Source organism: Heptranchias perlo, chromosome 27, assembly GCF_035084215.1.
Source record: "Heptranchias perlo isolate sHepPer1 chromosome 27, sHepPer1.hap1, whole genome shotgun sequence".
NCBI lineage: Eukaryota > Metazoa > Chordata > Chondrichthyes > Hexanchiformes > Hexanchidae > Heptranchias > Heptranchias perlo.
The window spans coordinates 8,643,903-8,760,623 of record NC_090351.1 but is presented as its reverse complement, the minus strand read 5'-3'; the positions used below and the strand labels follow the sequence as shown (position 1 = coordinate 8,760,623).

The 116,721-nt window shown below is 44.7% G+C and overlaps 1 protein-coding gene across 4 annotated transcripts; it reads right to left on the bottom strand.

Annotated features, from left to right (window-relative positions):
- Window positions 1–21,192: 21,192 nt before the first annotated feature.
- Window positions 21,193–115,101, bottom strand: LOC137344386 (ras association domain-containing protein 8-like). 4 transcript variants are annotated; one of them, XM_068007287.1, is made up of 5 exons: window positions 114,803–115,101; window positions 62,355–62,577; window positions 53,329–54,233; window positions 41,227–41,353; window positions 21,193–22,643 (listed from the first exon to the last, which is right to left on the bottom strand). In XM_068007287.1, exons 2-5 carry the CDS (start codon window positions 62,455–62,457, stop codon window positions 22,537–22,539), a joined length of 1,242 nt encoding a protein of 413 aa, XP_067863388.1. In that variant the 5' UTR covers window positions 62,458–62,577; window positions 114,803–115,101; the 3' UTR covers window positions 21,193–22,536. The 4 variants fall into 4 exon arrangements, with proteins under 4 accessions (XP_067863388.1, XP_067863390.1, XP_067863389.1 ...); XM_068007289.1 differs by having other exon boundaries at window positions 53,440–54,233; XM_068007288.1 differs by lacking the exon at window positions 41,227–41,353.
- Between the last annotated feature and the right edge of the window lie 1,620 nt (window positions 115,102–116,721).

The following is a 116,721-nucleotide window of genomic DNA, read 5'->3' as shown; positions in this document are numbered from 1 at the left end:
TGCAGCAGGTGATCAAGAAGGCCAACGGAATGTTGGCGTTTATTGCTAGGGGGATAGAATATAAAAACAGGGAGGTATTGCTGCAGTTATATAAGGTATTGGTGAGACCGCACCTGGAATACTGCATACAGTTTTGGTGTCCATACTTAAGAAAAGACATACTTGCTCTCGAGGCAGTACAAAGAAGGTTCACTCGGTTAATCCCGGGGATGAGGGGGCGGACATATGAGGAGAGGTTGAGTAGATTGGGACTCTACTCATTGAAGTTCAGAAGAATGAGAGGCGATCTTATTGAAACATATAAGATTGTGAAGGGGCTTGATCGGGTGGATGCTGTGAGGATGTTCCCAAGGATGGGTGAAACTCAAACCAGGGGGCATAATCTTAGAATAAGGGGCTGCTCCTTCAAAACTGAGATGAGGGGAAACTTTTTCACTCAGAGGGTGGTAGGTCTATGGAATTTGCTGCCCCAGGAAGCTGTGGAAGCTATATCATTGAATAAATTTAAAACAGAAATAGACAGTTTCCTAGAAGTAAAGGGAATTAGGGGTTACGGGGAGCGGGCAGGAAATTGGACATGAATTTAGATTTGAGGTTAGGATCAGATCAGCCATGATCTTATTAAATGGCGGAGCAGGCTCGAGGGGCCGATTGGCCTACTGCTGCTCCTATTTCTTATGTTCTTATGTTCTTATATAAATGCTTTATATAAATGCTCTCTCTATATGTATATTAATGCTCTCTATATATATTAATGCTCTATATGTATATCAATGCTCTCTATATAGAGCGAGAGAGAGAGAGCATTGATATACATATATATTAATGCCCTCTCTCTAATAAGCTGCTAATTCTAAATATAGATCTGTCACATGAAGACAAGTGGGGTAATTTTAATCTAACCTGCCCAGCACAAACTGATGGGATCAGATTGGCCACCCATTTTACACCCTGCATGAAAAATGGATGGTCGATCCGATCCTGTCGGCTGCCTGTCAGGCAGGTTGGGTTAAAAAGACCCCCTAGCAGTTAGAGTGAGAGTGCAATGGACATGGGCTTGGCAAAACCTGCAGGTATATCCAGCATTCCATCGCTTTCCTTTTTTAAAATTGGTTCTTGGGATGTGGGCAATGTTGGCAAAGCTGTATTTAGTGCCCATCCTTACTTGCCCTGCAAAGGTGGTGGTGGTGGGCACTCGATCCGCTGCATTTCTTGTGATGATGCTTCTACAATGCGGTTAGGTAGGTAATTCCAGGATATTGACACAGTAATGATGAAGGAACAGCAATATATGTCCCAAGTCAGGACAGTGTGTAACTTGGAGGGGAATTTGCAGGTGATGGTGCTGCCACGACATTGCTCATCTTGTCCTTCTTGGCGGTCGAGATTACAGGGGAGAGACTGCTGCCGAAGTAATCTTGGTGAGTTGCTGCAGTGCATCCTTTAGTTTGTAGATACTGCAGCCACAGTTCACTGGCGATGGAGTAGTATATATTGCGTCCAATAGCATAGGCACCGATCAAGCAAACTGCTCTGTTTTGGATGGTGTTGAGCTTCTTGAGTGTTGTTAAGGTGGCAACCATTCAGTAGTGGGTATACCATCACACTCCTGACTTGACCCTGTGGATGGTGGAGAGGTTTAGAGGAATCAGGAGGTGAGCCACCCATTGCAGAGTACCCAGCCTCTACCCTGCTTTTGTAGTCACAGTGCTGATATGGATGATCCAGTTAAGCTTCTGGTCAATGGTGACTCCCAAGATGTTGTTGGTGGAAGAACCAAGTCCAAAACTCCTTTTAAAGAGAATTAAATAGTTGTTTGAAAAAGAAGAATATTAAAGGGGCTGGAGAGTGAGCAGGAGAGTGGGATTAGACTAGATATCTCATGTAATGAAAAGTACCAATGCAGAGATGATGGACAGTTTCTATGCTCTAATATTTTACAACTCTACAATTTAAAGTTAACGGGTTAACAATTGTGTTGAGATTGCACACAGATGAATTTTGTGTGAATTTGCTATTGCTTTCTCTACAAGTACCAATGACAATGATTTCACCCTTTCATCTCCCAAGGGACAGTTCATCAATGTTTCGGCTTCCTTCCCTCCAAAATTAGACAAAATTCTCGAATATTGAGCCTTATATTTTATGAGCCTGAAAATGACTGATGGCAATGCCTAACATGCACATTTCAAATTCTTCTCTCCACTGTTTTAATGGAGGCATTAACCTGTTTGGGGTTAACCCCTTTCTTAAAATAGTGGAGAGAGGAATTTGATAAAAGAAACTATCAGCAAAAAGCCAATTGTGTCCTGGTTGGCTGCTCCTGGACTCGCCTGTGGCTTTGAGAAGGGTTGCTGCTATTGATGGATTTAGGATTTATCCAGCTATAGCAGTGCTGAGAATACCTCTCCAGACCAGTGATACCAGTAACAAAATCAGTGGCACACATTTGGTAACCATCCTGACCATGCTGAGATGCTATCTGCCGATGTGACCCTGAAAACCAGGTGAAAATCAGGCCACACATTAAAAAATCAGACTTTTGTTGCCCGGTTTAACCTTTTAGAAAAAAAATAGGCCCAGACTGCAGGGCCAAAAACTGGACAGTTGGCAACCATAGTTTGTAATCTGGGAGGCTCTCAATCACCAATCCCACATGTAATATTTCTCCCATCTTAACACTTCTCTTTGGCAAAGGCCCCCACATGAGACTTGGGTTAAGCAGTTGGTGATGAATAAGCCTAGTGTAGAGCACTCGATTTGGATATCTAGACTATCATAGTAGCTGGCACATTACAAATTGTTCTGCATGGGACCTTCCACTATGCTAAAGGCAGATGTCTGTCATTTAGCTGACGAGAAACTCTGAGGCTTGGGCCAACAGATACTGGAAAGTATTAGCTGCAGAACTTGTCCTCACATATCCATGGCTCAGTGCTATCATGATTGGGTTGCAGAGAGGCCAGCAGATGTTACTGAAGCTCCACACCTCCAATTGGTGGAACCGTTGTTCAATTGGGAATGGTGTGTGTCCATGTTGTGGCCTGGAGGATGGTGGCAATTCATCACATATTTCATAGTGAGCTATGCCGCTTATCATGCCTTTCACAAGAGTTCCTGGTATCTGCTGTTCATCTAGTGACTGCTCCAATCCATGCTTATGAGTTGTCTAATGACCAACTAGTGACCTCCTTGCATAGGGGTAAATGGGGTCCTTTTGGGCTTGAATCAGCTGCATTGTTCTACGCTTAGTGATGGAAGATTGGGTCTAAATCAACCCTCCATGACATCCAAGATTCTGGTGCTTGACTCAGACAGGTCTGCAGTACTTTAGGACACTGTTGACAATCAACCAACCAGTCCAGGTCAATAATGGGATCTGGAGAAGGTAGACATGTCACTAGGGGCTGAGATTCTTCTCACTTGTCTCCAGATAACCCTGCATACCAAGATCATAACAGGTATGGTGGTGTTAAGTTGTGCATTTTAGCTGGTTGGGCTCTTGTAGTGCCCCTACATATACTTGGGAGACCCTAAGCCTTGATACTACCAACTTGTGCCTAAGTGCTTTTGACTTAGAGCAGTGGGTGGGGCTTATGTCTATGGGAAGGGAGTTTGCATTCCTTATTGCATATCTCAGTAGTTTGGATTGGAGATTCACAAGCATGCAGATGGGTTTCCATGAACGTCAAATGCCCAGCTGACCAAAAAAAGGACACAAACACCGGGAATTGATACCTGGTCCAAGTCGCTATGGTGTTTACTTCATAATCTAAAACCAAACTGATTTGTGAATGTGTGTTTGAAAAAATAAGCAGCCCTTAGACACCGACAATCCATTTGGGGCAAGGAATAAATTAAGTGTATTTGATCATTTTCAACTTTTTATCTGTTTCTTTTTCTGTGTTTTATTTTATCTCTTATTATTTCCCTCCCCAAAAACCTGGGACCTTTCTGCTCTGTATGGTTCAGTTCACCACTGACGGATTTGCTAACAGACCCATCAGGAGAACAGAAGAAGAACAGCGTGTTATTTCTAATGCTTGCAATCACATCTGCTGCTGAGTTCAGTCATATATTACTGTTCGAAACTGAATGTGTGTCTAAAAAAAAACCTGTGTGATGCACCATTTGGTGTTGTTTAGGAGACTTGGAATGTTGCAGCCAATGCATAAAAATCACTCCTTTATCCAAGATTGGAATTTGGTTCAAGCCAAGTCAATTCTTCAAAGACTCATGTACTATCAGAACTTTCTTGCTTGCAAACAAGAAAATTCCTGTTCATAAACAAACTGTTGAGCTTAACCCTTTCCCGTGTGGTTCTGGCTCCCGAATGGCTGTTAATGATGTGGGCTTGTTGTTCTTGCTGTAAGCTGCTGGGAAGACTGTGAGGTCTTCTTCTGTGTGGCTAGTTAGGGACAGCAGAGGACCTGGAAGTTGCCAAAAGCTGACATCCAAGTGGACAGTGCAGGTGGTGCAAATCCTGCCGATCCAGCTGATTAACCTCATATGTGAAGAATCATCACTTGATCGATCACAAAAAAGAAAAATCACTTGATCCAGGCACTGCCGGGACCAATTTCGAGAGACCGCAATGTAAACGGACGATCAAATTCTCACTGCATTAACCACCCTGAATGGCTGACATCCTGATCTCAGCAGGCACACAGTGCAAAATATATATTTTTAAAAATCTGGGCTCTGCAGATGCTTCTCCCCAGAGTTAGCCGAGTAAATAGAACGTTCCACTATATCCAACATGGTAAATTTGAATCGAGGTAAAGGTGAGGGACTCGATATACATGCTGAGTACTGAGGTGCTTTTTGTTTGCCAGCAATCCCACACACCCATATATCCGTTCCAGTACTTCATTTGTGCCCCTTATTTTTGTAATGTATAATTAACTACAGGAGACCTCCCCCGTTTTCTCTGCTCCCACCCACTCTCGCTGGGATACTGTTCCACAGCTGTCCAATGCCTCGATCAAGTGACGATTCTGGTCACTGGATAATGAAGAAGGGCAGGAATCCTGGCTGTTTTATCTCCTCCCTCGCCCAGCTGTGCCGAGGCCGGTTGGAGCACCCTTGCTGCTGCCTCATTGAGATCAGCCAGCGTGAGTTGTTTTAAAGGACATCTGTTTGCAATGATTAAAAGAAACGGGAGAGAGTTGTGTTTAAAACAGCTGAAATACATATTTAATACTGTTCTGTACATAGGAACATAGGAACAGGAGTAGGCCATTCAGCCCTTCGTGCCTGCTCCGCCATTTGATAAGATCATGGCTGATCTGTGATCTAACTCCATATACCTGCCTTTGGTCCATATCCCTTAATACCTTTGGTTGCCAAAAAGCTATCTATCTCACATTTAAATTTAGCAATTGAGCTAGTATCAATTGCCGTTTGCGGAAGAGAGTTCCAAACTTCTACAACACTTTGTGTGTAGAAGTGTTTTCTAATCTCGCTCCTGAAAGGTCTGGCTCTAATTTTTAGACTGTGCCCCCTACCCTTAAAATCCCCAACCAGCGGAAATAGTTTCTCTCTTTCCACCCTATCTGTTCCCCTTAATATCTTATAAACTACGATCAGATCACCCCTTAACCTTCGAAACTCTAGAGAATACAACCCCAATTTGTGTAATCTCTCCTCGTAACTTAACCCTTGAAGTCCGGGTATCATTCTAGTAAACCTACGCTGCACTCCCTCCAAGGCCAATATGTCCTTCCGAAGGTGCGGTGCCCAGAACTGCTCACAGTACTCCAGGTGCGGTCTAACCAGGGTTATCTTTGAGTTGTGTTGTTTTCCTTTAGCAGCTGATAGGCGGTAGACCTTTAGATCTGGTCTCAGCTCCTTAGAGCAGAGCTGCAGCTATAGTTCAGTCTATCACCAGCAATCACACAACCTGCACGTTTGTAAATCAGATCTGGATTTTTAAATTTTACAGCAGCCAGATAAAGCAACAGGCCTGCAAATATTTTGTTGCTTGTCCATCACAAAATGACAGTGCCTCATGGTATCGCAGGCCTATGGTGGATAAAGCTGATGTTTGCATGTTGTCCAGTGGTGCATTGTAGCAGCTGATGGCACATGTACATGGTTAAGTAGGTAAGGCTCATCGATACTCGTGTACACTCCCATGTGATGATGGTATATGTACATGGTATGTGGTTAAGGCTCACTGATACTCGTGTACACTCTCATCTGATGCATTCTAACAGGGTGCTGTGTTCACACCGCCATGTTTCGCTTTGCCTACAGGGACTAAGTAAGTAGGCAGAACCTGTTGTAATGTGTTGCCATGAAAATATCTGAGACATTGCACAGAAGGTGGGGGTGGTAGGTGGGCAGTCTTTGCTTACATCAAAGATTAAAGCACATGGAACTCAATTCTTGTGAAGTTGAATCTGCTTTGTAAAAAATGAATTTGTTTGTGTAATAAATTGCCTTCAGCCTCCTAGGCCCCATATTCTGGAATATCCTCTCAAAACGTATCTACCTTACCTCCTCTTTCTCCTTTAAGACCCTCCATAAAACCCACCTCCTTGATCAAGCATTTGGTCTTGCCTCTCAATATCTCCATCTTTGGCTCTGTGTCTAATTTTTGTCTGAATATGCCTCTGTGAAACATCTTGGGACATTTTTCGATGTTAAAGACGCTATATAAATACAAGTGGTAAATTCAATTCCAGTTATTTGATGATATGTAAATATCACACAGCTTTGAAATTTTTTAAATTCATTCATGGGGACGTGGGCATCACTGGCAAGGCCAGCATTTATTGCCCATCCCTAATTGCCCTTGAGAAGGTGTTGGTGAACCTCCTTCTTCAAACGCTGCAGTCCGTGTGGTGAAGGTTCTCCCGCAGTGCTGTTAGGTAGGGAGTTCCAAGATTTTGACCCAGCGACAATGAAGGAATGGCGATATATTTCCAAGTCAGGATGGTGTGTGACTTGGAGGGGAATGTGCAGGTGGTGTTGTTCCTATGTGCCTGTTGCCCTTGTCCTTCTAGGTGGTAGAGGTTGCGGGTTTGGGAGGTGCTGTCGAAGAAGCCTTGCGAGTTGCTGCAGTGCATCTTGTAGATGGTACACACTGCAGCCACTGCGCCGTTGGTGGAGGGAGTGAATATTTAAGGTGGTGGATGGGGTGCCAATCAAGTGGGCTGCTTTATCCTGTAAGGTGTTGAGTTTCTTGAGTGTTGTTGGAGCGGTACTCATCCAGGCAAGTGGAGAGTATTCCATCACACTCCTGACTTGTGCCTTGTAGATGGTGGAAAGGCTTTGGGGAATCAGGAAGTGAGTAACTTACTGCAGAATACCCAGCCTCTGACCTGCTCTTGGAGCCACATTATTTATATGGCTGGTCCAGTTAAGTTTCTGGTCAATGGTGACCCCCAGGATGTTGGTGGTAGGGGATTCAGCAATGGCAATGCTGTTGAATGTCAAGGGGAGATGATCAGACTCTCCCTTGTTGGAGATGGTCATTGCCTGGCACTTGTGTGGTGCGAATGTTACTTGCCACTTATGAGCCCAAGCCTGGATGTTTTCCAGGTCTTGCTGCATGTGGGCATGGACTGAAGGGTTGCGAATGGAACTGAATACTGTCAGTGAACATCCCCACTTCTGACCTTATGATGGAGGGAAGGTCATTGATGATGCAGCTGAAGATGATTGGACCTAGGAACCCCTGCAGCAATGTCCTGGGGCTGAGATGATTGGCCTCCAATAACCTCGACCATCTTCCTTTGTGCTAGGTATGACTCCAGCCAGAGAGTTTTCCCTCTGATTCCCATTGACTTCAATTTTACTAGGGCTTCTTGATGCCACACTTGGTCAAATGCTGCCTTGATGTCAAGGGCAATCACTCTCACCTCACCTCTGGAATTCAGCTCTTTTGTCCATGTTTGGACCAAGGCTGTAATGAGGTCTGGAGCCGAGTGGTCCTGGCGGAACCCAAACTGAGCATCGGTGAGCAGGTTATTGGTGAGTAAGTGCCGCTTGATAGCACTGTCGACGACACCTTCCATCACTTTGCTGATGATTGAGAGTAGACTGATGGGGCGGTAATTGACTGGATTGGATTTGTCCTGCTTTTTGTGGACAGGACGTACCTGGGCAATTTTCCACATTGTCGGGTAGATGCCAGTGTTGTAGCTGTACTGGAACAGCTTGGATAAAGGCGTGGCTAGTTCTGGAAATAGGACACGCTGAGTAGATGCTGGAGTTTGGAAACTACATCACGTGACTGCAGAACCCATGACATCATTTGACAACACAAGTTTCATATTCCATAACTAGTCAGAGTATATCATCTACCCCACAGGTAATCTCAGAATCCAGACATTCAATTAGCTGATAGTAAGCAGTAACAGCAACTGCATACTCCAAGCTCCTGATACAAAGTCAGAGTGGAGCGTACACACTCTGACACAACTACTTACTGCAATGTCTGAATGTGTGAGTTCTGTTCTGGGCCCTGCTGTTGAATAAAAGCTTGTTTTCAGTACTCTAGAGTTGTTTGCATTTATTGTGAAATTGTTACTGTCACATTAAAACCTGTTTTATTAGCGTGTTATATTTCGTTCTCTTCAATAATCAAAGGTGCAATGCATTAGTGCACAAGTAGAAAATCACCAATTAAACCAATTACTATCCCTCAGAATATGGATCTAAAGAATTCCAGGCACCCCGGTCAGTTCAATTCCCTGCAACAAATCCTAATGTTATTAATAATGTAAGGGTCACATTATGATTGGCAAATTCTCGTATGAATGTTTAATGCACGCATTAAAATACAGGACAGCGGAGTTTGGTATGAACAAGTTAAATGTTCAGTTGAGGTAAGCCGATTGTAATTTCTACCCATAATAAAAACAGAAAATGCTGGAAATGCTCAGCAATGATGAGGTGCTGTACCTCAAGCTTACATTGAGCTTCATTAGAACATTGTAAGAGGCCGAGGCTCAGATAGGTCAGTGTGGGAGTGGGACGGGGAATTCAAATGGCAAGGGACCGGCAGGTCAGGGTTACACTTGCGGACAGAGAGGAGGCGTTCAACAAAGCGATCACCCAATCTGCATCTCATCTTTTGTTTAGGCACTTTACAACCTTCTGGACTCAACACTGAGTTCAGTAATTTCAGATCATAATCACTGCTCCCATTTTTTCAAACAGTAAGTGCTGGTAATGGTTCTGCTGTTGCCATTCACAGCTACTCTAGACCGATCTTTTGTTTCATAACCTGTCCCATTACCACCCTCCTTGACTTGCATCATCATCCCTTTTGTCATTTAATCACTCGTGCCCTCCCTATCGCAGACCTTCCCTTTTGTTCTTTCCTCCCCTCCCCTCCCTCCCCCCTTTCCCTGGCTCAAAAACTTTAACTCTTTAACATCTTCCAGTTCTGACAGAAGGTCTTCGACCAGAAACGTTAACCCTGTTTCTTTCTCCGCAGATACTGCCTCACTTGCTGAGCTTTTCCAGCATTTTCTGTTTTTATTTCTGATTTCCGGCATATGCAGTATTTTGCTTTTGATTTTGTAATTTCTACCTGATAGCTGCTCAAATGTCAGCTAAAATAAATGTTTTAAATAGAATACTAAAATATCCTTAAAGACTAATTTTGTTCACTTATTATTTCAACTTTGTTTTTATTTTATTTCAAACCAATAAATTCTGTGCTTTTTCTTTCAAAAATAAGTTTAAAGAGGCTGTGCTAACCTGCTCTGGTCTGCCTGCTGTCACTCACTGTCCATTCTAGTAGTGGGGCCAGTTGACATCTGATTAGTTGAAAATTGATTCCAATTACAGTCAGTGGAAGCCCAAAAGCCTAAAGATTGACATGGTTGCATCATAGATGCGATTGCCACTGACTTTTAGAGTATCAACATGGCAAGCTCAATAGTTATCTTCTCCATGGCTCCAGCAGTTGGATCGCACCCGGATAAGATAGTTTTTCCATGGTACTCTGGGAGTTGGTAGGTTGACCTGACTAAAATAAGCCAAGGTCAAATTTTGCCAATGAACAGACGTACAACGAGGCACAATCCCAAACCCGCGACAAGGGCAGCAGGTGCATAGGAACACCATCACCTCCAAGTTCCCCTCCAAGTCACACACACCATCCTGATTTGGACATATATTTCCCTTCCTTCATCGTCGCTGTAACTTCTTACTTAACAGCACTGTGGGAGCAATGTCACCACATGGACTGTAGCAGTTCAAGAAGAAGGCTCACCACCATCTTCTCAAGGGCAACTAGGGATGGGCAATAAATGCTGGTCTTTTAGCAACGCCCATATCCCGAGAATTAATTTTTTAAAAAGAAGTGACGTTAAACAGCAATTATGCAGACAGATGTCATTTAATTGTTTCATGAAAGCAGCATTAATGTCCACACATGCCAACCAGAAAATAAACCAAAGCTGACTAGCAGCTTCATAAAAGCTGACACAGCCCCTCCCAAAAAAGTGGACAGCTGTAGGCCTAAGGCCCTATGATGGGGGATTTTTCTACCCCAATGGGTGCCGGACAAGCGCAGCATCCCTGAGCTGAACTGCGCCTGTGAGGAAAGAGGTCCCCTTACAACAGCAGGAGAAGCAGACTAAAAGATGTGGCATTATCCATTCAAAGAAATATATCGGCAAAGAACCAGTTTCTTGATTTAAGTGCAACAGTAACACTTGTGTCAATTTAGGGCTTGGTGGAGAAGTTCTCAATGATATACCATCACTTTCACACGGTCTTATTCCCCCTCTACATTTTAGTGCTGCTTCAACTGCAACCAGTTCTGCAGTGTGCTGTGGGATTAGCTCGATTTACGTCACAGGGTGGGTTCCATAGCACCAGCTGTGGCGGATGTGCAGTTGCTTGAAAACTGCAAACTGCAACTTTCATCTCTGGCTGGTATGGGCAGGAGGAGTGCTTAACCGACCTATGGCCAGAAAGTGGGGAAGCTGGTGCCTCCAGGGGCAGCATTTATATTTGCAACTGGCATGCTGCCTGCAACAGTGCTTGGCAAAAACACCTCTGGAGGTGGTTATCAGCTTTAGGAACATAGGAACAGGAGTAGACCATTCAACCCCTCGAGCATGTTTCACCATTCAATTAGATGACGGCTGATCTGTATCTTAACTCCATTTATGCGTGTTGGTTCCATATCTCTTAATACCCTTACCCATCAAAAATCTATCAATCTCAGTTTGGAAATTTTCAACAGTTTTTTGGGGGAGAGAGTTCCAGATTTCCACTCCCCTTTGTGTGAAGAAGTGCTTCCTGACATCACCCCTGAACGGCCTAGCTCTAATTTTAAGGTTATGCCCCTTGTTCAGGACTCTCCCACTAGAGGAAATAGTTCCTCTCTATTTACCCTATCAAAGCCTTTAATCATCTTAAACACCATAATTCGATCATCCATTAATCTTCTATATTCAAGGGAATACAAGCTTAGCCTGTACAACCTGTCCTCATTGTTTAGCCCTTTTAACCCTGGTATCATTCTGGTGAATCTGCACTGCACCCTTTCGAAGGCCAATATATCCTTCCTGAGGTGACCAGAACTGAACATAGTACTCCAGATAAATGAGGGGCAGCTGTGTCGCTTGTTTACATTACAACATTGCTGCAAAAGTTTAAGCTGGATCAGCAGCAACATTGAATCGTCCTCTGTAATTGCTCCTGCTTTTCTGCTAACTGATTGAACGTCACCGCTGTGACAAACATCTATTCTACTGGCTCTTACCATGCTCTGATGATTATGCAGCAATCTGTCAGTTAACCATGTACCAGCTGAATGCAGGTCATTGATGCACTGCTAATGAGGGGTGCTCGATGCATTTCCCTGAAGCAGAACGGCAGCAGGTAGCCGTCTAACAAAGATCCCATTTCATAGCTGATTTTCGTATGGTACTTAGCATTGTCAACAGCACACGTGTTGAGACCTCTGCACCTACACGTTCTTTGCATACGTGAATGGGAAAGGATTCTCCTTATAACCCCTATGCAGGTGTTTTATAATGTTGTGAGTGTCATTACCTAAGTGCACCATAACCCAGGCTCTACACACGATTCATTCTTTCACTCTCAGTCTCCTGTGCCCAGGATGCTTGAGGGACATACTGGATGGTCATGGGGAGATCATAAATGTGGAACAAAGTCATGGCCAATGACTCCACTTCATAATCCAGAGATTGCAGCAGAGCAGAGATAAAAGAAGGTACGTACATTTACACAGTTAAAGAAATATGGGATGTTGAATGTACACTCCATGGTCTTGGCAGATCAGGTCATGAATTATTTGTTGAATGTTGTTTACTGCACAATTTGGCTATACAACGTGGTATCAGTATACCTAATATTCCACACGGACTGCCCATCAGGACTAATCCTTAATATTCAGCATAGGCTACAACCAAGGACACACCACTAATATTCAACATGGATTACACCCAAGGGCACTGGAGCAAAGAACACACTTGGGATCAGTAGCCATGGAACAGAGGCCAGAAAGAAAATCCTTCAATGTCAGGATAGTCTGACATCAATATTCTGCTGGCGGAGATACAAAAGAGGAGGGACCAGCTGTTAGGGGTTTGGAGATCGCTGAAGCAGGAAGTGAAAGCAATACGGAGGGAGGTAGCAGTGCCAGTCAGTTCCCTGCTTTTCAATTTTATCCCTCTAGAAATGAACACCAAGGCTTGGTTTGCTTTTTTAATATCCTTATTAACTTGTGACTCTACTGTTAATGATTTGTGTATTTGTACCCCTAGATTCCTTTGCCCCTCTACCCCATTTAGACTCTTCTTTTCCAAGGAGTATACGGCCTCCTTATTCTTCCTACCAAAATGCACCAACTCACACTTGTCTATATTGAAATTCATTTGCTAATTACGTGACCATTCAGCAAATTTATTAACGCCTTTATCAAACCCGGCAGAAATTGTAACTTTCAGATTAACCCTCTCGCGGACCGATGCACATTATCATACCTCCTCAGGTGCTGCCACCTGAACTGTGCAGATGTCAGCCTCTATCATAGGCTGGCATTTGAAACTTCCAGAAGAAGTCACACCACCCTCCTGTCCGTTAATTGTATCCCTATGGTTTATATCAATTAGTGTTAATTGTATTCAGATGGTGCGTATCAATTGGGGACTTTCTTGTATCCATTTATATGAGAACTTATCTAGGGGGTGCTCAGTGGGTAATGTAGATCTCTTGGAAACAACTGAAGACCAGGCTCTCGTTCACCACCTGGCTATCCAATTTATTATACTGTCAACAAGCAACTAATATCCTGTTCTCTTTTACCTTCCATCACAGGACAAAGTCACCCACAACCACACAGTGTCACAGGCTACAGGTGGAGAACCCACAGATATTAGACCATTAATGCCACAGGAAGGTGAAGCCTTGCAGATTCCAGAGTGGCAGACAGCAGACTCTGTTGGGGATGGAAGAGTTAGAGGGCCAGAGGCAACTGCAGATTTCTCAGGACTTTTAGAAGGTTGCCATGATCAAGGCTTGTAGACACGAGCGCTCGTGCAAGGAACCTGGTCGGCCTCCTTCAAATACAGCTGATGAGGCATCGAAGTAATCAGCCCACAGTACTGAAATCTTGTCCTTTTCTCTCCCTCTAGATGAGTCACAGCAGGATGCTGCTGCCCAATCAACCACCATCTTCAATCACCTCGTCAGTCACCCTTCCTCTCTCAATCAGCAGCTCAGAGAAATCTACAGGGGGGTGAAGGGAGGGGGGGGATATCTGGATAGTTCAAATGAAGTTGCGTCACTGGGTGAGACACAAAACGTAAGGGTGCTGGAGGAGTCAGAGGTGAAAGTGGAGTCTGAATGTGGGGAATTGAATGGCCACAGAATATAGCCCCTGACTCAGGCCTCAACGGTCATGGTTTAAAAAGGGTGCTGGAGGAGCAATGCACTTCTGGCAGAATTCCAATGCCATCCTTTGTGCCAATATCTGGAATTCAAAACACTGTAGCACCACCTAGAGCAAGTGGCAGTTCCCTAACAGAGAGTCCTCCAGACTAATTAGTGTCTCCAGGATAGGTTTAAGAACATCACAGGGAGGCACTGGCGGAGGGTTGGTTGGGGTGGGGTGGGGTGGGGGGGAGCACAGTGAGAAAAGGAAGCATTTGTTGTGAATATAAATGTGCATAGCAGTGTGATATCCAGTCCGGTGTTCAGAAGTATGTTTGTTCTTTGGCTGGGTTGTGTGCTTCTGTGTACTTGGAGAGTTTCTTATAGAGAGGACCGACAAGGAGAATTGAGCTTCTTTGCTTGGCAAATAGTTGAAGGGAAAAGGGCAAGATCTTGGGTTGACATTAAGGACAAGGGTGCTCAGGTCCATGTAAGGGCTGCAAGAGAGGGCCATCTCTTTACTTTTTGGTTGCAGAAGGCAGCGTTTATCATGTGTTGGCTAGTCTATCTCAAGGCATCAAGGGGTATGGGGAGAGAGTGGGAATATAGTATTGAGATAGAGGATCATCCATGATCATATTGAATGGCGGAGCAGGCTTGAAGGGCCGAATGGCCTACTCCTGCTCCTAGTTTCTATGTTTCCCTCCAGATCCCGCGACCACCTCTGCTTCTCCCTCCTGTCGCTGCTACTGGTCGAGTGGCTGCTGACCTCTCGCTGCCGGCTCCCCTTTCTCTTCTGGGCTCCCCATGGGAAGGTCCATCATCAGGGGGAAGTTATGTTGGACACAGCATGCTGCAACTATTCTGAAGACAAGTTCTACAAGTAACTCCATTAGCCAGTGGTGCTTGGCTGTAAACAGCCATTTATTCTGTTGCCCTGAAGGTTCTGCTGGTCTCCCTCCAGTTATAGCATGAGCCCAGTATAACCCTCATGGAATTTGAGGTCCTTCCCAACAATATGAGAGCAGGCACGAATCTCATTATACCATTCCTTCTCACCAATGGAAGGGATATGGACAGGTTTCATTAGCCAGGGCAGCAAGGGATATCCTCTGTCATCAAAGAGCCAGCCTTTACTGTAAGTAGCATTCTTTATACCAATAAACGTCAATACGAACCAATGTGACACCATTTGCATTTGATTGCATTGATCATTGATACCTTACCACCTCCAGACTTATGTCAAAGGTACTTATAAATCTCTTCAAATATTTGTAAACAATTTTACAACACCAAGTTATAGTCCAGCAATTTTATTTTAAATTCACAAGCTTTCGGAGGCTTTCTCTTTCCTCAGGTGAACGTTGTTGGAAATGAAATCCTCGAAATGAAATCGCATTTATAAATCACAGAACAATGCTTGGTGATTCCAGACAGTTTTTTCAACTGCCCGTTGCCAAGGCAATCAGTGTGCAGACAGACAGGTGTTACCTGCAAGGTCTCCGAATATACAAATCACCAAAAAAAAACAAAAAAAACAAACAGAGATAGAGAGGTAGAAACATAGAAAAGACAGCAACTGACCCGTTATATTAAAAACAGATAACATTTGTTCGCTGGTGGGGTTACGTGTAGCGTGACATGAACCCAAGATCCCGGTTGAGGCCGTCCTCATGGGTGCGGAACTTGGCTATCAATTTCTGCTCGACGATTTTGCGTTGTCGTGAGTCTCGAAGGCCGCCTTGGAGTACGCTTACCCAAAGGTCGGTGGCTGAATGTCCTTGACTGCTGAAGTGTTCCCCGACTGGGAGGGAACCCTCCTGTTTGGTGATTGTTGCGCGGTGTCCGTTCATCCGTTGTCGCAGTGTCTGCATGGTCTCGCCAATGTACCATGCTCTGGGGCATCCTTTCCTGCAACGTATGAGGTAGACAACGTTGGCCGAGTCACAGGAGTATGAACCATGCACCTGGTGGGTGGTGTCCTCTCGTGTGATGGTGGTATCTGTGTCGATGATCTGGCATGTCTTGCAGAGGTTACCGTGGCAGGGTTGTGTGGTGTCGTGGACGCTGTTCTCTTGAAAGCTAGGTAATTTGCTGCGAACGATGGTCTGTTTGAGGTTGGGTGGCTATTTAAAGGCGAGTAGTGGAGGTGTGGGGATGGCCATAGCGAGGTGTTCGTTGTCATTGATGACATGTTGAAGGCTGCGGAGAACATGGCGTAGTTTCTCCGCTCCGGGGAAGTACTGGACGACAAAGGGTACTCTGTTGGTTGCGTCCCGTGTTAGTCTCCTGAGGAGGTCTATGCGATTTTTCGCTGTGGCCCGTCGGAACTGTCGATCGATGAGTCGAGCGTCATATCCCGTTCTTACTAGGGCGTCTTCAAGCATTCAAATATTTGGTTATTAAGTGCAGCATTTATAGCCATAATTCTCCTAACTGAGCCAGAGGATTGTGGGTTCAAGACCTTACACAGGACTTGAATGCACAGCCTAGGCTGACACCACAGTGCAGTACTGAGGGAGTACAGCATTGTCAAAGTTGTCGTCCTTTTGCCTCTTGAGGTGGGACCATTAAAGGACCATGGCGCTATGTGAAGAACAGCAGGACGCTGTCCCGGAGTCCTGGGCAACATTCTTTCCTCAACCAACACTATCAAAAACAGATTGACTGGTCATTTATCTCATTTGCTGTTTGTGGGACCTTGGTGTGAACAAATTGGCTGCTGCATTTCCCTACAAAGCAACAGTGATTGCTCGTCCAACAATTAATTTATTGTTTCCGAAAGACTTTGGGACACCCTAAGGATGTAAAAGGTGCAATGTAAACGAAAGTGTGTTCTTAGTGGTCATTCGTCTCGATGCTGTTTGTGGAATCTTTTTTTATATTCATTCTCAGGATGTGGGCATCGCTGGCGAGGCTGGTATTTATTGCCCATCCCTAATTGCCCTTGAGAAGGTGGTGGTGAGCCATCTTCTTGAACCACTGCAGTCCGTGTGGTGAAGGTTCTCCCAGAGTGCTGTTAGATAGGGTGTTCCAGGATTTTGATCCAGCGACGCAATGCTGTGCTGTGCACAAAATGGCTGCCTTGTTTGGCTATCTAAGAACACTGATGGCACTTCAAAGTAATTCATTGTATTTGAAGTGATTTGTAATGCTTCTGAGCACGGTGATAAAGTGCTCTATAAATGCAAACTAATGCACTGCAAATGTAATGGATAGTTTCTTTTTTTAATAATTTGACTGATTTTTAGTTGATAAAGTGAAAGATAAGCTCCCTCCCATGATTCAGTTGGTAAGTGCATTGTCCAGTGTAGAACAGTGCCAAACAGACTAAGGTAGCCCTACGATCTGTGTATCTTTTGAGCTAGTTAATCTCTTCGACTGGAAACATTAACTCTGTTTCTTTCTCCACAGATGCTGCCTCACTTGCTGAGTTTCTCCAGCATTTTCTGTTTTTATTTCAGATTTCCAGCATCTGCAGTATTTTGCTTATAATCTCAGTTGAGATGACAGTAGGAAAATAAGCAGTCTAGGATGCTGCCCCTGATTGCTGCCCAGTGAGTGATCATATGTAGATGTTGGATGAGTACAGGATGTGCTTGGCTTGTGATGCTTCCACAGTTGAATAGCCTGTTGACATTCACTGCCTAGGGCATTTAGGGACATAGCAGGGTGTGCCTGGTGTCCCAGCATGAGTCAGGACCTTCACGAGACAAGCAAGAAGTGTAAGAAAGAGAATGAGTTTGTAACACACAACAGCAAAGAAATTCACGGTGAGGCCTATTGGGGGGCAGATCTTGGGTGGAGCTGAATTTCTGCCTTGCTCCATGGTGCACCTCGGTCAGGAATATTAAATGCTTCAGATGGGCACAGGCACCATTTGTCGTACCTGCCTCAGATTGGAGGAGGGGGTTCAGTGCCGTACCTGCCTCAGGTTGGGGGAGGGGTTTCACTACAGTCCCTGCCTCAGGTTGGGGGAGGGGTTCCACTGCGGTCCCTGCCTCAGGTTGGGGGAGGGGTTTCACTACAGTCCCTGCCTCAGGTTGGGGGAGGGGTTCCACTGCAGTCCCTGCCTCAGGTTGGGGGAGGGGTTTCACTACAGTCCCTGCCTCAGGTTGGGGGAGGGGTTCCACTGCGGTCCCTGCCTCAGGTTGGGGGGGAGGGGTTTCACTGCGGTCCCTGCCTCAGGTTGGGGGAGGGGTTCCACTGCAGTCCCTGCCTCAGGTTGGGGGAGGGGTTTCACTACAGTCCCTGCCTCAGGTTGGGGGAGGGGTTCCACTGCGGTCCCTGCCTCAGGTTGGGGGGGGGGGTTCCACTGCGGTCCCTGCCTCAGGTTGGGGGAGGGGTTCCACTGCAGTCCCTGCCTCAGGTTGGGGGAGGGGTTTCACTACAGTCCCTGCCTCAGGTTGGGGGAGGGGTTCCACTGCGGTCCCTGCCTCAGGTTGGGGGGGAGGGGTTTCACTGCGGTCCCTGCCTCAGGTTGGGGGAGGGGTTCCACTGCGGTACCTGCCTCAGGTTGGGGGGGGGGTTCCACTGCGGTCCCTGCCTCAGGTTGGGGGAGGGGTTTCACTGCGGTCCCTGCCTCAGGTTGGGGGAGGGGTTCCACTGCGGTCCCTGCCTCAGGTTGGGGGAGGGGTTTCACTGCGGTCCCTGCCTCAGGTTGGGGGAGGGGTTCCACTGCGGTCCCTGCCTCAGGTTGGGGGAGGGGTTCCACTGCGGTCCCTGCCTCAGGTTGGGGGAGGGGTTCCACTGCAGTCCCTGCCTCAGGTTGGGGGAGGGGTTCCACTGCAATGCCTTGTTGCAGGGTAACTGGGCTAAGTTGTGCTGTCGAATGTTTTAAACACTGCCAGCTTCTGAAATGGCAGCTTGCCTACATGAATAAAAAGAAAGAAAGAAAGACTTGCCTTTATATAGTGTCGCTCGTGACCTCAGGACGTCCCAAAGGGCTTTACAGCCAATGAAGCACTTTTTGAAGTGTAATCACTGTTGTAATGTAGGGAAACGTGACAGCCAATTTGCGCACAGAAAGCTCCCACAAACAGCAATGGGATAATGATCAGATAATCTGTTCTAGTGATGTTGGTTGAGGGATAAATATTGGCATGGACACCGGGGAGAACGCCCCTGCTTTTCCTCAAAAGTGCCATGGGATCTTTTACATCCACCTGAGCGGATAGATAGGGCCTCGGATTAACATCACATCTGAAAGACGGCACTTTCAACAGTGCAGCACTACACTGGAGTGTCAGTGAATAGATTGCAGTAGGGAATCTGGCCACTTACAATTTATCACCTCGTCCACCTGAGATCCTTAGCAATGCTGGATTCCAAAGGCAGGCGGGTGTCCCTTGTCCCCAGCACTGTTAGAGTGTATAATATTTTTCTCATTCTCAAGATGCGGGCATCGCTGGCAAAGCCGTCATTTATTCCCCTCCCCAGTTGCCCTGAAAAGGTGGCGGTGGTTTGATACAACTGAGTGGCTTGCCAGGCCACTTCAGAGGGAGGTCAACCATGTTGGTGTGCAACTGGAGCTATGTAGAGGCCAGACCGGGTAAGGGCTGGCAGGTTTCCTTCCCTAAAGAAAATGAGTGAATCAGTTGGGTTTTTACGACAATCTGTCACTTTTACTGATACCAGCTTTTTATTTCCAGCATTTTTTAAAACTGAATTTAAATTCTCAAACTGCCATGATGGGATTTAAACTCATGGCAGGTAATCTTGACTTTGTGCGATGGTGTAAAACGGGTGATAATGATTTGGCAGCCCGTTTGACATCTCTCCTGATTTTTATTTCCATTGACTTCAATGGGGTGGGATGTAAAACGGGCTGCTGATTCGCTAACACCCGGTTTACGCTATCGCACAAAATCAAAATGACCCCCATGTTCTCTGGATTATTAATCTAGGTCTCTGGATTACTAGTGCAGTGACATAACCTGATGGGATATACATCGACTGACATATACCTCTTTCATGTGCGTGTATGATGCGTCCATCCTCACTTCCAGCAGAAATGTTGTTGGGCAGAGAAAGGGCAGGGTCCTGGCATAACCGGGTCACATCCAAATTCCACCCCACATCCACTCAGGTTACGGCAATTTTTGTGCCAAGCCAGGCCCGAGGAATTTCAGGGTTAAACTATCCTGGTAATATTCTTCCATTCCCAGCGTGCGATGCCATTGCTGCTGCGGGTATTTGTTTCCTTCACCCTTCGTCCTGTTGTGTGATGTACAGAGGATGCTGCACAGCACAGAGAGCGGTGTGAGTCTGCTACACTTTTCAATTACTGTGAAAAACAAAAGAAGACAACTCTCACACCGACAGCGAGGTCCCACGATCTTGCTTTAGAGACTTAGTAGCAGATAAAAGTCGCATCAAAATACACCCTACTATGTGACTTCTTTAAAGGGGCATTGCCTGCGTGAAAAAATATTTGGCAAACTTTTTTTTGGAGGGAGACGAGCCCTGTATCGATTTTGATGACATCATCAGCATCTCGGTGTCATGCATTGTCAAATGACTCCTGCATGGAGGTAGTGCATAGAGATATTGCAGACTTTATTTGAAATAAACGTTTAACATTTATCAATAGTTGGAGACATTTGTTTACAAGTTGGAGAAATGAGTGATAAATTCTAAAAATGCAGCAATTTGTTCTGCGAAAGTAGTTACAATGGACCAATTGTCAATTGATACATGTTGACCTTGAACGGGTGGCCGCGGTTGGCTTGGAGTGTGTTATAAGGCTCTAACATACACTGAAGGATTGGGCTGCATCTGCAAAATGCTTGAGCTTTTGATCTCGGGGTTGATTTTTAAATTTATTACAATGAATCTAGGTGAAGGACCAAGGCCCACACTGCAAGACACCACTGAAGCTATGAAACAGTAGGAGGGAAGACCAGGGTTATTCAAGAAGTAATGGTTAGATGGCACCAAGCTTGCATTTTAAAAGCCTGTAGATTGTAAGAGGAATGATGGCATCGTGTGGACTCACTCAACTTCCCTTCTCCCCAAATCCACACAGAGCACAACTGAGAACCTTCGTCCCAGCAACAACAGTGAAGCTCAGCAGAGGGCAGCTGGATGGACAGATTGGATATAACCATTTCACATGGTGAATGTTTGGAGCGGACTGCTCAGGGTGGCTGTTACCACAGTGGACACTGAACCAGGCTGGCGGGGTCCTCTTTAAATATGCAGATCGGGTCCCGACGACGTCATCGAGAAAATTTATGGAAATGAGGCCCGGCCGTTAAGATCGGTCGGGCCTCCCTGTCCCCGGGCTCCTCAGGTTTGCCGCCCACTTCAGGGCTTGTGCACACTGTACCATTAAAATCAGGGTCAGTCATTTTAAGAGGGAGTTAGACTGGTATTTGACTAGAAAATCAGTTGTGGGATGTAGGTACTGAAGCGTTTATTCTGATTTTGAACAGTGAGGCCATCAAGATGGCCTGAAATGTCCTTCACTGGTCCTGTACATTCTTATAGAAATACTTTTATTACAAAAAGCTGTAAATAAAGAGGAATGACTGAGTTTCTTTCTTTCCTTCAGGCGCTCATTCATGTACTTTTGGAGTCAATAACACAGTGCTTTCATCTGCTGTTGGAATATAATGGAAAACTTTGGAGTTTATTTGTGAAAAAATAAATGTGTTAACTCTCTAATTATTCAACCTTCTCTGCGTTTACAATGTTTTCTAAAGTGACTGTACTTCTGCACCAGTTTTACATCTTTCATGCATTGACAAGATTTGAGCTTAATACAAGGTTGTGCAGATAATAAGAAAACTATACTAGTGCACCACACATCCCATGAGTCTGAAAACAGGGCTCTCAGCCTCAGTACGTGATCCATGTACACGCATAGGAACTCAACACACTGCAGTGGAACAGTGAACTTTCTGTTACTGACAGTGTCACATCCATGGGCACTCAATGGATGTACAAGTACAGTCTGCATGCTATTAGTCTCAGCCTCGGTGTCAGATCTTTATATATAAACAGGTTCCGGATAGACTGTGTTAACACAGCAACATACGGCTGACCTTGGTTCCAAATACATATTAAAGTACCCAATGGACTAGCAAAGTAGACATAGTTCCAGACCTACATACACTGTACAAGTACTTAATAGACTACTAGTACAATGTACACCTTGTTCCTTGCAGTCCCAGATCTATTTACATACACAGATACTCAACAGACTGTCCCAGCACATGTACATACTGTTAGACTCAGTGTACGGTCCACAACCTCTCACTGGTGCTATGTGCATTGTACCAGTGTCAACACCATACATGCTATGTTCAGTTTCATTCTCTATCAGATCCATATACTTATATGGGTGTGGCTAAACTCTACTAAGACCGTGTACATGCTGTTAATGTGGGAATTAGAATTCCCAGTCCATGCGCTAGATCCAAATCCAAATCCAAGATACAACTGGATGCCAGTTGCCTTCTCGTGGCAGAAACCTTAAAGCAAGCATCACATTCAGACAAAAACAAATCTCTTTCTAAAACTTCCAATGCTTCAGTGTTGTATTTTCCTCGCCTAATACCCATTAACACCATCAGAAGCAAACCCGCTAGCACAGGCCATGCATGAATTGGAGTTATCTGTTGTACTTAAATGGGTCATGATCAGTGTAGGATGAAGGAGTTATACATAGATCCCTTCTCGGTTAAAACTGGAGACCATTGCGTTCTGGAGATCCTCGCTTTCAGGATGCATTTTACACTTGAGGGAGTCTGGATTGAGCAGGCACTCTGTGAAAGGAGAGAACAAATGTGGATGAATATATAAATTACATTAGTGCAAGAGTCTCGCCATCAAAAGACCACAGGAGGGAAATGTCAGCATATTTCTTGATGAGTAACGAGAATTTGGATGGAAATGGGCACAAAATGGCCAGTCAGTCCATCCATCACACTGCTCCAGAATTGACTGGATCATTGTGTCCCACTCTTGCCTCAGCCCAAATCCTAAATACCCCTCTCATCTCCAATAAATTGGAAATCTGTCCATTTCTTTTTTGAATGCTCACTGCACTCTGTTACACTTTGTTCAACAGCTTTGTGACTCTGGCAAGTGTAAATCTGGCACTAAAGCTAAGGGAGCGGAACTCCAGGAATTCTGGTGCCTCAGTGTCTGGACTCAAACATGAAGAATGACCATTTGGGTGAGATACCAGAAGTCTGTTGATGTCCACGGAAGTGTACCCCAGAATAATTCACTGCCATCAGGCCAGAAAGGGAGAGAAGAGGCAGACAGATGCTGCTTTACTTAGGATACCTCTCTCTATCAGTTTCGATGCACTGTAACATAATACCAAAGCCATTCAGAACAATTGCTCTCTTTGCCAATGTGTTGGGTTCCAATAAACTGTTCCCATTCATGCAATCACTGCAACACATACAACTATGTTAGCAGGAATAGCTTCCATTTTATGAATGGAATACCATCATGGATGTACATATGAATTACCTTACCAATTAAAAATCCTTGCCATATCTGGAGTTGGCAAGTCCTTTTGCATTGACTATGCATGGGAGCTCAGAATCACATTAACCTAAGGTAAGATTTTTGAGAGGGGAAGCTGATTGTGGCCATCAAGATAAGGGATATCAGTATCAATCGATGGAACGCTGTTTGGCTTTTACCACCCAATGTCAGCATCAGGCAGTCCCAGGTCAGACACTGCTCGTTCCATACCAAACAATGTGCCTTAACTACAACGGTAAAGAATTTTCCCAGGTGTGATATTTCCAGCTCCCATACTGGCCATCCTTGTGATTTCCTTTATGGGTGTTGGCTTGGCTCAGCTGGAAGTGCTCTCACCTCTGAGTCAGACTGTGGTTTCAAGCCCAACTCCAGGGCAGACACTTCCGTGCGCTATAGAGGAAGCACTGCATTATTGGAGAGACGTTAAACTGAGGCCCACTCTGCCCGTTCAGGTAGATATGAGAGATCCAATGGCACTATATGAAGAGTGGGGAATTCTCTCAGTGTCCTGATGAATATTCCTCCCTCAACCAATGCTATCAAAACAAATTAACAGGTCATTTATCTCATGTACTGTTTGTGGGATCTTGTTCTGTGCAAATTGGACACCGTATTTGCGTATTCAACAACAGTGACCATACTTCAAAAGTAATTTGTCGGATGTGAAGCACTTTGGGATGTCCTGAGGGCACGATAAGGTGCTATATAAATGCAAGTGTTTTCTCTGAAAGAGCACAATGTACACATTCCAATGAAGACAAGTGTCCATTGTTATTCACAACATATACAAAGACAACAGATTATACAGTTTGAGTAAAAAAAATGTCTTTGTGCATAATAAATAAATGACTATTATAGTTATTTCTGTGCAAAAAATAATTATATTACGCATGAAAATGAAACATAATAAGAAAGAACTTACATTTATATAGTGCCTTTCACAACCTCAGGTTGTCCCAATGTGCTTAACAACCAATGAATATTTTTGCAGTGTAGTCACTGTTGCAATGTAGGAAAAGCAGCAGCCAATTTGCACACAGCAAGATCCCACAAACAGCAATGAGATAATGATCAGATAATCTGTTTTAGTGATGTTGGTTGAGGAATAAATATTGGCCAGGATCGGGAGAGAACTTTTCTGCTCTACTTCAAAACACTGCCATAGGATCTTTTATGTCCATCTGTAACGTCTGTTTAATATCTCATCCAAAAGACAGCACTTCTGACTGCAGCACTCCCTCAGTACTGCATTGGAATGTCAGCCTGGATTATATGATCAAGACTCTGGAGTGGGGCTTGAACCCACAACCTTCTTAACTGAGTGGTGAGAGTGCTACTACTGAGCCATGGAGTTTTAGTTACAGGTGCTATGCAATATAGAAAATGCTTATACGTATCAGGAAGCATTTGCTTCACAGCTAACTCCTGATGCTGAAAGTGACAGATCAGAAAGGGAAATCATGTTTGACAAATTTATTAGAGTTTTTTGAGGATGCAACAAGCAGGGTAGATAAAGGGGAACCAGTGGATGTAGTATGTTTGGATTTTCAAAAAGCATTCGATAAGGTGCCACATAAAAGATTGTTATACAAGGTAAGGGCTCATGGGGTTGGGAGTAAAATATTAGCATGGATAGAGGATTGGTTAAAGGACAGAGAATTGAGAGTAGGGATAAACCGGTCATTTTCAGGTTGACAGGCTGTAACTAGTGGGGTGCCGCAAGGATCGGTGCTTGGGCCTCAGTTATTTACAATCTATATTAATGACTAAGATGAAGGGACCGAGTGCAATGTATCCAGTTTTGCTGATGATACAAAGCTAGGTGGGAAAGTAAGCTGTGAGGCGGACAGAAAGGGCTCAATTTTAAAACGGAGCCGTGAAGAGGGCAGGGGGTTTATTTGAGGTTGGGAAACCCATTAGTACGGGTTTCCAATTACAATTTTGATGTAAGGACATCTTTTTTTTTTGTCGATTTCCCATCCGACTGACCAGCTGGTCTCAGTCGGACAGGAGACCAGCCAGAGAGAGGATGTCTTCAGGTAAGTCTGCAGGTAAGTCTTAGTTTGCATGGGTTGGGGGGGGGGGGGGGGGGCGGCACGGGGGGGAGGGGCATGGGGGGGCACGGGGGCACGGGTGGGCAAGGGGGCATGGGTGGGCAAGGGGGCATGGGTGGGCATAGGGGATGGGATTGGGGGTCAGTCACGGGGGGGCGGGATCGGGGGTCATCGAAAATAGAATAGAAAAACAGAATATTTTTTAAATGGTGAGAAACTATCAAATGTGGTGTTCAGAGGGATTTGGGTGTCCTCGAACAAGAAACACAAAAAGTTAGTATGCACATGCAGCAGGCAATTAGGAAAGCAAATGGCATGTTGGCCTTTATTGCAAGGGGGATGGAGCATAAGAGTAAGGAAATCTTACTACAGTTGTACAGGGCTTTAGTGAGATCTCACCTGGAGAACTGTGTACAGTTTTGGTCTCTTTATCCAAGGAAGGATACACTCGCCTTGGAGGTGGTGCAACGAAGGTTCACTAAATTAATTCCTGGAATGAGGGGGTTGTCCTATGAAGAGAGGTTGAGTACAATGGGCCTATACTGTCTGGAGTTCAGAAGAATGCGAGGTGATCTTATTGAAACATGATCTCATTGAAACAGGGTAGATGCTGAGAGATTGGGCCCGATTTTAGCACCCGCTCTCGGGTGCGTTCTCGGCGGGGGGGGGCCTCGAAAATTGCGAAATCCAGGAGCCGGACCGGATCGCGCCTCGATCCCGCCCACTTCTGGGTTCCCCGCTGGCGTGCGCGCGCAGCCCCCGCTGGTGGGAATCCCGCAGGCAATTAAAGACAGCGGGATGCCACTTGACGCTATTTACTTTGCTATTTCAGGTCATTAACTGACCTGATTAAGGGACTGTGTGTGATTTTTGAGCAACATGGGACTGTTTCCCGTACTGGGGGAAACACTCCCAGCTGGAATGGACGTGTTGCAGCTGTCAGCCTGTGGCAGCTGCAAAGGTCCATTTGACAGGTTGGGGGGGGGGAGAGACCCTCACTCATTGCAGGAGGCCACTCTGTCACTTTGGACAAAGTTTGGCCTCCACCACCCTCCTCCTGACGGTCAAAGTCACCAACCTGCACACTTACCCAGGGGTCCGGAGACATGTACCTACCTTGCGGACCCCTTCAGATGTATATCTTGCGGATGGGGGCCGCCGTAGCTGCAGTCATGACCTCCTCAGAGGGCGAACAGCATCACCAGCCTCGCCAGCCTCGCCATCCATGCCGTCCACCTCTGACACGTGGAGCTCCACAACAGAGTGCTGTGACACATCCACCTGTACAGCAGGAGGGAGGGCATGACCCTCGCCACAGGGTCCACAGACCGAGGCGCAGCCTCCTGGACCTCTCTGAGCAGCAGTGCACACGGAGGCTCAGAGTCACTCGACATGTAGCCGTGGACATCTGCAGCCTCTTTCATGCCGAGCTGCTCCTGGCTGGCCCGTGCACCATCTTCCTACCTGTCGCTGTCAAAGTCACCACTGCCCTCCCGAACTTCTCCTCCGCATCCTTCCAGGGTGCAACCGGGGACATCGCCGATGTCTCTCAGTCGTCTGCGCAGACGAGCCCTGCAAATACACCTACACCCACTCTGTAGTGACACAATGGGTGGCATCAGTGGTGGGTCCTCATAGTGATACCCAGGAGTGGGCTTTATTGCACAAACTGGACAGGATTCACGAAGACATGGCAGTAGTGGTGCCAATATAATGTGTGATGTGAGTTGTTCTGAAATTCAATAGAAGTAACAACCATGACAAACCCTCAAACACCCTTGTGCATCCCCTTCATGCTCACAACACGTTTGCCTTACGCTGCCTACTGCACATATGTGATGCATGCCCTGTGGCTGCAGCACAGGTGGTGGCAGGTTGAGTGAGGCTGGCCGTGAGAGAGATGCACGAGAGGGTGAGTATGGGATAGAGCCATGAGATTGTATGAGGATTTGGTTGAGTGGTAGTGGCGGGATGAGTACTGGCGAGGTGAGTAGGTGCAGGTAAGATGAGGATGGGGTTTGAGTGGGTATGAGGGGTGATGTGACAGAGTAGTGTTGGCAGTGCCGAAGGAGATGTGGGGTGGGGGCAGTGATGTAGCAGACGGAGTGTTGGGGGAAGACTACGTGTACTCACTGTGGCTGACCTACTGAGGTCATTGGACCGCCTCCTGCACTGTGTGCAGATGGGCGATATGTTGGTGGTGCGGGTGACCCCCTCTGCCACCTCGAGCCAGGCCTTCCTGGTGGCAGAGGCGGGCCGCTTCCTCCCGCCCGCCGGGTGGAAGATCTCTGTCCTCCCCCTCCTCCTCGCCCCATGTATTGATACCTGGAGTGAGGCATCATTAAACTGGGAGCAGCCTTCCCCCTGGGCTGCTCCATGCAGTCATCTTTGCTATTGGTTGCAGCATCTGTCAGTGGAGGACTGCCCCTTTAAATAGAGCGCCTCCAGCTGACAGATCTTACTGCGCATGCGCAGCCCGCCCGACGCGCAGATCAGCAGCGGGGAACCCGGGGGAGCAGGTAAGTGGATCCAATTAGTGCGTTGCCTGCTGCGATCGCGCGGGAAACCCACTAATTTCACCGGGCGCGTTACCAACGCGCCCGCTGGCCCACCCGCCGGGAACCCGCACCCCTGGTAAAATTGGGCCCATTGTTTCCCCTGGCTAGAGTCTAGAACTAGGGGGTATAGTTGCAGGATAAAGGGGTCAGCCATTCAAGGCTGAGATGAGGAGGAATTTCTTCACGCAGAAGGTTGTGAATCTTTGGAATTCTCTACCCCAGAGGGCTGTGGATGCTGAGTCATTGAATATATTCAAGGTTGAGATGGATAGATTTCTGGACTCTAGGGGAATCAAGGGATATGGGAATCAGGTGGGAACGGGGAGTTGAGGTTAAAGATCAGCCATGATCTGATTGAATGGCGGAGCAGGCTCGAGGGGCCGTATGGCCTACTCCTGTTCCTATTTCTTATATTCTTATCATCTGAGGTAGCAGATAATAATCACAAGCTGTAAGGATTGATAGCTAAAGCTCTCGATGAGCTCCTGCCTGCAGATTGGTGTGCGGAACTTCGCAATGCCATTGATTTCGAAGCATGATGCCAATACATCAAAGGAAGAGTGTGAAAATACCATTGGTGACCACAGGTCTGACCCCTTTGCAGATGGTGTGCATGTCAATCAACACCTGAATGAATCCCAGAAGTGTTGATAACTGTTTTGAAACTTTCAACTCAGTTCAGTAGCAGCCAAATGTCTTGAGGCCAGCTCACAGCCACAGTTCTGGAGCATCTTTTGTTTGGTAACACTCAAATTGGTTACAGTGCAGTACAGATACAAGTACAGTAAAAACTAGGGGTAAAGTTACAATACTTTCCAAGTACTCTCTGGCCTCTTGTGTATTCCCCACTTCCTTCGCTCCTCCATTGGTGGCCGTACCTTCAGCCATCCAGGTCCTAAGCTCTGGAATTCCCTCCCCAAACGTCTTTGCTTCTCCCTTTCTCACCTCCTTTAAGATGCTCCTTAAAACTACCTCTTTGACCAGGCACTGGGTGACCTGTCCTTTGGTTCAATGTCAATTTTTGTCTGATAATGCTCCTGTGATGCTCCTTGGGATGTATTACTACATTAAAGGCACTATATAAATGCAAATCGTTCTTGTTGTACGCACCAGGGCTGGGGAAACTCGCCCACCATTAGAGCATATCGGAAAATCGTGAGCATGCTGCTTGCAGGCAACAGGCAAGCTTTTTCAGCACAGCACATACATGGAAAATTATCCCCCTCAAATTCCTTTTAAATTAAGAACCATAGGTGTTTACAGCACAGGAGGCCATGCAGCCCATTGTCCCTGTGCTAGCTCGTCACTTGATTTTACATACTTTTTCATTTTAAAAAATTAATCAGGATTGCATATTATAGAGCAGCTAACTTTGTATTGTAACCAGTTGGGTGGGTCCCAAGTGTTGTGCTTTTATAATTATTTCAGTGAGGAGACATCCAACATGGCGGTCCCAAAAATCCACATCCATTTTGGTGTAATGGCTCTGCATTTGGGGCGGAGGGGAATGGGGTTGGAATTTGGGGGAGGAGTCTGGTGTCGGTTAGCTTTTCCGCTGGAGTTGGGAGGCAGGCAGTTCTCGGGCTCCCGGCCTTCAGTGTGGACATCACTGAAAGATGCGGGACTGGCGAGATGACCTCGTCCGGAGGAACTCTGGCCGGTTTTGCCTCTATTGTCCCCAGTGCTACATTCCTCTGCACGAGGCTGTACTAATGACCTGTCAGAAGTGAGGCCAACAAGACTTTGAATGGCCAATCCCAAAGCCACTTTTCCAGGCACTGGGGACACCTTTGTCCAGCATGGCCGGGATTCCGACGTTGTGGCAAGGCCTCATTTGGTGGGTGCCCCAGTTGCATTGCAAATGGCGCAGGCTGCCCAGCTGATTCATACCTGGAATAACGGTTGGGGTCAAAGGTGCAACTCGCCAATGGATGGCAGCCCCGCTCCGCCATCGTTGTGGTGGCAGAGCGAGTCCAGCAGATTCTCAGGGCCAATCCAAACAGTATTTTGTTTCCCAGACTTCAAAAGGCTGACTCACATTAACAGCCCCAAAGATGTAAAACCTGTCGCAAAGCAAGGCCATATATCATAGTATCATAGTATCATAGTAGGTACAGCATAGGGGGGAGGTCATTCAGCCCATCATGCCTGCGCCAGCTCTTTGAAAGAGCTATCCCTTTCCCTTGCTCTTTCCCCATTGCCCTGTAATATTTTTCCCTTCAAGTATTTATCTAATTCCCTTTTGAAAGTTACTGTTGAATCAGCTTCCACCACCCTATCAGGCAGTGCAATTCCCTGCATAAAAAAATGCTTCCTCATCTCACCTCTGGCTCTTTTGCCGATCACCTTAGACCTGTGTCTTTTGGTTGCTGACCCTTCTGCCACTGGAAACAGTTTCTCCTTATTTACTCTATCAAAGCCATTTATGATTTTGAATATCTCTATCAAATCTTCCCTTCACCTTCTCTGTCCCAAGGAGAACAACCCCAGCTTCTCCAGTCTCTCCACACAACTGAAGTCCCTCATCCCTGGTACCATTCTAGTAAATCTCTTCTGCACCCTCTCATTTTTTTTTTTATTCGTTCATGGGATGTGGGCGTCGCTGGCTTTGGGGAGTCAGGAGGTGAGTCACTCGCCGCAGAATACCCAGCCTCTGACCTGCTCTCGTAGCCACAGTATTTATATGGCTGGTCCAGTTAAGTTTCTGGTCAATGGTGACCCCCAGGATGTTGATGGTGGGGGATTCGGCGATGGTAATGCCGTCGAATGTCAAGGGGAGGTGGTTAGACTCTCTCTTGTTGGAGATGGTCATTGCCTGGCACTTAACTGGCGCGAATGTTACTTGCCACTTATAAGCCCAAGCCTGGATGTTGTCCAGGTCTTGCTGCATGCGGGCTCGGACTGCTTCATTATTTGAGGGGTTGCGAATGGAACTGAACACTGTGCAATCATCAGCGAACATCCCCATTTCTGACCTTATGATGGAGGGAAGGTCATTGATTAAGCAGCTGAAGATGGTTGGGCCTAGGACACTGCCCTGAGGAACTCCTGCAGCAATGCCCAGGGGCTGAGATGATTGGCCTCCAACAACCACTACCATCTTCCTTTGTGCTAGGTATGACTCCAGCCACTGGACAGTTTTCCCCCTGATTCCCATTGACTTCAATTTTACTAGGGCTCCTTTGTGCCACACTCAGTCAAATGCTGCCTTGATGTCAAGGGCAGTCACTCTCACCTCATCTCTGGAATTCAGCTCTTTTGTCCATGTTTGGACCAAGGCTGTAATGAGGTCTGGAGCCGAGTGGTCCTGGTGGAACCCAAACTGAGCATCGGTGAGCAGGTTATTGTCGACGACACCTTCCAACACTTTGCTGATGATTGAGAGTAGACTGATAGGGCGGTAATTGGCTGGATTGGATTTGTCCTGCTTTTTGTGGACAGAACATACCTGGGCAATTTTCCACATTGTTGGGTAGATGCCAGTGTTGTAGCTGTACTGGAACAGCTTGGCTAGAGGGGCAGCTAGTTCTGGAGCACAAGTCTTCAGCACTACAGCTGGGATGTTGTCGGGGCCCATAGCGTTTGCTGTATCCAGTGCACTCAGCTGTTTCTTGATATCACTAAAGTGCAGTGCCCAGAATTGAACACAATACTCCAGCTGAGGCCCAACCAGTGTTTAATAAACATTTAGCATAGCTACCTTACTTTTGTACTGTATGCCTCTATTAATAAAGCCCAGGGTCCAATATGCTTTTTTAACAGCCTTCTCAACTTGTCCTGCCACCTTCAACGATTTGTGTACATACACCCCCAGGTCTCTGTTCCTGAACCCCCTTTAAAATTGTACCATTTAGTTTATATTGCCTCTCCTCATTCTTCCTACCAAAATGTATCACTTCACAATTCTCTGCGTTAAATTTCGTCTACCATGTGTCTGCCCATTTCACCAGTCTGTCTATGTCCTCCTGAAGTCTGTTACTATCCTCCACATTGTGTTCTACATTTCCGGGTTTCATGTCATCTGCAAACTTTGAAATTATACCCTCTATACCCAAGTCCAGATGTATATCAAAAAGAGCAGTGGTCCTAATACTGACCCCTGGGGAACATCACTGTATACTTCCCTCCAGTCTGAGAAACAACCATTCAACACTACTCTCTGCCCCTTAGCCAATTTTGTATCCACGCTCCATTGTCCCTTTAATCCCATGGGCTTTAATTTTGCTAACAAGTCTATTATGTGGTGTCTTTTGAAACTCGATATGCACATCAGAGTTTGAGTAGAGCTCAAAGACTAATTCAAGCAAATGCGCTTTTATCCATATAAAGCCACGGGCGACTGTTGGACAGATTGTTCTGCATTAACATGTATATTTTCTTTTGTAGGCTCAAGAGACCCATCATCCCTCTCTCGCTTTCTGCAGAGTTCTAGGACAACCTTAACCTCACCCCTTTTCATCAGTGTATGGAAGTTCTGACCAGGTCCTGCTGGATGACTTGCTCCAGCTGGTATAACAGTGGGGTTGGAGGATGTTGCTGATTTAGGAAGTTGATTCATCTGCTTCATGAGCGTCCCTTCCCTCATGACCTCCCGTTTCTCTTTATTTACTTCCCTGGTCTCCTCCGGCATTCCTTCTTCATCTCTCTTCAAACTGTTTTCAAATGTTTTTTTTGTGTGGCGGGACACCCTGCAAATATTGGCCCCTTCCTAACTGCAAAAAGATAGTGTCTGCTGTTGAAAGGAAACCAGAGATAGGGAAGGGCGAGGCCATGGAGCAGCATTGGTAGGCAGTTTTACCAAGGAGTGCATCATAACCAAGGCCAGTCCTATCCTCACCTATATAGATCTACTAGACAAAGTGCAGATGTGGAAACCTTCGCTGATATTTTAGTCCCCTCTTCTTTGTCCATGGGATACTGAGGCTAGTTGAAGAGGCTGTTATCATCTAATTCAGCACAGATTGAATTTGAGATCTTCCTAGCCTGTATGGTTCAGTGCCAAACTGGGCAGTGCATTTACACACTGAGTCCCTGGCTCCTGCTCCCTGCTTTCACTGGGTAATGGCCTCTCGTAGATCCGGCAGGTGCACAGTTACCTGACCAGCGTTATTTTTTTCCAAGTCCAGACACTTTCTCTTAAGTTCATGCCTGGGATGGTTGTGGTGTTTGCTCCAGGCTGGCTGGGACAGTGAAGATGAACATTCTTTGGCCAAAAAGAGGAACACCAACAAATGGCATCATTGCACTCCAGCATGTCAACTGTTGATGAATGGTCAATGGCAAGGGCATTTATCAATGTAAAACTATAGAAACTATAACAATTGGAACAACTGTTCATAGAATCATAGAAAGTTATGGCACAGATGGAGACCATTCGGCCCGTCGTGTCCGAGCTGGCCGAAAAAGAGCTATCTAGCTTAATTCCACTTACCAGCACTTGGTTCGTAGCCTTGTAGGTTACGGCACTTCAAGTGCATATCCAAGTAGTTTATAAATGAGTTGAGGGTTCCTGCCTCTACCACCCTTTCAGGCAGTGAGTTCCAAACCTCCACCACCCACTGGGTGAAAAAAATTCTCCTCAGCTCCCCTCTAATCCTTCTGCCAATTATTTTAAATCTATGCCCCCTGGTCACTGACCCCTCTGCTAAAGGAAATAGGTCCTCCCTATTCACTCTATCTAGGCCCCTCATAATTTTATACACCTCAATTAAATCTCCTCTCAGCCTCCTTTGTTCCAAAGAAAACAACCCCAGCCTATCCAATCTTTTCTCATAGCTAAAATTCTCCAGCCCTGGCAACATCCTCGTAAATCTCCTCTGTACCTTCTCAAGTGTCATCATATCTTTCCTGTAATGTGGTGACCAGAACTGTACGCAGTACTCAAGCTGTGGCCTAACTAGTGTTTTATACAGTTCTAGCATAACCTCCCTGCTCTTATATTCTATGCCGCAACTAATAAAGGAAAGTATCCCGTATGCCTTCTTAAGCACCTTATTTACCTGTTCTGCTAGCTTCAGGGACCCTCCCATTTATTGTGTATTCCCTTGCCTTGTTTGCCTCCGCAAATGCATTACCTCACACTTCTCCAGATTGAATTCCATTTGCCACTTTTCTGCCCACCTGACCAGTCCATTGATATCTTCCTGCAGTCTATAGCTTTCCTCCTCACTATCAACCACACAGCCAATTTTTGTATCATCTGCAAATTTCTTAATCATGCCCCCTACATTCAAGTCCAAATCATTAATTATATACCACAAAAAGCAAGGGACCTAGTACTGAGCCTTGCGGAACCCCACTTCCAGTCACAAAACCCCCCGTCAATCATTACCCTTTGCTTCCTGCCACTGAGCCAATTTTGGATCCAACTTGCCACTTTCCCTTGGATCCCATGGGCTTTTACTTTTTTGACCAGTCTGCCATGTGGGACCTTGTCAAAAGCCTTGCTAAAATCCATGTAGACTACATCAAACGCATTACCCTCATCAACCCTCCTTGTTACCTCCTTAAAAAATTCAATCAAGTTAGTCAGACACGACCTTCCCTTAACAAATCCATGCTGGCTGATCTTGATTAACCTGTGCCTTTCTAAATGACGATTTATGCTGTCCCTCAGAATTGATTCCAATAATTTGTTGAGTTTGTTGTAGCCGAAGTGGGTGACCACATGAATTACTTGCCCTTAGCTGTGGCGCTGACATTAGCCCAGCTGCTGGTGGTACTACTCTGGCTGGCAAAGGTATTTGTCCAGTGCTGAATGAAGGGGTGAGGAGAGAAGCTTTGACTGGACTCTGAATGCACCAGAAGCTTTGTGTGAGGTAGAGCAATTCATTACAGTGTGACTGAACTGACAGTTGCCATATGATTAAAATGCTAATTGTAATGAATGAAAATTATCATTGTAGTGTTAAAAATATTAATTAAATCAATAATTAGCTGTGGTGTGATTCACGGAACCAAGAAAGTTATTCAGATGAACATTTACCTCACAAAAGTACAGTCAGAATCCAGTTGAAGTTTCCCAACCAGTTCTCTCCCTCACCACCTACCCAGCAATCTGTCCCACCAAGACGGGAGGGTGGGGGTGATATATAATGAGGCAGAACGCACGCAGACAAACTGAGCTGCAGTGACTCGTGAAATTACCTTGGAGGAAGATATAGGGGTAGATTAAACTTACTGACCAGCGTCAAACTGGTGGTGTGGATAGGCTGCCCGTTATGGAGAGCATCCTTCTTTTATTTTCATTGACTTTAATGGGAATGAGAATCAGGTGGTCTCTTATAACGGGAGGCTGATCCACAATACTAGTTGTAAGCCTAGGCGGCAAGTTGAAAATCGAGCCGAGGAAGTTTAAACCTGATTTTTACTGGCAAATAGGGAGAATTGGAAACTGGGTGCAAAACATTCACTTTGGTCGTAAAATGCAAGAGTTAAATTTCTGGATCTGAACTCTGTAAAGTTGTATTGAAGTCTATACAGTTTCATATTTATAATATTTGTGGGATAATTCTCTTTTGGCTTGTAGGGCAAAATTAGAATAGATTCCAAAATGATGGAAAAGACCAAATGAAGTGTTAAGGACACCTATGGTATGCTCAATGTCGTTGCATATGGCAACATGGCTCACGTTGTAGGCCCGCTCTGCACTTGTGCGTGGGTTCCTGACTGGGGTCATGAGCCACCTCATGAGGGGATAGCCCTTGTCACCTAGTAGCCAGCCTTTCACTTGCTGAGCCGGTTCAAACAACGTTAGACTGCCGCATAGTGAAGGCGTCATGACTGGTCCCAGGGTAGCAGGCATTGACCTCCATGATATGATGCGTGTGGTTGCACACCAGCTGCCTATTCAGGGAGTGGAACCTCTTTCTGTTCATGAAGATGGCTGAGTTGAGATGTGCAGTCAATGGCGTCTTGCACCATGGGGAAGCCTGCAATGCGAGCAAACCCTCGTGCTCACTCGTTCTGCTTCTCTCTATCAAGAGGGAACGTGATGAACCTGTTCCTCATTTCGTACAGTGCCTCCGTGACCTCCCTTATGCAGCAGTGCACTGCACACTGTGATATGTTGCACAGTTCACCAGCAGAGGCCTGGAAGGATCCAGGGCCATAGAAGTTCAGCGCCACAGTCACCTTGACAGCCACAGGCAATGCTGTCCTTGCCCTGCTCTGAGGCTGTAGTTGTGGCTGTAGCAGGTGACAGATCTCTGTCACAACCTCTTTGGTGAACCTCAGCCGTTGAATTCACTGATCCTCGCTCATCTGGAGGTAAGAGTGGTGTTCCCTAAGACTCTCATAGTTCCCTGAGCCTCCTCCTCCTTCTCCTCCTCCTCCATCTCCCCACAGCTTGACCTGCTCTACGTGGCCTCTCTGCATGCTCCCAGTCGTGTTCTATGCCCAGAAGGAGCCCTAGCAGACCACCCACGATTGCCAGGAATCTTGTTCAACACTGTTGTAAATTCCACCAACCGTAAGGCAGTACCTGCCAAACCACTCTCTATATACTATGGCAACTCTCTGTAAGTATAGGGAGCTTCAACAAACACGTCCTATTCTACCAGCAGCCAGAAGCAATAATTCAGGAACTAACCTGCAAAACCTGCATGATCCCTTTAAATAGCGCTGGTGGGGGGGTCCTTCATGCACTCTAAGACATGTTCAGGTGTTCGTGATTAAGACAATGCGTTGAGTGGAGCGTTAACTGCCAAAATGGTGTCTATCACTTTAAATCTGCGTTGCCCGCTGATCTAACGCACATTCTCCCTACTTTACATGCTGCCGATGTTCCTTATCTGTGCGTGCGCGAACCCCTTTATCAAGATGGCGTCCAGCGCACGTCACGCTAGAGGCGTGCATGCGCATTCCGGATGCCATTTTGGAACTTCGGGAGGCCGCGTAGCGCTGAAACAATGGGCGCTACATAGCCCAATTTCTATCCCGTAAAGTTTTGAGCACTCAACATTATCTACAGCAAAAATCTTTACCACACATGCTGTGACACAATTGCTGCTTCCCGGGGGAATGCTAAGTGAGTGCTGGGAGTATGCGTGCTTTCACACACTTCACCATGCATGGCTAAATGCATGGCCGGAGAGATGGTGCAGGAGGGAGGGCTTTAGATTCCTGGGGCATTGGGACCAGTTCTGGGGAAGGTGGGACCTGTACAGGCCAGATGGGTTGCACCTCAACGGAGCTGGGACCAATGCCCTCGCGAGGATGTTCACTAGTGCTGTGGGGGAAGGTTTAAACTAATTTAGCAGGGGGATGGGCACCAGGATGTAGCAATGGAAAGGAGAAACAAGGGACACAAAGGCTCAGGGGAGAAAAATAGAACTAAAGCAAGTAATAGTACAGTGTTAGGTGGGATCAGACTAAGAGAGAGTACAAGAAAGTCTAAGACTGGTTTGTAGTGCATGTGTGTAAACGCACAAAGTGTGGTAAACAAGGTTGGTGAGCTGCAGGCGCAAATAGCCACATGAGAATATGATGTTGTGGCGATAATGGAGACCTGACTCAAAAAAGGGCAGGATTGGTTACTAAATATTCCCGGATACAAAGTGTTCAGGAAAGATAGGGATGGAAAGAAGGGAGGGGGGGGGGTTGGCAGTATTGATTAAGGAGAATAGTGCAGTACCGGAGAGAGAGGATGTCCTGGAGGGATCAAGGACAGAATCTATTTGGTTAGAGTTAAGAAACAATAGAGGTGCCGTTACACTACTGGGTGTATTCTATAGGCCATCAGCTAGTGGGAAGGATATAGAGGAGCAAATTTGCAGGGAAATTACAGAGAGGTGCAAAAGCGATAGATAACAGGGAACTTCAACTATCCTAATATAGACTGGGATAGTAATGATAATATAAGGGGCACAGAGGGGGAGGAATTTTTGAAATGTGTTCAGGAGAACTTTCTTAACCAGTACGTTTCCGGCCCAACGAGGAAGGAGGCATTGCTGGACTTGATTCTAGGGAATGAGGTGGGCCAAATGGAGCAAATGTCAGTGGAGGAACATTTAGGGAACAGCGATCATAGTATCATAATGCAGGGAGAAGGGATTCACTCAGTTGAATAAAGAGACGGGCAGAAATACATTAAATGGTCAGAGAAAGATCTAAAATAAAGAGCTTAGGAGAAGACGTAAAACATGACGATATGAAATTCTTTCAGCACTTCACCAATAAAAGGGCAGTCAGAGAAAAGGTGAAAGTCATAAAAGATGCAAATGGATTTGAAAGAGGATGAGCAGGAGATAGTTAATATTCTGAATGATTAGTTCCTCCGAGTATTCACAAAGGAAGGTGTGAGCAATATTCCCTCTCCAAACAGAGGGCACGTAAGCAGAATTAATGACTTCAGTATAAATGAGATGAAAGTCCTAGACAGGCTGAAAGATTTCAAAACAAAACTTGGGACTGATATCAGGAAATTCATCTTCACGCAAAGAGTGATCAACGTGTGGAACTGACTCACATGAACATATGAAACTGGAGGACAGGTAAAGACCGCTGGTCCATCAAGCCTGCCCTATGCTCATAATGGCCATAGCTTCATGACTAAACACATCCTCTGCACCTCCCCCTCGCCCACCCCCCCCCACCTCGCTCCAGCTACGTCATCTTCTGGGAGAGGCAAAATATCAGAGAAAAACCCAGGGCCAATAAAGGAAAAAATACTCTGGAAAATTCCTCTCCAACCCCCTAAGGTAACTGAATCCAGTCCAGGAGATCACATGGTCCATGTGTTACCTGTAAAGCCACTTTTATTCTATAAGATATGACCTCTGCCCCAATCAAGAACCAGTCCAGATTAGATGCTGCAATGGGGGTGGAGACTTTAGGATCTTTCTGAATGGATGAACTAAGATGGGATGAATTGCCTTCCTCATCTGTGACTGTGTGAAGAGCTGTTTCCTTCATTTGACCTTTCCTCTCTTGAAAGCACTGAGTCATGATGGGATACCATTCCGAAGATGGCAGGCGCCCTCCAATACCTAACCCCGCTAACTATTCTTTACCCCGTGTGAGCCTGGACACTGAACGTTGGCAGGTTATTCAACTGTGGTGGCATCCTCCCATCAGTGAAGTCCACACATGCACACTGCCAGCAGGGGTCACTGGACAGCAATCAGGAGCGGGAACTGGTCTGATTATTCCCCCCTCCCCCCTGATCCAGAGATACTAGGACCAATTGTAGTGACCCAACTGCTGCCCTGATTGAGATCAGCTAACACAGCACAGGTCAAACCTGGGCCTTTCCTGGTCTGTGTCACTCAATGTAGTGTTGTTCTAACTAAATTAATCCTCACATCCAATGCTGTTTAATAAAACAAACACAGAATTGTTCTCAGAAAATGCTTCGATGTAATTCACTGTCGTTATACTGTAAATGTGCAGATACACTTCCAGCTCATTTACACACACACAGAGACACTAATATATTACACTGATGTTCTCACACACTGTGGGGTCATTTACATTGACAGAAATACTAGTGATCACACTCACTCTCACACACATGCACAGACTTAAAGGTGTAGTTACATTGATAGGAATGCAAGTAACCACACTCTCCATCTCACAAGATATAACTGCAGTGAGGTGTCAAAGCAGGTTTAAAAGTGCTCAGGGGTCCATTGGACATTTGAAGCTAAAGCAGAGGTTTATTTATAATGTCTTGAGAAAGTGGCTACTACTGGCCATGGTCTCAAAACATTCAAAACAGTCCGGCTCCCAATGTAAGCAGGCAATGCAGAGCTTAGTCCCCCACTGCAAGAGTCCGATTCCAGCTGCTCAGTATAACTCAGATCTCGGGTTGGGTAACAAACTATAACTGCAGTCTAACTCTCAGGCCCCTGTTTGTACGTTCATTTCTTTCAGAAGACTTTTGTCAAAGGTAGAAAAAAAATGGATAGGGAGAAACTATTTCCACTGGCAGAAGGGTTCGGTAACACAGATTTAAGATAATTATCAAAAGAACCGGGGTGGGGAGATGAGGAGAATTTTTTTTACGCAGCGAGCAGTTATGATCTGGAATGCGCTGCCTGAAAGGGGAATTAGATAAATACTTGGAAAGGAAAAATTTACAGGTCTATGGGGAAAGAGCAGGTGAGTGGGACTAATTGGATAGCTCTTTCAAAGAGTCGGCACAGGCACGATGGGCCAAATGGCCTCCTCTGTGCTGTAAGATTCTATGATGTATAAGTGTCACCTTTTGCCGGGTCTAGAGGGGGTATGGATTGGGGCAAAAAAAGTTTTAAAAATTGCGACAAGCCAAACTGTTCCGTGGCCCCAACATTGCACTAGTATAAGGGGGTACCTTTATTTGAATTCCATCTCTTTCTCTCTGGTATCGCAGAGTTTGCTGGCTTCTGCCCGTTTGCCAGCTCTTTGTTTAGATGCTGCAGAGATGGACGCAGTGCCCCTGACTCCCAGGACCAGCTGCTCTCCTCTGTGCTCAACCTCCATTTTGAGATCATGGTTGGTTTTCTGCAGCCACTGCAAGCAGTCGGAGTCAGCCTGGCTTTGATATCCTAATATAAAGCCTGTGCAACTGGATGAGACAAAAACCCCACCAAAAACAAAAGGGACAGTAAATGAGGGGAAAGCTATTCCCCCCCCCCCCCCCCCCGCAAACCCCCACCCCAGGAAACCAGACATTTGCTGCATAGTTTACATCAAAAATAGAAAGTAGAATGCCTGCTCAGAAAGCAGACAGCCTACAACAAAATAGACGGGTTGCAACTCTACATGCATCTAAGTCACTCGCTAATCACGACACTCCTCACACTTAGAATGCCGGCTTTATTAAGATACGACAAATGCCCTGCTCACTCCTTCATGACAAGATGGTGCAATAATCTCTGAGGGTCAAAGGTTAAGGGTTTGTGAACAGAAGTGGAAATTCTGCCTCTCTCTATTCAAGGCACTGTTATGGCTTCTTCACCTTTGACCCTCAGTTGAAGCTTCCACTTAAGACACTGTGAAAAAGAGAGTTATGCACCCAAAAACGTACAAAGGGGCTGCCATTCCCCTTTAATTAGGGTCACTGGTTTCTAGGGACTGAGTAAATCACATTTTATGTTCATTACCTGGAATTGCTGGGATTTTAACCAGTGTTTTCGGGGATCACACCCTTCGGTTCAGCCCATTTCTCTGTGGGAATCAGTGACCTCACCGATGGATTGCGGTGAAAGAGCAGAGCGCCCAGTGGACAGGAAGAGTCTGCAGTATTTACTCACCCGTGGCCTCAGCAGGTCCCTCCTGTGCAGGGAGAATGCTGACCTTGGTCCCCGTCCGTTGAATGAACTGAAGGAGGTTTGCCTGGCGCAGTTCTCTGGTCAGATCTTCCAGCTCACAGCGTTTCCTCTGCGTGAGGAAAAGAGAAGTTGCTTGTTTCTGAGTTCTGGAATGGATTAGGAGGGACATGGTCCCTCATCATCAGAATGATACCGGGATTCGGAGGGTTAAACGATGAGGGCAGGGCGCAAAAACTTGGCTTGTATTCCCTTCACTATAGAAAATTGAGGGGTGATCTGATAGAGGTGTTTTAAATGTTAAAAGGATTCAATAGGGTGGATGTGGAGACATTATTTCCTCTGGTGGGAGAATCAAGAATGAAGGGGCATAATCTTAAAATTAGAGCTAGGCCATTTAGGAGGTAAATCAGGAAGCACTTTTTCACACAAAGGGTAGTGGAAATCTGGAACTCTCTCCCCAAAAAGGCTGTGGATGCTGGGGGATAATTGGAGCTTTCAAGACTGATAGATTTTTGCTAGGTAAGGGTATTAAGGGATACAGAACCAAGGCAGGTTAAATGGAGTTGAGGTACAGATCAGCCATGATCTAATTGAATGGCGGAGCAGGCCCGAGGAGGTGAATGGTCTACTCCTGTTTTTATGTTCCTTCACTGGATTTGACCCTACATCCCAGAGGTGAAAGGACAGTATTCTATTTCTCCTAACCTGCTTTAACGTTGGCCTTAGAGGCTTTCTTACGGTGATGGCTCCCAATGCTTAGATCTGTGTTCCCGGCAGCTACCGCAATTTAAACTTGCCGGATTTGTTAAGACTGACCGTCCAAAGAAAATGGGGGTGAGATTGGTCTTTGCTAGTGGCACGAAACAAGCTCATAGCGAATTGGCAGCCCGTTTTACTCTGCGTCCGATTTTCTTTTCCATGGAAGTCATAATTTATCTATCGGGTCTTCCCAACTGGTCGGTCTTAGTGAGTGCGATGAGTTTACAGTGGGGGTTGCTGGCAGGTGTGGGAGACTGACGCGTTGGCAACTGGTGATGCAAGCATCCGCTAAGGCCAGCGTAAAACCAGCTTAGCGCCCAGCCCTCCCATTCTCTGTGTACGAACCCACCACAGCGTTTCCAACCCAGGGTGACAACTGGGTGAAATTGCACTGTGTAATGAACATGATGGCAGGAAATGGCACTGTTCGAGATTCAAGCAAAAGCGCTGGTCCGAGGCATTACACAGGGATGTGTTAATACATTTTTACTAAGATTGCACACCATGATTCAAGCCACAAGGCAGAGCTCCCCATAGGGTTGCCAACTCTGCTTGGACGTATTCCTGGAGGTTTCATCACATGACCTCCTGCCTCCAATCGCCCCGCCTGGTCAAGCAGCCTTTATTCCCCATCTCCAATATTTTTATAACTAATAAAAAAAGTGTTCAAAGAAAATGAATAAAAATTACAATTTTTTTAAATGGTCCTATGATTTCTCTCCTGTGTTGCTCGCAGCAGCGTCCAGGATATTAACCTTTAACTCCTGGAGACTCCAGGACAATCCTGGAGGGTTGGCAACCGTAGCTCCCCATTAACAAGGCAACAATCCAGTCCTGAGGCATCAAATAAAAAGAAATGAAATACTGTAGTGCAGAGAAGCAAGGCCATGTAGAATGGTGTATTCGGAACTTAGGAAGAGCAAGATAAGAGAGTTTAGAGAAGCACCAACTATAGCAGTATCGATAGAATAAAGAGAGACAAGAAAGTGTACTTCAGTTTATCTGAATTCAGAATGAGGCCTCATCAGCATTTACACAGTGAGCCTTCACAACGTACACAATAACGGTCTGATTACATTATCATTTAACCGACTGTTAAAACAGCCCTAAATTACAGCGCACGCATCCATGAATAGGGACCATTAGAGTAATGAGCACCTGAGAATACAACATTTCTGACCTAATCAGCTGAGTCCTTTAATCTCCTTTGTAAACCATGCACCTCATCTGAAGTATCTTAGAGGTAAGTTTCACCTGTTAGGATATCAAAAAAAAAAATGATATTTAAAGCATCTAATTTCTTGTGGTAATTACAGGTCTGTGGCTGGGCTCCTTGTATCATGGCAGGAACCTTTAATGTGACTCTTTGTTCTGAAAGGCTGTCTATAATGAGAGGTCAGCGCCAATCCATTACTCCTGACATCAGATGGTGCTTATAGGAAGTAGTGGGTGGCTGATTATTACCGTATTTTCAGGCGAGGAGGATGCGCCTAGATCTACAAGAGAATGCATAAGAATATAAGAACATAAGAAATAGGAGCAGGAGTAGGCCATATGGCTCCTCGAGCCTGCTCCGCCATTCAATCAGATCATGGCTGATCTTCGACCTCAACTCCACTTGCCTGCCCGATCCCCATATCCTTTGATTCCCCGAGAGTCCAAAAATTTATCTATCTCAGCCTTGAAAATACTCAACAACTCAGCATCCACAGCCCTCTGGGGTAGAGAATTCCAAAGATTCACAACCCTCTGAGTGAAGAAATTCCTCCTCATTTCAGTCTTAAATGTCCAACCCCTTACCCTGTGACTATGCCCTCTAGTTCTAGACTCTCCGGCCAGGGGAAACAACCTCTCAGCATCTACCCTGTCAAGCCCCCTCAGAATATTATCTGGTTCAATGAGATATTTATCATCTGCTAAAACTCCTTGATGGGGAAAGATGGCCAAGTTTTGGAACTGCTCGATAAAAGAGGAACTGAAGACTATCAACTTGAAACATTGCGATTTATCTTCCCCTGTTGTGAAAGTCACATGAGATCGGGGATTTTTCTAAGTTTTACTCAGCATAAGAAAGAAACTGCATTTATATAGTGTCTTATCACAGCCTCAGTTCATCCCAAAGCACTTCATAGCCAATGAATTATGTTTGAAGTGCAGAGACTGTTACTATGAAGGCAAACACAGCAGCGAACACAGCAAGAGCCCAACAAACAGCAAATGAATTGAATGACCAGATCATCTGGTTTTGGTTGCAGGAGAAATATTTGCCAGAACGCCAGGAATACTCTCCCTGTTCTTCCTCAAATAGTGCAATGGGATCTTTTACATCCACCTGAACACCTGGGCTGCTGTTCAATATTTCATTTGAAACATGGCTCCCTGACAGTACAGCACTCCCTCAGTATTGCAATGAAGAGTCAGCCTAGGCTATGTGCTCAACTCTATAATGGAAATTAACCCACAGCCTTCTGACTCAGAGGCAAGAGTGCTACCATCTGAGCCAAGCTGACACCTAGAGGATATTTATTCTAACAAAGCAACAGATGAAAAGCAGAAACATGAGAGCCCCGATTTTAACCTAACTCGCTGGCTGGAATGAGATGGGTTTGCGTTGGATGGTCGTTCTACACCCTGCCGTAAAAGACCCCATGGCACTATTTCGAAGGAGGGTAGGGGAGTTCTCCCCGGTGCCCCGGCCAATATTTACTCCTCAACCAACATCACTAAATCAATTTATCTGGTCATTATCACATTGCTGTTTGTGGGACCTTGCTGTGCGCATATTGGCTGCTGCATTTCCTACATTACAACAGTGACTACACGTCAAAAAGTGCTTCATTGGTTGTAAAGCGCTTTGGGATGTCCTGAGGGTGTGAAAACTGTATAAATGCAAGTCTTTCTTTCTTATTATTTAGTTATAATATCAAGCAGGCAATAATTGTAGGATACAAGGCTTCACATTGAAACATAGAATGAATGTGTAGGAATGGGGATCTTTAAACGTCATCACATGAACACTGAATGTACTCATGCGAAAGTCCTTTGTCTGCTTTTTTAATGGATGCACCAGTCCTTTTAAAATAAAGTTCTTAACACCTCTATTAAAATAGAGGACACAGGAACTTCATATCAACACAGCAAGCATTAGAACATTAATATTCAAAACCCTTTTTTCAAAGCAGAATGATCATTTAGATTTTAAAAATTTATGACATTTTCGATGAATTTAAGGGGAGCCCAAAATCCGCAAGCATCACAAAACCACGAAAAATAGTCTGTGCTGAACATCAGGGCTGATTTTCTCAAGAACTTGCTTAAGTGCCATCTTGGCTCAGTTATTATACTCTCAACTCTGAGGCAAATGTTTGTGGGTTCAAGCCTTGCTCCAAGACTTGGGCACATAAAGTAGGCTGACTCTCCAGTGCAGAACTGAGGGAGTGCTGCACTGTCGAAGGTATGGGTCTAGAAATTCGGTTGCCAAGCTCCTGTTCTGGGCGCTACGTGGCTTCCTAAGCCTGCAATATGGCGGGCAGGAGGCACACTCTCATTATGAGTCGGCGTGCGCTGCCCGCCATATTGGTAAATGCCAAAAAATCGGCGTGCATATGCAAATAAGGGGCCCTAGCACCGGTTTGAGGCCCCCACTGCAAGACTGCCCAGGGCAGACTCAGGAAAACCAACCCTACTTTTAAGGACCGCCTATTAGGCCGCAACCAACAAGTTAAGTTTTTAAAATATACTTCACTGAATTTGGAGCCGGTAGGAGCAGGAGAGCTCACCCCGACCCCACATTAAAAGAATGTGGGCAGCCACTGCTCACCCCCCACAACCCACACACCTGGCAACTTATCACCACCCTGGCTACCGGTCCCCCGCCGGATACCATCCTCCCCCCAACCCCGGTCACCGACTCCCCGCCCACCAATCGCCCCCCTGTGGCTATTAATCTTACCCTGCCCCCCCACGGCCACCACTAACTCCTGTCCCAATCATTCACCTTCTTCTCTTACCTGAGGGTGGCTGCCAGCGTCGCAGTGGCCCGATCTTTAAACGCTCTTCACCTGGCGAGCTGCCTCTCACTCTCCGCAGCTCGCCGCCTTCATGGAAATGAGGCCCGAGGCCTAACGTCGGGGGTATCTCGGACCTCACCGGGATTGTACCCCCGCATACTCTGCGACCAAATATGGGCGCTCGATTTTCCAGGCCGCGATCTTTTGGATGAGACGTTAAACCGAGGCCCCGTCTACCCGCTCAGGTGGACATAAAAATTCCCAAGGCACTTCTTTTTTAAAAGTAGGGAGTTCTCCCGGTTTCCTGGTCACCATTCATCCCTCAACCAATACCACCAAAAACAGATTAACTGATCATTCTTCTCACTGCGGGGCCTTGCTGCAAAACACGAGTGACCGCACTTCAAAAGTAATTTGTTGGATGTTAAGTATTTTGGGACACCCTGAGGGGCTGTGAAAGCCAGTATAGAAATTTCAAACCATTCTTTCTGTTGTGCTCCAAGTGTTTGTGGTAGGAGGGTCTCTAGTTACACATTTTGAATTGTTATTTCCAGCTTTGCACAGTTATAGTGAAAATGTCTCCTAGCAGAACAATGTAGGGTAGAGGCAGCTACACTGACACCTCAATGAGTTCACATTTAATAAAATGGGATTACCACGTTTGATAACCGTTACTTTCTGAATATATGGAAGGCAATTCTAAAATCCTGCTCATGGCTTCTTCACAATAGGTACACCAGCGTAAACAAAGTCTTTTCTCAAATTCAAAGCAATCTTTAACAGAAATAGGATGGGCCTCAGTCTGGCACCGGTAAAATGCTCACATTGTGCTCAGGTACAGTAACTGTACAAACAGAAAGAATGTGTCTTTGATTATTCTTCCTCGACCTCTCCGCTGGGTTGAATACCATTGACCAACTATTCCTTGTTCAAGGTCTGTCCTTCACAATTCACTTTCACTCCTCTCCCATGAATCATTTCATAAACTCTTCTCCCATGAATCATTTCTATCCACCATCCTTCCACCCCTAAGATTTACACGCTCCCTCTTGATCACATTACCTAGGAAGGGAACCGTGAGAACGCCCTGCTTTTTAAAAAAAAAGTGCCTTGGGAATTTTTACGTCCACCTGAGCAGGCAGACGGGGCCTCGGTTTAACATCTCACCCAAAAGACCACGGCCTAGAAAATCAAGCCCGCTCATATTTGAGCATCGGGATTGCAGGGTACAATACCTGCACCTAAATGGTGAGGCTTTCCAAGAACGCTGCGAGCTGTGGAGAGTGAGAGTTTTCACAACGGTGTGCAACCTTGGCATTCTGCTCAAGAATAAGCTCTCCTGCCTCCCCCAGATCTGATCCATTACTAAAATACGTCACCTCCAAAATGTCACCTACCTCCGCCTCTCCCTCTCTGCTGACTAAATATGTCACCTCCAAAATGTCACCTCCAAAATGCCTCTTCCTCTCCCTCTCTGCTGACTAAATCCTTTCCAGTGCCTTTATTACCTTGAGACTCATTTTCTTCAATATTGTTCGTCCCAGCTTGTCTACCGATGCCCTTCATGAACTCCATATTATTCAAAGTGCCATGGCCCACATCCTCACTTGCAGTAAGCCCTGCACTCCTATCATCCCTGTTCTCACCAAGCTCCACTAACTCCCCCTGCCCCAGGAGATTAACCTAGTCCTCACTGTCAAATCCCTCCATGGCCTCCTCATCCCATCATCCCTCCATAACCTCCTCTAGCCAAACATTCCTATGCACAGCCTTCACTCCTCATTTGTTTCCCCCACCCCACCATTCCTGGTTGCTTCTTCAGCCAATGCGTTCCCACCCTCTGGGATGTCCTCTCCCAGCAGCTCCTCGTCATCCCTTGTCAGCTTTTAAAAGCATCCTAAAGATCTTTCTCTTTGACAGTGTGTTTGCTCACTATATCCCCTCTTCCCTAAGCCCTCTTGCTGAGTCTCTACTTTTTGTCCACCACCCAGTGAAGTGCTCCGTGTTGCCCCTTGGTATTTGAGCACTGCTGTACAAATGTTATTGTTGCCCTCTTGTGTAGCTGTGTCCATTTGATTTCATCAACCTTGTTATTGCTTCCTGCCACTGGGAGTCCAGGATTCTTCCCACTCGGCTCCAGATAACCCTGCAGGCCAATAAATTAGGGGGTAAATTGATCTTAGCTGGACAAACGGTGGGAAGCTCATTAGTGGTCTGTGCTAGTAAGCTGCATGTTCATGGCTGGTTAAAAAACAGAAGTACCTCTATATGTGCTTGGTGGTGGTTAAGCCTTGGCTCTTACCAACACGCACTGAAGACCATTTGACTTAGGAAGGTGGGGTGCTCCAAGTGTCCAAGGGCTTCCATTCACAACCCGCCTGCAAAATGGCCAAGGACGGGGGACAGACAAAGACCAATATGGCAGCCCTCAATAACAATTGAGTAACCCTGTCCTGATATTTTGTTAGTCAGCCAGGTGTCACACTTATGGAAACCCACCACCATGTTTAAGAGTTTCTAGCGAAGCTACTAGGAAATCCAATCAAGTAGAGTTTTGTTTGCCTGACATGGAGAGTGTATCCTCTCCCCATAGAGATACAACTCCACTTACCTAAGTCCAGGGAGCTGGACCTCTGAGAAGGGTTATGTTGAAGTTTAACCGGTTAAACCTGCACTAATACTGGGTATGCTGTTTCCCCCAGTGAAATGCTCATATAGTCTGTGTCCCATGTGTTGCATTTAAATTGCACAATATGCGCAAATGCCAACAAATGCACTTGGAACAAAGTAAAATACATAATCTCAGCTTGGTTCCGTTGGTAGCTTTGGGTCAGAAGATTGGAGGTTCAAGTCCCACTACAGACTTGACTGCATATCCTAAGCTGCCACTTCAGTGCAGTCCTGAGGGAGTGCTGCATTGTTGGAGATGCCATCTTTCATATAAGACATTCTGAGATCTTGCCTGCTCAAGGGGGACATTAAGATGCCATCGAAGCTAAGCAGGGAACTTCTTATGATGTCCTGACCACTGTTCCTTCCTCAACCAACACCACTACAAACAGATTATCTGCTCGTTCATTCATTTGCCATTTATATTAAGTTTTCCTACATAACAATAGTGACTGCATTTCAAAAGTATTCTTTTGGCTCCGAAAAGCTTTGTGCTACCCTAAGGATGTGATAAGCTGCTATACAAATGCAAGTTCTCTCTTTGTATGTGACTATGAGATGGCCATCATGTTCAGTCCAAAACAAACTGTTTTTCTGCTAATTATTCTTGCCTACTGAAGGTGCTGACTCATTGCTGGGACACAGTTTCATGGCACTGGACAACCTCCAAGTATCATTCTTTATGTGTAGGTCGAGAAACCAAGAGTCAGCATGTCATTCAACCATGGGGGCATCACAACAAAGCTCCATCCTGTCCTCACCCAACACCCACACAGACACGTCCCAGCAGGGCTCACTGGATACTGATTCTGCCTGAGCGGCAATACCAGCCAATATTCCCAAGGCCAGTTGTAATACCTCAACTTAGATTAGCTTACTCAGCACAGACTGGAGATCATTGCTGGGACCTATTCCTGGTGTCTGTAGCCCATATATTCACTAAGCAGCTTCAATGAACGTTATAATTATGAGGTGACGATTGTCCCAATAAACCAATTCCAATAAGTTTTAGTGGATCACCCTTGTCAATGTTCGTGCACTATGGTCTGGAGCACGGGTGCGGTGTTTAGTTGCTAACCTGGCCTGTCCCTCCACGCAAAGCTCAAATGCTCCCTGTGGAGAAGAAGTCTGAATCGGCAAATGCGGTTAATTGTAACTGCTTGTTAACGCCTGAGGTCATTCAGAAGGCAATTGTTGCTGCTTGGTAACTTTCTGGCTCCAGGTGAGAAGAGCCCACCTTTCATTCTCTTTCTTATACAATCGTTTTTGCGATTTGTATCAAAGTGTGATACTCCGATGTGCGACATCTGGTTTGTCAATTCTGAAGTGTGATGGACTGAGTATAGACTCAAAAGGGTCAAAAATCCTTGGGACATGATCCCGGTGTAATTGCTGGGATTGTGCCTGCCAATGCCCTCTGATGCTGACCCTCTATGTCAGGAGGAGACAGGATGGGACTTGGCTGTGAAGGCCTCTGTAGCCTGTCAGCACTCATTTTCAGGGAGAGGAAAGAGAGGAGGGAGGGAGGAGAGGGAGGAAGGGAGGGAGGAGGAGAGGGAGGAAGGGAGGGAGGGAGGAGGAGAGGGAGGAAGGGAGGGAGGAAGGGAGGGAGGAGGAGAGGATGGAAGGGAGGGAGGAGGAGAGGGAGGAGGGGAGGGAGGAGGAGAGGATGGAAGGGAGGGAGGAGGAGAGGGAGGAGGGAAGGGAGGAAGGGAGGGAGGGGAGGGAGCAGGTGTGGGAGGAGGGGAGGGAAGGAGCGAGGGAGGAGGGGAGGAAGGGAGGGAGGAGGGGAGGGAGGAGGAGGGGAGGAAGGGAGGGAGGAGGGGAGGGAGGATGGGAGGGAGGAGGAGAGGGAGGAGTGGAGGGAGGAGGAAAGGAAGAAGGGAGGGAGGAGGAGAGGGAGGATGGGAGGGAGGAAGGGTTTCCACTTCTGAATGCTATTTTGTGAACTTTTATGGAAACATGCAGGGAAAGTCGGTTGAGGCTCGACTGTGATGCCCCACAAGGTACAATATCCTGTCAACACTTGAGGTTTAGATCTACACATAAAGAAGGAGCACCCTTTGCCAAGGGCTGGCAGTGCCCAGGCTGGGGTACAGTTTCAATGAAAGAGGCAGAAGGTGCTAGAAATGGAGAATCCTTTTAGAATCATTTTCTGTCTGGAGAAAATGAACTGCTGGTTATTTTAGGGGGTTAAAGGTTAGATTTATGAATGACGTAGTCAAAACTAAAGGCATCAAATCTTGCAGAGATTTAAAGTTCAGGAGGTGGCATCTGAAAAGAATGGATGTTTTGATGACTTTAAAAAAAATTAAAACACAACTTTATTTACACAGAAAGGGGTCATTACAAGAAATTTGCCATTTACAAACAGATGCGAAACTTAAGACTAATACAGAATGCAGCAGAACTGGTGGCTGACATTGTACATATTTAGAATTACCAAAGAATAATCGAGCATCAGTTTGAATTTCATTGGTTAAACTCCGTGGGCGACTGGGTTACTGGTAGTATGGGGTGAGGCCAAACTTGCCCAGATTTAGTCCTTCAATCATGTTACAGCATTCAAACTCACTGACAGGGATAGTGAGGGGGGCCGGGGGGGGGGAGGGAAGGTTAGATGATACAGCCCAGTGAACATAGCCCGGAGTAAGGCAAGTGAGTCAAGTGGATAGCAAACTGGCTACAAACCAGAAAACAGAGAGTAGGGGTTAAAGGTATTTACTCAGACTGGTGGAAGGTAGGAAGTGGTGTTCCCCAAGGATTGTGGATCAGCCATGATCTTATCAAATGGCAGAGCAGGCTCGAGGGGCCGAATGGCCTACACCTGCTCTTCACTCGTATGTTTGTACGTATGAATGATTGGTGCTGGAACCACTGTTGTTCATCACAAGGAGTCGTTGAGTCAAATAGCATAGATGCATTTAAGGGGAAACTAGATAAGTACATGAGGGAGAAAGGAATAGAAGGATTTGTTGATAGGGTGAGATGAAGTAGGGAGGGAGGAGGCTCATGTGGAGCATAAACCAGTTGGGCCGAATGGCCTGTTTCTGTGTTGTAAATTCTATGTAAATACTTAATCCCTGTTAGGTTTATATCTTTCTTCAAGGGACCTTCCCAGGACCATCAAATACAACTGGAGGATGCTAACAACCCCATCAATCTAATCCATGTTTTATAATCATCGGTACCTAGAATGCAGGAAGATGGACCAGAGAGAATATGTACTTGTCGAGCTCTTCCCAGGAGTACACACACACCACCTCTAAACCTCTGTCACCTCAGGACATTCCCATTAAAGGTGTAGGCGAGCCCAGCAGGTTTATTCAGTGAGTGGCTGATCCATAGAGAGCAATAGGGTTACAGGTTCAATCACCGGTCTAGCCCGACCTAGTTGATCTCAGCTGCGGGGAGTGGTATGGCCATCCCTGGGCTAGGGAGGGGGAAAATCAGGCTTTGGCTGCGCTGCACCCCACGGTCGAATAACCCACGGACAATCGCCGCCAAGATGCACGGGTGAATAATGGCCACTAGGGTGAGGTGTTGGAGGATGTCAAGGGTTCATGAAACCTAACCCCAGCCTCCAAGAGAGGTGGGGTGGGGATAAAATTGAAAGTGAATTGGTAAGGTCAAATAAAGGTGCGGAAGACTCCCTACAGTTAAAGGGACATCTCCAGTGGGAGCTGGACCAGTCCTTGGCTGGGGCAGAGATCGCATCATATAGAAGGTAAGGGGATTAACAGTTGACGTACATATATTCCATATGATCTTCTGGACTGGTTTCGATCGCCTGAGGGGGTCGGAGAGGGATTTTACAGAGGTTTTTATTCCCCTTATTGGCCCTGTTTTTTTTCCCTGGTTTTCTGCCTCTCCCGGGAGGTTACACGGCTGCGGGGGTGGGGGAGGGGGGGCACGGTGGGGAAGTGTGGTCATGAATGATAAATGGGGGTCAGAGCAGTCTGGGACTTAAAAAAAATTACGACTTGTGAGATCACATATGTTACAATATCTGCTAGGCTTAGTTGGCAAAGGCACTGGGCAGTGTGGATGTAAACCACACAGGTCAGTAGGTTCCACCTTCAATCCCCAGTCAGTGTTCAATTAGTTGACTGCAGCTGGGGCAGCAGTGAAGATGATACAGTTGGCTTCAGCACCCCAGAGTTAGGGAAAGGGAAAAATAATCAGCCAGGGTCCAGCTACTGATTGCTATATAATGACTCCTGCCAGAACACGTGCGTGTGTGCGTGCGTGCAATTTGGGAGAGAAAAGCATCTAGGATTCTGATGCGATGCCCTCCACAGTTGAATAGCCTGCCAACACTAACGTCTACACTCACACATGAAGAATGACCAATTGGATGAGGTAATGGAAGGCTGACAGCCTCTTAAGGAGAGGAGAGGAGGAAACTAGATTGAAAATGTTTGAGCGGCTCCTTCGACACTCTATCATGGACAGAGTGCAGTGATATTGTGAGAACATTTATCCCTGGGCACAAGAAGACACAACATTTTTACTGGTTGAACAGTCCAACAACAAAAAAATTCCTTTCCTCAGCTCTTTAGTCTCTCAGTATTGGCATGTAAAACATACAAACACAGAAAGTTCGCCGGCACTGGGACTGCCCAAAATCCTCCTACAGACTGACCTGAATTTCATTTTCCACCCTCTCAATGGCCTTCTCCACCAGTCTCACATCCTCCTCCAGTTGAACAGCTTCCTGAGATTTAACAGTTATCTCCTCTTTCAGTTTTTGTACCTTGGCTCTGATGCCGTGACAGGATTGGGCCTTCTGCGATTCCGTCTGGGACCTGGCGGACTCAGCGTTGGCCTCCAGGACCTGGACTTTCAGTACGCAGTCCCTCAGTTTCTCCTCGCACTCCTCCAGCTTCTCCTTCATCTCCTCCAGCTGCTCCCTCAGCTCTGCCCCATGGTGCTGCTCGGCTTTCAGTTCGTTCTCCCAGAATTCCACTTCCTCTCCCTCGGCACTCCTCTGGCCAATCAACTCCTGGAGTCTGCTAATCTCCTTGCTGACGTTTGACTGCTCTTCTTCCCCTAGTTGTTTAATTTCCACTTCGGTCAACTCCATCTCAGCCTGGAGGCTCTTCAGCTTCTCCTGCTGACAGTGGAGTAGCTGATTTAGGTCCACTCTTGGATGTTGGTCAGAAGTTGAGGCCTCTTTCTCAGGCTCAGAATCTTTAACCTTGACTTTGCTTTCCTTGCTCTTCCCAAAGGATTCCAGCCATTCACGAGCGCCTTCAGCAAAGGTTAGGGACTTCCTCTTGGGTTCTTTCGAGTGACTATTCTTGTCACTTTTACTCCGCAGCTTTGCTAGTGGTGGGAGGCTCTGTCTGTGGATACTCCTCTCTGGTCCTCGGAGCTTGTCTGAAATGGGCCGCAGGCTGAGGGAAGGCCCAGTGCGGTTTAAGATCAGCTGGACGTCCTTAGCTTGCTGGCCCCATTTACTGAGGGACGGCAAGAGTTTCTCATCTGGCGTCAAATGTCTCTCAACATCTTTCCACTTTTCTTTCAGAGTGTAGCGTCCAGTGCGACCTGCGAACAAGAGTGAATGAAAGCTGTTAACACAGGCTATCCTTGTGAAGAAAGGGAATTTGGCCAACAGAGGCTGATCCTTCCAATGGACCATAAAAAAAGAGACTTGCATTTATATACTGCCTCTCGTGACCTCAGGATGTCCCAAGGTACTTTACAGCCAATTACGGACTTTTGAAGTGTAGTCACCGTTGTAATGTAGGAAACACGGCAGCCAATTTGCGCACAGCAAGATCCCATGAACAGCAATGTGATAAATGACCAGTTAATCTTTCAGTGATGTTGGTTGAGGGATAAATATTGGCCAGGACACCGGGGAGAACTCCCCTGCTCTTCTTCGAAATAGTGCCATGGGATCTTTTACGTCCACCTGAGAGGGCAGACGGAGCCTCTGTTTAATGTCTCATCCGAAAGACGGCACCTCCGACAGTGCAGCACTCCCTCAGTACTGCACTGAAATGCCTAGTGCTAGATTATGTGTTTAAGTCTCTGGACTGGGACTTGAACCCACAACCTTCTGAGTCAGAGGTGAGAGGACAACTACCACTGAACCAAGGCTGACACCCTGTTTAACTTACACCATCACTGTCTCTTCTGAATTTAATCCTGTGAGAAAAGACAACTCTCCTATTTCTCCCTGGTCCATAGTCAATTAAAGAGTACAGACTTGCATTAATATGGCACCTCATCAGGTCTCTCGGGACATTCCAAAGCACTTTCTATGCAAGGACTACTTTTTGACATGCATTCACTGTCGTTATCCTGTAAGTGTTGCAGCCAATTTGTGCACAGCATGATCCCGCAAACAGGAGATGAAATAAATGACCATGTCAGCTGTTTTGATGGTATTGGTTAAGGGAGAAATGTTGGCTATGATACTAGGAGGACTCCCTGCTCTTCTTCAAACTGTGCAATGGGATCTTTTATATCTACTTGAAAAACCATACAGGTAGATCCGGCCTTGTTTAACTAAACAAAAGAACTCCAATATATTTTTGCAGCCTAAATTATTCAACAGTTGCTTTACACAGTTGACGTAGTCCAAATAGGCCTGGAGTCATATGGGTGAATCTTCTTAGGTCATCACCTGTTCCACTGCCATTCTGTGGGGAGGAGTGTGATGTACAGGGGAGGCCTGATTGGGAGTAGGGATGGATCGTGGGGAGTATTTGTTCTGGTTGCTATGTATGAACACATTCTTTATGAATTAATTAACAGAGCTGCTCCACAGTAGCCTAGAAATGACCCTTGGCAATATCAGCAAACACCAAATGCACTTGTAAGATGTTCCTTTGTCCATGAATTTAGCAGATACGAGGACCCATTTAAAATAAATGTGTTAACGCCTGCGTTAAAATGGCGGCCAGCAGAATGCCGTATGAGCACGTTAAACGTTCACCCGCTAGTATCACTGACAGTGATTCCCAGCCTACGGTGACCAGAGCAACCCTTCCCCCTGTTAATTATCCAGATTCTCATTGGCTCCCAGGGGATGGTGCACTGACATTGTAGAGTAGGCAGCAGTGCCTGTTGCTTCCAGTAGAGGGAGCCGTCGCCACCTTGGTTGGGCACAGGCATTACAACAAAAATGGCAACGCAGTGAGCAGGTCCGAGGCCTTGAATTCCCTCAGACTTTCTGCTGCTGAACCCCCCCGTCACTTCGCCGCAAGTGCGGAGGGAAGTCTGAGAAAATTCAGAGCCCTAGAGGGTAATTTTAACCTAAGCCGCCCGGAGGGAAACTGACCAGATTGGATCGGTCGCCCGTTGTACTTTCCATTAAAGTCAACCCTTCCGGTTTATTGTGAAAATACAGGACATATTCCTTTGTTCCTCAGGGACTATCTACAATGGCCAATATTAGCAACTTTACAAAGAACATTGGGTTGGAATTTGTCACGGCCTGTTTTCAGGCGCGTAAACCGTTGGCACGCATCATGAGCCTGAACGGGGAGGCCCGAGGCTCATCCGAAATTAGGCCTCATGCCTCATTGTAATAATTGGGGCGAGCTGCCAGTGCCTCCAGAGGCAGCTCGCCCATTTCATTCCATCCAGCTTGGGCCGCCTGCCTTGCTGGCAGCGGCTCTCAGGTAAGAGCCTGACATCTGTAGTGGGGAAGTTGTTAGAGGGTATTCTGAGGGACAGGATCTACAGGCATTTGGAGAGGCAGAGACTGATTAGGAACAGTCAGCATGGTTTTGTGAGAGGAAAATCATGTCTCACAAATTTGATTGAGTTTTTTGAAGGGGTAACCAAGAAGATAGATGAGGGCTGTGCAGTAGACGTGGTCTACATGGACTTCAGCAAAGCCTTTGACAAGGTACCGCATGGTAGGTTGTTACATAAGGTTAAATCTCATGGGATCCAAGGTGAGGTAGCCAATTGGATACAAAATTGGCTTGACGACAGAAGACAGAGGGTGGTTGTAGAGGGTTGTTTTTCAAACTGGATGCCTGTGTCCAGCGGTGTGCCTCAGGGATCGGTGCTGGGTCCGCTGTTATTTGTTATTTATATTAATGATTTGGATGAGAATTTAGGAGGCATGGTTAGTAAGTTTGCAGATGACACCAAGATTGGTGGCATTGTGGACAATGAAGAAGGATATCTAGGATTGCAACGGGATCTTGATAAATTGGGCCAGTGGGCCAATGAATGGCAGATGGAGTTTAATTTAGATAAATGTGAGGTGATGCATTTTGGTAGATCGAATCGGGCCAGGACCTACTCCGTTAATGGTAGGGCGTTGGGGAGAGTTATAGAACAAAGAGATCTAGGAGTACAGGTTCATAGCTCCTTGAAAGTGGAGTCACAGGTGGATAGGGTGGTGAAGAAGGCATTCGGCATGCTTGGTTTCATTGGTCAGAACATTGAATGCAGGAGTTGGGATGTCTTGTTGAAGTTGTACAGGGCATTGGTGAGGCCACACTTGGAATACTGTGTACAGTTCTGGTCACCCTATTATAGAAAGGATATTATTAAACTAGAAAGAGTGCAGAAAAGATTTACTAGGATGCTACCGGGACTTGATGGTTTGACTTATAGGGAGAGGTTAGACAGACTGGGACTTTTTTCCCTGGAGAGTAGGAGGTTAAGGGGTGATCTTATAGAAGTCTATAAAATAATGAGGGGCATAGATAAGGTCGATAGTCAAAATCTTTTCCCAAAGGTAGGGGAGTCTATAACGAGGGGGCATAGATTTAAAGTGAGAGGGGAGAGATACAAAAGGGTCCAGAGGGGCAATTTTTTCACTCAAAGGGTGGTGAGTGTCTGGAACGAGCTGCCAGAGGCAGTAGTAGAGGCGGGTACAATTTTGTCTTTTAAAAAGCATTTGGACAGTTACATGGGTAAGATGGGTATAGAGGGATATGGGCCAAGTGCAGGAAATTGGGACTAGCTTAGTGGTATAAACAGGGTGACATGGACATGTTGGGCCGAAGGGCCTGTTTCCATGTTGTAACTTCTATGATTCTATGATTCTATAAGTCATGGGGGGGCAGAAGAACGGGAGTGTGGGGGGCAAGGAGAATCAATTGCAGCCGGCAGTGGCCCCCAGGGGCGCTGCAGAGCCGGGAGAATCACTCCAGCTCCTCCTGACTGCACATGAAAGGTTTTTTAAAAACAAAACTCACCTTTTGTAGGCGGCCATTTGTTAGGCTGCATCCATGGCAGGGAACCCTGAGCTGAGCAGCTCAATTTCAGGAAGAGGTTCCAAGACAGGTCTTAGGCCTCACGTTAGCATATGCAAGGGGCCTAACGCCTATTGTGGCAGCCTCCGGGGCACCTGAAAAATTACCCGACCTGATATGGAGACGTGCGCCACAGCCCTATAGGCCCGCTGGCACCGTCGCAAAGTGCCACAGCAAAATTCCTCCCCGCACACCCTCACCCCTGTCAGATGGGTGCCCAAGATACTCAAAGTACGTGGTCCTTGGCTTTATTAATAGAGGCATAGAGTACAAAAGCAAAGAAGTTTTGCTATACCTTTATAAAACACTGGTTAGGCCTCATCTGGATTATTGTGTTCAACTCTGGGCACCACACTTTAGGAAGGATGTCAAGGCCTTAGAGAGGGTGCAGAGGAGATTTATTAGAATGGTCCCAGGGATGAGGGACTTCAGTTATGTGGAGAGACTGGAGAAGCTGGGGTGGTTCTCCTTAGAACAAAGAAAGTTAAGGGGAGATTTGATAGAGATGCTGAAAATTATGAGGGGATTTGATAGAGTAGATAGAGAGAAACTGTTTCCAGTGGCACACCAGAAGATACAGATTTAAGATAATTGGCAAAAGAACCAGTGGGGAGATGAGGAGGATTTTTTCTTACTCAGCGAGTTTTTATGATCTGGAATGCACTGCCTGAAAGGGCGGTGGAAGCAGATTCAATGGTGACTTTCAAAAGGGAATTGGATAAATACTTGAAGGGGAAAAAATTGCAGGACTATGGGGAAAGAGCAGGGGTTTGTGGGACTAAATTGGGCAGCTCTTTCAAAGAGCTGGCACAGGCATGATGGGCCGAATAGCCTCCTTCTGTGCTGTAAGATCCCATGATTCGGAGTAGTCTGACACTGGGATTTCTGATGGGGTCAGAGTCACCAGCAGTGGGTGGCTAGAAATTCAACTCCGCCCACAATCCTCCCCATCCCTCGGCCCCCAGCCCCCCCACAATCCTCCCCATCTCACGGCCCCCAGCCCCCCACAATCCTCCCTATCCCTCGGCCCCCAGCACCCCCACAATCCTCCCCATCCCTCGGCCCCCCAGCCCCCCACAATCCTCCCCATCCCTCGGCCCCCAGCACCCCCACAATCCTCCCCATCCCTCGGCCCCCACCCCCCCCACAATCCTCCCCATCCCACGGCCTCCAGCCCCCCACAATCCTCCCCATCCCTCGGCCCCCAGCCCCCCACAATCCTCTCCATCCCTCGGCCCCCAGCACCCCCACAATCCTCCCCATCCCTCGGCCCCCCAGCCCCCACACAATCCTCCCCATCCCTCGGCCCCCAGCCCCCCACAATCCTCCCCATCCCTCGGCCCCCAGCCCCCCACAATCCTCCCCATCCCTCGGCCCCCAGCCCCCCACAATCCTCCCCATCCCTCGGCCCCCAGCACCCCCACAATCCTCCCCATCCCTCGGCCCCCCAGCCCCCCACAATCCTCCCCATCCCTCGGCCCCTAGCCCCCCACAATCCTCCCCAGGAACTTCTGAGCATTAGTGTGAAATCATCAGGGGTCAAATACAAACAGCAAAGAAACAAAGAACATAAGAAACATAAGAAATAGGAACCTGAGTAGGCCATACCGCCCCTCGAGCCTGCTCTGCCATTCAATAAGATCATGGCTGATCTTCTACCTCAACTCCACTTTCCCGCCCAATCCCCATATCCCTTGATCCGCTGAGAGTCCAAAAATCTATCTATCTCAGCCTTGAATATACTCAACGAATCAGCATCCACAGCTCTCTGGGGTAGAGAATTCTAAATATTCACAACCCTCTGAGTGAAAAAATTCCTCCTCATCTCAGTCTTAAATGTCCGACCCGTTATCCCGAGACTATGCCCTCTAGTTCTAGACTCTCCAGCCATGGGAAACAGCCTCTCAGCATCTGCCCTGTCAAGCCCCCTCAGAATCTTATATGTTTCAATGAGATCCCCTCTCATTCTTCTAAACTCCAGAGAGTATAGGCCCATTCTACTCAACCTCTCCTCATAGGACAACCCTCTCATCCCAGGAATCAATCTAGTGAACCTTAGTTGCACAGCCTCCAAGGCAAGTATATCCTTCCTTACGTAAGGAGACCAAAACTGTACACGGTATTCCAGGTGAGGTCTCACCAAAGCTCCTTACAATTGTAGCAGGACTTCCTTAGTGTTGTTTTTTTTTTATTCGTTCACGGAATGTGGGCGTCGCTGGCGAGGCCAGCATTTATTGCCCATCCCTAATTGTACTCCAACCCCCTTGCAATAAAGGCCAACATACCATTTGCCTTCCTAATTGCTTGCGTACCTGCATGCTAACTTTCTGTGTTTTGTGTACAAGGACACCCAAATCCCTCTGAACACCAACATTTAATAATTTCTCACCATTTGAAAAATATTCTGTTTTTCTATTTTTCCTACCAAAGTGAATAACCTCACATTTCCCCACATTATACCCCATCTGCCACCTTCTTGCCCACTCACTGAACCTGTCTATGTCCCTTTGCAGACTCGTTGGGCCCGATATTAGGAGGGAGGTGGGTTGGCAGCAGAGGGTCGACTGGGCGCTTGGGCGATCGTAAGTAAATTGAAGCCACTTACCTTGGCTTCCGGGTTTCGCGCTGGAAAGCTGCGCAGTGGGCGGACTGCGCACCCACATCATAGGCTGTCAGCTGGAGGAGCCCTATTTAAAGGGGCAGTCCTCCACTGACTGATGCTGCAGAAAATAGGCAAAAATTACAGCATGGAGCAGCCCAGGGGGAAGGCTGCTCCCAGGTTTAATGATGCCTCACTCCAGATCTTACTGGATGGGTGAGGAGGAGGGAGGAGGGAGGAGGGAGGAGGGAGATCTTCCACCTGGCGGACAGGAGGAAGTGGCCTGTCTCTGCCACCACGAAGGCCTGGCTCGAGGTGGCAGAGGAGATCACCAGCAACACCAACGTATCACGCACCTGCATACAGTGCAGGAGGAGCTTCAATGACCGAACCAGGTCAGGCGAAGTGAGTACTCTTACTCATTCCCCTACACTCCATCTGCCACATCACCACCCCCACCCCACATCTCCTTCTGCACTGCCAACACTACTCTATCACATCACTCCTCACACCCACTGAACCCTCATCCTCATCTTACCTTCACTTCCTCACCTCCCCAGTACTCATCCCACCACTACCACTCAACCCAATCCTCATACAATCTCATGGGTCTGTCTCATACTCACCCACTCATGCATCTCTTTCACAGTCAGCCTCACCCAACCTGCTACTACCTGTGCTGCAGCCACAGAGCATGCATCATGTATGTGTAGTAGGAAGCGTAAGGCAAACGTGTCGTGAGCATGAAGGGGATGCACAAGGGTGTTTGAGGGTTTGTCATGGTTTTTACTTATATTGTCACCACTACTGCCACGTCTTGGCCATTCTTGACTGGCTTGTGCAATAATGCCCTTTCATGAGGTTCTCCATGAACACCCTTGATGCCACCCATTGGGTCACCCTACAGTGGGTGTGTGTGTAGTTGCACGATTACTTTGTGCAGGTGCCTGTTGCGCAGCACCGTGTTGTGTAGCTCCACGTGGCGGAGGTGGATGGCGTGCCTGGCAAGGCTGGTGATGTTGCTCGTCCTCCATTGGAGTGATGAATGCAGCAATGGAACCCCACCCCCCCACCCCATCCTGACAGTGTGAGTGTGAGGTGGTCCGCAAAGTAGGTAAATGTGTTTGGACAGCAGAGTTTAGGGTATGATGTAATAATTTTGAGTGTGGAGACAACGGTGCGGCAGGCAAAACTTTGTCTGAGGTGACAGAGTGCCCTGCTGCAATGAATGAGGTATTCCCCCCAACTGTCAAGGAATCCTCTGCATCTCCCAATGTCTGCTGACTGAAACACGTCTGCAACAACAGGGAGTGTTTCCCACAGCATGGGAAACGCGCTGAGGAGAGTCCAAAATCACATCCCTGTTAAAATCTCTTCCCAATGAGGTCTGAGAACGACCTCAAGTACCTCTCTAACTATCTAAACTGTCATCCTGCCGGCTTTAATTGCTGGTGGGAGTCCCACATGCGGGGGCTGCGCGCGCACCGATTCGTGTCATAGGGGAACCCGGAAGTGGGTGGGTTGGAGCCGGGCTCCGGACCCGCTCCGGGATTCCCCAATTTTAGGAACCGCCCCACCACGAACGCACCCGCTAGGCCATCCGAAAATTGACCCCATTGTGTCCTCCTCACAGGTTACTTTCCCACCTAGCTTTGTATCGTCAGCAAACTTAGCCCTTTGTATATTACAAAAGGTTGCTCCCCCTCCTCCCACATTATGTAGACTCCTGATGAGGGCGATCCTGCCAGTTCCCAACTGGGATGAATTGAGGATTTTGTGGGATATTGTTCACTTCTCCCCATTACTACCCATCACCAGACAGAAACATGCTCTCCTTACCCATGGCTTTAGCAAGGGCTATGACCACCTCCTGGCATGTGGTCTTCTCATTGACCCCGCAGACCACTCGTTGAACTCCGTCCACCCACACCTTCAGCTCCATGGTCCAAAGCTTCGATCGGGAGGGTGGTGGGGTCTCAATGCCAGGCCTTCATGAAGCAGTTATAGCAATAGCCTCTCCTCATACGGGCACTGAGGTGTCGCACTAGAGTGAAGACTGAATCTGGGAATAAGAGAGAAAATGGAAATTAGAGCTTCGAACTGAATGAGAATGCGTGGGATTTTGTTGGTTTGGGCAATCGAACACCTTTAGTCAAACGGTATCAATATAAAATATTCCCAGCAGAGGTAAAATTCACGATAAATCTTCTAGTTCTTCCAATAATATGCCCCAACCCATAATTCAGAAGGGTGCTTCCTACCGCACAGCTTAGAGTCTGTACACAATGCTGAAATACCCCATTACACTTTCTTTAACTCGACTACCTCACTCTTCTCTTGCCATCAGTAACAAGGAGCAGCTGCAGACAGTGTTTGTGAATCCCGTAGAACAGTGGCAATTCATCAGAAAGTGCAGCAATTGGGTGTAACTATAGAGACAGACCACCCAGGCTGGATCACCTTCACCTACATCTAAACTTAATGATGTAGCCACTTGGGAGTGAATTACATCCAGAGCCATGGTTGAACCAATTCTGTGTTTGACGGTTCCTTGTATCAGCTTCATTACCAGCCCTGGCTGTAAATTACTCTGAGGGTCCTAATTTGCAGCCTGTAGCCATTCCTGTACCTGCTCAATCCAAACACCAATGTCTTGCTCATTGCCATTCTGGATTGTATCCATCTTGTGTTTTGTCCCCAACTCCCTTTTGCAGCAACTAGATCACTGGAGCCCAGGCCATTTAGGAGTGAAATCAAGAAGCACGTTTTTCGCACAAAGGATGGTGGAAATCTGGAACTCTCTCCTCCAAAAGGCAGCGGACGCTGGGGTTCAATTCAATTTTTCAAAACTGAGATAGATAGATTTTTGTTGGGTAAGGGTATCGAGAGATATGGAACAAAGGTGGATAAATGGAGTTGAGGTACAGATCAGCCATGATCTGATTGGATTGTGGAGCAGGCTCGAGGGGACGAATGGCCTCCACCAGTTCCTATCTTTCTATTGTGTTAATTAGCTAGAAACAGAATTTCGAGCCTTTCCAAAGCAATTCAGTTTCAAATTCAGGCAAACAGCTGTATTTCAAAGATTTTTCCTCCACGCCTGTCCAAGTGCTGGACCCTGCTCAGGATCAGTTCCACAGCCACTGGCAGCCCATCGCACATTAACTAACCACAGCGTCCTGGTCATCAGTGTCGGCCATGGGAAATCAAACCCTATTATTTACCAATGGCAGCCTGCGGCAAAGAGCAAATCTGATTTAAAAAAGACACATCAGGCCGGAATTTTCTCCGACCGGCTTGGCAAGGCTGTCCACACATCCTGCGGACAAAGACTACGAAAATACTTACCTCGTGGTCTCCGACGTCCACTTGCTCCATTTTAACTTTTTTCTCAGTTCAGAGCTGTAATATCAATGCACCTCCCTTCGCACCGATAGACTCTGTGGGAATGGAAGCCCCGCCCACAGAATCTGTCAAGAATGGAAGTCCCGCCCACAGAATCTGTCAAGAAGAGAAGTCCCGCCCACAAGCAGGCAAGTAAAACTCATTCATTTAAAGTGAAATTCTCTATGTTAGTGTCAATAAAAATTTAACATACCTAATTATAAAAAGCCAAGCAAATGATTTAATTTAATGAAACTTACAGAAGTTAAAAGTTAGAATTTTTTTTTAAAAATGTTTAATTTTTAAAAATAAATTTTAATGATCAAAAAATTTGGCAGATGGAATATAACGTGGGAAAATGTGAAGTCGTCCACTTTGGGAGGAAAAATAAAAAAACTAAATATTATTTGAATGGAGAAATACTACAAAACGCTGCGGTACAGAGGGATCTGGACATGGAGGGTCCTCGTACATGAAACACAAAAAGTCAACATACAGGTGCAGCAGGTAATCCGGAAGGTAAACGGAATATTGGCCTTTATTTCTAGGGGGGTGGAATATAAAAGCAGGGAAGTCATGCTACAACTGTACAGGGTGCTGGTGAGACCACACCTGGAGTACTGCGTACATTTCTGGTGCCCTTATTTAAGGAAGGACATAATTGCATTTGAGGCAGTTCAGAGAAGGTTCACTAGGTTGATTCCAGGCATGGAAGGTTGTCTTATGAGGAAAGATTGAACAGGTTGGGTCTATACTCATTGGAGTTTAGAAGAATGAGAGGAGACCTTATTGAAACATACAAGATTCTGAGGGGACTCGATAGGGTAGATGCTGAGAGGATGTTACCCCTCATGGGAGAATCTAAAGCTAGGGGGCATAGTCTCAGAATAAGGGGTCACCCGTTTAAGACGGAAATGAGGAGGAATTTCTTCTCCCAGAGGGTCGTGAATCTTTGGAATTCTTTACCCCAAAAAACTGTGGAGGCTGAGTCATTGAATACATTCAAGGCTGAGTTAGACAAATTTTTGATCGGCAAAGGAGTCAAAGGATATGGGGAAAAGGCGGGAAAGTGGAGTTGAAGTAAAAATCAGATCAGCCATGATCTCATTGAATGGCGGAGCAGGCTCGAGGGGTCGAATGACCTACTCCTGCTCCTATCTCTTATGGTCTTATGGTCTTATTAAAATAAGAGTAATTTGACATACCATATTTTTAAAATTTAATTTTTTGTTGTTTGGCAGTCATTAACAGTCATCATGCTTCTAAAAAGTAGTGTAGGGCTGGTATTTTCCAGTGTATCTTTTGGTGGTGTAAGTATCTTTGTTTCAGCTGGGCAGGTGGGTAAGTTTACGAATGTTTCCTGATTTTATTGATTGTAGCGCAGGTGGCCCTTTAATTCGTAACTGTCAAACCGCCGGCGAACCAATGGGAGCAAGTTTGCGATTTCGGGGTTTTACTGCGCACGTGCGCATTCGTGAACTTGCACAATGGATTCACCGGCGGTTGGAGAGGACGCCATTACAGAGCGGCGTCCTCAGGTGAGTAATTTCTAGCCCATTAATTTGTTTGATTAATGATTGCAATGTGGACATAATCACGAACCAATGAATTGGGACACACTGGCAGTCAGTCGCAACACCCAAATGGAAAGAAAGAAAGACTTGTATTTTCACCCAATGAAGTACATTTTTTTTTGAAGTGTAGTCACTGTTGTAATGTAGGAAACGCGGCAGCCAATTTGCGCACAGCAAGGTCCCATAAACAGCAATGAGATAATCACGAGATAATCTGATTTAGTGATGTTGGTTGAGGGATAAATATTGACCAGGACACCAGGGAGAACTCCCCTGCTCTTCTGCAAAAGAGTGCCATGGGATCTTTTATGTCCATCCGAGAGGGTAGACAGGGCCTCGGTTTAATGTCTCATCCAAAAGGCGGCATCTCCGACAATGTAGTGCCCCCTCAGTACTGCACTGGACTGTCAGCCTGGATTATGTGCTCCAGTCTCTGGAGTGGGACTTGAACCCACAACCATCTGACTCAGAGGTGAGAGAGCTACCCACTGAGACAAGGCTGACACCTTCAGGGTGCGAACCTTCCCCTACCCGAGCTGCCAATCCCACTACATATACACATCTCTGACTAATATGCATCCATCACACTTCGAACACCACACTGTCAAAGTGCAAAAAAAGACAAGAGAAAGCGACTTCCTGCTGTTTTTTCTGACATTGGTAACCAGGCCTCTCCCCGCGAGCAGGAGCCAGAGATTTACAAGCAGCTGCCAGCCTACAGAACCTTCCCTCAGCAGTTGGCCTCAAGATGTGCCAATTTAAGTTGCTTCCCCACAGTAAGGACCTCAGCAGTGGCTTGAACTCACAACCAGCTAACTCTGGGGGAGAGTGCTATCAGCATCAGGGCTGACACATCAGGCTTACATGTAACATGGGAGCATTTCTGGCAGATGTGATAAAATGCTGCATAAATGCAAGTCATTTTTTTCCCATTGTTTACTGCAGGCCTTGCTCTAAAGGACTCTAGAACTCTCTAGTCGAAAATAGCTCTGCTGTAGTCAGGGCAATTCAGTGTGTAATGAACAGACCCAGTGTGAAAGGAGGATCATCCGAGGGCCTGATTTGTTACCAGTTCAATTTAGTTCAAGAACATCCAACATTGAAGTGATCCTCCATGGAATGAGAGAGTTTTTTAAAATTCATTCATGGGATGTGGGCGTCGCTGGCGAGGCCAGCATTTTTTACCCATCCCTAATTGCCCTTGAGAAGGTGGTGGTGAGCCGCCTTCTTGAACCGCTGCAGTCTGTTGGTGAAGGTTCTCCCATTGTGCTGTTAGCTAGGGTATTCTAGGATTTTGACCCAGCGATATATTTCCAAGGCAGAATGGTGTGTGACTTGGAGGGGAACGTGCAGGTGGTGTTGTTCCCATGTGCCTGCTGCTCTTGTCCTTCTAGGTGGTTGGGAGGTGCTGTCAAAGAAGCCTTGGCGAGTTGCTGCAGTGCATCCTGTAGATGGTACACACTGCAGCCACAGTACGCCGGTGGTGAAGGGAGTGAATGTTTAAGGTGGTGGATGGGGTGCCAATCAAGCGGGCTGCTTTGTCCTGGATCGTGTCGAGCTTCTTGAGTGTTGTTGGAGCTGCGCTCATCCAGGCAAGTGGAGAGTATTCCATCACACTCCTGACTTGTGCTTTTTAGATGGTGGAAAGGCTTTGGGGAGTCAGGAGGTGAGTCACTCGCCACAGAATACCCAGCCTCTGACCTGCTCTTGTAGCCACAGTATTTATGTGGCTGGTCCAGTTAAGTTTCTGATCAATGGTGACCCCCAGGATGTTGTTGGTGGGGGATTCGGCGATGGTAATGCCGTTGAGTGTCAGGGAGAGGTGGTTAGAATCTCCCTTGTTGGAGATGGTCATTGCCTGGCACTTGTCTGGCGCGAATGTTACTTGCCACTTATCAGCCGTATTTAATAGATGCCCTTGTGTTAGGGTTGCCAACACTGGTTGGACGTATTCCTGGAGGTTTCATCACATGACCTCCCGCCTCCAACTGCCTCGCCTCCACACTTCTGTCATTGGTTGCCCGACACGCCCATCCTCGCAGCACACGGCCCTCCCGCACCAATTGGAAGTGCAAACAAACTCCTCGTTACCCGATTGGATGATTAAACAGGCACTTGACCTGTTAATTAAGTCACTTTTTTTTTGCATCTCCAATATTTTTATAATCAATAAAACAAAAATGTCCAAAGAAAATGAAAAAAACCCGCTAATTTTTTTATTGCCCCAATGATTTTTCTCCCAGGCTGTTCGCAGCAGGGTCCAGGAGATTAATTCCTGGAGACTCCAGAACAATCCTGGAGGGTTGGCAACTCTAGCTTGTTCATCTCATGTGTAATGAATGATTCACAGACTGGTATTTTCACTGCTGCCAGGACATTTTGTGCAGCATTGTGGCTTTTGGGCAGCAAACCGTGGTAAATGCAGAAATACACGGCATGCCTCAGTAAATCACGTGCCCTACTTCTGTTGCCCTGAGCAACAGATAATATTAAAACAAAATCTCTGAGGTGGAACTGCATTGAGTGAAACGAGATGCCTCCCTCTACAAACTCGCAGGAGTTAGAATTAATTGGAGTCAAATTTTAATAGAACTTTGGTTCATTTCTTTCAGACAGATTCACTCCAGATAGAAACGGTCCTGTTTGCGTTCATTCTGAGTACTCTGAACTCTTCCCTCCCCCTCTTCCCCCGGTTTGACCATGACTAGCCTCACTGGACTGAGCACAGAGCAAAAATGGCCACCGAGGGTGCCAAGCATTGGGTAATGCTACACCCTCGCCAACGTGGGAAAGAATCACCTCTTGAGGTGGTGCTGTGTGTCACTGGCAATTCTGGTGTTTCCTCACTTATATGACGGCATTGCCTCCCAAGTTAAGGCTGTCACCAGCGGCAATAATGTGATGGAAATGCAGCATGAATGCACACCCACCCCTACTCAGCCAAGGCTTTGAATCCCAATCACTGTAAAGTGGATATTTGTCGGAATGAACAACATTTGTTTCCCAAGTGGAGACAGAATGGCCCAGGAAACCCTTCTGACTCAACGGATTTAGTCCACCACCACCTACTACCATCTCCGGTCTATTGATATGGAGTTCAGGATTGATATTTCAGTGTCAGCCTTGGCTCAGTCGGTAGCACTCTCGCCTCAGACGTTTGTGAGTTCAAGTCCCACCCCAGAGACTTGAGCACAAAATCGAGGCTGACTCTCCAGTGCAGTACCGAGGGAGTGCTGCACTGTCAGAGGTGCCGTCTTTTGGATGAGATGTTAAACTGAGGAGCTGCCGAGCAGGAGATGTACCTCTGGACAAACTGTGAGCAGCAAATACCCAATTCTCAATTAAGCCCCGTGCCATACGACAGTCTGCTTGGTGCCTACACTTATCCGTGTCAATTTCTTGCAATTACCCCGTGACCATCACCATAATCTCCCATAACAAATCATCAATTCCCACTATAACTAATGCCTGTTTATTCAGCAAGTTCATGTTTGAAGTGCTTGTTGTGGTCTTTATTGTACATCTGTGCATCACAGTTATACACTGTAACTGAATGGAGTTAATGTATATTCAGCAGGGTAAGGGTCACTCACTGTGTAACTGTACAGACTTGCTGTTTATTCAGCAGGGTAAGGGTCACTCACTGTGTAACTGTATGGAGTTAATGTTTATTCAGCAGGGTAAGGGTCACTCACTGTGTAACTGTATGGAGTTAATGTTTATTCAGCAGGGTAAGGGTCACTCACTGTGTAACTGTATGGAGTTAATGTTTATTCAGCAGGGTAAGGGTTAACATCAACGTACTTTCAGACGACTATGGTTGATTACAATTTACAGCCCGATCCTGAAGAACTGTCAGGAGGACTGATGAATTCTGACAGTTACTGCTGGTCTCTGAAAAAATTAATTATTCTTTAACTCTGTGGCAGGACCCCTCCCCCATTAAGGAATTAATGAACTGAAGGAGGTTTGTGCTGACACTGTCTGGCTTTTCCGCAATTCCGGACCAGGAATAAAGCACGGACATCTCAGAGCCACAGTAATTGAAAAAAAACATTGGCCTCTCTCTAATCTGACAACCCATCAACCATGCAAATCCTCTTTCAGAGACATGCATCATTCAGTTCCAAATGATTAAAAAAATCTTAGGAAGTCTGATTACACCAGCGTTATATAAGCTGGTAGGGCCTGCCAGATGATTGAGAAATCATAGGGACAGGAGTAGGCCATTCAGCCTCTTGAACCTGTTCTGCCAATCAATTATATCATGGCTGATCTGTACCTCAACTCCATTTACCTGCCTGGACATCCTTAATGAACAAAAATTTACCGACTGCAGTCTTGAAAATTTCAATTGGCCCCTGGCATCCACAGCCATTTGAGGGAGCCAGTTCCACATTTACACTACCCTTTGTGTGAAAGAGTGCCCCCTGATATAGTGACTACATCAGATGGACAGGACGTCACACCGAGAGAGATGGAATAATGTGAGTGCACCCTCAGCTAATGACTGGGTGTGTATAAAGACGAGGGCTTAACTTGTCAACTGGGCACACATTGTCTAATTGATAACCACCCCACGGTGTTTTCTGGGACTCTCCAATATTTAAATCCTTTCTTCATCTGCTCAGATCTGGAGACAAAACCATCCAGGATTGAAATCTTTTTTTGCCAGCTGTCAAGAGATTAACAAAGAAAGGACGGATTTGCTTTGTGCTGACTGACCTTTACCTCCCGAAGCTTTTTGTCTCTTTGTGGTACAAATTGTAAATCTCTGGGATTATGAGTATGAAAGAAGTCCTACGAATGTAATACAGTGACTATCCATACGCTTTAACGCTTTAAAGAGGCTCTGTCATCAAATGGAGGAGCTGGGACTGGAGCCATCCATCACGTTATCCGAATTCTGGGGTAAATTTCCAACATGCACTCCCCAGGCACAGGTCTCTGTACTTGGAGCACTAATGATGAAAAAATCATCCCTTTGATTTTATGTTGTTTTTTTAATTGAGAAACCTGGTTGAAGGGCGAAGGCTCATAGTGCAGGATATCTCATGGGTGCAAAATAGGGAAGATGAGATAAATTGGCTAGGTGAAGCAAATCTTGGTGTTTCAAAGCCATCGGCTGCTGAAACCCTCATCCATGCCTTTGTTACTTCCAGACTTGACTTTTCCAATGCTCTCCTGGCCGGCCTCCCATCTTCCACTCTCTGTGAACTTGAGCTCATCCAAAACTCTACTACCCGTATCCTAACTCGCTCCAAATCCCACACCCCATCACCCCTGTGCTCGCTGACCTACATTGGCTCCCAGTCCGGCAACGCCTTGATTTTTAAATTCTCATTCTTGTTTTCAAATCCCTCCATGGCCTCGCCCCTCCTTATCTCTGTAAACTCCTCCAGCCCTACAACCCTCCGAGATCTCTGCGCTCCTCTAATTCTGACATCCCCAATTTCCTTCACTCCAATATTGGCAGCCGTGCCTTCAGCTGCCTAGACCCCAGGTTCTGGAATTCCCTCCCTAAACCTCTCCACCACTCCACCTCTCCCCTCCTTTAAGTTGCTCCTTAAAACCTACCTCTTTGACTAAGGTTTTGGTCACCTGTCCTAATATCTCCTTAGGTGGCTCGATGTCAAATTTTATCTGATAACGCTCCTGTGAAGCGCCTTGGAACAACTTTACTACGTTAAATGTGCTATATAAATGCAAGTTGTTGTTTTTGTTGTCCTGGGAAAGAATGAATTAAAGAAGCAGATCACACCCTGTGGTTATTTTCCAACGTACCGCTGGAGTGTAAAATGGTGTTACGGGTCAGGCGGTCGCCGTAGAAACCCCCCAGTGGAAATGAAAACTGGGCGGTTTCTCGTAATGGACACCTGACCCTCAACGCTGGTATTACACTCCATTGGTAAGTTGGTACCCACATTAGGTCTTCATTTCCAACACAGTGAGAGTGCAGGAAGGGCAAGTCAAAGGATGCAGCCTCCTGCTGCAGTCTGTTCCTCCAGTTATGAATTGTGTGGACTGCAGTGATAACAGGATCAGTGATCAGAGTATAAATGACTGAAGTGAGGTGCGGCCTACACAATGGCTCTATGGGGAAAGGCCACTGTGTAAGGCCACCCCACTTTGTATTGTACAGGATGTGTTAGAAGATATGTACTGTGTTTTGAATTGTAATAATGAGATCATAGTGTGTATGATCTGCATTGTAATGGTTTGAACTAGATTGTTTGAAATTGAAGTCCTTTTACATTGAACTGTGCGTATCTTTAAATTTTATGAAATAAAGTATATTTTGAAATATAAAAAAAATGACTGGCTGTATGAAAGCTGTGTAAACTCGGCAAGGTACTAGAAAACTGTGCAGTCATTTTCACATCTCTTCCCACATAAAGGATCCAGTGAAAGAGACTTACATTCTAATTCAAACCATCCAGCGTACATGCATTTTGGACTGACTGTTCTCTTGTCCACATTTGCAGGTGAATATCAGCAGTGCTCTCCACTCTGTCCCTCTTCTCTATGAGAAACTGCTGCTCCAGTGGATTGACAGTCTGCTACGCATTGTGGGCAGCAATTCCTGATATGGTGATAGTTTCACAAGATCAGGAATTTCTGCTCGCAGCATTGGCTGAGGGAGCGGAGAATTAGGAAAGAGTGCCAATGTGAACTAGGGAGGTAGAGGAAGAAAGTAAATGACCAGCATGAACTTAGGCAAAGGTATGAAGAGTGCCAGCATGAACTGGGAGAGAGTGGGCAAAGAGTGCCAACGTGAACTGGGAAAGAGTGGATGAAGAGTGCCAATGTGAACTGGGAAAGAGTGGGTGAAGAGTGCCAATATGAACTGGGAAAGAGTGGGTAAAGAGTGCCAATGTGAACTGGAAAAGAGTGGGCGAAGAGTGCCAATGTGAACTGGGAGAGAGTGGGTGAAGAGTGCTAATGTGAACTGGGAGAGAGTGGGCGAAGAGTGCCAATGTGAACATTCTATGTGACTGTGACCGTGGTGAACGATCCCTCCTCATCCTTCTCGACCTGTCTGCTGCCTTTGACACGATTGACCAAACCACCCTCCTCCAAAGCCTTTCCGTCGTCCAGGTGGGTGGGACTGCACTCGCCTGGTTCCATCTATCCAGTCGTAGACAGAGAATAACCGGCAATGGCTTTTCTTCCCGCTCCCGCATCATTACCTCGGGATTCCCCCAAGGATCTATCCTTGGCCCCCTCCTATTTCTCATCTACATTCTGCCCCTCGGCGATATCATCCGAAAACACGTCAGGTTTCACATGTAACCTGACGACACCCAGCTCGACCTGACCACCACCTCCCTCGACCCCTCCACTGTCTCTGATTTGTCACACTGCTTGTCCGACATCCAGAGTTGGATGAGCAGAAATTTCCTCCAACTAAATATTGGGAAGGCTGAAGCCATTGTCTTCGGTCCCCACCACAAACTCCGTTCCCTAGCCACCAACTCCATCTCTCTCCCTGGCCACTGTCTGAGGCTGAACCAGACCATTTGCAACCGTGGCGTCCTATTATACCCTCTCTGCTACATCACCAAGACCGCCTATTTCCACCTCCTTAACATCGCCTGTCTCCGACCCTGCCTCAGCTCATCTACTTGAAACCCTCATCCATACCTTTGTTATCTCTAGACTTGACTATTTCAATGCTCTCCTGGCCGGCCTCCAATCTTCCACCCTCCATAAATTTGAACTCTTCAAAAACTCTGCTGCCTGTGTCCCGTTCACCCATCACCCCTGTGCTCGCTGACCTACATTGGTTCCCGGTCCGGCAACGCCTCGATTTTAAAATTCTCATTCCTTGTTTTCAAATCCCTCCATGGCCTCACCCCTCCCTATCTCTGTTGGCTCCTCCAACCCTACAACCCTCTGAGATCTCTGTACTCCTCCAATTCTGGACTCTTGCGCATCCCCGATTTTCATCGCTCCACCATTGGTGGCCGTGCATTCAGCTGCCTAGGTCCTAAGCTCTGGAATTGCCTCCCTAAACCTCTCCACCTCTCCAACTCTCTCTCTCCCTCTGCTCCTTTAAGGCCCTCCTTAAAACCTACCTCTTTGACCGAGCTTTTGGTTCACCTGTCCTAATATCTCCCAATGTGGCTCGGTGTCAATTTTTGTCTGAAAAGCCTTGGGACATTTTACTACATTAAAGGTGCAAGTTGTTGTTGTTGGCAGAAGGGAGTGAAGAGTGCCAGCATGTAATGCGGAGGTTCTGCTCTGCCCCTGAGTGGCCCCAGGAATTTCCAGGCTAATGTGCACATACTGCACCCCTGGAGCAGCAGGAGTCAGAGAACGTTATGATATATGATGGTAAAACAATAATGCAGCAAAATAAAATCCTGAATCAGCATCTTCAGGAGATGAACTGTACCCCAATATGAATCAGTGTTTTCAGGAGATGAACTGTACCCCAATATGAATCAGTGTTTTCAGGAGATGAACTGTACCCCAGTACTGAAATGCAGCACGGGCCCAATGCACAGAGGATGTATGTATCCAAGCAACTATTTAATAAATCTCACCACCATACGGAATGCAATTTTTGCAGCATGACGTACAAGACTGCTTCCAACGTTAGTAGCAAGAGACACAGAGTTTGGCCAAGTATCCTTAGCTAGCACTTCCGAGCTCTCTACACAGCCCCCTTCAAATATGGGCAACCCCCTTGAGGCCTGTCTGTTAAGCCCATCAATTAAAGTTAATTTGTGCATGGATGTTATTTTCTCTTCTCCCCTTGGTATTCTGTGTGTGAGATACTGCTCTATGGGTCAGCCCATTGCAGTATGGCTGTTCTGGCTGACTGTGTTCTCAGAGGAAGTGCCGGAGACTGAGATTACACTGCGTCCCCAGAGTTAATGGCTGTTTATTTTAACACTGGCTGCTGCTCCGGCCTCAGCCTAGGGTCAGAATTTTCAAATCCTTTTGTTCAATTTGACAGATCTCTGGTAGTCGCTGATGGTCACATGGAGGCCTGTAAATAAGCTGACTGTGCAGGCCATGCGAATCGTAGGGGCAAAAACTGCCTAAACCTGATTGACAAAAGCTACTGAAAGTCCAGCAACATCACAAACAGTGCTGGAGTTAGAGAGAGTCAGTCAGTCTCCATTAGGCACGTAACTGAGAGAGAGTCAGACGGCCTGGAATATTAAAGAAAGAAAGAAAGACTTGTATTTAAACAGCGCCTTTCATGACCTCAGAATGCCCCAAAGTGCTTTAGAGCCAAATTAAGTACTTTTTGAAGTGTAGTCACTGTTGTAATGTAGGATACAGGGCAGCCAATTTATGTACAGAAAGGTCCCACAAACAGCAATGAGATAATGACCAGACTATATTTTTTTAATGGTGCTGGTTGAGGAATAAATATTGGCCAGGACACCGGGCAGAATTCCCTTGCTTTTCTTTGAAATAGTGCTATGGGATCTTTTACACCACCTGAGAGGGCAGAAGGGGCCTCGGTTTAACATCTCATCTGAAAGACGGCACCTCTGACAGTGTAGCACTCCCTCAGTTGTGCACTGAAGTGTCAGCCTAGATTATGTGCTCAAGTCTCTCGAGTGGGACTTGAACCTGCTCACCGATGCACCAGGACCACTCGGCTCGGTCCAAACATGGACAAAAGAGCTGAATTCCAGAGGTGAGGTGAGAGTGACTGCCCTTGACATCAAGGCAGCATTTGACCAAGTGTGACACCAAGGAGCCCTAGTAAAATTGAAGTCAATGGGAATTGGGGGAAACTGTCCAGTGGCTGGAGTCATACCTAGCACAAAGGAAGATGGTTGTGGTTGTTGGAGGCCAATCATCTCAGCCCCAGGACATTGCTACAGGAGTTCCTCAGGGCAGTGTCCTAGGCCCAACCATCTTCAGCTGCTTAATCAATGACCTTCCCTCCATCATAAGGTCAGAAATGGGGATGTTCGCTGATGATTGCACAGTGTTCAGTTCCATTCGCAACCACTCAGATGATGAAGCAGTCCGAGCCCGCATGCAGCAAGACCTGGACAACATCCAGGCTTGGGCTGATAAGTGGCAAGTAACTTTCACGCCAGACAAGTGCCAGACAATGACCATCTCCAATAAGAGAGAGTCTAATCACCTTCCCTTGACATTCAATGGCATTACCATTGCCGAATCCCCCACCATCAACATCCTGGGGGTTACCATTGACCAGAAACTTAACTGGACCAGCCACATAAATACTGTGGCTACAAGAGCAGGTCAGAGGCTGGGTATTCTGCGGCGAGTGACTCACCTCCTGACTCCCCAAAGCCTTTCCATCATCTACAAGGCACAAGTCAGGTGTGTGATAGAATACTCTCCACTTGCCTGGATGAGTGCAGCTCCAACATCACTCAAGAAGCTCAACACCATCCAGGACAAAGCAGCCCGCTTGATTGGCACCCCATCCACCATCCTAAACATTCACTCCCTTCACCACCGGTGCACAGTGGCTGTAGTGTGCACAGAATGCACTGCAGCAACTTGCCAAGGCTTCTTCGACAGCACCTCCCAAACCCGTGACCTCTACCACCTAGATGGACAAGGGCAGCAGGCACATGGGAACAACACCACCTGCACGTTCCCCTCCAAGTCACACACCATCCCGACTTGGAAATATATCGCCGTTCCTTCATCGTCGCAGGGTCAAAATCCTGGAACTCCCTTCCTAACAGCACTGTGGGAGAACCTTCACCACACGGACTGCAGCGGTTCAAGAAGGTGGCTCACCACCACCTTCTCAAGGGCAATTAGGGATGGGCAATAAATGCCGGCCTCGCCAGCGATGCCCACATCCCATGAACAAATAAAAAAAAAACCACAACCTTCTGACTCAGAGGCAAGAGGCTACACTGAGCCACGGCTTTCCATATTAAAAGGGGCCTATTGCCTGAAACAGGCAGGCCTTTTGGACACAATTGCCGGCATTAATGGGGCGGTAAGGTCTTCAACCCCATTTTGAGACCATTACCGCCCTGTTACCGGTAGGCGGAAACAGTGAAAATCGACCCCAGTATCTTATATGCTCTGGAAGGTTCCCTCTCATCTACCTCCTTCGAAGGCTGAAAAGTCCAAAGCCTAGATTTCTGCTGTTGGCGTAGCTTCAATCCAAATGATTACTGGTGGTTTTTAGACTGTCTTGAATGGAAGTGTGCCGTTTGTGCCCAAATTTCTGAGGTTAGCTCATCTGCACAGCATCAGGGGCCGACTGGGCAGGTGCAGGGAGCAGAAAATTGTGTTTAAGTGAAATTTAAAGGGAAGAGGACAATTAAAAGGGAATCTCAGAATAGGTGAACAAAAATTCTGAAAGCCTTCGGAAAGGCTTAGAACATATCTCATTAGGAGTTTTCGTCAAGTCTGAAGATGGAATGGGCTAAGAAGTGGTGGACAAAAATGAAGGGAATGGAAACCCAAGGTGCAGGAATGAGTCTGCAGGCAAATGTCAGAGCAGCCCAGCACTTGACCATCCGTTCAATGGCTCCTGATAGTGGAGCTGCTGCTGTGGGAGGTAGTGTGGTTGGGGGGGGTGAGGGGATGGTGTTAGCTGTGGCTCAGTGGTAGCTCTCTCACCTCCGAGTCACACGGTTGTGGGTTTAAGTCCCACTCCAGAGATTTGAGCATAAAATCTAGGCTGACACTTCAGTGCAGTACTGAGGGAGTGCAGCACTGTCGGAGGTGCCGTTTTTCAGATGAGCCGTTAAGCCAAGGCTCCGTCTGCCCTCTCAGTCAGACGTGAAAGATCCCACGGCATTATTTCGAAGAAGAGCAGGGGAGTTCTCCCCGGTGTCCTGGCCAATATTTATCCCTCAACCAATATCACTAAAACAGATTATCTGGTCATTATCACATTACTGTTTGTGGGACCTTGCTGTGCGCAAATTGTGTTTCATACATTACAACAGTGACTACACTTCAAAAGTACCTCATTGGCTGTAAACTGCTTTAGGACATCCTCAGGTTGTGAAAAGCGCTGTATAAATGCAAGTTCTTTCTTTTATTTTTTTGTTACTCCACGACATTATTCTCATTGATCAGCATTGCAGCTTACCTGCAATGAGGTGCAGCCAAGTTTCAGGCCACAGCTGACTATTAAGTCACTGGATGTGCCAGCCTTATGCTATGTGGTAGCTGCATGTACCCTTGCAGCAGATGGGACAGCTTCGCACCTAGTTTGCCTGCTAACCCAGACCCTGTGGAGAGAGCTCCCCACAATCATTGCCAGATCGACATGCCAGCGACTGCAGAGATGGTCAGTGGCATCTTGGTAGGTGCGGCCAGTCAGGGTACATTGCTTGTTGATCGGCCTGGCATGCCTTCTTTCATGCAATGCCACTCAGTGGGTAGAATGCCGATGTGGTATTTACCACTGAGTCTGCTGCCAGGAGATAAGAAAGCCCTTCGGCCCAACTGATTTTATCCATTCAGAATAACAACTGCTTTCCCATTGCAGCATCTAGCTGTTTCTTAAGAGTATATTGTCCTGGCCGCAATTGGCCTTCCTGACAACACAGTGTTGGAGTGTTGGTCACTGCCTCTACAGTATAAAGAAATAAGGGCACATTTTGAGAAAATCTGAAAACTTTTGTGGAGCCTTGTTCGATAGGACTGAAGATCAGAAAATCGGACACAGAGGTTGACTTCCTCGATACGGGGAGTTCATCACCGCGTATTAATCACCGGGAGAAGAGAGCTTCGTGAGTGAGTCACTCTGACCTTCGCATACGATTGTGAGGGGTATTGATAGAGTAAATAAGGAGAAACTGTTTCCACTGGCAGGAGGGTCGGTAATCACAGGACACAGATTTAGGATAATTGGCAAAAGAACCAGAGAAGAGATGAGGAGAAAGGTTTTTACGCAGCAAGTTGTGATGATCTGGAATGCGCTGCCTGAAAGGAAGATGGAAGCAGATATAATAGTAACTTTCAAAAGGGAATTGGATAAATACTTGAAAAGGAAACATTTGCAGGGCTATGGAGAAAGAGTGGGGGAGTGGGACTAATTGGATAGCTCTTTCAAAGAGCCGGCACAAGCACGATGGGCCGAATGGTCTCCTACTGCGCTGTATCATTCCATGATTCTCAGACCAGCATCAGGAGTGCAGCTTCACCAAATGTCTGTCTTAAATTTGCCCATCAAAATGCTGAACCTGTACTTACCGGTATGCATCTGAGACAGTGCCAATTGGAAAGCAACCCCTGTGATGGATATGGATTACAGTGGTGCCAACTCACAGGCATACACGCATTTATTCTGAGTCCAACCCAACCCAGTGCCACACACAGTGTTACTGGTGTTAGGCTGAAATCCTGGACAGGGTAAAATTATCTCTTTTTCTAGTACAGTACACAAGGACATGAACTGCTTTTGCTCACTAAGTGTTGCTGGCAGCGAGTGTGAATGGCCGACTCTGGCAGCTCAAACGACCTGCACATTGCTGGACTGCACGGACCTTCGATGTGATGTTAAGTCGAGGCCCTGACTGCCCAATGTGGTGGCTCGGGTGGGAGTGAAAGATCCCAGGGCACTATTTCAGGAAGAACAGTGTCCTGAGCCAACATTCCTCCCTCAAACCAACACCACCAAATACAGCGTGACTGTGCTGTTTTAAAATGTGGGATCTTGCTGTGCGCAAAAATGACCGCCACATTTGCCAATATGAAAATACTAATGGAATTCATTCTGCGTGAGTTGTCGTGGAATGTTTCTGAAATGTGACAGGCACTATATATATCATATAAATGCATGTTTTCTTTCATTCCCACCCCCACCCCTGACATCAGGGAAGGTTTGCGGCCAGAAATGGAAAGTCATGAACGGGACCTTTGAGCTACACTGCGTGCAGCGGTTCCAGATTCTGGCGGGCTGCAGGTCTTCTGAATTCTCCCCATTTACACCATGGGATGGATTCTGAGCAGCGATGCATCTGTGATTGCTCAATAGTCACACTGAGCGGAAACAGTTCTACGATGTGACTGGGCTATTAAAGAGACGGGGCATGCGCAGTTGTCTTAAAGGTGGATCCAACCGCTGTAGAGGGCAGCCTGCAACCTAAAGGTATTTATAGTATTAATTGCAGAATATATATTACAACAGTGACGACACTTCACAAAGTACTTCATTGGCTGTAAAGCGCTTTGGAACGTCCTGAGGTTGTGAAAGGCGCTATAGAAATGCAAGTTCTTTCTTTCAGACACACACGGCTCTGCTGCTGTTGACATCAATAGCAAGGAACTGACTTCCGTTAACCCAATGGTTTTGGAAGGGCCACATTTTCATCGGTCTTACATTCACTATATTGCATTTATATAGTGCCTTTCCCGACCTCAGGACATCCCAAAGCATTTCACAGCCAATTGAGTACTTTTGAAGTGCAGTCACTGTTGTAATGTAGGAATTACAATGTAGATCACAAGATACTGAGGAAGGCCATTTAACACGTCTTAATTCATCCATTCAGAAAGACCCTACGGTCCTCCCATTACTGCAACTAATTGTTTCTGAAATGATTCCAGGGTTTTTGCCTCCACCAGTCTATTTGCAGGTCTCCATGTGTTGATCACTGTCGGCCTGAAAAACTTCCTGACATCGGACCTAAAATTACAATTTAAGAATTCGACCATGTGTCTGCTTGTCCTACTCTCACATATTAAGTTATAGTAATATTCTGGATTATCCTTTCCTATTATCATTTACTATGTTAATTCTTCACCACCAAGATAGAGACCACCCATTCAGCAGCCGCTGTTGATTCCCTCCTTTCCTTTTCCCATTAAGTCAGTGGCGACCAGTACTGGGGAACTGCTCAGGAAGCAGTTCGACAACAGCAGCACAACGTCAATTAGTCTAGATAATCAAACAGGCTTCATTAACAAAGCAAAAGAATTGGATCCCACCTATAATCACAAGCAAACAATCTGCAATGATCATTAAAAGGAAACCTGTAAGAGAATTACCACCTCTTTACCAGGAGAATAAGCACAGGATTTAACAAGAGACACAAGAACCCACCTGCCCAATTTACAGCAGGAGCTCAATGTAAACACAATCATTCACAAATCTTTAATACACATATTCACAATTCAATTATAATGCACATGTGGCCTGTTGTTTCACTACATCCCTGGCCAGTTATATCAATCTTAATCCATGGAGGCCGAAGACAATTATAAAGCCTCATCTGTACGCCAGGCTGAGATCAGCTAAAGAAGCATTGACAATGAAACAAAACTGGGACTTTACTGGGCTACATGGCTCAGCTACTGATTAATGAGCTTACGAGGAGAACATCAGTGCTGTGTGACAGGCTGTCGAGTTTGGTTGCCTTTCATACTTTCTAAAGGTCTAACAGAATGTTCATAACACCCTGGACTGAACTGTTCGGTCTGATAACGAGTATTAAGGCAGATTCATATGAAGGACAGTCATAAATCACTACAAAGGAAACTTCAGTATATGTAGGATAAAATATACGACTTCCTGTTATTCTCTACACTACATAGTGTTTCGTATTCACTACAATATATACAGGGCCTGTCATTCACTACAATATATACAGGGTCTATCATTCACTATAAAATTTGTAAACAATTTTACAACACCAAGTTATAGTCCAACAATTTTATTTTAAAATCCACAAGCTTTCGGAGGCTTCCTCCTTCCTCAGGTGAATGTGGAACTGAAATCCTCGAACCTCTCGCATTTATAAATCACAGAACAATGCCTGGTGATTACAGAGAGTCTTTGCAACTGCCCGTTGCCAAGGCAACCAAAGTGTTCAGACAGATAGGTGTTACCTACAGGCCCACCGAATATACAAACGGCCAGAACTAAAAAAACAGATGATGTGGAGATGCCAATTAAAAAAAGAGCGAGAGAGGTAGAAACATAGAAACATCCGGAAGGAAAAGACAGCAATTGACCCGTTATATTAAAAACAGATAACATTTGTTCGCTGGTAGGGTAATGTGTAGCGTGACATGAACCCAAGATCCCGGTTGAGGCCGTCCTCATGGGTGCGGAACTTGGCTATCAATTTCTGCTCGACGATTTTGCGTTGTCGAGTGTCTCGAAGGCTGCCTTGGAGTATGCTTACCCGAAGGTCGGTGGCTGAATGTCCTTGGCTGCTGAAGTGTTCCCCGACTGGGAGGGAACCCTCCTGTCTGGCGATTGTTGCGCGGTGTCCGTTCATCCATTGTCGCAGTGTCTGCATGGATCCGAGTCACAGGAGTATGAACCATGCACCTGGTGGGTGGTGTCCTCTCGTGTGATGGTGATATCTGTGTTGATGATCTGGCACCTCCAACCAACGCTATACACCAGATACATCGACGACATTTTCTTTCTATGGACCCACGGCGAAGAATCACTAAAGAGACTACACGATAACATCAACAAGTTCCATCCCACCATCAAACTCACCATGGACTACTCCTCAGAATCAGTTTCTTTCTTAGACACACGAATTTCCATCAAAGATGGGCACCTCAGCACCTCACTCTACCGCACGCCCACGGACAACCTCACGATGCTCCACTTTTCCAGCTTCCACCCTAACCACGTCAAAGAGGCCATCCCCTATGGACAGGCCCTGCGAATACACAGGGTCTGCTCAGACGAGGAGGAACGCGATGGACACCTACAGACGCTGAAAGACGCCCTAGTAAGAACGGGATATGACGCTCGACTCATCGATCGACAGTTCCGACGGGCCACAGCGAAAAATCGCATAGACCTCCTCAGAAGACTAACACGGGACACAACCAACAGAGTACCCTTCGTCGTCCAGTACTTCCCCGGAGGGGAGAAACTACGCTATGTTCTCCGCAGCCTTCAACATGTCATCAATGACGACGAACACCTCGCTATGGCCATCCCCACACCTCCACTACTCGCCTTTAAACAGCCACCCAACCTCAAACAGACCATCGTTCGCAGCAAATTACCTAGCTTTCAGGAGAACAGCGTCCACGACCCACACAACCCTGCCACGGTAACCTCTGCAAGACATGCCAGATCATCGACACAGATACCACCATCACACGAGAGGACACAACCCACCAGGTGCATGGTTCATACTCCTGTGACTCGGCCAACGTTGTCTACCTCATACGTTGCAGGAAAGGATGCCCCGGAGCATGGTACATTGGCGAGACCATGCAGACACTGCGACAACGGATGAACAGACACCGCGCAACAATCGCCAGACAGGAGGGTTCACTCCCAGTCGGGGAACACTTCAGCAGTCAAGGACATTCAGCCACCGACCTTCGGGTAAGCGTACTCCAAGGCGGCCTTCGAGACACTCGACAACGCAAAATCGTCGAGCAGAAATTGATAGCCAAGTTCCGCACCCATGAGGACGGCCTCAACCGGGATCTTGGGTTCATGTCACACTACACGTTACCCCACAAGCGAACAAATGTTATCTGTTTTTAATATAACGGGTCAATTGCTGTCTTTTCCTTCCGGATGTTTCTATGTTTCTACCTCTCTCGCTCTGTTTTTTTAATTGGCATCTCCACATCATCTGTTTGAACACCGATCTGTCTGAACACTTTGGTTGCCTTTGCAACGGGCAGTTGAAAAGACTCTCTGTAATCACCAGGCATTGTTCTGTGATTTATAAATGCGATAGGTTCGAGGATTTCAGTTCCACATTCACCTGAGGAAGGAGGAAGCCTCCGAAAGCTTGTGGATTTTAAGATAAAATTGTTGGACTATAACTTGGTGTTGTAAAATTGTTTACAATTGTCAACCCCAGTCCATCACTGGCATCTCCACATCATCACTATAATATATACAGGGCCTGTCATTCAGTACAATATATACAGGACCTGTCATTCACTATAATATATAAACGGCCTGTCATTCACAATAATATATAAAGGGCCTGTCATTCACAATAATATATACAGGGTCTATCATTCACTATAATATATACAGGGCCTGTCATTCACATTAATATATAAAGGGCCTGTCATTCACAATAATATATACAGGGTCTATCATTCACTATAATATATACAGGGCCTGTCATTCACAATAATATATAAAGGGCCTGTCATTCACTATAATATATACAGGGTCTATCATTCACTATAATATATACAGGGCCTGTCATTCACATTAATATATAAAGGGCATGTCATTCACTACAATATATACAGGGCTGTCATTCACTATAATATATACAGTGTCTGTCATTCACTATAATATATAAAGGGCCTGTCATTCACTACAATATATACAGGGCTGTCATTCACTATAATATATACAGTGTCTGTCATTCACTATAATATATAAAGGGCCTGTCATTCACTACAATATATACAGGGCTGTCATTCACTATAATATATACAGTGTCTGTCATTCACTATAATATATACAGTGCCTGTCATTCACTATAATATATACAGTGCCTGTCATTCACTATAATATATACAGTGCCTGTCATTCACGATAATATATAAAGGGCCTGTCATTCACTACAATATATACAGGGCTGTCATTCACTATAATATATACAGTGCCTGTCATTCACTATAATATATACAGGGCCTGTCATTCACTATAATATATACAGGGCCTGTCATTCACTATAATATATACAGGGCCTGTCATTCACTATAATATATACAGGGCCTGTCATTCACTATAATATATACAGGGTCTGCCATTCACTATAATATATACAGGGTCTGTCATTCACTATAATATATATAGAGCCTGTCATTCACTATAATATATACAGGGTCTGTCATTCACTATAATATATACAAGGTCTGCCATTCACCATAATTTATACAGGGTCTACCATTCACTATAATATATACAGTGCCTGTCATTCACTATAATATATACAGGGCCTGTCATTCACTATAATATATACAGGGTCTGTCATTCACTACAATATATGCAGGGTCTGTCATTCACTATAATATATACAGAGCCAGTCTTTCACTATAACATATACAGGGCTGTCATTCACTATAATATATACGGGGCCTGTCATTCACTATGATATATACAGGCTCTGTCATTCATTATAATATAGGCAGCACAAGGTTACGTGATGCGCCATGTTAGAGTATAAGGGAAGGTACATGTGAGGCTATAACACAGGGAACTTCCCGATATAACCATCAGTTCTTCCTTTAAATTCTAAAACTTCCACGTGTTGGACAGTTGCAGCAGATTGTATTTGGATATTATGTATTTTCTCCTCTCTTGTCGGGCAGTGTTGTTCCGTCCTTAATACATGAAATGAATAAAAACCAGGGTAGCACTTGAATTATTTCCGCCGTTTTTGGAACAAAGGTAATAGTGAGACACCGTCTGTCAAACTGCAGCAGTGTCGAGTTTGGTATCTTTGAGATGAGAGGCCCTGTGGCCTTTCCACCACTGACATCTCACTTTCAGGTCAAACTCACCAATTCAGAGTCAACCCGCCGATGATCACTGGACACACCGACTGACCAGAGAGTGGGGACTGTCGGCAAAGAGTATACTGCAATAAAGTTTAAACCCGAAGCACTTGACAAAAGATCGCCGTCATTAGAAATATATTTTAAAACATAAAACTACAACAATGCAGGAAAATAGTTGACTTTGTCTCCTCAGCTCTGCTCTAATAACGAGATGTATCGTGTCCTTAAGTGGTCCAGTAGTGCAGGACTGTATCTTTGGCAACGCACAGTGAGAGAGTGAAGGAGGAATCTCCCAGATAATATTTCTCAAAAGTAGTTTAATTTATTTACAGATTGTTGTCGCAAAATATAAATTGTTACTTTTACGGAACAGCATTTAAATATAATTTAGTCTGTTAGGCCATGATTTTTATAATCAAAGTGATGTGCGTTTTTCTGGATTGTGTAATCTGTGTCACCCAATGGCAGATTTTAATAGTAACATACCAGGGTCCGAGTCTCAGTTGGTGTGAGCTCTCATCTTGTTGCAGATTTCAAACTAGGACTTTAAAAAACAAAGACAGCGTGCTGGGGCATCAGATTCGTGCTGAATTATAATAATAATGTTGAAAATTTTCCCAGTTGTTTTGAACTAAATCAAATACTGAGTTAGACAGTCAGCCATGATCATTTTGAATGGCGGAGCAAGCCTGAAGGGCCGAATGGCCTACTCTTGCTCCTATTTTCTATGCCGATGTCAATTAGAGAAACTTTTATCAAAGAAACTGGAAATTAGATTTCACCGAAGGCGATATTATTCTGTGATTCGGGATAGTGACATGTGAGTTACAGACTGAAGAAAAACCGGGCGACCAAAAGTTATATAAAACATTCACACTGAACTTAGGAATATTTTTAAAATTTAAAACATGCCCTAACTGTTTCGCTGTTTAAAATTGCGGATATTAACTTGTTAGGCTGAAAACCAATTTCAGCCATGTTGGAAATTGTTTGGTTGAAGATGAGAAGCTTTGATCACCGGTGATAACTGGAAACAAGAATCAGTAAATGGGAATAAAGTCATTAAAAATACTGTAAACAAACTGGGATCAGGGAGGTGTGTAACATTTCAGGGTGTGAGGGGTAATAGGAAGTGCAGCACCAGACAGACTCAGCTCAATCTCAAAACATATCCCAGGTCTGACAAAAGGTCATAGACCAGAAAGGTTAACTCTGTTTCTCCCTCCACAGATGCTGCCTGACCTGCTGAGTGTTTCCAGCATTTTCTGTTTTTATTTCAGATTTCCAACATCCGCAGAAGCTAGCCTTTGGCTCAAAACATATTTATTGTTCGCAAAATAATTCAGAATTTACTGCAAACCGGTCACCAATAAGTGAAAATGTGTGTTTGTGGTAGCGGGGTGGTGGGGGGAGATAACGGTTGGGGAGTTCTGAAAATTTAACCAGCAAACTTTAAAAAAGGACAAGATTCAGTGTTGCATCTGCACGCACAGCGCCCGATATATACAGAGCCTATCATTCACTATAATATATACAGGGCCTGTCATTCACTATAATATATACAGGGCCTGTCATTCACTATAATATATACAGGGCCTGTCATTCACTATAATATGTACAGGGCCTGTCATTCACTATAATATATACAGGGCCTGTCATTCACTATAATATATACAGGGCCTGTCATTCACTATAATATATACAGGGCCTGCCATTCACTATAATATATACAGAGCCTGTCATTCACTATAATATATACAGGGTCTGTCATTCACTATAATATATACAAGGTCTGCCATTCACTATAATATATACAAGGTCTGCCATTCACTATAATATATACAGGGCCTGTCATTCACTATAATATATACAGAGCCTGTCATTCACCATAATTTATACAGGGTCTACCATTCACTATAATATATACAAGGTCTGCCATTCACTATAATATATACAGTGCCTGTCATTCACTATAATATATACAGGGTCTGTCATTCGCTATAATATATACAGAGCCTGTCATTCACTATAATATATACAAGGTCTGCCATTCACTATAATATATACAGTGCCTGTCATTCACTATAATATATACAGGGTCTGTCATTCGCTATAATATATACAGAGCCTGTCATTCACTATAATATATACAGGGCCTGTCATTCACTATAATATATACAGGCTCTGTCATTCACTACAATATATGCAGGGTCTGTCATTCACTATAATATATACAGAGCCTGTCATTCACTATAATATATACAGGGCTGTCATTCACTATAATATATACAGGGCCTGTCATTCACTATAATATATACAGGCTCTGTCATTCATTATAATATAGGCAGCACAAGGTTACGTGATGCGCCATGTTAGAGTATAAGGGAAGGTACATGTGAGGCTATAACACAGGGAACTTCCCGATATAACCATCAGTTCTTCCTTTAAATTCTAAAACTTCCACGTGTTGGACAGTTGCAGCAGATTGTATTTGGATATTATGTATTTTCTCCTCTCTTGTCGGGCAGTGTTGTTCCGTCCTTAATACATGAAATGAATAAAAACCAGGGTAGCACTTGAATTATTTCCGCCGTTTTTGGAACAAAGGTAATAGTGAGACACCGTCTGTCAAACTGCAGCAGTGTCGAGTTTGGTATCTTTGAGATGAGAGGCCCTGTGGCCTTTCCACCACTGACATCTCACTTTCAGGTCAAACTCACCAATTCAGAGTCAACCCGCCGATGATCACTGGACACACCGACTGACCAGAGAGTGGGGACTGTCGGCAAAGAGTATACTGCAATAAAGTTTAAACCCGAAGCACTTGACAAAAGATCGCCGTCATTAGAAATATATTTTAAAACATAAAACTACAACAATGCAGGAAAATAGTTGACTTTGTCTCCTCAGCTCTGCTCTAATAACGAGATGTATCGTGTCCTTAAGTGGTCCAGTAGTGCAGGACTGTATCTTTGGCAACGCACAGTGAGAGAGTGAAGGAGGAATCTCCCAGATAATATTTCTCAAAAGTAGTTTAATTTATTTACAGATTGTTTGTCGCAAAATATAAATTGTTACTTTTACGGAACAGCATTTAAATATAATTTAGTCTGTTAGGCCATGATTTTTATAATCAAAGCGATGTGCGTTTTTCTGGATTGTGTAAGCTGTGTCACCCAATGGCAGATTTTAATAGTAACATACCAGGGGCCGAGTCTCAGTTGGTGTGAGCTCTCATCTTGTTGCAGATTTCAAACTAGGACTTTAAAAAACGAAGACAGCGTGCTGGGGCATCAGATTCGTGCTGAATTATAATAATAATGTTGAAAATTTTCCCAGTTGTTTTGAACTAAATCAAATACTGAGTTAGACAGTCAGCCATGATCATTTTGAATGGCGGAGCAAGCCTGAAGGGCCGAATGGCCTACTCTTGCTCCTATTTTCTATGCCGATGTCAATTAGAGAAACTTTTATCAAAGAAACTGGAAATTAGATTTCACCGAAGGCGATATTATTCTGTGATTCGGGATAGCGACATGTGAGTTACAGACTGAAGAAAAACCGGGCGACCAAAAGTTATATAAAACATTCACACTGAACATAGGAATATTTTTAAAATTTAAAACATGCCCTAACTGTTTCGCTGTTTAAAATTGCGGATATTAACTTGTTAGGCTGAAAACCAATTTCAGCCATGTTGGAAATTGTTTGGTTGAAGATGAGAAGCTTTGATCACCGGTGATAACTGGAAACAAGAATCAGTAAATGGGAATAAAGTCATTAAAAATACTGTAAACGAACTGGGATCAGGGAGGTGTGTAACATTTCAGGGTGTGAGGGGTAATATGAAGTGCAGCACCAGACAGCCTCAGCTCAATCTCAAAACATATCCCAGGTCTGACAAAAGGTCATAGACCAGAAAGGTTAACTCTGTTTCTCCCTCCACAGATGCTGCCTGACCGGCTGAGTGTTTCCAACATTTTCTGTTTTTATTTCAGATTTCCAACATCCGCAGAAGCCAGTCTTTGGCTCAAAACATATTTATTGTTCGCAAAATAATTCAGAATTTACTGCAAACCGGTCACCAATAAGTAAAAATGTGTGTTTGTGGTAGCGGGGTGGTGGGGGGAGATAACGGTTGGGGAGTTCTGAAAATTTAACTAGCAAACTTTAAAAAAGGACAAGATTCAGTGTTGCATCTGCACGCACAGCGCCCGATATATACAGAGCCTATCATTCACTATAATATATACAGGGCCTGTCATTCACTATAATATATACAGGGCCTGTCATTCACTATAATATATACAGGGTCTGTCATTCACTATAATATATACAGGGTCTGTCATTCACTATAATATATACAGGGTCTGTCATTCACTATAATATATACAGGGTCTGTCATTCACTATAATATATACAGAGCCTGTCATTCACTATAATATATACAGAGCCTGTCATTCACTATAATATATACAGGGTCTGTCATTCACTATAATATATACAGGGTCTGTCATTCACTATAATATATACAGAGCCTGTCATTCACTATAATATATACAGGGTCTGTCATTCACTATATTATATACGGAGCCTGTCATTCACTATATTATATACAGAGCCTGTCATTCACTATAATATATACAGAGCCTGTTATTCACTATAATATATACAGGGCCTGTCATTCACGACAATATATACAGGGTCTGTCATTCACTATAATATATACAGAGCCTGTCATTCACTATAATATATACAGGGTCTGTCATTCACTATATTATATACAGGGTCTGTTATTCACTATATTATATACAGGGCCTGTCATTCACTATAATATATACAGAGCCTGTCATTCACTATAATATATACAGGGTCTGTCATTCACTATATTATATACAGAGCCTGTCATTCACTATAATATATAGAGAGCCTGTCATTCACTATAATATATACAGAGCCTGTTATTCACTATAATATATACAGGGTCTGTCATTCACTATATTATATACAGAGCCTGTCATTCACTATAATATAAACAGAGCCTGTCATTCACTATAATATATACAGGGCCTATCATTCACTATAATATATACAGGGCCTGTCATTCACGACAATATATACAGGGTCTGTCATTCACTATAATATATACAGAGCCTGTCATTCACTATAATATATACAGGGTCTGTCATTCACTATATTATATACAGGGTCTGTCATTCACTATAATATATACAGGGCCTGTCATTCACTATAATATATACAGAGCCTGTCATTCACTATAATATATACAGGGCCTGTCATTCACTATAATATATACAGAGCCTGTCATTCACTATAATATATACAGAGCCTGTCATTCACTATTATATATACAGTGCCTGTCATTCACTATAATATATACAGAGCCTGTCATTCACTATAATATATACAGGGCCTGTCATTCACTATAATATATGCAGGGCCTAACAGTCACTATAATATATACAGGGTTTGTCATTCACTATAATATACGCAAGAACTGTCATTCACTGCAATATATACAGGGTCTGTCATTCACTATAATATATACAGGGTCTGTCATTCACTATAATATATACAGGGTTTGTCATTCACTATAATATATGCAGGGTCTGTCATTCACTATAATATATACAGGGTTTGTCATTCACTATAATATATACAGTGCCTGTCATTCACTATAATATATACAGGGTCTGTCATTCACTATAATATATACAGGGCCTATCATTCACTATAATATATACAGGGTTTGTCATTCACTATAATATATACAGGGTCTGTCATTCACTATAATATATACAGGGTCTGTCATTCACTATAATATATACAGGGTCTGTCATTCACTATAATATATACAGGAACTGTCATTCACTACAATATATACAGGGTCTGTCATTCACTATAATATATACAGGGTCTGTCATTCACTATAATATATACAGGAACTGTCATTCACTACAATATATACAGGGTCTGTCATTCACTATAATATATACAGGGCCTATCATTCACTATAATATATACAGGGTCTGTCATTCACTATAATATATACAGGGTTTGTCATTCACTATAATATATACAGAGCCTGTCATTCACTATAATATATACAGAGCCTGTCATTCACTATAATATATACAGGGCCTGTCATTCACTATAATATATACAGGGTCTGTCATTCACTATAATATATACAGGGCCTGTCATTCACTATAATATATACAGAGCCTGTCATTCACTATAATATATACAGGGCCTGTCATTCACTATAATATATGCAGGGTCTGTCATTCACTATAATATATACAGAGCCTGTCATTCACGATGATATATACAGGGCCTGTCATTCACTATAATATATACAGAGCCTGTCATTCACTATAATATATACAGAGCCTGTCATTCACTATAATATATACAGGGTCTGTTATTCCCTATAATATATACAGAGCCTGTCATTCACTATAATATATACAGGGTCTGTCATTCACTATAATATATACAGGGTTTGTCATTCACTATCATATATACAGTGCCTGTCATTCACTATAATATATACAGTGCCTGTCATTCACTATAATATATACAGGGTCTGTCATTCACTATAATATATACAGGGTCTGTCATTCACTATAATATATACAGTGCCTGTCATTCACTATAATATATACAGTGCCTGTCATTCACTATAACATATACAGGGTCCGTCATTCACTATAATATATACAGGAACTGTCATTCACTATAATATATACAGGGTCTGTCATTCACTATAATATGTACAGGGCCTATCATTCACTATAATATATACAGGGTTTGTCATTCACTATAATATATACAGGAACTGTCATTCACTATAATATATACAGGAACTGTCATTCACTACAATATATACAGGGTCTGTCATTCACTATAATATGTACAGGGCCTATCATTCACTATAATATATACAGGGTTTGTCATTCACTATAATATATGCAGGAACTGTCATTCACTACAATATATACAGGGTCTGTCATTCACTATAATATATACAGGGCCTATCATTCACTATAATATATACAGGGTCTGTCATTCACTATAATATATACAGGGTTTGTCATTCACTATAATATATACAGTGCCTGTCATTCACTATAACATATACAGGGCCTGTCATTCACTATAATATATGCAGGGTCTGTCATTCACTATAATATATACAGAGCCTGTCATTCACGATAATATATACAGGGCCTGTCATTCACTATAATATATACAGAGCCTGTCATTCACTATAATATATACAGAGCCTGTCATTCACTATAATATATACAGGGTCTGTTATTCACTATAATATATACAGAGCCTGTCATTCACTATAATATATACAGGGTCTGTCATTCACTATAATATATACAGGGTCTGTCATTCACTATAATATATACAGGGTCTGTCATTCACTATAATATATACAGAGCCTGTCATTCACTATAATATATACAGAGCCTGTCATTCACTATAATATATACAGGGTCTGTCATTCACTATAATATATACAGGGTCTGTCATTCACTATAATATATACAGAGCCTGTCATTCACTATAATATATACAGGGTCTGTCATTCACTATATTATATACGGAGCCTGTCATTCACTATATTATATACAGAGCCTGTCATTCACTATAATATATACAGAGCCTGTTATTCACTATAATATATACAGGGCCTGTCATTCACGACAATATATACAGGGTCTGTCATTCACTATAATATATACAGAGCCTGTCATTCACTATAATATATACAGGGTCTGTCATTCACTATATTATATACAGGGTCTGTTATTCACTATATTATATACAGGGCCTGTCATTCACTATAATATATACAGAGCCTGTCATTCACTATAATATATACAGGGTCTGTCATTCACTATATTATATACAGAGCCTGTCATTCACTATAATATATAGAGAGCCTGTCATTCACTATAATATATACAGAGCCTGTTATTCACTATAATATATACAGGGTCTGTCATTCACTATATTATATACAGAGCCTGTCATTCACTATAATATAAACAGAGCCTGTCATTCACTATAATATATACAGGGCCTATCATTCACTATAATATATACAGGGCCTGTCATTCACGACAATATATACAGGGTCTGTCATTCACTATAATATATACAGAGCCTGTCATTCACTATAATATATACAGGGTCTGTCATTCACTATATTATATACAGGGTCTGTCATTCACTATAATATATACAGGGCCTGTCATTCACTATAATATATACAGAGCCTGTCATTCACTATAATATATACAGGGCCTGTCATTCACTATAATATATACAGAGCCTGTCATTCACTATAATATATACAGAGCCTGTCATTCACTATTATATATACAGTGCCTGTCATTCACTATAATATATACAGAGCCTGTCATTCACTATAATATATACAGGGCCTGTCATTCACTATAATATATGCAGGGCCTAACAGTCACTATAATATATACAGGGTTTGTCATTCACTATAATATACGCAAGAACTGTCATTCACTGCAATATATACAGGGTCTGTCATTCACTATAATATATACAGGGTCTGTCATTCACTATAATATATACAGGGTTTGTCATTCACTATAATATATGCAGGGTCTGTCATTCACTATAATATATACAGGGTTTGTCATTCACTATAATATATACAGTGCCTGTCATTCACTATAATATATACAGGGTCTGTCATTCACTATAATATATACAGGGCCTATCATTCACTATAATATATACAGGGTTTGTCATTCACTATAATATATACAGGGTCTGTCATTCACTATAATATATACAGGGTCTGTCATTCACTATAATATATACAGAGTCTGTCATTCACTATAATATATACAGGAACTGTCATTCACTACAATATATACAGGGTCTGTCATTCACTATAATATCTACAGGGTCTGTCATTCACTATAATATATACAGGAACTGTCATTCACTACAATATATACAGGGTCTGTCATTCACTATAATATATACAGGGCCTATCATTCACTATAATATATACAGGGTCTGTCATTCACTATAATATATACAGGGTTTGTCATTCACTATAATATATACAGAGCCTGTCATTCACTATAATATATACAGAGCCTGTCATTCACTATAATATATACAGGGCCTGTCATTCACTATAATATATACAGGGTCTGTCATTCACTATAATATATACAGGGCCTGTCATTCACTATAATATATACAGAGCCTGTCATTCACTATAATATATACAGGGCCTGTCATTCACTATAATATATGCAGGGTCTGTCATTCACTATAATATATACAGAGCCTGTCATTCACGATGATATATACAGGGCCTGTCATTCACTATAATATATACAGAGCCTGTCATTCACTATAATATATACAGAGCCTGTCATTCACTATAATATATACAGGGTCTGTTATTCCCTATAATATATACAGAGCCTGTCATTCACTATAATATATACAGGGTCTGTCATTCACTATAATATATACAGGGTTTGTCATTCACTATCATATATACAGTGCCTGTCATTCACTATAATATATACAGTGCCTGTCATTCACTATAATATATACAGGGTCTGTCATTCACTATAATATATACAGGGTCTGTCATTCACTATAATATATACAGTGCCTGTCATTCACTATAATATATACAGTGCCTGTCATTCACTATAACATATACAGGGTCCGTCATTCACTATAATATATACAGGAACTGTCATTCACTATAATATATACAGGGTCTGTCATTCACTATAATATGTACAGGGCCTATCATTCACTATAATATATACAGGGTTTGTCATTCACTATAATATATACAGGAACTGTCATTCACTATAATATATACAGGAACTGTCATTCACTACAATATATACAGGGTCTGTCATTCACTATAATATGTACAGGGCCTATCATTCACTATAATATATACAGGGTTTGTCATTCACTATAATATATGCAGGAACTGTCATTCACTACAATATATACAGGGTCTGTCATTCACTATAATATATACAGGGCCTATCATTCACTATAATATATACAGGGTCTGTCATTCACTATAATATATACAGGGTTTGTCATTCACTATAATATATACAGTGCCTGTCATTCACTATAACATATACAGGGCCTGTCATTCACTATAATATATGCAGGGTCTGTCATTCACTATAATATATACAGAGCCTGTCATTCACGATAATATATACAGGGCCTGTCATTCACTATAATATATACAGAGCCTGTCATTCACTATAATATATACAGAGCCTGTCATTCACTATAATATATACAGGGTCTGTTATTCACTATAATATATACAGAGCCTGTCATTCACTATAATATATACAGGCTCTGTCATTCACTATAATATATACAGGGTTTGTCATTCACTATAATATATACAGTGCCTGTCATTCACTATAATATATACAGTGCCTGTCATTCACTATAATATATACAGAGTCTGTCATTCACTATAATATATACAGGGTCTGTCATTCACTATAATATATACAGGGTTTGTCATTCACTATAATATATACAGTGCCTGTCATTCACTATAATATATACAGTGCCTGTCATTCACTATAACATATACAGGGTCTGTCATTCACTATAATATATACAGGAACTGTCATTCACTACAATATATACAGGGTCTGTCATTCACTATAATATGTACAGGGCCTATCATTCACTATAATATATACAGGGTTTGTCATTCACTATAATATATACAGGAACTGTCATTCACTATAATATATACAGGAACTGTCATTCACTACAATATATACAGGGCCTATCATTCACTATAATATATACAGGGTCTGTCATTCACTATAATATGTACAGGGTTTGTCATTCACTATAATATATACAGGGCCCGTCATTCACCATAACATATACGGGGTCTTTTTAAAAATTCATTCACGGGATGTGGGCGTCGCTGGCGAGGCCAGCATTTATTGCACATCCCTAATTGCCCTTGAGAAGGTGGTGGTGAGCCGCCTTCTTGAACCGCTGCAGTCCGTGTGGTGAAGGTTCTCCCACAGTGCTGTTAGGAAGGGAGTTCCAGGATTTTGACCCAGCAACAATGAAGTAACAGTGATATATTTCTAAGTCAGGATAGTGTGTGACTTGGAGAGGAACGTGCAGGTGGTGGTGTTCCTATGCGCCTGCTACCCTTGTCCTTTTAGGTGGTCGAGGTCGCGGGTTTGGGAGCATCACCACCTGCACAGTGCAGTGTGTACCATCTGGAGGGATTGAATGTTGAGGGTGGTGGATGGGGTGCCAATCAAGTGGGCTGCTTTGTCGTGGATGGTGTTGAGCTTCTTGAGTGTTTTTAGAGCTGCACTCATCCAGGCAAATGGAGAGTATTCCATCACACTCCTGACTTGGGCCTTGTAGATGTTGGAAAGGCTTTAGGGAGTCAGGAGGTGAGTGACTCACTGCAGAATACCCAGCCTCTGATCTGCTCTTGTAGTCACAGTATTTATGTGGCTGGTCCAGTAAAGTTTCTGGTCAATGGTGACCCTCCACGATGTTGATGGTGGGGGATTTGGCGATGGTAATACCGTTGAATATCAAGGAGAGGTGGTTCGACTCTCTCTTGTTGGAGATGGTCATTGCCTGGCACTTGTCTGGCGCGAATGTTACTTGCCACTTATCAGCCCAAGCCTGAATGTTGTCCAGGTCTTGCTGCATGTGGGCACGGACTGCTTAAATATCTGAGTGGTTGCGAATGGAACTGAACACTGTGCAATCATCAGCAAACATTCCCACTTCTGACATTATGATAGAGGGAAGGTCATTGATGAAGCAGTTGAAGATTGTTGGGCATAGGACACTGCCCTGAGGAACTCCTGCAGCAATGTCCTGGGGCTGAAATGATTGGCCTCCAACAATCACTACCATCTTTCTTTGTGCTAGGTATGACTCCAGCCACTGGACAGTTTTCCCCCTGATTCCCATTGACTTCAATTTTACTAGGGCTCCTTGTTGCCACACTCGGTCAAATGCTGCCTTGATGTCAAGGGCAGTCACTCTCACCTCATCTCTGGAATTCAGCTCTTTTGTCCATGTTTGGACCAAGGTTGTAATGAGGTCTGGAGCCGAGTGGTCCTGGTGGAACCCAAACTGAGCACTGGTGAGCAGGTTATCGGTGAGTAATAATAGGAGCTTGTAACAAAGGTAATGCAATAATCATGGGGGACTTTAATCTTCATATAGACTGGGCAAATCAAATTGGTAAATTTGGAAGACGAGTTCATGGAATGCATTTTAGACGGTTTCCTAGAGCAATACGTCAAGGAACCAACCAGGGAACAGGCCATTTTAGATCTTGTATTGTGTAAAGAGATGGAATAATTATTAATGTCACAGAAAGGATCCTCTGGGAAGAGCGATCATAATGTGACAGAATTTCACATTGAGTTTGAGAGTAACGTACTTAAGTCTGAAACTAGAGTCTTAAACTTAAATAAAGCCAATTACATAGGCATGAGGGGCGAGTTGGCTAGGGTACATTGTGAAATTAAATTAAAGGGTGTGACAGAAATATTTCAATATTCTCAACAAATATACATTCCATTGAGAAATAAAAACTCCACGGGAAAAGTGATCCACCCATGGCTAACTAAAGAAGTTAAGGATAGTATTAGATTACCACACGGACTGCGACGGTTCAAGAAGACGGCTCATCACCACCTTCTCAAGGGCAATTAGGGATGGGCAATAAATGCTGGCCTCGTCAGCGACGTCCATATCCCATAAACAAATTTTTAAAAAAGATTAAAAGGAGAGGCCTATAATGTTGCCAAGAAGAGTAGTAAGCCTGTGGATTAGGAGAGTTTTAGAAACCAGCAAAGGACGACCAAAAATTGATAAAAAGGGAGAATATAGAATATGAAAGTAAATTAGCAAGAAATATAAAAACGGATTGTAAGAGCTTCTACAAGTATGTAAAAAGGAAGAGAGTAGCAAAAGTAAATGTTGGTCCCCTAGAGGCTGAGACAGGAGAAATTGTAATGGGGAATCAGGAAGTGGCAAATACGTTGAACAAATATTTTGTATCTGTCTTCACAATAGAAGACACAAAAAGCATACCAGAAATAATGGGGAACCAAGGGGCTAATGAGAGTGAGGAACTTAAAGTAATTATTATCAGTAGAGGAAAAGTACTTGAGAAATTAACGAGACTAAAAGCCAATAAATCCCTTGGATGTGATGGCCTACATCCTAGGATTCTGAAAGAGGTGGCTGCAGAGATAGTGAATGCATTGGTTATGATCTTCCAAAATTCCCTAGATTCTAGAACGGTCCCAGCAGATTGGAAGGTAGCAAATGTAACACCGCTATTCAAGAAAGGAGGGAGAGAGAAAACGGAGAACTATAGGCCAATTATCCTGACATCAATTGTCGGGAAAATGCTGGAATCCATTATGATGGAAGTGGTAACAGGGCACTTAGAACATCATAATATGATTAGGCAGAGTCAACATGGTTTTATGAAAGGGAAGTCGTGTTCGACAAATTTATTAGAGTTTTTTGAGGATGTAACTAGCAGGATAGATAAAGGGGAACTAGTGGATGTAGTATATTTGGATTTTCAAAAGGCATTCGATAAGGTGCCTCACAAAAGGTTATTACATAAGAAAAGGGCTCATGGGGTTGGGGGTAATATATTAGCATGGATAAATGATTGGTTAAAACAGAGAGTAGGGATAAACAGGTCATTTTCAGGTTGGCAGGCTGTAACTATTGGGGTACCACAACGGTCGGTGCTTGGGCCTCAGCTATTTATAATCTATATTAATGACTTGGATGAAGGGACTGAGTATAGAGTATCCAAGTTTGCTGACGATATAAAGCTAGGTAGGAAAGTAAGCTGTGAGGAGGACACGAAGAGTCTGCAAAGGGATATAGGCAGGTTCAGTGAGTGGGCAAGAAGGTGGCAGATGGACTATAATGTGGGAAAATGTGAGGTTATTCACTTTGGTAGAAAGAATAGAAAAACTGATTTTTTTTAAATGGTGAGAAACTATTAAATGTTGGTGTCCAGAGAGACTTGGGTGTCCTGGTACAAAAAACACTAAAAGTTAGCATGCAGGTACAGCAAGCAATTAGGAAGGCAAATGGCACATTGTCCTTTATTGGGAGGGGGTTGGAGTACATGAGTAAGGAAGTCTTACTATAATTGTACAGGGCTTTGGTGAGACCTCACCTGGAGTACTGTGTACAGTTTTGGTCTTCTTATCTAAGGAAGGATATACTTGCCTTAGAGACTGTGCAACAAAAGTTCACTAGATTAATTCCTGGGATGAGATGGTTGTCCTATGGGGAGAGGTTGAGTAGAATGGGTCTATACTTTCTGGAGTTTAGAAGAATGAGAGGGGATCTCATTGAAACTTGTAAGATTCTGAGGGGGCTTGACAGGGTAGATGCTGAGAGGTTGTTTCCCCTGTCTGGAGAGTTTAGAATTAAAGGGCATAGCTGTAGGATAAGAGGTCGGCCATTTAAGACTGAGATGAGGCATTTCTTCACTCAGGGGGTTGCAAATCTTTGGAATTCTCTTCCCCAGACGGCTATGGATGCTGAGTCATTGAGTATATTCAAGGCTGAGATAGATAGATTTTTGGACTCTAGGGGGATCAAGGGATATGGGGATCGGGCAGGAAAGTGGAGTTGATTTTGAAGATCAGCCGTGATCTGATTGAATGTTGGAGCAAGCTCGACGAGCCATATGGCCTACTCCTGCTCCTATTTCTTATGTTCTTATGTTAAGTGCCGCTTGATAGCACTGTTGACGGCACCTTCCATCACTTTGCTGATGATTGAGAGTAGACTGATGGGGCGGTAATTGCCGGTTTGGATTTGTCCTGCTTTCACTGGACAGGACATACCTGGGCAATTTTCCACTTTGTCGGGTAGATGCCAGTGTTGTAGCCATACTGGAACAGCTTGGGTAGAGGCACGGCTAGTTCTGGAGTACAAGTGTTCAGCACTACACCCAGGATGTTGTCGGAGCCCATGACCTTTGCTGTATCCAGTGCACTCAGCCGTTTCTTGATATCACGTGGAGTGAATTGAATTGGCTGAAGACTGGCTTCTGTGATGGTGGGGACCTCGGGAGGAGGCCGAGATGGATCATCCACTCGGGACTTCTGGCTGAAGATGATTGCAAACACTTCAGCCTTGTCTTTTGCACTCATGTGCTGGGCTCTGCCATCATTGAGGATGGGTCTGCCATTCACCATAACATCTACGGGGTCTGTCATTCACCATAATATATACAGGGTCTGTCAGTCACTATAAGATATACAGGGTCCGTCAATCACAATAATATATACAGTGTCTGTCATTTACTATAATATATACACTGTCTATTATTTACTAAAATTATACAGGGTCTGTCAATCACTATTATATTTATAGGGTGTGTCATTTGCTATAAAATATACAGGGTCTGTCATTCATTATAATATATACACTGCCTATTATTCACTAAAATATATGCAAGGCCTGATAACACTATAATATTTACAGGGTCTGTCATTCACTGTAATATATACAGGATCTATCATTCACTCTAATATATACAGAGCTTGTCTTTCACTATAATATATACAGGGCCTATCCTTCACTATAATATATATAGGGCCTATCATTCACCAGAATATATACATAGCCTATCATTCACTATAACGTATGCAGAAACTGTCATTCACTATAATATATATAGAGAGCCTATCATTCATTATAATATATGCAGTGTCCGTCATTCATTATAAGATATACATACTCTGTCAATCTCTATAATGTATACAGTGTCTGTCATTCAACATAATATATAGAGTATCTGTCAATCTCTGTAATATATACAGGGTCTGTCATTCGCTGTAATATATACAGGGTCTGTCATTCTCTATAACATATACAGGGTCTGTCATTCATTGTAATATTTTTTTGATGAGGTAACAGAGAGGGTTGATGAGGACAATGCGGTGATGTGGTGTATATGGACTTCCAAAAGACGTTTGATAAAGTGCCACATAATAGGCTTGTCAGCAAAGTTGAAGCCTGTGGAATAAAAGGGGCAGTGGCAGCATGGAAAGGAAATTAACTAAGTGATAGGAAACAGAGAGTAGTGGTGAATAGTTGTTTTTCAGACTGGAGGGAGGTATACAGTGGTGTTCTCCATGGGTTGGTACTAGGACCACTGCTTTTCTTGATATATATTAATGACTTGGACTTGGGTCATTGAGGATGGCAGGGCAAGTTGCGAAAGTGGTTAAAAAAGCATACAGGATCCTGGGCTTTTTAAATAGAGGCATAGAGTACAAAAGTAAGGAAGTTATGATGAACCTTTATAAAACACTGGTTCGGCCGCAACTGGAGTATTGTGTCCAATTCTGGGCACCGCACTTTAGGAAGGATCTGAAGGCCTTAGAGAGGGTGCAGAAAAGATTTACTAGAATGGTTCCAAGGATGAAGGACTTCAGTTACGTGGATAGACTGGAAAGCTGAGGTTGTTCTCCTTAGAGCAGAGAAGGTTGAGAGGAGATTTGATAGAGGTGTTCAAGATCATGAAGGGTCTAGACAGAGTAGATAGAGAGAAACTGTTCCCATTGGCTGAAGGTTCAAGATCCAGAGGACACAGATTTAAGGTGATTGGCATAAGAACCAAAGGCGACATGAGGAAAAACTTTTTTACACAGCGAGTGATTATGATCTGGAATGTACTGCCTGAGGGGGTGGTGGAGACAGATTCAATCATGGCTCTCAAAAGGGAATTGGATAAGTACTTGAAGGGAAAACATTTGCAGGGCTACGGGGAAAAGGCGGGGGAGTGGGACTAGCTGGATTGCTCTTGCAGAGAGACGGCACGGGCTCAACGGGCCAAATGGCCTCCTTCTGAGCTATAACCATTCAATGATTCTATGATTCTATGATAAAGGGCCTGTCATTTACTGTAATATATAGAGGGTCTGTCATTCACTATAATATACAAAGTGTCTGTCATTCTTTGTAATATATACCGTGTTTGTCATTCACTATAATATATACCCTGTCTGTCATTCTTTATAATATTTACAAGGTCTCTCATTCACTATAAAAATACGGGGTCTGTCATTCTTTATATTATTTACAGTGCCTGTCATTCTTTATAATATACACAGGTTCTGTCATTCACCATAATATACACAGTGACTTGCATTCATTATAATATATACAGTGTCTGTTATGTTTCATAATATATACAGTGCCTGTAATTCTTGCAATATTCACAGTGTCTGTCACTCTTTAAATATATTCCGTGCCTATCATTCACTATAATACATACAGAGCCTATTATTCATTTAAACCTATGCAGTGTTCGTTATTCATTATAAGATATACAGAGTCTATCATTTACTATAATATATATAGGGTCAGTCATTCTCCACAATATACACAGGGTCTGTAAATCTCTATAATATTTACAGTGTTTGTCGTTCTTTTTAATATAGAGGGGTCTGTCATTCACTACAATATATACATTGTTTTCATTCACTAAAATATATACAGGGCCAGTCATTCACTATAATATATATAGAGTCTGTCATTCACTTTAATATATTCAGTGACTGTCATTTATTATATGATATACATGGTCTGACATTCTTTATAATATATACAGTGTCCGTCATTCACTATAATATATGCAGGGTCTGTCATTCACTACAATATCTACAGGGCCTATCATTCAATGTAATATCCACAGGGCCTGTCATTCACTGTAATATATACAGGGCTTGTCATTTGCCTGAATATTTACAGTGCCAGTCATTCACTATAACGATACAGAACCTATCGTTCATTATAACATATGCAGTGTCTGTCATTCATTATAAGATATATGGTGTCCGTCATTCATTATAAGATATACAGAGACTGTAATTTACTATAATATATACAGTGTCTGACATTCACTATAATGTATACAGGGTCTGTCATTCACTGTAATATATATCGTGTCTGTCATTCACTGTAATATATATCGTGTCTGACATTCACTATAATATGTACAGGGTCTGTCGTTCACTATAATATATATCGTGTCTGTCATTCACTATAATATATAAAGTGTCTGTCGTTCACTATATTATGTACAGTATCTGTCAATCACTGCAATGTATACATGGTTGGTCATTCACTATAATATATACAGGATCTGTCATTCTTTATAATATATACGGTGTCTGTCATTCACTATAATATTCACAGTGTCTGTAATTCACTCTAATATATAGAGTGTCTGTCATTCACTATAAGATATACAGGGTTTGTCATTCACTTTAATATATACAGAGCCTAACATTCATTATAATATATGCAGTGTCTGTCATTCATTACTAAATATACAGGGTCTGTCAATCACTATAATATATACAGGGCCTGTTATTTGCCAGAATATTTATAGTGCCTGTCATTCGCTATAACTTATATGGAACCTATCATTCATTATAACATATACAGTGTCTGTCATTCACTATAATATATACAGTGTCTGTCATTCACTATAATATATACAGGGTCTGTCATTCACTTATATGGAACCTATCATTCATTATAACATATGCAGTGTCTGTCATTCACTTATATGGAACCTATCATTCATTATAACATATGCAGTGTCTGTCATTCACTTATATGGAACCTATCATTCATTATAACATATGCAGTGTCTGTCATTCACTATAATATATACAGTGTCTGTCATTCACTATAATATATACAGTGTCTGTCATTCACTATAATATATACAGGGTCTGTCATTCACTATAATATATACAGGGTCTGTCATCCACTATAATATATACAGTGTCTGTCATTCACTATAATATATACAGGGTCTGTCATTCACTATAATATATACAGTGTCTGTCATTCACTATAATATATACAGGGTCTGTCATTCACTATAGAATATACAGCGCCTGTCATTCTTTACAATATTCAGTATCTGTCATTCACCATAATATATACAGAGCCTGTCATTTACTATAATATATACAGGTTCTGTCAATCTCTATAACATTTACAGTGTCTTGTTATTCTTTATAATATATAGAGGTCTGTCATTCACTATAAAATATACAGGGCCAGTCATTCACTATAATATATACAGCTCTGTCAATCTCTATAATATATACTGTGTCTGCCATTCACTATAAGATATGCAGTGTCTGTCATTCACTATAATATGTACAGTGTCTGTCATTCACTGTAACATCTACTGAGTCTGTTATTCACTATAATACATACATGGTCTGTCAATCACTATAATATGTACAGTGTCTGTCATTCACTATAATATATACAGTGTCTGTCATTCACTATTTTGTATAGTGTCCGTCATTCTTTATAATACATACCGTGTCCATCATTCTTCATAATATATACAGTGCATGTCATTTTTTAAGATATACAGTGTCTGTCATTCTTAATAATATATACAGTGTCTGTCATTCACTATAATATATGCAGGGTCTGTCAATCATTATAATACATACTGGATCTGTCTTTCACTATAGTATGTAGAGGCAGGTGATTGATCATTATTTTTACAAGGTCTGTTATTTCCCGTAAATGAAGCTTGTGATCTCTCTCAGTACAACATCTGTGAGAAGCTGTTTTTGTTGGATAACATAATGAGCATGCTTTTGCCAATTCTATGACAATTTACAGAACTCTTGATGGAGGAAGCAAGAGGATCTGGAGTGAGCTGGCTCGTGAGCCAGCAGTCAGTCCGGTCGTTATTCCATGTGCCCCATGACCTACATTGTAGGGTATAATACAAACAAGGGCTGATTTTCCAAGTGTTCACTGCCAGTGGTGACCTAGGCCCATCGCAGCACAGATGAGGAAATAACGGGCATGCTGCTCACGGTTTTCCATCAGCAATGGACGGATAGTCGCTGACAATGCAGCTGCGATTCCCCAATATGTTTGGGCAGTGGGCAAGGCTGCCCATCGGTGGCTCGGTGGGTGAATGCACCACCCAGCAAGGTGTCCAGCTATACGCAACAGGAGTAATGTCACTGGTCATGTTAGGCTTTGCCGGAATTGGCCTCAGTTCCCTCTAAGGCACTTGCTCTTGATCATTCCAAATAAAGTTCAACCACTTGAGCAAGGTACCAGGGGCCTGATGCAACTTGTGGAATCAACAACAATAACTTGCATTTATATAATGCCTTTAACATTGTAGTACATCCCAAGGCGCTTATATCTGCAGCATAAGGTAGTGCCCTCAGGAGAGGAGAATAGGAGATAAACCTTCGGGACAAATAATGTGTTCCAAAGACACACGCCTGCATTGATAAAGATTGTGTCATGTGGTTTAAGACCTTGTGTGAACCTGTCATAAATGTAACACACTCCAGTGTTTTATCAGGCTCGTAACTCTCTCAACCTACTTGAAAACAGACATGAAATACTACGTATGTCCGTATCAAACTGCCAAAGGATTTAATATCCTCGTATGAGTCACGTGACGTATCCCACCAGTTACGAGATAACAATACAGTTGAGCAGTCAGCTTGATGCCAGAAGGCTTGAACAGGACTGACTGAGACCGTCACATTCCATCTGATCGGTCCTGAAGTTTGAAAAATACCATGGGGGAGAATCTCAGCAGAAGCCTCTCCCAATCTCCTGTCCTAACTTTGGAGGAAACTCTGGCGGAATGGCCATTTTGGACCATTTACGCAGTTGCTTCGGGGTATATGAACATATGAAATTGACGAGCAGGACAAGACCAGCTGGTCCATCAAGCCTGCCCACACTCATGTTCATCGTTGTTTTCAAATCCTTCCATGGCCTCGCCCCTCCCTATCTCTGTAACCTCCTCCAGCCCTACAACCTTCCAAGATCTCTGCGCTCCTCCAATTCTGGCCGCTTGTGCATCCCGATTTTCATTGCTCCAACATTGGCGGCTATGCCTTCAGCTGCCTAAGCTCTCGAATTTCCTCCCTAAACTTTTCTGCCTCCCTACCTCTCTCTCCTCTTTTAAAATGTTCCTTAAAACCTACCTCTTTGACCAAACTTTTGGTCACCTGTCCTAATATCTCCTTATGTTGCTCGGTGTCAAATTTAGTTTGATAACGTTCCTGTGAAGAGCCTTGGGAGATTTAACTACGTTAAAGATGCTTTATAAATGCAAGCTGTTGTTGATCTCGTGCTAAAGTTACAGCGGGAGATTGGAAGAACACCCCACAGATATTCCATTCACGTATCTATTCAGATCCCTCATGAATCTGCTGATACTGCCAGGCTCCACTCCCCAGACAGTCAGCTCCGTGTGCAAAGTATCAGTTCACCTTCCCTTTTCGAAGCTTTCTGTAGATGTTGAGATTATGTCAGACATACTATTGGAGTTCAGTTTATCTACATTCCCTAGAATCTTGCAAACCTCAATAAAGACTTGAGCACATGATCTAGGCCGACACTCCAGTGCAGTACTGAGGGAGTGATGCATTGTCGGAGGTGCCATCTTTTGGATGAGATGTTAAACCATGTCTGTCCTCTCAAGTGGATGTAAAAGATCCCATGGCACTATTTGGAAGAAGAGCAAAGGAGTTCCCTCTTGTGTCCTGGTCAATATTTATCCCTCAACCAACATCATGAAAACAGATTAACTGGTCATTATCACATTGCCGTTTTTGAGGCCTTCCTGCATGCAAATTGGCTGCTGCATTTCCTACATTACAACAGTGACTACACTTCAAAAGTAGTTTATTGGTTCTAAAGTGTTTTGGGATGTCCTGACACTGTGAAAGGCACTGTATGCATGTAAGCCTTTCCTTCCTGTTTTTTCTCCAATGTAAACATTCCCAGGTGCCATGTCCCCTCCTGGTAGCCCAGTTGACTAATCCCAGGTATCAATTTAGTTGCCCTCATCAGTGCCAGAATGACACCAAGATTGTACACAGTATTCCACCTGGGGCTGGACCAGTGCTTTACACAAGTTCATCATCACTATCTGGAACTCAGGGCTCTGTCCTGCTGAATATACACTTTCAGATCTTGTTGGCTTTCTTTCTTGCTGCCACACATATTACTGATGGTTTCAACAAGCTATCCACGAGTATTCCCAAATCCCTCTCTTCTTTCTGCAGACTAATATTGTTTAGTTTATATTTCCTTTCCCCAGTCTCAGTACCTTGCATTTATCCACATTAAATGACATCAGGCACTTGTCACTCAATCTCCTAATCTATCTAATTCCCCTCAAATCACAGTGAGGTACTGCAGTTTGATTCACTAGAACTTCAACAGCCCTGTCATCTCTTGAGGATGTCATACAGGATGAGGAGATCCATAATAGTGTGCTTCATTCCACCATCAGTGGTTAGTTCCATTTCAGCCTTGAACAGCTTCCTGAAGCCCCGTCCCCTTGATCGTGCCTTTAGTCTTTCCCACCTTCATCCCCCCAAAATGTCTTCCATTCTCCTGCTCAGTGTCCACCTCACCTCCTTGGTGAATGCTCTGAGATGTTCCTTCATGTGAGGAGTGTCCTATAACTGTTACAAGCCTTAGGAACATAGGAACAGGAGAAGACAATTCAGCCCCTCAAGCCTGTTCCTCCATTCAATTAGATCATGGCTGATCAGTCTCTTAACTCCATTTACCCGACTTTGCTCCATATCCCTTAATACCATTGCCTAACAAAAATCTATCAATCTCAGTTTTGAAATTTTCAGTTGACCCCCCCAGCCTCAACAGCTTTTTGGGGGAGAGAGTTCCAGATTTCCACCGCCTTCTGTGTGAAGAAGTGCTTCTTGACATCACCCCTGATCGGCCTAGCTCTAATTTTAAGGATATGCCCCCTTGTTCTGGAATCCCCCTCCAGAGGAAATAGTTTCTCTCAATCTACCCTATCAAATCCTAATCATCTTAAACACCTCAAAAACACCTCACCCCTTAATCTTCAATACTTGAGGGAATACAAGCCGAGTCTATGCAACCTGTCCTCATAATTAATCCCTTTTAGCCCGGTATCATTCTGGTGAATCTGTGCTTCCCTCACTCAATAGCAACGTAAGTTTACAGTGCAACCCCAGCGACCGACTCAATTCACGAATACAGTAGAGCAGCCTCTGACACACTGCCTAGGCTTACACACGTTTCTGTCTAACTAAGGAGAAAAAAAATTCAGCCAAGGTTCCTACTCCTGGTTGTTGTTCAGTGAACTATGCTACAAAATGTGGATGTCAGGCCAAGATAGGATTAAGCATGGTCATGCTGCCTTTCACAGTAGAATAGCCCATTGGCCAGATTCAGATTAAGAATACTTTGGGCCCTGGGCACCAAAAACATTCAGGGCCCATCCACACACCCCCGCTTTCCCTGCACAACGCCGATCCATTAAAACACAAACATGTTTTCAGGGGCCTCCACCTTTGTCCAGGTCCCCTGGGCATGGGCCCTACGGGTCGGTGCGTTAATCCACTCTGTCTTAGGCACTCACTGTCCAAACTCACCCACAAAGAATGTCCACTTGGGTGAGGGAATGCAGGGCACCCAGCGCTTGAGTCACCAGCATGAGTCACCTCTTCAGGAGAGGAGGACAAGGGGTGAAAAATGGAGAAAAACTGGGGGAAAAAGAGGGTCTCAGACATCTTGTTCCATTGACATTCATAAGCGGCTGAACGTAACATCCAGAGCCTGAAGTGCCTCCCGAAAGATCCCTGGGGTCTGTGCTGGTTAAGGCAGAGAGCAGCTGAGCCATGCAGACCGAGAAGATGTAAGCATCGACCACTGGTTTGTGCTGAGTTAGCTGATCTTATGTGGGGCAGTGGAAGATACCCTACAATTGGCCTCAGTGCCCCTGGACTAGGGAGGGGGCAATCTTCCAGGATTCCCGCTCCTGATCGCTATTCAGGAACTCTTGCTGGTAGTGTGCATGTGTGAATATTGGGTGTTGGCAAGATTGGGCTTAGCCCTGAAGCCCCCCGCCCTCCCCCCACCACCCTCTCAAGGTTGACAGTCACTATCTAGGCTAACACATCAATAAATAGCCACCTGGTGATGTATTGGAAGGCGAATGGCTTCACGGAGACATATCCCAAAAAAAAGTGAACTCCTTCTGGAGAGGAGGAGGGAAAATTTATGGAAAAGAAGGAAAAAAGCCAAAACAAAGTCCCTCCTAAACACGTTCTCCAGTATGTGCTGCTGAACGCTGGATAGCATGGTTATTGATAGATTATTCCAGTTTAACAGATTGGGGAGGACCAGGGGACATGAGTTTAAACTATGGAAAAGTAGGAATAGACTGGGTATTAAGCGATTTTTCTATTCCCAGAGAATCTGGCATACATTACCGGCTGGTGTAGTCAATGCTGACTGTCTGTATTTCTTAAGGAGGGAGTTGGACATTTTCCTGACTGGGGCAGAGATCGCCTCATATAAAAGATAAGAGTTTTTATAGATAATAATTGGTCCATGTGATCTTGAAGGTAAATCAATGTCAGAGCAGTGGGAGGCATTCAAGGGGAGATTCAAGGGGTGCAGAGTAAACACATTCCCACAAAGAAAAAGGGTGGGACTGCCAAATCTAAAGCCCCCTGGATGACTAAGAGCATACAGGATAAGATAAGGCAAAAAAGGGAAGCTTATGTCAGACACCGAGAGCTGAATACTACAGAAAGCCGAGAGGAGTATAGAAAGTGCAGGGGTAAAATTAAAAAGGAAATTAGGAAAGCAAAGAGAGGGCCTGAAAAAATACTGGCATGTAATTGGAAAACCCAAAAATGTTTTATAAATACATAAAGAGCAAGAGGATAACTAAGGAAAGAATAGGGCCTATTAGAGACCAAATAGGTAATCTGGATGTGGAGGTGCAGGGTATGGTTCTTAATGAATACTTTGCATCTGTCTTCACAAAAAAGGGGGACAATACAAAGATTGTAGTTAACGAGGAGGAGTGTGAAATAATGGATGGGATAAACATAGTGAGAGAGGAAATGTTAGGGGTTTAGCTTCTTTGAAAGTAGATAAATCGCCAGGCCCGGATGAAATGTATTTCAGGCTGTTAAGAGAAGCAAGGGAGGAAATAGTGGAGACTCTGACTATCATTTTCTGATCCTCCCTTGCTTCAGGTGTGGTGCTGGAGGATTGGAGGACTGCTAAGGTTGTCTCGTTGTTTAAAAAAGGAGAAAAGGATAGACCAAGAATTACAGGCCAGTCAGTCTAACCTCGGTGGTGGATCAATTATTGGAATCAATTCTGAGAGACAGTATAAACCGTTATTTAGAAAGGCATGGATTAATCAAGGACAGTCAACATGGATTTGTTAAGGGAAGCTCGTGTCTGACTAACTTGATTGAATTTTTTGAGGAGGTGACAAGGAGGGTCGATGAGGGTAACATGTTTGATGTAGTCTACATTGATTTTAGCAAGGCTTTTGACTAGGATCCACATGGCAGACTGGTCAAAAAAGTAAAAGCCCATGGGATCCAAGGGAAAGTGGCTAGTTCTATCCAAAATTGGCTCAGTGGCAGGAAGCAAAGGGTAATGATTAATGGGGGGTTTTTGAGACTGGAAGGCTATTTCCAGTGGGGTCCCACAGGGCTCAGTACTAGTCCCTTGCTTTTTGTGGCATATATCAAGGATTTGGACTTGAATGTGGGGGGGCTTGATCAAGAAGTTTGCAGATGATACAAAAATTGGCCGTGTGGTTGATAGTGAGGAGGAAAGCTGTAGACTGCAGGAAGATATCAATGGTCTGGTCAGGTGGGCAGAAAAATGGCAAATGGAATTCAATCCAGAGAAGTGTGAAGTAATGCATTTGGGGAGGGCAAACAAGGCAAGGGAGTACACAATAAATGGGAGGATACTGAGAGGTGTAGAGGAACAAAGGGACCTTGGAGTACATGTCCACAGATCCCTGAAGGTAGCAGGACAGGTGGTTAAAAAGGCATTCGGGATACTTTCCTTTATTAGCCGAGGCATAGAATATAACAGTAAGGAGGTTATGCTAGAACTGTATAAAACATTGGTTAGGCCACAGCTTGAGTACTGCGTACAGTTCTGGTCACTACATTACAGGAAATATGTGATTGCACTAGAGAGGGTACAGAGGAGATTTACAAGGATGTTGCCAGGGCTGGAGAATTATAGTTATGAGAAAAGATTGGATAGGCTGGGGTTGCTTTGTTTGGAACAGAGGAGGCTGAGGGGAGATTTAATTGAGGTGTATAAAATTATGACGGGGCCTAGATACAGTGGATAGGGAGGACCTATTTCCCTTAGCAGATGGGTCAGTGACCAGGGGGCATAGATTTAAAGTAATTGGTGGAAGGATTAGAGGGGAGCTGAGGAGAATTTTTTTCACCCAGAGGGTGGTGGGGGTCTGGAACTCACTGCCTGAAAGGGTGGTCGAGGCAGAAATCCTCAACTCATTTGAAAAGTACTTGGATGTGCACCTGAAGTGTCGTAACCTACAGGGCTACGGGCCAAGTGCTGGAAAGTGGGATTAAACTGGAGAGCTCTTTTTCGGCCAACACGGACATGATGGGCCAAAAGGCCTCCTTCTGTGCCGTAACTTTCTATGATTCCCTGAGCGGATAGGAGAGGAATTTTCCAGAGTACTTTTTCCGTTATTGGACCTGGGTTTTTTCTTTGTTTTTTTGCCTCACCCAGGAGATGACATGTCTGCATGGGGTTGGGGGGTGGTGGGGCGGTGGGTGGGTGGGGATAGGAATTGTCTAGTCATGAAGCTCTGGCCATCATGGGGCAGACTTGATGGACCAGCTGGACTTTTCCTGCCTGCCTTTTTCAAATGTTGGTAAATTGGGCAAAACCTGGATGCCTGTGTCTCTAGCTCAGTGTTGATTCAGTGGCAGTATATTCACCATGCAAGACAACACTCACAGGGGATGATTCCTTCACTCTGGTTAGGTACCGTACTCATCAGTGTATGCACTAGCTGAGTCACGACTGGATCCATTTGTTCTATCTTTTCTCCTGTTTCTCTTGCCTGATCTCCATTGGATTCTGTTACAGCCCAGAAAGATCTCGTGAGACCGTTTTATCTTCCTCCCTTGGTTTTGGGAGATCCGCACTATATTAACCTTCCAGGGCCACTTTCCCCCACTTCACTTTCCTCTCGGTGATGCTCTCCCCTCTTTATGTTCCCTTCTGATACCACTCTTCCCAAGGTTTCAGCTCTGGGTCAGTGGTAACACTCGTGCCTCTGAGTCAGAAAGCCATGGGTCCAAGTCGCACTGCAGAGACCTGAGCACAAAATCCAGGCTAACACTCCAATGCAGTACTGAGGGAGTGCTGCACTGTCGGATGTGCTGTCTTTTGGATGAGACATTCAACCGAGGTCTGTCCTCTCAGGTGGACATAAAAAATCCCATGGCACTACTTTGAAGAAGTGCATGGGAGTTCTCCTCGATGACCTGATCGATATTTATCCCTCAACCAACATCACTGAGATGATCTGGTCATTTATCTCATTGCTGTTTGTGGGACCTTGCTGTGCACAAATCGGCTGCCACATTTCCTACATTACAATGACTATACTTCAAAAGCACTTACTTAGCTGTAAAGTGCTTTGGAATATCCTGCAAGTCTTTCTTTTATTTATGTTCCCTTCTGATACCACTCTCCCCATTGATATTCTCTCCTGCTGCCAATCTCCATGAGATGTTCATTAGGAATATGGGGACTGATTTTCTGATCCTGTGTGTGCAACGTTCGGGTGTCATCGCAAGCACAGAGTTAAACCCGAGCATTTTTACTGGTCAACTTTGGCAGCACTGAGATCATGACATCAACACAGTAAAACCCACTCTGCGAATTTAGCGGTCCAGAGAAAAGCGGGCCAATCAGTCGGCTGCTCGCCATAAAATAACAACAACAACTTGCATTTATACAGCGCCTTTAACACAGTACAATGTCCAAAGGCACTTCACAGGAGAGATTATCAAACAAAATTTGACACTGAGCCACAAAAGGAGATATTAGGACAGGTGACCAAAAGTTGGCCAAAGAGGTAGACCTAAAGGAGCACCTTAAAGGAGGAGAGCGTCTGCTATTGCCAGAGCAAGATAAGTGGGATCATTTACTTCAGGTGCAGATATCGGAAGGGGAACCTGCGCTTTCGCACCCCACTAACATAGAAGCACCTTTGCACCACAGGTCTCGCTCCCAATCATCTGTCAGGAGGTCACAAAAAAAATGCCCAACTAGATCTCACTTCCATGGAAACCGATGACCACCGTGTATTTAACTGCCTCCTGAATGGTTGCACTACCCCACCTGTAATGGTGCAAACTCACTTCTCTCCCTTTGGGTCTGTGATTAATCTCTGTTCACCACTGTTTCCCAACGACACAACACGGGATTCAGACTATGTCCCACTGTTTCCCAATGATACAACACAGGATTCAGACTATGTCCCACTGCTTCCCAGCGACACAACACGGGATTCAGACTCTGTCCCACTGCTTCCCAATGACACAACATGGGATTCAGACTATGTCCCGCTGCTTCCCAACGACACGACATGGGATTCAGACTATATCCTGCTGCTTCCCAGTGACACAACACAGGATTCAGGCTATGTCCCTCCACTTCCCAATGACACAACACAGGATTCAAACTATGTCCCACTGCTTCCCAACAACACAACACGGGATTCAGACTATGTCCCACTGCTTCCCAACAACACAACACGGGATTCAGACTATGTCCCACTGTTTCCCAGTAACACAACACAGGATTCCATCTATGTCCCGCTGCTTCCCAGTGACACAACACAGGATTCAGGCTATGTCCCTCCACTTCCCAATGACACAACACAGGATTCAAACTATGTCCCACTGCTTCCCAACGACACAACACAGGATTCAGACTCTGTCCCGCTGCTTCCCAGTGACACAGCACGGGATTCAGGCTATGTCCCTCCACTTCCCAATGACACAACACGGGATTCAGGCTATGTCCTGCTGCTTCCCAGTGACACAACACGGGATTCAGGCTATGTCCCACTGCTTCCCAGCGACACAACATGGGATTCAGACTATGTCCCACTGCTTCCCAATGACACAACATGGGATTCAGACTATGTCCTGCTGCTTCCCAGCGACACAACACGGGATTCAGACTATGTCCCACTGCTTCCCAATGACACAACATGGGATTCAGACTATGTCCTGCTGCTTCCCAGCGACACAACACGGGATTCAGACTATGTCCTGCTGCTTCCTAGCGACACAACACGGGATTCAGACTATGTCCTGCTGCTTCCCAGCGACACAACACGGGATTCAGACTATGTCCTGCTGCTTCCCAGCGACACAACACGGGATTCAGACTATGTCCTGCTGCTTCCTAGCGACACAACACGGGATTCAGACTATGTTCTGCTGCTTCCCAGCGACACAACATGGGATTCAGACTATGTCCCACCGTTTCCAAATGACACAACAGGGGATTCAGACTATGTCCCATCGTGTTGCAATCCACGTCTATACCAGTGACCAGTGTCATCCTGCCACACCAACTGTGCCTTCTCAACCTTGCTAAACACTGAATTCGAAAATTAAGCTTTAAACGTTATAAAGTAGACGATATATTGACGACATTTTCAGTCGTTCGATATGAAACGCACACACATCCTAGTCGGGATGGTAAATGTGAAATCATGTTGAGTGAGCTCCTGTTTAAGTAAATCACTTACTGTGGTGCTGTTTACTAAAACAGACTTTATGAAGATATGACTTCTGTACTTACCAGTGTGTCCCGAGTCCCAAAAGAGATTTCTTCGCAATGTTACACAGTCCAGCCAGTGCACAGACAGGCAAAGCTTGCACAGCTTGCTGGCCTCAGTGGGGTTCCCTCTCTCTGTGTGACTGCAGGTGTTTCCAACTGCCCCACAGCGATTACTGCCAGGAATCCTCGGTGCAGCAGCAAGAATCCCAGGCTGCAGCCATGGGTGGTGAGAGACACCAGCCTCCCTGGTCATTCAGACCCTGCACTGCTGACTCAGCTCCCCCTTTTTCTGTGTAGCAAGGTGGCTCCTCAGAGGCTGACATTCAGTGAAAAGGGAACCATCTGAACTGATTGACCGTTGTGGCTGGGGCTGGGGGCTGGGATGGTTTTTGGCTTTAAGCCAGTTGCACGCACTCAGTCCAGTGACAGTAGTGGGTTGGCCCACAAGAATAATTAGCAGGAATTACAGATTGAAAGTGCTCCTTACTGCTGCCTAAACAGAAATAAACGGCCTTAACCCATTAAACGCTCAGTAAAATGAGGAGGCCGTCCTGCTCACATTCATTAACCCATTCTCTACTGAATCTTTCTGTCACATAGCAACTGAAGAAAGGTTAAACATCAGAAAAAAGCTTCCAAATAATATTAATAGTATGTGATCCACTTTCATTGTATTTTTGTTGTAATTCCGCAGATTCTTTTGTGCCCCTTTTGTATTGTCCCGACTAGGGTCGTCAACCGTCCAGAATTGTCCTGGACTCTCCAGGGATTAAAGGTTAATCTCCTGGATTCTGCTATTGGCAACCTGGGAGAAAAATCATAGGGGCATTAAAAAAAAACTGTGAACATTTCATTTATTAGTTGCAAAAATATTGGAGAGGGGAAGGAGGGTTGTTTGACTGACAGTCAGTGATCACCTGATCGGGTACGGTAGAGCCTGTACGCTTTCCAATTGGTGCAGGAAGGCGGTGCCCCGCGAGGATGGACATGTTGGGCGACCAATGGCGGGTGTGCGGGGGGGCGCGGCAGGGCGGCTGGAGTGGGAGGTCACGTGATGAACCCTCCAGGAATACATCCAACCAGAGTTGGCAACCCTAGGACCAACTTGAGAGCTGGTGCTGTACAGTAAATGAGGCCGTGCTACCAGCTCTGAAGATGTGTCTGGAGGAGGGAGTCCCCCATTCCTGATAAATGTTAGCAGATGATGGCATGGTTGGGCCTTGGCTTTTTCTGTCAGCAGGCAGGCTGAGTGCCACCCTGTTGTTGGGATGGTGGGTTTAAGTTCTGAGGTTTGCTTTGCTGCTGATGGAAATTCATTGAAAACATTAATAGCATCAATAAGGTCAGGGGTAGGCCATTCAGCCCCTCGAGCCTGCTCCACCATTCAATTAGATCATGGCTGATCTGGACCTCAATTACATTTACCTGCCTTTGCTCCATATCCCTTGATGCTCTTTCCTAACAAAAATCTATCAATCTCAGTCTTGAAAGCTCCATTTGTCCCCCAGCATCCACAGCTTTTTGGGGCAGAGAATTCCAGATTTCTACCATCCTTTGTGTGAAAAAGCACTTCCTGATTTTGCTAGTTCTAATTTTAAGATTATGTCCCCTTGTTCTTGATTCTCCTACCAGAGGAAATAGTTTCTCTGTATCTACCCTATTAAATCCCTTTGTCATTTTAAACCCCTCAATCAAATTACCCCTCAATCTCCTAAATTCAAGGAAATACAAGTCAAGTTTATGCAACCTGTCCTCATAATTTAACCCTCTAAACCCCCGGTATCATTCTGGTGAATCTGCACAGCACCCCCTCCAAGGCCAATATACCCTTCCTGCGGTGCAGTGTCCAAAACTAGACACAATACTCTAGACGGGGTCTGACCAAGGCTCTACAACTGAAGCATCACTTCCTCACTTTTGTAGTCCAGTGACGTCATGGT

Bases quoted from the DNA above. Each gene is read 5' to 3' on its own strand.
- LOC137344386 (XM_068007287.1), bottom strand. From the start codon at position 62,457: ATGGAGCTGAAGGTGTGGGTGGACGGAGTTCAACGAGTGGTCTGCGGG. The intron at 41,354-53,328 runs GTCAGTCTGTAG...TTCCTCACGCAG, and splicing joins GGGTGGAAAATGAAATTCAG to AGGAAACGCTGTGAGCTGGA. The intron at 22,644-41,226 runs GTGAGTAAATAC...CTCCTTTCACAG, and splicing joins GGGACCTGCTGAGGCCACGG to AGTGCCTGCTCAATCCAGAC.